This window comes from Neodiprion virginianus, chromosome 7, assembly GCF_021901495.1.
Source record: "Neodiprion virginianus isolate iyNeoVirg1 chromosome 7, iyNeoVirg1.1, whole genome shotgun sequence".
NCBI lineage: Eukaryota > Metazoa > Arthropoda > Insecta > Hymenoptera > Diprionidae > Neodiprion > Neodiprion virginianus.
In genome coordinates, this window is record NC_060883.1 from 7,506,071 (window position 1) to 7,650,249 (window position 144,179).

General features: G+C 36.4%; 1 protein-coding gene and 8 non-coding genes across 10 annotated transcripts; 8 read left to right on the top strand and 1 right to left on the bottom strand.

The window, feature by feature from the left end:
- Positions 1 to 13,438: 13,438 nt before the first annotated feature.
- LOC124309668 (5S ribosomal RNA) lies at positions 13,439 to 13,557 on the top strand. The gene has a single exon (XR_006909286.1). It is a non-coding gene; the product is annotated as a 5S ribosomal RNA (ribosomal RNA).
- A 334-nt stretch (positions 13,558 to 13,891) lies between these two features.
- On the top strand, positions 13,892 to 14,010 carry LOC124309671 (5S ribosomal RNA). Its single transcript, XR_006909289.1, has one exon. It is a non-coding gene; the product is annotated as a 5S ribosomal RNA (ribosomal RNA).
- Positions 14,011 to 14,342: 332 nt separating this feature from the next.
- LOC124309674 (5S ribosomal RNA) lies at positions 14,343 to 14,461 on the top strand. Its single transcript, XR_006909292.1, has one exon. It is a non-coding gene; the product is annotated as a 5S ribosomal RNA (ribosomal RNA).
- Positions 14,462 to 19,806: 5,345 nt separating this feature from the next.
- Positions 19,807 to 19,925, top strand: LOC124309675 (5S ribosomal RNA). Its single transcript, XR_006909293.1, has one exon. It is a non-coding gene; the product is annotated as a 5S ribosomal RNA (ribosomal RNA).
- Positions 19,926 to 20,261: 336 nt separating this feature from the next.
- On the top strand, positions 20,262 to 20,380 carry LOC124309676 (5S ribosomal RNA). The gene has a single exon (XR_006909294.1). It is a non-coding gene; the product is annotated as a 5S ribosomal RNA (ribosomal RNA).
- Positions 20,381 to 20,712: 332 nt separating this feature from the next.
- Positions 20,713 to 20,831, top strand: LOC124309677 (5S ribosomal RNA). The gene has a single exon (XR_006909295.1). It is a non-coding gene; the product is annotated as a 5S ribosomal RNA (ribosomal RNA).
- A 332-nt stretch (positions 20,832 to 21,163) lies between these two features.
- Positions 21,164 to 21,282, top strand: LOC124309669 (5S ribosomal RNA). Its single transcript, XR_006909287.1, has one exon. It is a non-coding gene; the product is annotated as a 5S ribosomal RNA (ribosomal RNA).
- A 335-nt stretch (positions 21,283 to 21,617) lies between these two features.
- On the top strand, positions 21,618 to 21,736 carry LOC124309670 (5S ribosomal RNA). Its single transcript, XR_006909288.1, has one exon. It is a non-coding gene; the product is annotated as a 5S ribosomal RNA (ribosomal RNA).
- Positions 21,737 to 50,357: 28,621 nt separating this feature from the next.
- Positions 50,358 to 108,475, bottom strand: LOC124308906 (locomotion-related protein Hikaru genki). 2 transcript variants are annotated; one of them, XM_046772067.1, is made up of 9 exons: positions 108,130 to 108,475; positions 99,236 to 99,318; positions 85,760 to 85,922; positions 75,850 to 76,020; positions 72,426 to 72,560; positions 71,103 to 71,246; positions 66,477 to 66,686; positions 55,886 to 56,080; positions 50,358 to 51,490 (listed from the first exon to the last, which is right to left on the bottom strand). In XM_046772067.1, the coding sequence occupies exons 1-9, from the start codon at positions 108,239 to 108,241 to the stop codon at positions 51,285 to 51,287; spliced, it is 1,419 nt and encodes a 472-aa protein (XP_046628023.1). In that variant the 5' UTR covers positions 108,242 to 108,475; the 3' UTR covers positions 50,358 to 51,284. The 2 variants fall into 2 exon arrangements, with proteins under 2 accessions (XP_046628023.1, XP_046628024.1); XM_046772068.1 differs by lacking the exon at positions 85,760 to 85,922.
- Between the last annotated feature and the right edge of the window lie 35,704 nt (positions 108,476 to 144,179).

The window sequence follows — 144,179 nt, forward strand, 5'->3', positions numbered from 1 at the left end:
TTGCAGAACCTACGTTCTGAGGTCGAAAAGTTAATTTTCTCAAGTAGTTTTTCACGAATATGAACCTAAATCTACCCATTAGACTTAAAAATTTAATGTTTTACACGTTTTCTATAAAAAAAAAGAGTAATTTTTAACCATTTTTCAAGCAAATAGGGGTATTTTAAACAACGCAATCATCTCAACTGTAGGTTCATATTCTTAAAAATAATCCAAACAATGAAAAAGTTTAAGTTTCGTTAGTTTTAGATAAAAATTGCAACAATTGCTAACGCGAATAAAACCGACTGTGGAAAATAGTTGATAACTCGATCAATTATGGATCAAATGACTTTAAAAAATCACCTGACGTAGTTCGAACTAGCAGTAAAAGATTCTTGGAGTTAAGAAAATATCAATTAAATTCTTTACTGTCGGAAAAATTTTCGACAGAAGCTTTTGTACTTTAAAATTTTAGTTATCAGATTTTTTTCAAATTTTAGAAAATTGTCTGGATTATATACAGTATTCGTCGAACATTAGACGGTATTCAAAGAGTTTCATAACTTCGAAGTGAACTTTTTAAATATGTCGTAATTTTCATGCTTGCCATTTATAATGTACCGACTGCACTCGATGCAGAATTTCCTTTACAAAATTTCGGCACATCTTTTGGTACGCAATTCAATTTGAATCTTCTTTCAAAGCGACTAAATTACAATGGCAAACGTATTTCGCTGGGATTAAACCTGTTTGAAGTTTTCATCTCGCGGCGAGGAATATCATCTACGATGTGATGCAACGCTTTTCAACTTATCGCTTCGACTGAAACTTTCTTAAAGGGTTTCTCACCCGTACTGACAAAGTCACCGTAAAAAATAATCGAAAATAAATTCCACGCACATTTTACCTGCACAGTTCAAGTCAAACATTGTTCTTACAAGTCATGCGTCAAAACAATCTATGCTTATGATTATAATACAAGTATTCCATGTATCGAATACCGGTATTGACTCATCGATAATTTCTCTATTTTCCCCCTAAACTCGATCAAAATGTTCTGTCAAGTTCTCTTTACTGGAAGTGGTCAAAATTCGTGGCATGAAATTTAGTGGGAAGTTTTCCGGATTTTAGGAGTAGAATCTCATAATTGATCACAACCTTCCGGAGGTTAAAAATTCGTCATGCTTGCCTGTTTGTTTCAGAATTATGTGATGCAATTTTTTGCTGCATAGCTTTTGACTTAAGGGGAGATGCTAGTGTGAGCGCTTGTTTTTATAACTCGTATTCTAGAATTTTTTCCGAAAAATCTAAAACGAATTTTGCGATTCGGGTTTTTTTGGACAATAATGTAGAATTTAAACGATGATTCAAATTTTTCTTATTGCAATTTATCACAAAACGGCGGCTGTAGGAATAATAGGGTAAAAACTTTGTTTTTTAATATTTGACATGATTTTTCAAGTTCCAGTTGTGCTTAACAGATAATTCAAAAATATTACTAAATTATATAATTATGGCTATGGTCCGAACTACAATCATTTCATTTTGTACAAAAGAAATTATTTACGGGGCTATATTAATAATGTGGCAAGAAAAATGTGAAAAAATGATACTTTGACTTTCACGTTATGCGAAATTGTGAATTTTTGCAATATCGACATGATTATAGTTCGGACCATAGTCATACTCGTAAATCAAACACTGAAAAACGCTTGCCACGAATTTTTTCGAACGATTGTTCAAATTCTATTTTATTGACCGCAAAAACCCGAATCCCAAAAATTCCTTAACTCCATATTTTGGAAAAATATTGGATCAATTATTGGATAAGTATTCTAGAAACTGAGGTGAAAAATCAAAGGGACACGCTAGAACCCCCCTCCTCCCGAAACCGATTTGAATTTCGAATTCCACAAATTGACAAGATTTTTATCCCAATAGTTGGGTCGACCTACGAATACTTTTTGTTCCTCCTAAACTGGAAACAAAATGAGAATAAAATTGAACAAAAGTGAAATTTGTACTGTATAAAAGCGTGTCTGCGTAACAAAAAAGTGCGATTAAATCTTGAAAGATTGAGTTCGAAGTTTTCAATCCAACTCCTTATAGAGGGCTTTTCTCTATCATTATCGGAAACGGCACGAGTATTACAGTCAGGCTAGTTAATTAATTAGCAAAGGTCTTAACGACTGAAAGACTGCAGGTCCTTAGCGATTTGTTCTTTTTCCGTAGGACAAAAAAATTCCGGGGCTATTTTTCAGTATACCAAAAAACTGTGAGGATTATATTATACCGTATATGTATAGGGTGGCGTTAAGAACGAGCTGTGGGAGTTGAATCATTCTCTCCCTGCAAAGAAACGTGCCGAGCTGATTTTTATTGTTACGATTCACTTTCCCTCGTATCATCTAAATTGATACCAATTAATATATTGGAACTTTTGAAATATTTTCAATTCTATGAAAGGCACGTCAAAATTATGTTGAAACTGGAATTATTGCGATTATTATTATCATTGGTTTATTGAAAAAAAATTTATCACGTTTCTAAAATATTTATTATTCAAAAACAATCACCTGACTGGAAAAGCTTGTTAAAGTTGCAAATGAGTTCACGAAAATTGCGTTTCGCATTCGAGTTGATTTGCAATGAACCTTGTGATAGATTCAATTTTTTGTGATGTCGTGTTTATTTTGTCAAACACGTTGGCAGTTTCCACCGATTAAAATCTAGTTTCACACATGCCAATTTGAAATTTTGGCAAAAATTTCACAGAGTTAATTTTACCGTCAAAATAACAGTAAAGTGTTTTCAAGTTCTAAAAAATATGGACTAAAATCGTTTTATCATAGGACCAATCCTAAAACAATGAAAACGAAGTACATATAAAATTTTTCGATAATTTGTCTAGAATTTAAAAATATGAAGTACTTTCAGAAATTTTATAAAAAAAAAAGGTGAAAAAAATTTAATTCAGATTTTTCAGAAGCTTTATTATTGGTGAGAAAAATTCAACCAGCATTAATAAATTTTGCGGTAAAAACTAGTTGATCTAGCACGAAACACTCGTCGCGTTTTTCTAATTCCTACGGGCAGAATTAATTGCTTCTCGTGATTCCGGACAATTAACGTTAATCAGGAGTGAGTTAGATTCAAATCGATATTGTTACGTCACGCAAGAGCGTTGAACAATTCCTACGCACGAAACCTCGTGATTCTTTCATTATTTACACATAATACATGAAACATCTCAATTCTATGGGTCGTTCATGCTTATCTCCTCATTGTTCGCTCACGAACAAGTCCGCTTAGCTCCGTGCTACAATTTTTTTAGGGGTTGCAGCGATAGAACAAAAGTTTGTATTCGATTGTTCTCCGAAGTTTTTTCTACGTTTTAATAAAAACAAATGGAACGGTTTAGGTAATCGTCTGTTGTCGAAAATAGGAAGACGAGTCAATATTCGATCTAGAATGAGTTAAAAAGTAAAATCGTGCGATGCAGGAATGAGAAACGAAATACACAAGGGAATTAAATCCTTAGAGATCCTTAGAGATCTTAGTACACGTCAAGACTTGTCAAAATAAATTTACTTTTAAATCCAAATAACTAAATATCTTTCTGGAATTTTGAAACTGTATGAGAGATAATTTGAAGGAATTAAGCCGTTCTATCAATCAAGTCCTATAAAATTTTACGATTAGTCCGACAGTTTCGCTAAAAAAATCGAAAAATCATGAAAATTACTTTAAATTCAACTTTGACCTTAAGTAACTTTTGAAAGAGTTGATGGATTGTAAAATGATAAGAGACATTATTTGTAGATCGTTCAATTCGCTACAAAAATGCATTATAGTCTTATCAGTAAACTAATATATTGACGAGTTACAAAATTCCAAAGTTTAAAACACAAATTTCCCACGTTATTTAAATGGGAAATAGAAAATCTCGATGATGCACCTCTTAATATTGTTACAAAGGGTGAAATCACCCGTCTCACCCCCTTTTAATGATCTAGTAGTCATCATAGATAAAAGAAGTTTATAAATCTCTTATGTCTTCAAAAAGAATATGGTTGCTGCGTCAACCAACATTATTGTAAAAACAGTCTTGTTTCAGATTTTAAACTAGAAACACGTTCTCTGCTATTAAAGCTATTCCATAAAATTCTATTTGCGCCTTTAATTTGACTCACTAAACAAACTCGCGAATCCATATTTATTTTGCAACTTCTTAAAACGTTACAATATGATTATTAAGAGCTCAAACTTTGACAATATTTCCTCTTCGTCAATTGGAACTCTATTTTTGACTTCAATATTGAAAAAAAAAAAATAGTCGATTTTTTTATACAGTCTAATACGAACAATGTTATATTTTTCGATGCTAAGATATTAATTACATGCTTATTTTATTATTTTCTCTTGCATTAATATGCTACTCGTAGACTCAACCTGCAACATCGCGTAAGAAAAGATTAAACTTTTAATATCGTTTAAACACGGCGCCCGATTTCCAAAATTCGAGAATATCTGCGGCTGGCTATCAAATCTCTGTATAATATATCCGGTATATTAGCAACTGTAAATCTCGTAATCCGATGTGCATTAAGCGAAATATCTCGGTACGATTTTCAACATTTACCAGCCAACTTCGTCCCGGATGGTGGGAGAAGTATAAATTACAAACGCACACACACACACAGAGAGATATGTCCGAATTGCATAAATTCAGTCGCACGTATTTACGATTAATTTTGTATCGATCCCACAGGCGTCGGTATGTGTTGCAGGCCGATATGAATGCGGATTAGGCAACGCCGTGTACAAGGCAACAAAATTGTTTTGATAAATTCGGTTTATTTAATACGGTGTAACCCTTCCAGGTCATCCCGGAAGGGAAACACGATGCTTGGTGGATAAAAGAGAGAAGAGGTGAAAATTCATTCGTTCTGCGGTAAATTACGGAGCATCGCGTGTCGCAACACACGTTATTCCGTTGCTCGTGGAGCGCGAAGCAACGCCACTCATATATTTTATACTGCAAGCTCGTTTCAATTGCTTTGTCACGTAAATTTTCATTTAATTTTTTTCACAATCCGACGATACAGCCTCGAAGATTTGTCCCAAATCGTTCACTCAGCAGTATATAAGACGAATATGACATTGAATGTTTGTCAATTGACCGAATTCTTGTAATCATATCTCGATATTATCATAAGATTCAAATTTCCCGCGTAAGTTTACGTAAAACTGTGGAAATGTTTCGTTTTTCGAATCTTACTTACGTGTCAATAGTCTTTTGGCGGGGGCTGAATTTACGTCAGCAACGAGTTTTCAGATGATGCAAGTTTCGTGCCGGTGGAAAATAAAGAGTAGCTCAACCCTTCAATTCAAGTTGGGATGATCAGCGTCCTATCTTTTGTTTTTTGTTGCTTTTTATTTTTTAAACTACTTTTTTACTAACAACTGCCAAGTTTTCTGGGTCCACATTGTCTCTAAAATATTTCTCAGTCTAGAAGAAGGCTTGATTTATTTATTCATTGCAAAAATAACTCGTGTAAGCAAATGGTCAAATTTGTACTTTTCCACGAAAAAAAGGATTTTCTAAGCATCAGCTAATGTACCGTGAAAATACGAATACCAATTTTTACACAAAGTTAATACGCGACAAAAAAAATTTATTGTTTTCGTTTGTCCGCCATATTGGTATCGCCATTTCGAATCTTCGAATTCCGAACTCAAATTCGTAATCAGTGAGTTTTATCAAAATCAAATGACTTTTGGAATGAAGTTTTACAGGAATTTCTCTTTAAATTTGCTTCCGCCATATCAGATCCACCATTTTGAATTTACGAATTTCGAATTCGATGCATGGATACAATTTCAAGTGTATCGCGTGTGAGGAAGAATGTACGCATAAAAGGCTTAATCCATTCGTGCGTCACAATTTTTGTTGCATCGTCTGGTGAGAGAAGGAGGAATTCTTCAGAAATCGTTACCGCAACGCTTTGTAAGCTCGAGGATTTACCTACGTGCTTTGATTGGTTGCAACGAGGATTTCGGTGGAGGCGTAATTAAGGATCGCTGGGTATAAATTATAGAGATAGAGAACTGTAAAGTCTTGGCTTCTTCTTTTGAAACACCCTCGGAGCTTCATCAGCTTTGCATCACAGTACCGTCGAGAAATTACCGACGATATACTACCACGCTATCGGCGCATCAGTTCTCCGGGCGGTATAATTAAAGGAAGCAGATAGATTAGGGGATTCAAGGGCGAAGGGTCGCAGCGCGGCGGGTTTCGTCGGGTGGCAGGGAGAAGGATATCAACTGGGAAGCGTACCTCACAACGTGTCACTGATAGGGTAGACTTTATTTATTAGGATCACGGACTTGACAAAGTATTCTACCGAATGAACGCTGGCGGTGTTAGAACTCTAGGAATCCTGATACTGTGAATTAGTAGAAAAAGTACCACGCGATTCGGCCGGTCGGCCAGTCGAATGATGTAATAAACATCCCCTTGATTCACCGATTTCCAATTCTTCCCAATTTTACGTACTGAGCAATTGGTTCCGATGTTCAACCACCTGTGATCGAAAAATAGAACGCCAAAATAGGCCAAAATGGATAACAGTTAAAACGGTCGGTTGGTTAAAATCCCATTCTATTTTCAAATTCCAGCACGAGATGATCGTGCATTAAGTATTTTATTTCCGACTCAACCGTACTTTTTATTAATTTAAAATCCATGTTTTTTATTAATTTTATCACGAGATAATCGTGCATTAAGTATTTTATCCCCGACTCAACCGTACTTTTTATTAATTTAAAATCCATGTTTTTTACTAATTTTATCACGAGATAATCGTGCATTAAGTATTTTATCCCCGACTCAACCATACTCTTTACTTTCTTTTACCTGAAAAGCGCGATGAAACTGGCATATTATTCCCTCTTTACTTTTCTTCCTTATCTGTGAGAAAAAAAAGTAGCACTTTTCTCCCGCATGTGCGGGGAAAATGATGTCATTCCAATTAAAATTAGTGGGAATTATGAGATCATATTTCCCGCAAAATAATTTTTCAGTTTTTCCGGTTTGCTCTTTCTTTTCCATTCTGAACTACATTTTTCTGTATTATTATAAACTTTAAATAATATTATAGTTTTCAGACTGATAGATCACACTTACACACAAAAAGAAAACACCTTTAAGCCAATAATGTGGCCAGAGTTGAGTCGGGAATAAAGTCCTATATGGAACACAGGGATAAAAGTCCATTATTCCCCCGTGACATAATACACTATATTACATTGCTATATTCGTAAGCTACGACGATACCTTTAAAGATTATAGGGAAACAGAAAATACTGGCACTATAAATATATATCGATGCTTTATTGAAATAATATTATTTTCAAATCGCTTCAAAATAATTAAGAATCTAATAGATTCTTTCGATTTCACTTTGCGATGACTTATTTTCTTCAGAAAACCTTTTTCTAACAAATCACCCGAAACACGCTTTTGCTATCATGGTGAAAAAGTTGAATAACTTACTTTACAATATTGCACCAATATTCATTACGATCAACAAGTGACAGTATTGAATTGCCTACTGAAATAATCTATCTCAATTATTTTGTATTAAGTAAATTTGTTAATGAAATGAACGAATATACAAGGATTACTAACGAATCAAAAATGATTCGAAATGGAGCATCGATATCTGAGCTTCTTCTCATAATTCAAGTATCGTTTATATTTGTATTCTTACCGAAGCCTTGGTCACGAATATGATAATTTAATAAATACTTAATACGCGACTATTTCGTAATAAACTCATTGAAAAATATTTATATTCAGCCAATCAACATCTCTCATAACCATTTCTAGCAATGTGAGATATCAATTCGTGAAATTTCGGTTACTTCGTAGAAATCAATAAATTAGGAGACCTAGGCGAACCGGATTACACGAAAGGTAGGTATTGAAAGGGTCACCTATCAAGTACTGAAATGGTTAGTGGCATTTTTGATTCGGCAAAATGTAGGCAATGGGAAAGTAAAAAATCAATACGAAACTCTAAGCAATGGTGCAGAAACACTAACAGTACCGGTAATTTTAAAAGCGGTCAAAAACCTCGCGCGATGAACGAAATGTAGACATTCGTAAAACAAGATGGTGCGAAATAAAAACATTTGTATAACATTTCGACAAGTGAAAAGTCAAAATGTGGGAAAGGTGGATTACCAAAGAACCAATATTCAAAAAATGCTATAACAACGATTGAACCCATAGCAAGATTCAAACATGTTATTATTATTTTTATATTCTTCATGATTGTGTACTTTGATTATAAATAGATTTTGACGATTGTACATCGTGAGTTTCCTGAATTTTTAAAAATTATGGGTTTTGTATGATGGTTAAACCATCGATAAAAGTTGATTCTTTCTGTTCATTCTTTCTGCCAGTACAATCGTATATTTGCAAAGTTCCAAATTTCTACAAGCCTCTTCATTATGTTTGTTCAGTTACTCAAGAATCTAATTTTCGATGTACTGCACTGATCTGATGAGCTGATTTTTTCCAGCGTTCTAATTTTGTACTTCAATTTTTGTGTGATGTCCGCTTCGAGGTAAAATATTGAAAAATCGTTTACATAACGTGTTTCAACGAATTCAAGAAATATTCTTACATACGTATGGTAAAAGCGTTTTGGAACTTTCGCCAGAAAGTTCAAATGAAACTTTTCTACACGCTGATTGATATTCCAGAAAACGTATGTGCAGTATTGTTGCGCTTTTTAGCAAGCGGTGAATATATTGCTAAAGTTTCTCCTCGCCCAGATCAGCGGCTAGCTGGTTAAGTATGCGCACCTATACAACGACTCGGGAGAAGTTTTCATCTGAAACCTGCGCATGTAATAATAATAATTCCTCCAACGTTATATTACAATGGAAATATGCGCGCCATTGCTCTCTGACATCAAAATGTTAATATGTGCAGAAATACATTGCACAGATTATGAAAAGCTTAAATCGAAGATTATAGAGATGATAAAGATTACAAGATATTACAAAAATTTCACGGATTACAAAAAGATTAAACAGTATGTACGAAGATTACAAGTATCGTAAAGATTGCAAAGATACAAGGAATCACGAGAAGATTGCAAGGATTACAAAGAGATTACTTATAGTTTGTAAAAAGAGGTCACGATACGTTACGAAACCTACTAATGTCACGAAACGATTGTAAAAATTACAAGAAACGACAAGAGATTCGAAGCTTTTAAGTATTACTCGGATTACAAACATGGCGTGAAGAGTTCAAAACTAATACGAAATATTACAAAGTATCGCACCGGTTCACAAAAATTATATGATATATTACAAAACCTACCGAAGATTACAGACTATTGTAAAAAAGAGTTTTGTAATCTATCCTGATCTTTTTAATCTCATTTTATAAACTATACGTAATCTCTTTGTAATCCCTGCAATCTTTTCGTGATTCCTTGTATATTTGCAATCTCTGTACAAACTATGTAACTTTTTCGCGATCTGTGGAATTTTTGTAATCCGTTGTAATCTCTATCATTCCTTTAATCTTTAATGTAAGCTTTTCATAATCTGTGCAATTTATCTTTGCGATCCCAGTAATTTTACATCCATGTAATCTCTCTAATTCTAGCATTGCTTTTTGTAATCTGTCTAATTCTGTTGTAATTCTTTCAATCCATGTGTAATTCGTGTAATTACAGTTGATGTATGCCATCTTTACAATACAACGAATGAATTTTGTTGACAAATCAACAATTTACGGATATCCATCTGAACTCAGATGAGATTGAAATTTTCAAAACAAAATGAACGTTCGAATGATAATCGAAATCAGCCAAACAGCTTAAAACTCAATTTCACAGATAAGTGGAACAAAAAATCTCTTGACGTTGTTTTTAGGATGTTGGTAATAATTCCAGGATTTAAAGCGTGAAGCTTAGCTTATTGTGAGAGAGGTGCGAAGCGAAAAACCTATTAGGTAATAGTCGCTGAGCGCCGGGGCACTCTATTTGTACGATTGTCAGAGCTGCCTAGAAAGCGAGAGAAATTAGTTGAAACTGATTGTTTCACCTCTGAACTTTCATCATAAATTTAAGTATACGTATAAATGCTTTGTGTAAACAAGTTTTCCTTCGAGCGAAAACGATTGGAAGGCTTACACTTTGCACTAACTGCAAATAAAAAACAGAAACTGCACGGTTGACACACAGAATTATGAATAATCGAGTGGAATTAGTTTCACGTGCAAATTAGTTGTTAGGTATACGAGAGAATTTGTTACAGCGTCTTGGAAAACGAACGCGTTGTCTATTTTTCATAAATTCTCATTCTCCATAGTTTTCGCAACACCGATTGTCCAATATCAACAATTTTCACCGATCTGCGTATTATAATTCGTCTGTGATTGACGATCATCGCATGATGTGTTAGAAATTTAGTACGCGAATCGTTAATTTTTAATAATAATTTTACAAAAAGTCAATAGTGCAATAAGAATGAAAAATAGGCTTGCGGATAATACGGCGACTTTAATCCACATGAAAACAAAAACGTTCTGGAATTATTAGAATTGAAAACGAACAGTTTGGATCAGTTGCGAGAATGAAAATACCCGAGCAATTTGAATTCATTGTAAAAACACTTATATTCTGAAATAAAACTTTGAAATAATATTAATTAGGTTTAAAATCAGGGTTCGGCTATACCCTCAGATCTCTAACGCAAGACAAATATCTCGAAACCTCATTAAGAGTTGAGGAAAGAGGGAAGAGGTGTGTTGGAATTGGTTTCGGCAACTATAGGAAAGGACACGAGAGAGACAGAAGGGAAATCTACAAGGCCTAAAGTCATTAAACTACGAAGCAAATTACAGTCAGAGGTGTCCCTTCTTGGATGTAAGGCGACTCGCTTCAGCGTCAACATCATTACACGTACTTACCGGAGTTTCTACGCTCTTCTATCAGGTATGCAAATTGCCTCGGTGCCTCACGAAGAGCACTCACGTAACTGATGACGTCAGATTTGCCCTAAGATTTACACACACAAGTGTAAAGTTCAAGGATTAGGCTTTGCAACAATTTTTTTTTTTCTTTCTTGCACAGAAATAATTTGAGTCAATATGTTCAGGTTTCCGTATTCAGAGAATATTTTTGTACCGTTTGGAAGAATTTTTCGGCTAACGCTCGGATAAGGATTGAAACAAAATGGAAAAATGTTGAGCTTGCAAAAAATTGAAAACTGTAAGGTATGAAAAAAATATTGCAAAGTATCCGAATATTTTAAAGTAAATTCCGAAATTAAGACTCATTTCTTTTACGACTGAAGTTTCTACAAGATGAGTCTAAGACGAGTTTTGCTAATCATCTTAAGTATGCTTCTTAATAAAATATACGATTGTTAGTTACAACGCCTCATGATATTCTGAACAATGTTTTTGCTAGTAAATAATGGGCTGAAAAAAAGATCCATTCCATTAAACAATTTATAATGAATTTATCACCGAAAGCTATGGGCAATAATTTACAGTGATCGAACTAATGGCATATTCTTTTTGGAATGATAAAGAATGATGCAACATGATTCAATTGTTCCTAAAGCATCACCAAACTCATTTAGTCAAGATTTGTAGATTCAAAATTAGTCATCCGTTCAAAACACATTTTTGATCATTTTTTCCAACACCTTTCTGATTATACCCGTGATTCTACATATCCGTAAACCTAGTGAACTATCCTGACATAGACATAATACCGAAATTGTATTTTTCAGACGAAGTGAAGTGACGGAAATTTTCTGCCAACAGATGTGACTGAGATTGAAAAATTCGCGTTATTCAACATCAAAATAAAAGCCATAATAAATAAAAAATTATAATCCTATAGACAAGCGATAAACTAACTACCGTTCACTAAAGATTACATATTTTTGCTGACTTATAAATTTTTGCACCGTCATTAATGGATGTTAGACTAAATCAAATCTAATTTATTTTTATACTTCAATAATTATAGATTTAATTTATAGTCCAGTCCAACAAACAGGAAATTACGTTCACCTCTGTTCAAATTTACTGAACTTGTACTTGCAAATTTTATACTGGAAATAAATATGAAATATGAGTAAACTCGAACCACGCCTGAGAGGAAAAAAATATAACGATGTCGATTAGATAATACGCTCACGGTGAAATCGCTTGTTTACTTCACACGATGACGAGAGGTCAAATGGTTGCAAAAACCGTACATTCGCTCGATTTGTTCGGATTCCTTCAAAGTTCCCGTGACGTCGTGACATTCGCGGCGGGATCTGACGGCGATGGAGTTTATAGATTCTCCGATTCAGCTATCGCATCATTGCCTGGACAGATCTCACAGGCGAGAGAAAAAGTTGAGCTTTGGTGTATAAAAATATGGGGCGTTCGTACAACTCACGTGATTTATCGCCCCGCGAAATCGTCCCCAACTCCGTTTCAAGCCGCACTGAAGTCTGAATCTGAGTCGTCAAATCTTTCCGAGATCGCTTTGCGGATCCGGTGATTCTCCATCTAGTCACGGATCCGGGTCGCGTCTAGTATTGTCCTTCGATACACTCGAATTTCCTCATTTTATGTTTCACTGTCGCAGATATTCCCCGACTGTTTACCAAGGCTGCACGAATCTCCTCATGAAGTTATTCTGCTTATCATCGAAGCTCGGTTGGATTCACCGTTTATTATAGAAACCGAGGAGCTCAACAACAACTGGCGAAGCTTGCAAGTGCACACGAAAGTGAATGATTTCTTTGATTAAGGGGTAAAAACACTGTAAGAACCTAAAAACTTGATGATTTTTTTTTTTGTTTTGATAGAAGAAAAGGTTATAAGATGGTAATGTTTATGGAAATTATTACGCATACGTTTAAGGATGATAAAAAAATTGTTAGCGAAAAAATATTCAAAAATGGCGACACTGGAGCAGTGTAACTAGTGTAGATTTGAATCTGGGGATACGATTGCCTGATGTCCATTATACGTAGGTCGGTACTTTTGGACAAGTGACCAACAGGAAGCAATGCGTGCCAATGGAATTTTACTTTCGAAATGCGTTACAAGATTTGAGACACATCTGTTGCTTTCTCGTTTTTCTTTTGGGGTCGCGAATTTGTGCAGTACGTCAAGCATGTGTGCCCAATCAGTATCAATCTAGGAATGATGGAAAATTGGAGGATTCCAGGTATTCACGGGTTCCTTCTCAACGTCATCGTGTTGCAAATGATTTCAAAGTTCGTCAGTTTGAGCAGTCGTTTGGGAAAAGTCTCTCGATTCCGAGAAGTGGAATTTTTTAAACGACATTCACAGGCTCTGCAATTTCAATTGGTTTCTCAGATGAACCGGCAAGGTTTCCCAACATTCGGCAACGGCCATACCACGTTGAAAGCACCGGTTCTCGTCCGATCACCGAAGTTAAGCAACGTTGGGCGCGGTCAGTACTTGGATGGGTGACCGCTTGGGAACACCGCGTGCCGTTGGCATCTTTTTTTCTCACAAGGTTCTCCGAAAACGGGCTGATTTCTTTATTTTCATTTTTTTGCTAGCATCGCACAGTCTCAATTTTGTACAGTTTTCCAAGCTTATAGGCCAAATCAATCTTCATCCATAAATGATGAAAGACCAGATAATTCAAGCATTCGTTGGTTCTGTCTGAACGTCATCGGTTGGTCTATGATTTATACTGACAGTACTTACTGCGTCACTTGGCTCGAAAAAGTCTCTCGATTCCCAGAAGTGGAATTTTTTAAACGACATTCGGAGGCTCTGCAGATTCAATTGGTTTCTCAGATGAACCGGCAAGGTTTCGAGACATTCGGCAACGGCCATACCACGTTGAAAGCACCGGTTCTCGTCCGATCACCGAAGTTAAGCGACGTTGGGCGCGGTCAGTACTTGGATGGGTGACCGCTTGGGAACACCGCGTGCCGTTGGCATCTTTTTTTCTCACAAGGTTCTCTGAAAATTAGTTGACTCCTTATTTATTTTTTTGCTAGCATCACAAAGTCTCAATTTTGTACAGTTTTGCAAGCTTATACGCCAAGTCAATCTTCATCCATAAATGATGAACGACCGGATAATTCCAAGCATTCGTTGGTTCTTTCTGAACGTCATCGGTTGGTCTATGATTTATACTGACAGTACTTACTGCGTCACTTGATTCAAAAATGTCTCTCGATTCCAGGAAGTGGAATTTTTTAAATGACATTCGCAGGCTCTGCAGTTTCAATTGGTTTCTCGGATGAACCGGCAAGGTTTCGTGACATTCGGCAACGGCCATACCACGTTGAAAGCACCGGTTCTCGTCCGATCACCGAAGTTAAGCAACGTTGGGCGCGGTCAGTACTTGGATGGGTGACCGCTTGGGAACACCGCGTGCCGTTGGCATTTTTTTTTCTCCTAAGGTTCTCTAAAAATGAACTGATATCTTCATTTTTATTTTTTTTCTAGCAGCGCAGAGTCTCAATCTTCTACAGTTTTTTAAATACAGGTGCACAATCAATTTTAAACCACGAAACTGGAGAGTTCGAATCAATCATGGTTTTCTTTTCAACGTCATGTTGTTGCGTATGATTTCAAAGTTTGTCAGTTACACTTATTGTAGCACGTGATTGGGAAAAGTCTCTCGGTTCCGGGAAATGGATAATTTGTTAAACGATATTCGCAGGCTCTATAGATTTGTTCAGTTTTTCAAATAAGGAGGCACAGCAGTATTTCCTTCAGCAACTGCCGTACCGTGTTGATTTTACCGGTTCTCGTCAATCAGTTACTGAAAATACAAGAAGCCGTTGTTCAGAACTCGCTAAGTATTTAAAATTTATACACCCGACTGGATAATCTTTTCTCGGCAATCACTCATAATGGCAGAAAAAAGCTCAGGGTCGACAAACTCAATCTCATTGCGATTAACGGGGTATTCTGATCCAGAGGTCTGAATTTTGAGCGTTTTTTGGGCTTGATATATAAAAAAAAAAACAATTTCTTGCAGTTAAATTTTTGTGAGAAGACAGAAATTAAAAAACTCATGGGCCTCCAAGTACGGCCGTTACAAAAAAATCGGTTGAAGTAGTTGATACAATGATAGTGCTCCCATTTATCCGAAACAGAAAAACGATGATCTTTCTCGATTAGTAAGAATATAGTTATAGTCCGTACCAAGGAGAGAGAAAACAAAAAATTACGAAAATCGCGACTTTTTGGAGGCAGAATTAATATTTCTTTTTAGATGTTATACAATTTTTCAAAATAATTTTAATAACAATTTCGCACTGCCCGTGGTATGGGCTGTATAAAGGGATGTATACTGAAGATTCATACCAAATTTCAAGTTAATCTGTTGGATAGAACTTGAGATTTTATGTCAACCAGATTGCGAAATATGGTTTTGAGATAAACGCATTTAAAATTAACGCGTTTAAAGTTTTTATCGCGATTTTGACGCTTATTTCTGTAAGAGCTGAAATTGGATATTTCCGGACGGGACTAAGTCAAATTCGGAAGTACTTGGACTTATAATTCAAAGATTGCCAGTGCATTAAAATTGTGATATTTTGGTGATACAAGAGTCGATTTTTGAAGTGTAATTTTGGAGAAACCGCAGTGGGAAAATTTCACAAGTACATCGAAGAATTGAGTGGAATTTGAATGATTACCTGGAATATCACTCTAATATCACTCATTCAAGGATCGACTGGAAAAACACTCTAATAATACGGTGGAACCGAATCCACAAAGGGTTAGATCCCAGGAACGCAGAAAAAATATAAAAAGAGCGTGAGACTCACGAAGAGATCAAAGGACCAGTAGCAAAGAACTAACCAAGAATTGCAAGGATAGCATTTAAAATGGCGTAGAACCTAACAGCTAAATAAATACCAAGACTATACGGGGACACTTATAAATTGATTTTGATATAGGTTCCATGAAATAGTAGCAATATGATGCTCTGTGCAGGACAAAACTTGAACTGTACTTACAAACTACAAAAATAACTATCATATATAACATTTTTCATATTCAGCTGAAACTAACGTGTACCGCACTTCTCTTTTCTCATATTATCTTTGCCTTTCACTCTAATACTATTTAGCAACTTGTTATAGTATGATACACTGTCAATGGAACACTTGTACTGAAATTAAGGTATGTTGAATAAATCGGAACCGGAACTCGACAACTTATAATTTTCCTTGACCGCCTCTTTGAGAACCATGTGTCAATGTCATGTTTTCCGGGTCTCTACTTTCATCCGTTTCTGCTGGTATTCGGAGAACATCTAAACCAAGGAGGTCGCTCTAAAACAGGGATTAATCAATCGAATAAGTCCGTTGTTGATGGTGTACGTCTCAATCCATGCCGGTTTGCTTGAGACGATGCCATTTATAGGGTCTGTTCCTGATCCACAGGTACTTCTTTCGTCCCGTTGTGTTTGCGTTTGCATTTTACGCACATTTAGTGAAATGCTTTTGGGAATACTTCATCTTGCGGAATTCCCCTTTCTTCTTTGATACTCGTGTGGCGAAAATAATTTTCGCGCAAACTTATAAATGTTGTAGAATACGAAATTTTTGTAATATCAGATTCACGTCGATCAAAGGTGACAGCCATGGTTACGCTTTTTTTTGAGCAAAAACTGGGAAAATACGAAAAACTCACCAAAAATGGTGTTGGACCAACAGCAGAGAAAATACGAAAGAAGTCGTTCGTTTCCCAACTCTAGCCCTTGATTCGTTGCTCGCAGCATTCCTGCAAAATATCTAAAATGTGCGTAATTTGTTAAATAATTGTATTTTGTATGTGTAAAAGCATCTCATTTTGTTTAAAGAGTGATCAACTTCAGAAAAAAAAAAAAAAAAACAACTTTGATTGACAATAGTTTTAACACATAACAATTAGTGTCGATCAACTGGCTCAGAATACCTCAAAAAAATGTAAGAAAGATAAACGCAGAAACATCGTTGATGGTGTTTTTATTCGTATCTAGGGGTTTGATCATTTATCCAAACAACAAGGACAGGTGGGATCAATTCTGACGTGATATTTAGATAGATAAGATAGATACGATCGATCGTACAGATAAGCTTCTTAAAAGTCAACAAGATGATAAAGTTCTAGAAAATGCACAAGGAAGCTTGCCGGAGGACCCGGATAAGGTGATAGATAAAACGGGCTTTGTGGAAGTTGATTTTTTCAAAGTAGATGCGCTCACTTCGATAATTCAGAGAGTTCACTTCTAACGATAAATCAAAAAAAAGGGGGAACTTTATTTGATATAAATGAAGATTTTGAATCATTTGATAACTCTGATGAGTGTGTCTCTATTTGTTCGCAAACCTCAGTTAACGATGATTCGACACAACACTACTAATAATCGCAATTGATAGCTCGTCAGATGTGGTCTCGTCGAGAGACGATTTTGTACTGAACTGTAACGTAGACATCTGGATTTTATATAGCAACGCAGCGTTCCGGAACTGGACTGCGTAGTTAGACTTTTCGAGCAAATACAAGTGGACAGCTTGGTTCTCGTGGCTCAGATTCGGTCCCCCCGGTCCAAACCCCCGCTACTTTATGTTCTCCCGATCGCACCTTGTCCATTGATACTTAATAATTAGAGAGACAAATAATTTTGACCATACTCTATGAATTATATGCTCAAGATTTGCATCCGACAAATTTATACAATCTTGGGAAAAAAAAAATTTCCTGTGAACAATTATTTTATGGGACTTGGTCAAATTCGTAAGTATTGTGTCACGTTCTGGGAAGAAGATCGGGAGAAATCTTTCATTTGCTGCGTGATTTTCGGCTTGAGCTCGATTCACAAACATTGTGATCCAGTTTCACGAACTTCGATGATCTGGTAGTATAGATTTCTTGTTCAGCTTGCCTTAATCTGGAATTATGTTGTGGGTCGTGTCAACTATCACTATGCGTGATTGAAATAATTATTCGTACACAACGCTTTGATTCAAATATACATTTGTTAACACGAAGACGTTCTCGTAATCGATTTGGAGATTTGGTTTCACAACGATGTTGTTGATTTATTTAGTGATACTGAGGTTTGGAGTTTCTGAATACAAGCGTTCGGTGATTTAAAATGATTTGTTCATGATTTCGAAGAGTTCTGAATTATCTGAAGTCTGGATTGGTTATTTATGGTCTGAAGCTTGAATTAGTTCTGAATGGTCTGAAATCCTAAATTGTTCTGCGTTCTTTGATGTTCACTTTAGTTCTGTATTTCCTAGTGTCTGAAGATGATTTTATGCTGCATCAGTTTGGTTTCACAGATGGGTGTTTTGGAAAGACTTCTATATGGTCTTTAGTTAAGTCAGTGCAACACGATTGGTCTTGAAGGGGCCACATTTCGCCGCCATAAATGTCCAGAAGAAAACCCAATCCTATACGGATAGTTTAAACTGAAGTTATGGAATTAAAACAGGAGACACAAGGAGACAATACCAGTAACAGTACGGCAATTTTCTTTTCCAAATAGAACACAGCAATTTGTCCTTTAAGAGAGAAAACCCCGAATCACTGCACGTCTCAATTCGAGTTATTGGCAATATTTAAAAATCTGCATAATAAACAGTCAGTGGGTTATGATCACATCCCCAACATAATTAAACACTTGCCATGCAAGATCGTCAGATATTATTGCATATTGTTCAATAATGCACTGAACAATGTATACTTCCCAGCTTGTTGGAAGTCAGCTAAGGTTACAGCGTTACTCAAAAAGACAAAGAATGCTCAAACCTCTCCAACTACAGGCCAACAAGCCTGCATGCCAAGCATGAGTAAAATATTCGACGTTGTAATGAATAAGGCACTAGCGGTAATTTGGGATGAAAATTAATATTCTGGAGCGCGAGTTTGGCTTCCGCCACAGGCACTCAATTATCCATACAATATCCAAATTTACATTGGACATCTATTGAGCTTTGAACATCACCGAATGCGTGGCAGCATGCCTGATTGACCTTGAAAAAGCGTTTGATACCTAGTGGTTGGACGGGATGTTGTAGAAGCTATTGAAAAAAACATTTCACAAGCATCTGACAAAGATGCTGTGGGTAATGTTGCACGGCAAACATTTTCGCGCATGGATTGGATCAAATACCTCCTCTAAAACGTTCGCCATTGCCGACGATCTACATCAGGGGACGGTTAATCGTCCATTTTATTTAACGTGCTCAATCGCAAAATCCTGATACAGTTTGGCCTGAATAAAGTTACCTCCATAGAAGCAACTGCCTTCGCCGACGACCTGGTTGTCTACATCTCAGGCAACAACCCTTGGAACTGAAACCACAGCTGCATGAACTTTTCGTAAAAATTATAGGTTCTTATAATGTCTGAAAGCTAAAAATTAATACGTGAAAATGTTAGACAATTTTATTGAGGCCAAATCTTGAGGTCACAAAACGTGATACCAAAAGGAACTGGAGAAACGTTGAAATTTCCTACGATGAAACCGGTGGCCAGGTGGTTTCTCACAAAAATATAATGACAGAGAACTGGAGAACCGGGAACCAAGCATTAGTGGTTTCTTTATCAACGGCATCTTCTTATGTATGATTTCAAAGTTCGTCAGTTATATTTATTGTTATAGCACTCGTCTGAGAAAAGTCGGCCGATTTCGAGGAGTGGTTGTTTTTAAACGACATTCGCAGGCTTTGCAGATTCAATTGGATTCTGACATGAACCGGCAAGGTTTCATGACATTCGGCAACGGCCATACCACGTTGAAAGCACCGGTTCTCGTCCGATCACCGAAGTTAAGCAACGTTGGGCGCGGTCAGTACTTGGATGGGTGACCGCTTGGGAACACCGCGTGCCGTTGGCATCTTTTTGCTCTCAAAAGGTTCTCCGAAAACGAGCTGATTTCTCTATTTTCATTTTTGTGCTAGCATCGCACAGTCTCAGTTTTGTACAGTTTTCCAAGCTTATACGCCAAATCAATCTTCATCCCTGAATGATGGAAGACTCGATGATTCCAAGCATTCGTTGGTTCTCTCTGAACGTCATCGGTTGGTCTATGATTTATACTGACAGTACTTACTGCGTCACTGGGCTCGAAAAAGTCTCTCGATTCCCAGAAGTGGAATTCTTTAAACGACATTCGCAGGCTCTACAGTTTCAATTGGTTTCTGAGATGAACCGGCAAGGTTTCATGACATCCGGCAACGGCCATACCACGTTGAAAGCACCGGTTCTCGTCCGATCACCGAAGTTAAGCAACGTTGGGCGCGGTCAGTACTTGGATGGGTGACCGCTTGGGAACACCGCGTGCCGTTGGCATCTTTTTGCTCTCAAAAGGTTCTCTGAAAATTAGGCGACTCCTTATTTATTTTTTTGCTAGCATCACAAAGTCTCAATTTTGTACGGTTTTCCAAGCTTATACGCCAAATCAATCTTCATCCATAAATGATGAAAGACCAGATAATTCAAGCATTCGTTGGTTCTCTCTGAACGTCATCGGTTGGTCTATGATTTATACTGACAGTACTTACTGCGTCACTTGGCTCGAAAAAGTCTCTCGATTCCCAGAAGTGGAATTCTTTAAACGACATTCGCAGGCTCTACAGTTTCAATTGGTTTCTGAGATGAACCGGCAAGGTTTCATGACATCCGGCAACGGCCATACCACGTTGAAAGCACCGGTTCTCGTCCGATCACCGAAGTTAAGCAACGTTGGGCGCGGTCAGTACTTGGATGGGTGACCGCTTGGGAACACCGCGTGCCGTTGGCATCTTTTTTTCTCACAAGGTTCTCTGAAAATTAGGTGACTCCTTATTTATTTTTTTGCTAGCATCGCACAGTCTCAATTTTGTACAGTTTTCCAAGCTTATACGCCAAACCAATCTTTATCCATAAATGATGAAAGACCGGATAATTCCAAGCATTCGTTGGTTCCTTCTGAACGTCATCGGTTGGTCTATGATTTATCCCGACAGTACTTACTGCGTCACCAGACTCAAAAAAGTCTCTCGATTCCGAGAAGTGGAATTTTTTGAACGACATTCGCAGGCTCTGCAGTTTCAATTGGTTTCTCGGATGAACCGGCAAGGTTTCGAGACATTCGGCAACGGCCATACCACGTTGAAAGCACCGGTTCTCGTCCGATCACCGAAGTTAAGCAACGTTGGGCGCGGTCAGTACTTGGATGGGTGACCGCTTGGGAACACCGCGTGCCGTTGGCACCTTTTTTTCTCACAAGGTTCTCCGAAAACGAGCTGATTTCTCTATTTTCATTTTTGTGCTAGCATCGCACAGTCTCAGTTTTGTATAGTTTTCCAAGCTTATACGCCAAATCAATCTTCATCCCTGAATGATGGAAGACTCGATAATTCCAAGCATTCGTTGGTTCCTTCTCAACGTCATCTGTTGGTCTATGATTTATACCGACAGTACTTACTGCATCACTTGGTTCAGAAAAGTCTCTCGATTCCGAGAGGTGGAATTTTTTAAACGACATTCGCCGGCTCTGCAGTTTCAATTGGCTTCTCAGATGAACCGGCAAGGTATTATGACCCTCGGCAACGGCCATACCACGTTGAAAGCACCGGTTCTCGTCCGATCACCGAAGTTAAGCAACGTTGGGCGCGGTCAGTACTTGGATGGGTGACCGCTTGGGAACACCGCGTGCCGTTGGCATCTTTTTTTCTCACAAGGTTCTCTGAAAATTAGGTGACTCTTTATTTATTTTTTTGCTAGCATCGCAAAGTCTCAATTTTGTGTCGTGTTTTCAATCACACGTATATAATTATTGAAAAACGAATAACAGGAAAATTCTAGGTATTTATTGCTTCCTGCCCAACGTCATCTTTTTGCGTATGATCTTTTCCATCAGTACTTACTGCATCACTTTATTCGAAAAAGTCTCCCATTTCAGAGAAGTGGAATGTTTTGTCACGACATAACATTCGCAAATTCTACAGATTTGTTCAGTTCAGCAAATTTCATCTCGGTTGGCAGCGGCCATACCGCCCAGAACACACCTGCTCTCGACCAATCAATGATAGAAGCAATATTGGGTGCGGTTAGTATTTGGGCGGTTGATTGCCTGGGAACACTGTTAGCATTTTTTTGTTCCTTTAACTGTTTTATCATTCATGATTACATTCTTTTAGATGTAGCTTATCATTTTCATCACAATGCTAATGTCTTTATAAAAGTGCGACCAGAATCGTGTACTGCGCCTGAAATTTATACGACTTACACCCGAAGTTATCAAATTTCATTGCTGCAGTTGAAATCCAATCAGTTGAATCCATGTAAATTCATATATATATATATATATATACTGTTAATCTACAAAAAAAAAACTGCATTGTCTGACTTATTCTAGGACGAATTAGAGTTAGACCTTATCTTTCGGTTCCACAGGATTAACTACCCATACTATTCATTGACACTAAATGCAAAGCGAAACAAAAATGAAAGTTAAACACAGTGTAAATTATGTATGATATTTTCATTCTGTATTCTAAATTGAATTCCCGAGTTCCCATTAAATTTCGCCTTGAATGTTTTTAGCTTATCATTGTTCAAGCAATCATACCACGAATTTTCTGATTGTCTTTCGAACACTGTCAAGTCAACACCGATAACAGTCTAATTAGCCCCGATTAACTCGGCAATCATTTACATTAGCGATTTATATTATTCACTCGATCACTGTAATAATAATAGAAGAGAGAAAAGGAAAGAAAAGGAAAAAAAATATCAAAGACGTAAGTTGGCAGCAAATTTGTGGAAATTTCACAGAGCTCCGGAAGTCCCACGTCCACAAGTTACACAAAGTCGAAATAACTTTCAGCTTAGAGAATTCCAACAGCAATGCAAAGCCGCGAAACATGGGTGGAAAAAGGTACGGGAAAAACGGAAAACTGCATGTGCAGGCGGACGGAAACAGCTTTGCTACACAACACGTTAGAGTCCAAGACGAAATTCGGCGTGTGTTTTCATGCTGCACAAGATTTGTAGAGGCATTAGTAGCTGCCGCATAGCGCCTGGCCAGATGGCCGGTTGCTGATCCAGCTTCCAGGTTTGCTCGAAAGCTTTCAGCCTCTGGGTATCGTTGCCTTAACCACATCTCGACTGAAATTCTTTACCTTCATCCATTTTCGTGAAAATTCCTCGGATATAATAATATTTCACATGTTTGTAGACTTGCAATATTCAGTCTTCTTCTCAACTTTGGGAAATCCCAGTAAATGAACCCAAAAACATTGGAATTGGATCAAAAACACTAGAGGTTCATGGGTGGGGGTAAGAAATCAGAAAAACCGAAAATCATTTAATAAACTCGAATAACAAATATGAGAGAACGGATACCATCAGAAATTTTAAGTCCCGAATGGTGCCAAATAAAAAGCTGCAGTTTACATAAAATGTAGATAATAGAGGGCTCTATTATCCGATCCCACTTACTTCAGAAAACGTTAATCCAAGAATTCAGAGACGCAGAATTTAATAATGTATTGAGTCAATATTCTAGGGAATGAATTTGTAGAAAGTTTCATATTCTGAAATATCTAAATATTATGAAAATAAAAGTTGGAACTTGATCATCTAGAAACGGCGGAAAACAGATATCCAGAATGTAGAAGGGTCATTATTCAGAATCGTAAAATTCAAAAAGATCAGAATTCCGAAATTAACCGTATAGATGGCTTTCCACCAGAATTTCACATTCCTAGTCTATCTAACTAATCTATTTTGACTTGTAAAATGTTTTATATACAGAATCAAACAAATTCTGCAATATTTTTATCTCACTAAAAGATTGAATACGACTTTTGATATGACAAACTTATATTTCTTGGCTTCTAATACTAAATATGAGTTATTGACTCTTCTGATATATTGCGATTCTTTATTCTGACGATTCTGATACACTGCAATTCTATATTCCGAGCCAGCTATGAGATCACTACTCGGAGTTCTAACCGTTCTGATTCTTGATCCTTCGCATTTATGAATTCGAATAGATGAAAATTCTACTTTATGATCCATCCGAAGATTATTTAAATTTGTGTTTGCGAGCAATCGCATTTGCCTCGTTCCGCCAATGGCTTTTCGGAATTTTCACCAGTTGGGTATTCTAAATTCTATAACTTCAAACTTTGATATTTTAATATTCTATTTCCATTATTTCTGGCTCAATGAAGATTCACCACTTTGTTCTTTCGTGATTGTGAGTTTTCGATATATTTATGTTCGGAATTCTGACCATTCTGAGTTTTGGTTTTTCTGATTTTTCATCCGCACCCATCTCTGGTTCATTTGGTTTCACTTCTGCTACGGATTAGTTATTATTCAACGTTAAACGTGGGTATTTCAGCAGAATTACATAACGAACATGCTGAAGTTGTTTCATACCCATTGCATCCAATATTAAATTGCTTATTGCAATGAAGCTGTTCGAATTTTCGATTCGAAAAAATTAGAGAATAGCTCAAAAACATCTTTCTTCATAACACGATTGGATTTTTAGAGATCAACTTCATATTAAATATAGAAAAAAATTCTCTAAGCAATTAAAACGTAAGAAATGGTTTTTTTCTCTTAAAAAATCATAACTCATGCAACTTGGATATTCTGAACTGAAAATTAAACCCAACACTCTCGAGATATGATACTTTAAAAAAAAAGATAGTGGAATAGTAGGCGTTCCAAAAAAGGATACTTATTCCGAGAACTGAAATGAAGAATTGTGTAAGGGAAAAATAAACAAATGATTCTTACAAAGTATATGCTGAATTTCCGAGGTCAGTTTTATTTTCGCGTTGCTGGTTAGGCTAAACCAACACTGAGTTTCTTTGGGCTCTTTCGGATCACGCAATGCATGTTAAGGGATAACTCTTTCAGTCACATTTTTCAATTCAATATTTTGGCTTGAATTTTCTTATTCATCACAAATCTGAAGTCGGAATTTGATAATTTCTAAATCCAAGATGGCGGATCCGATATGGTGGACGTAAAATCGATTATTCTGGCTGAAACTTGTTTGTAGCCAGGGATTTTTAGGGTCATTGATTATGAATCTGAGGTCAAAATTTGATAATTTCTGTATCCAAAATGGCGGACGTAAAATCGATAAAACTATGAAAACTCGATGATCCTGACCGAAACTTATTGCTGGGAATTTTTAGGGTCGCTGGTCATGAATCTCAAGTGAAAATTTGATGATTTCTGAATCCAAAAAAAATTCGATGATTCTGGCCGAAACTTGCTACTGAAGGGTTTTTGGGGTCGCTGATCACGAATCTGACGTCAGAATGTGATCATTTCTGAATCCAATATGGTGGATATAATATGGTGGACATAAAAACGAAAAAAACTACCAAAGTTCGATAATTCTGGCTGAAACTTGTTACTCAAGAGTTTTTTAGGTTATACGAAGTGAAAAAAAATCGTTCGAAGTTATAAATAATCTGCCATAAGACTAGGACATGGAAATTTTTAAGGTGGGAGGCTGAGCATCCCACTGTGACCGAATGGGTTAAGGGGGGAGCCTGCTTTAGAGGCTTCAAAAAATCGATTTTTTTTTTTTTGCATAAATCTCTTCCCAAACTATCCAAGAATGCGTCCCTAAAATTTCAGACGCAAATTCGACATATTTTCGGAGTTACAGAAGAAATAGTGAGCAAGCGTCGAGCAGGTATACGAGCGGTTTTTTGAAGTTTTCAACCAGTTTTTTGAAGAGTTTGAATCAGATTTTTGAAGTTTTGAACCAGTTTTTTGAAGAGTCTGAAGGGCAACTCTATGGACCAGAAATCGCTGATTAGCATATTAATGCGGTAAGTTCAAGAAAATTACGATTTTTTATGTACGAAAACTTTGACGCACGATTTCTCCGTTTTTCATTTTTATGCTTTTTCCTAATTGGCGGGAAAGATAGGGAAAAAACTAAACGTCCTATCGAAACGAGACAAATTGCATTGTATTCGGGATAAAATTCTCTTCTAGTTGAACCTAAAAAACCTTAAGGAAGTTAAGATTAACCCACTTTTTAAACAATCTAAAGTGAATTCTTTTTCCAACAAAGATGAATTTTTTTTTTTAATTTGCGAAAAATTGTTGAATTTTTCACTTTTTGTGGAATTTTTTTGGTTTAACTAGAAGCTATACTATTGAGAAGTAAAAATTTTTTTGGTTTCTTTGTTTCAGATGGAAATTGCGACCTGCACCTTTCCCGCCGCACGACAAATGCATACTCGAGACGCCTCGGTGAAATGCTTGTACCAGGCATAATATGACACGTATCCTAATGAAAAAAATTCGAGAAGACTGTTGAAATACATAACAATAAACCCTGAAAGTTCCGTTTTAAACGGATATTTCTTTCCTTCCCAAAAAAATCGTCGAAAAAACCGATTTTTTGAAGCCTCCAAAACAGGCTCCCCCCTTAAACGGTTTTTCCTCTTTTCATACAGCCCACACGGAAAAAAAAATTCTGTTCGGCGAGCTGTATTCTACAGCTCCAGTAACTATACGCACTCTACGGTCTATCTTGTAGTTACAGCAACTATATATTAGTCAGGTCTGATAGCTGCAAGTTGTTCAGCTCTCACAGCTGAATGGTTTTGCTCTAAGAGCTGTAAGTTGCGCTGTGCTCTGGTGCGTTGACATATTTCATAACCTTCAAATTTCATGAGTATGATTTAAATACAGTTGATAGATAATTGTTTAAATAGTCCATTCAAATATGTAAATGACACTGAATAAATAATGATAATAATGATGAAAAATAATACTAATAGCAATATAATTGTACTATTTAATAATAAGCGCTGTGAGCGGAGCCGAAAAATTCTGGTCTAGCTCTTCGAACGAAGCTGTTTAGCTGAGAGAGCTGAACAACGTACAGCTATGACAGCTGACTAACAGTCAGTTATACGAACCATGCAGTGCTCTTCCAATAACAGAACGTTTAGTTCGACGAACTGTTTACAAGTAACTATCTAATATTTAGTTCCACGAGCTGAATTTTTTTTTCCGTGCACCGATTCGTCCTCAGGGCTGCGTGTACGCATATTCCGTATTATATCGTAGAAGTGTCCCAAAGTTGCGGGCGGGTTTTCCCCCGGCTCAGCGTAAGCCATTCCAAGGGTAACGCGATTCTCGGGACGAGGCATGATCCATTTAATATAATTAAGGGATGACGGCGCCTCGAGTTGTTTACAAGTAGGCCGGCGCCCGGCGGTAATAAACGCATCCTTAGTGCCGGGTGACCCCGGCGTCTCTATGGCAAACTCAAAGCAAGTGTCTCCCTCAAGAATGCCCCCTGGAATCGTTCTCGCGGCCGAGGGGAGGCTTCGGACTCACCTCTGCATCCCCCTCTCGCCCTGTCGGCGCTCCTCAAGCCTGAGAATTAGAGAGGCTAATTTTCGCCCGCGTTCACCCCTTGCTTTCGCCCCAATTTTACGGAGGACTGTTAATATGCCGAAACCCTGAATGAGCTTCCCGACTAAGGTAGCAATTAATTTTACGGAGGTCGCCGCCTGGCTTTTCCTAACAATGTGTCTCCACTAACGCATCGACCTGTTTCCCCGGATATACCGTTATAAGCCGTTTCCACTTTATTATACACCTAACTTGGTTAATTTCGAGTTTACTTGATGAGGGGAATCGTCCTCATAGATACCCCTTGAACGCTCCGTATTGCACAGTTCGTCTGTTATGTTACACCTATTTTTGAGGCAGGGTTAAAATTTCTCGTCTTGAATGTTTTATTGGCGAAACTTAAGGTAAAAAAATCAAACTTTGATCAAACGTCGAATTTTTGAATGTTCCGAAACACGACGCTCCAAGTTCCGAAAGGCCAAAATTTCTAAAGGAAGAAAATAAGGAAATTTAAAAATCTGAAATATCGAAGTTCCAAATGACCGAAGATTTTCAGTTCGTGAATTTTGTCTCGGTAATTTCACCACTTTGATCTTTCTTTGTTTCGGATTTTTGATATTCATGTATTCGAAATTCTGTTAATTCTGATTTTCAGTTTTTCTAATTTTTTACACCCACTCGTTGAGTTAACTACGCTGTGCGAGTATATTGTAATTTTAGAAATTTTTCTGTAGCGAAACTACGATTCCGAACTTTGCTCTATCGTAACTTAAATTTTCCGAATCTTGCATTTCGAAACTGAGTCGTCGAGGTTTCAACCATTCGAAACTTTGTTGTTTCATAAAAGTTCGATTTCTTTAATTAAAGTTTCGGCACCAAATAATTCACCAAATATTTTTCACAAAGGATCGTGTATTGAGGAAAATTTTCTTTCTTCCAGTTATCATGAAATTTTTGTAAAACGGATATCTACACAAAAACGGCTTGAATAAGCAACTATTTAGTGTTATAATAGTCGTCAATTATACCGAATTTTCCAGTAATTGCGACCTCAATCCTTCGACAACACAACTATTTTTTCGATCATCGAGAACACTCTGGGTCAAAATGACCCTGTCCCATTTTTGATGTGTTACCGTTTCTAATCTACGCGTACGATCAACCCCCCCCAAAAAAAAAAAAAAAATCAAGACTATACTGCCACCATATTAGAATGTGATAGTGCAGTTTAAAAGTATGAACAAAAATGTGGAATATAAAATTCCCAATCCAACTTTCACTACCTTCGATATCGGTTTACGCAATTTACAAATACTTTGAAGCGTCCGTTTGAAAAATTATTCGAAACGCTGAGATATATCGTTGATATCAGCGTGCAAATATCATCACGAAAAAAAGGCGACAATTTTTTTATTACGTTTTGAAAAAATAACAGAGCACGCAATTAGTTTAACGAGAATTCCGCTAGTGCGAGGTTGAAAGAGGAGAGTAAAAATTCATGTTTCATAAAACGCATTGAAACTACACACGGCGTGATATATCGCCACAAGCCATATATTTCAGCTGGCGACTCGTGATCCACGCTCTTCAATCATGTAGCCTAATGGCACGTTCCTGAGCTCTTCGCCCTTGTCACATGTCATTAATATTACACCGTTGCACGTTTGCCGCATCGTGTATAACACATCCATAGCTTATCTACGTGATGCGCAGGCTAGTCGGACGGCTGAACTGCGTTGAACCTGCACGTATAATAACGCTGAATTTTTTTCCTATTTTTTGCACGCAAATATGGGATCGTTGAACGTGCTACGATTGCATATGAAAAATTAGAGATTCAGAAAATCGTAGAACAGTAATGAGAAAACATGGATGGACACAAAATCTATGTCGAAAGCTAAGGACCAGAAGGGCGAAGCTCGCTGTTTTATTACGTTAGCTTTCGGTGATCTTATTGACCTAAGGGCGTATCCTCAACTGTAACATGGAAGTTCAGTAGAAGGAAAATCAATGAGCCTTCGGCCAGAAAGGCGTAAGACATAATCATTTTTGTCACAACACTGACAGAAGGGCGCAGCCCGCAAAAATACAAAAACACGAGAGTTGCGCTTTTCTGGCAAATAACAGGTAAACATTTTTCGAATTTTGATCACCTCCTCACAGCCATAGAAAGGCCTAAGCTTCTATTTTAATTCGTTTGTGGGTTGAACTTTCCTGGTTCTTCATCCTCGATGTGTATGAAATATGTAAAAAAAACAAAAAAAAAAAAAAAAATGCATGCGCGTATGGTGTTTAAGAAGTCATTTATTTTCCATTCAATTTTAATCATTCACTGAGGTATCCTTCAAACTTCATGAAATGGAACCCTTTTTGGAGTTCGAAGGGTCAACAACTGCAATGTGAAGTTTTTATTTTCTTTATTAACGGACCGGGGTCGAATAAAATAAATCTGTAGTTCGTAATTTTTTTCCTCTGTGTTAGAATGCCAATCGGTCATTTATACAAACAGTAATTAATTTAATATTTAATCTTTTTCTCTCTGGTATTGAAAGAACGTTTTTTATCGTAAAGTCTGATTCGATGAATACGACTCGATTTTTCTACACTAGTATTTTAAGTAATGTTTGTTTATTCGTTTTGGCTTTTTTTCTGCCAAATTTCACTCACATCTAAACACACTCACACTTACTGTGCTTTTCAGAACGACAGTAAATGATGCTCGTTATTTCACACAAGCTTTAACCAGACATCACAACATTGTACTGAGATGTGGCTTGATCTGAAGCCGGTGAAGCTCAATCCAATAATCCAGATTTTACGACCGAACGATATGCGACACCTTATTCCAGCGTAAAGTCGGATACTTTAAGTAAACTATCACATAATAAAGTAGAAGTTTGAGGTTAAAGCAGCACTTTTTCATCTCGAGGAAAGGAAAAACTAGGATTAAAAAGTTAATAGTGCGAGTTTTGACCGTCTGAAAAAAAATGGAGCTATATAAGTAGGACCGCATAAATTGACATTGATTACGAAGAATCTTAAAATTTAGTACTGAAGTTGCAAATGCTTAATTCATTCATGTATGTAGATCACATATTTTGATATTTATTTTCATGGGAAATCTATGAGGTTTGTTTTAAGAAAAAAGTAATTTACTACGTTGATAAAACATTTTCTATAAAAATCCTGAGAAACCCCATACAACCCCCATGGAAATTCTTGAAACGCCATAAAAATTCTTCAATCCCCATAAAATACCCATTGAGATTCTTCATAAAAATGGTGAAAACTCGTGAACTTTTCTCAGAAATGTGTTTCGATATTTTTGAAACGAGTACGAAACTTTTCGAAAACCCCATGTAAACTCTGACCCCTGAGAAATCCCTTTGACGTAATGAAATGGTAAGCTTGCATGTAAGCTTCAGAATGGTTTACACGTAGGTGTAAAATGGCGACCGTGTTATAACTCCGAAAGCTTGGTTCTATTCGAACCCTCAGACGTGGTTGAATAGTTGATGTATCATAGTTCACGGACGAACATAGCTGCCGGAATTACGTTCGCAATAATTCGCGGAATGAACAAACGAGACTGGGGGACACGGGCCGCTATTAATATAAATCCAAATATTAAGCCTCCCTTTTATTACCGGCCTACGGAGGCCTCGATTAATTCCATATGTATACCGAACGGGCAGCTCCGGTACAGCTGCATCAATGTCGAAATGCGCTGAGCACGCGCTGTTTGCGGTGAATTAAAACGTGTTTGCCGTTGTCCGAACCTACTCGTCAAAAACCACCGACGAATATTGGATTTTGCAACATTTTCACGCTCGTGTGCGCAACTGGACGCTCGCAGTGCGAGAGTATCTATTATTTGCAGCGTTTAGCTGTTTCATATTTTCGTTTCGCTTTTTTCCTCACAACTCGTAACAAGTGCAACGTGAATATGACGATTCATCCGGAGTATATTTGCGATGCCGACAAAACTGAAGTCTGATTGGGAAATTCTATAGACGATGAAAAGTTTTCTTCCGAACAAGCTTATTATTTCATTACGTTAAAGAGATGTCCAAGGGCTTAATGTTAGCATGGGGTTTACAACAGTTTCCTACTTCTTTAAAAAAAATTTCAAAAGATATTTCTGTAGGAAGTTCAAGAGTGTAAAAAATTCTTATGGGAAATTCCCATGGGTATTTTATGGGGATTGAAGAATTTTTATGGTGTTTCGAGAATTTCTATGGGAGTTGTATGGGGTTTCTCGGTTTTTTTTTTTTCTCAAAAACGTTTCATCGGTATCGTAAATTTTTTTTAAGAACCTCATAGGTTTTCCATTCAAATAAATGTCAAACAACTTACCAAATATATATGGATATATATAAATATGGACCGCAAATCTACTCGGACTAAGGAGAGAAAAATAAAACTCCAACAGTTGATGGGAAACGTCGAAATATGCTTGGCTAAATCATTGCGAAATTGATATTGTATTTGGAGGCATTTTATAATACTCTAGGGTTTAACCTCTGACATCTGTACCGACAATTTTGATATTAACATAGAGATGTAAAATTACAAAACCATTTGAGTTGTTTAAAATTTAATCAATAAAGTTATAACATTTACCATCATCTAATACGAGAAATAAACAATTGAGAAAATTGTTTATGTTACGGAATTGAAATTTTTCCGAGAATGTAGAAAAATTATTTCACAATCAAACGTTTTAGAATTCTTAAGAACATATAATTCTCGATAAGGTATTTCTTGCATTTGAAAGAAATGATGTGGTCGAAATTTAGAATGCTTCAGGCTAATACGTATTCATTCACTATCTCAGACTGAGAAATATAAAGTAATCATCTGTTATGCCTGACTGCGAGTGAAAACAATATTTCGTCTTATTCGAGTGAAGCATGCATAATTGCGGATTTTGAGAAATGGTTTCATTCCGAAAATTTGAACATTGATAACAATCGAACGAAGATCTATTACACGATTGATTTACCTTGCGAATCGATTCGTTTATCCAAGGAAAAAGCACTCCTATAAATTTTTACCAATTGCAACAGCTGAGTGTGCAAGGCATTATATTATATGTGAAAAGGGTGTCTCAATTATCGCGAAATGCCTTATAGGTATTAGGCTTAGGCGATAGGCCAACGCATTCGCAACAGATTGGCTCGCTCAGAGACCCAACGAAAGGTACAACCGTAACCCCCATGACGCGGATGCTAAGGCTAAGGGTTATTTTTATACGTGCGTGTGTCGACAGATGGCGAGCCTATAAAACAGGCTGATTGTAGTCGGCGTATTACCTATTACCCAAATTAATTAAGACACTAATCAAGTAGTTTAGCCGGCGACATATTTTATGGCGAACGTTTCGAGGGTTCGCCCGGCGCCCGATGGAACGACGCAACGCCTGCGGAGGAACGAATTCGGAAAGGGAGGGTTCAATGGACCCCTGAAACATGACCGCTTCACTGTAAATTTTTCCCCAAAATTTACGTCGCCATTCTCACATTCACCGTGAAATTCAAACGCGAAACATTGAACAAATAACGCAGGTCGACGTGAAAAGAATTTTGTTTTAAATTTTTATTTATTTTTTTTTCTTATTCGAGCTCATGTTTATTAAATTTAGATTCTATACATCGAATAATAACCAAAATCTTCTTTTATTATTCATAAGGTTTGCTTTTGTCCTTTTTACGGTGACAAAAAAAAAAAAAAAACGTCACCAAGGTATGATGAACTTTATCGTCATTAACGTTATCAGGAGCAATGCAATGAGAATATGATTGGAGATTAGGGTTTAGGGGTTGACACGACAGAGTCTATGCAAACAAAGAAGTACGAGAAATATTCATTTTTGAACTTTGTTTAGCAATTTTTTTACGTTTGTAGTTTGTTATTAATTATCATTTTCAAATAAACGTGATTTAAATGTGAAACTAAAGTTTTTTCCATTGTTGTTTAGAATAAATGTGTGAGAAAACGGGTAACTTTTCTTAAAATCCGAAATATTGTTCTGGTTTCTAATGAAGCAAACTTCATCCAACGAATTCTTTTCTTTTATCAGTTACGTAGAAGAAATCAAAATTTGACATTTAGAACCCGAACTCAAAATTCGTGTTTACCGGTATAATTCAGAGAATTTTCGCAACTTTCCAGACTTATCTGACAAAATTCATATTTTCGTGCTGAAATTAGAATCTTTCATCGACTAAAAATTTTCGAAATCGAATCAACGTGAAAAACTTTCGAAAAATATGCGCCAAAAAAGTATCTAAGCATTTAATCCGAGAAAATTATATCGACTTCCTACACTGAGAGAAATTTTTAGTTCCGGTTACCGCTAAGTCCTTAACTAATTTCATTTTTTATCACAATCGAAAAATATAGTTCTAGGTGGAAGATGAAAATTAGTTTTCTAGCTTTTACCGGAAAGTCTAGTATCCGTTACTATTCTTTCTCATTAGCAAATTTTTTTTTTTTTTTGTTTACTCTCAGTGTATAGTTCTGATATTTCTGTAATGTTCTACGTCTACTAATCTCTGAAAATTTCCGAAAAGAACTTTTTAGGGCAAAACTTTTCAACGAAACGTTTTTACCCGCAGGGTGTATTTGCAGCTCGGTTTGCTGAAATTTATGGTGTTTATACGCTGTGCAACCGGGGCTGCAGATGTGTGCGGAGAAAAAGGATTATCACCGGATGTTTGCAGTTGGACTTTTAACCCCCACCCCTTCTTTGTTTCAAACCGTCGCCATTTCACGGGACCACCAGCCTTGCTGGCTATTTCTACAAGTTTTAGTACCCACTTTCCTACCAGTCACAAGAGTTTTCAAGCGTGGCCTCTGTTTTACCGACAGTATCGCATTTTTCGGCAGACCGTCGTTACTGAGATTCGCAAGCGGAAATTCACATTCCTGCCGAAAAAGCGTTGAACACTCAACGTTTCGGACTCAATATGTTTCACGTGATACAGTAGATTGCGCTGAATAATAATTTGACAATATGAAATTTGTTGTTATTTCGATTTATGATTTTTTTCTATTTTAACTCTAATTTCCAACAAACGAGAGATGATTTTCTACGATTTTTTGGAACATCGAGCTTTTTTTAGTAATAAATATTATTGATTTTTGTATTTTATATTTTTTTGTATTTAACCCTGCAATTATTACCTTTATCAAAATACTTTTGCGGTCTACTGTACTAACAAGGTACCCTAGGTAAGTCAGCCCCTGCGATTTCAATGCAGTCCATAGATACTGTGGTGCATCGAAAACCAAGAGACACGTATATTTTTTTATCTGATAATAAACGGTTTAGAGGGGTGAAAACGACCCCTAAAGATGGGCACCCAACGGGGTGATTTATTGATGCACTTGGTGGATTTGAATGAAACCAACGCCGAAAGGTTTTATTAATGAATAGACACAGGTATAATAGATACATTCAAAAATGAAAATCGTTATTCAATATCACATAATAAAAAGGTAGATAATGCACTGAGATTAATAAAAAGAAAAATTTCAAGTTCGAAACTGAGTACGCAAAACAAAAATTGAAAAAGAAAACAATATTGTCAGTTACAAATATTTCCCGAATAATTAGTTAGAAATAGAAATTGATTTTTTTGGTATCGTAGATTATTATCGGTTCGATGGGCTAATTTCTTTTTTTTTCAATCAATCCTTGGGATTACATAAAATAATGTACGAGAGCAAGAGAAAAATCAATATTTTGTTGCCTGAAACAGGTTAAATGTAAATTGATTATGAAACAGATGACTTTATTTCAAACTTACATATGTTCGTATGCACTGTTTTTTGAATAAACGTAGAATCTAAAAGACAAAAGGCGTGTGCATTGTTGCTAGTTTGTTTAAAAATATCAAGATGGATGCCCATAATTAGACTCATTGATGTTGGTAATTACGGTAATTAAGCAAGCCACTAGAAAAGCTCAAGAAGCTCGTTGAGAAAAATATATTCGTAGCTGAATGGGTTATTCGTACTGTCGATTTTTCTCCACTTCATAATGCAAACCACCTGACAAAGTCCCTCGCTTTTCTTTAAACGACCAAGTTTCAAAAATTGGGGTGTGTCGGTGGATTTGGATTCTTACAGCCATGCTTTCGACACTTTTGATGTGATTGGTTTACCGGAAGTTAATATTTTCTGTTTATTTTATTAGAAGATAATCGTACATTGAGTATTTTTATCGAATTAATATATTCACGAGCTGAAAAAATCTCTTCTAAAATACAAGGATAGAGAATACTGGAATTATAAACAAAAGCTGAGATATCGATACTTCGTTCCAAATCGCTTCAAAGAGTGATTAAAAATGTAGAAGATTCGTTCGATTCGACTAAACGATGGCTCTTTTCATTCATAATTAGACTATTCTAAACAAGGCTCAGTGAAATAATATTTCTTGTCATGTTGGCGTCGTAGAACGTTTAATTTCACAACATTGCAGCAATATTGATAAGGTTGAATAAATGGCGATATCGATGATCATCTATGAAAGAAAACATTCGTTTCAGTGATTTGAATTTGTAAAAAACAGTACATACTTCGAATAAAATGAGCGATCGCAAGGTGAAAGGGAGAAAGTCTGGTAAATTTCTATTAATTTTAACGATATTTGTAACAAGTATTTCAATACTTCTGATTTTTGTATTTTTGAAAAGATCCTCGTTCTTGACACATTTAATTTAAAATTAAAAAATTGACAGCACAAATTGTGAATTTCTCGACGACTCGAACAAATTGACAGAGGGTTAGACATTACAAATTTATTTTCGGCAATTTTACGACTAAGAATCAAACAAATACAACGAAAAGAGATCAATAATTGGGAGTCAGGTTCAATAACTGGTACATTCACCTTGATACAATAATTTGACGAACACTTGTGACCGGTATTATTACATGCATGATCCAAACTAAGCAGCGATGAAAAGACAATTTTGAGTTAACAAGAGGACGCGGTTTACGGATATAATCATTTGGGCTGAAAGATATCCGAGCTCCCCCGAAATTCATTTGAAATACTGGTCTTTGTTTCCCGTCTGCGAAATAGCGAGGGAAAAGATGACCTGCTCGAATAAAAACTAATTGGCAGAGGCCATTTGTTTTTGTGTGGTTCTCGGGAAAAACTGGGGCTGTAGGTTGAGAAGAGAGAGAGAGAGAAGCATGAGAGGGAAAATAAGGGAAAGAGATCCTGAGGGCGGTGAGAAAAAGGTGAGAAAAAACGGAAATTGTTATTTCTCTTGCGGCACCTTCTGCTACTTTTTGCAACTCACTCTGGCAGCTATCTTCGCAGACGCAATTCCGGACCCCTTTTCCCCGCCGTTTCGCCCCGCCTTTTCAGTTCTTCCCTTTCGGGGCAGCAGCGCAGCCGGCGCAAGCTGTCCCAAGTTTTTTGGGCGATATATTAGCCCAGACAAGGCGGCGAAGCAACGCCGCGGATGGGGGACCGTTAATTGTTTCACCTAACCTTTGAGCGAAAGTTTCGCCGGTCCGCCGGAGCTTGCAAGCCGCCCGAAGCGCGCCGCGCATTCTTTGTCGCAAACCTAATTATAAACCCATTCCGATAATCTGCATGAGAAGCGGATTATCTTGCCAGGAATATTCTAACGTCAATCATACCCGCGTTTTATCTTCTTCCGAGACTCTGCTAGACTTCTTGGTGGCTAAAGTACGTTTATGGAGTGAAGAGGGTGAACAAAATGCGTTGAGGGTGGGTATTATTTTTATTTTCTTTATTTCATTTTTATTATTTTTTTTTTTATTTCCACAAAATGAAGACACTCGGAACAATTTGAGTTTGAGGACTTTATTGTTTATGGTTTCAAGAACATTTGACAATTTTTTTCATTGAAATTAATTCGTGGCATGACGCATTTAATTAGCGAACGACAACGTTTTAAATCCGGTGGCGCAGATTCCTCGATCAATTTTTACCCGATCGACTTGAAACCTTGACGCAATCGTGAAAACTTGTTCATCGATTCGAGCTCGTGTCCAGATTTTTGAATATCAATCCCATCATTTTTTGATACAAATTTTTCCAACAACTTCTTGGTCGAAAAATGAAATTTTTTGTTCATTATCGTGTATATTTAGAAGAGAAAAAAATTTCCTAATGTTTGGGGTACGAGCTCGAACCCGAAACGATTTTTTTTTTTTACTCAACAAAATATTTTCTGTATTTTACAAGTCGGACAGTGATGTCAGGAGATGTTCTCTACTTATATGCGCCGTGCCACCATTTTTTTACTAATTTTAATAAAAAAATTTCTGAAAATTCATCCAAAGTGTAAGTAATAAAGCCCTCGAACTGAAATCTCTCCAAGTGTTTTCGTTTTCTTTAAAACAAGCCTCGTAAAAATTGGTAAGATTTCAGACCCTCCTTAAAGATAGGAACGAAGCAAAGGATGTGTTCGATAGTTCAAATTCAAGCTGACAATATTATTGAATCGTATAATAGATGAATTTGTAGTTGAGCTGATCAATAAAACCTGATGGTATTTAAAAAATAACAATTGTTCGCGATCCATTCTGTCGATGTGATTCGATCAATGACAGATCACAACGAACGTTTAAAAAAATCTCTATCAGTACTCTTAGAGTCAGTGCGAGTCAACTCGAATAAAATAATATACTTACTATGTAACGTAAACCAATCTCATAAAATTCCAAAAACTTAAGCGAAGATGTCAACAATTTGACAGAGAACATTATAATTAGAACCTTCAGCACTATCAAACTCTGGTGATTTTTATCTGAGTCTAATATTTTGAAGGGACATTATTAATCGATTGCGTGAAAAATATCGGAATCCGATTATCTTGAAAGTTCTAATTACGAAACCGCTTACGAAATTGTTGATATTTCAGCTTCTGTCATTCAATTTTGCTGAGATTCATTTCCCAAGCATCGTACCAGTGGTTATCTTTTCATACTTGTTCGCTATAATTCTCACAAGAAGCAATGCTAAAATTTTCAAAGTGACGTTTCACTTCTTATACTCTTATACTCTTTGTTTCAAACGATCATTTGCACAAATACATTTTTCTCCAAATGTAAGGGTGGAAATTGAACCTACACAATGGAGTATAACGAGGAGGTGCTTTCTGAAGTACCAACGAAGGACCTAATAAAGCATAAAATCCTTTTTGTCGACCGCGGCTTAGCGCTGGCGCTGTCGATGATATTTCAGCTGTATCTATGGCGGCTCGAGCTTCAATATTAATCCCATCCCGATACCCCGCTTACGGGATAATTGCTTTCTTCAAGTACTCACTTGACCCGTCGACCTTTGCGAGGAAAAGTTTAAGCTGATCCGCACTCCGTAGGTCTGCGGGCTTCCTTGACTATTGCTGGTGCCTTCCTAGTCGATTGCCTGGTTCAAAGTGGATGATTTATTAACGACGAAGCTTAATTACATTGAAGCTCGTTTCGTGAATAGCTGAAATTTTATTCGAATAATACAAAACCGAACTGTATTCGGTTTCATATCCAAGTATAGATCGATGTTCTTCAGTATCCCTAGAATGTTCCACGAGCTTTTGCTCTTCGCAATCCTCATATCAATACTCGTACTTTGCCGATCTTGCGAATGCAAATTGAGTTTGTGAACATCAGTCAACGCGTTTAACGGATTTTACAACTAAATTCTCCAGTGAAGTGATCGGAAAATCGCATATCGTCAAAGGTTCGGTAAAACATCTAAGAGCTTCCATAAAATCCAAATTGTTCTACACGTTGTTCTATGACGTTTCATACAACACTGTACGATTGCTTCTGTTCTCTTTTCTTTTTTCACACCCTTTGGGACTTTCGGGACTTACGAAGAATGAAGAAAATCGGCGAGGTACGTGTCATTGGGTGCTTTTCTTTGTTGGATTCTCGAAATGTCTTTGAACTCTATCGGACACCGGCTGTTTGGCCTTAGGCACATTCGCATAGTTTGAAGAAAATTTCAGGAGAAACTTTCGATCGAAATTCAGTGAGGAACCTCACGTGGGGCGTCATTTTACAATATCCCCGTCGAACTTCAAAGCTTTCGCATTAACCGTACACACTGCATGTCTGTGCCCTTATTGTTAGACTGCCTCTAGGCTATGCGCTCACCTTCATTTCGCTGATCTAACTTTGAACTGATTATATACTTCAGAAGAAGATTATATATGTATATTATTACCATATATAGGTATAATAAGACTTCGTGATGAATCAAAATGCCCTCGAGACATGTTCCAACTCCTTGCAAATAAATCTTCCTCGCTTCGTGAAAATTACGTGGAAAATGACGTGCAGATTTTAACGATACACAGCGAAATATGCAATTCCAAGTTGGTGAAAATTCACACGCAAGAGATCTTCGTCGAGTCTGGTTTGACGCGATGAAAAAACAGAATCTCACTTACCAGAAAAAATTCGTTACCGATAAGTTTTTAATTTGGTGACGGAGAAGGAGGAGAAATTTCGGATACTCAAAAGTAAGAAATTGCGTACTATCAAGGAAAAACTAGAAGAATGGATTGTAAAACATTGCTTCGAATAAAGTAAGTGTAGTTGGAGCGAAGACATTGTTAGAAACGAACTATTGAATCAGTTTCGGAAGGTATACAAATCAGTTTTGTTATTCGCGAAAAGATAAAAGGTTGAATAATATTGGAAATGTGTTTTTTTAGTGTTCAGTGTTGGGTAAATGTTACGTGATGGCCAGTTTTCAAGTCCACTCCTAAACACGACTGCTTTTCTTTTCTTACCATACCTTCGTCAGGATGTCACATTTTAACTTTCGCAGCAAAATTTATCGAAAATCGTTAAGGCTAGCAAAATATGTTTCATACGAAATTTATTGGAATCTGAGCGGACGTGCTATGATGACCAACTATTATTTTGTAAATGGGAACCCCTATTTTTGTCCAAGAATTCGAAAAAAACGAAAAATTCTACGTTCATACGAGGTTTCACGTATAAAGCCAACTCAGCCTTTTTAGTTCATTTGTGAGTCAAAACATTTGTTTCGATAAAAATTTCTATTTTTGACCCCGGATTTGGAGAGGGCGACAAATTTTTCGTTCAACAGCTGAGAGTCGAAAGCAATTTATTCCAATAAAAATTTTTGTTCCAGCGAAGAATTTTTCACATTCTCCAAATCTGAGGTCAAGAAATAGACAGTTTTTATTGAAACAATTATTTTTACTCATAAATGAACTGAAAAGGTTGAGCTGGCTTTATTCGTGAAACCTCGCGTGAACCTAGAATTTTTCGCTCTTTTCGGATCCGGAGTCAAAAATAGGCGTTCCGATTTAGAAATCAAAAGTTGAACTTAAAAATTGTTGCACAAGCATGAAATTTTCGCCACAGTTGCAAGAAAATCTAGTAACAATGATCGTAATGAGAAAGAATAGTAAACAGATACTAGACTTTCCGGTAACGGCTAGAGAACTAATTTTCATTTTCTGCCTGGAACAATATTTTTCGATTGTTGTAAAAAAATGTAAGTAGTTAATTAACGAACGGTAACCGGAACTAAAAATTTCTCTCATCGTACGAAACATTTTTAGCCAGCCCCGACGAAGTTCCATAAATTTTCTTTCGAAAGTTAAAATGGGACACCCTGTACAACGTATACCTATGCACCGTGTACCATTATTGCATACGTACGTATTTTCGTTGGTTATCCAATAAACTAAATTTATCTGAGAATCTGCGTATTCTGTCACGGTAATTACGAACAATCCCGAATATTTCCGACCATACTGCGAGAATTGCAACTGATTAAGTCTACGAGGGGGAATTTCTATACACGCGGATCAAGGGTGGATGGAAATATTGGAAACTGTTTAATAGAGACACGAAGGTTATCGAAGTTGCGAAGAGGCGCGGACCTGCAGGGGAATTCGAGGGTAACGAATGGATGTTCCATCGAGTGTGTGAAGTGGCTGCAGGGGTTGTCGCACGGTGACGAGGCTTCATCCCCGTTCCTCCTTCCCCCCCCCGACATCGTTGTCCCGAGGGAACCGTGAAGGACTCGCTCATGCATCTCAACCAGCTCATCATCTTCCGACAAATGTATTCAAATATATTTACTCCCCCCCCCCCCCCCCCCCCCCCGCCTTAATAATATCTTTTGCCCCCCTTCACAAGGGTATGACGGTTATATCATTCCAACCGCGGTGCCGCACCAGAACCAGACATCGAGAACTATCCTCGAGAGGCTCGTATCGCAGTCGCGGTTTTATTTTTATCGCGGCGACTCAGACGTGAGCACTGTTTTTTTTTTCTTTTTTTTTTTTAATTCGACGAGCCGACTCGCCGGGGAGACTCGAGTTCAATAATCCCAGCAACGACACGCAGAGCTCGCTCGACGGGACAGTTTTTTACCGATTGGTAATAGAAAATTATTAGCGTTGTAACGATGCAAATATGCCCGTCTCAAAAAAAAATCAAAAATCAAAAATCGAAAAAAAAAAAAAATACTAGTACTAGGTACAAATGGAATTTACTATGTGTGTCTGTCACGTGGTGTCCGCCTTTGTCGACTCACGGCTTTCTTCTTGGAAATAAGCTTTCTCTCTCTGCTAAGCTTTGTTCGAAGTACGACGTACCGAATCGTCTTTGAGGATGCATTTGTCGCATAGATTCTCAACCAAAAGTGAGTCTCTTCGACAATATTAAACACTTTGTGATAAGATAAAAATGGAGAAAAAATTAACCACAATAAAGGTGATGAGAACCTTAAATTTGAATAATAATAATGCCCTGAAGTTAGAATATTCTTTCTTATTTTTTTTTTTTTTTTTTGTCGCGTTAAATGAATTCCTTGATTTTTCTAAATACACGTGAACTTTTAACGAAATTTCTGTCTACGAAACTCTTCGATAAATATCCCGGAAACTTCTTAATTGTGATATAGAACGCTTTTAAGAAAACGTATCCAAAATACGTGACTTTTCTGTCATGTTTGTAAGAAACCTGTAATTCGTACTTTTTTGACATTCCGAGATTTAGCAAACGACTATAAAAAAAAATATACACTTATTCTGAAAAGCCAATTATTTGAAAGTCATCCTAAAATTGCCCGGTATTGATTTTTTTTCTCCTGACGTATCGTTACGTTGACGTTACTAACTTCAGCCTCATTCATTTCACGAGTGAAACCTGTAACAGGCATCTATGAGTAAACTGACGATAATCTCCAGGTCTATTTTCTGTCAACAGTTTTTTTGACATCGCACAAACGGCGCATTTGGAATTTGCCGATGACTCGAGACACGGTGCAATTAATTACACTGAGCGTCCATTAAACGTATAATTTTCCACGAGAAATTTACACCCAGCGTTGGTTTAAGAGCTGACTTGGCACTCTGATTGACCGTTAAAGCATCGTCGTATAAAACGCAAGAACCACTTCTGAAATGGGTTTACGGTCGCATTGTTGCGTGTTCATTTTCAGCTTGAGTGAACATTTTTAACAACACAAACCGACGAGTTATTATCTTCGCTGTTATATCAACCTTTCGACATGCGTGCACAACAAGTTACGTATTGAAGTTTGTCTCTGACTTTGAAAGCGAAAGTGGAAAGTAAATACCTGTGTTTAAATTAGCTCTGTCAAGCATTTGGCCGCCATCTTGTCGTTAGTTGCACATCGGTTGCGGAACATTTCGATACCGACGATTTGTGAACATCGGAACTCTTTGATTACAAAACACTAAACGGCACTGGACTTTTTCTCACAGTCGACACGCACCTTCAGATCAATTCGACAAACTACAAATTACGGAACTGAGTTCTTCGACCACTTCCTTAAAAAGCCTCGGCTGAACTGAAGAACTTGCGATAACGGATATTTTTCACAATCACACGAGTGTCCAGATCTGTTTACATTACCCCCACTTTAACCACGAGGCTTGGCTGGATTATTTTAGATTCCATAGGCTATTAAAACCTTGATTGACCGCTGGATGCATCAATAAACGAAGGTTTACGTCTATATGAGGTATTTCATGCAAACTCGGCCATTGATTTTCCATCATCATTTTTATTTCGTTGATGATCTTTGATACGATTCTCCTAACTCCAAAGGTCACTTTATAATTATGTCTGGTTTTTTTTCTCCAGCGGTTATTTTCCTACGAACTCAAAAACCTGCACAAGAGAGAAAATTTTTTTTCATCTACTTCAGAAAATTGTCAAAAATTCTTTGATCAAAGACGATCATTTTAGGCTGTATACAGAAGTGGAGACTGTTCCTCTTTTATTTATTTTACTGATTTGACGATTTTTGTTTTTTTTTTCATCAATTTGTTTCATTTGGTATTTTTATTGGTAATTACTTATTTTCAAACTCCAAGCAGATGTGAAATTATGCATAACGGACGCCCAATATCGAACTGTAATAATTCAAAAAATCTCGTTTCGTGAAACTGCCATAAAAACTTATGCAGTGCCATGTATACTTTCATTTTGATATGAATTAATTAGAGAACATTTGGCCATATGTTACAGCTTTGTTGGCATGCGAATATATATTGATGTATTCATAGTTGTATGTATATTGCGATAGATATATTAATATCTCGACGTAAATTAATATAAACGTATGCCCACATCGATATATTTATAATTTGAGAATGAAAAAAAAAAAAATAATTGGCAATAAATATCATAACTTGAAAAAAATTACGAAAAAGAGATGACTCTCAATCAGTCAAATGAATACAAGAAAAATAGTTTCCACGTCCAGATATGGCCTAAAATAATCGTCTTTGGTAGGAGAATTATGTATGAGAATTTTTTCGAGAAAATCAAAAATGTCTTTCTATTTTGAGGTAGAAAATTTATACAAAAAAAACACTGTTTGAGAAAACAATTTTTAATAAATTAGAAACACTATTTAGAGTTAGAACAATCGTATACAAAAATTGTGAACAAAATAAAAAATAGAGAGGGAAAGTTATTGATCGAGTTGGCATGGAATACCTTATATGTAGAGTTTAGTGTATCGTATCAAACAACCAGATAATATATATATATATAGAACAAAGTAGTGCAGGTTTCATTGTTGGACAAGATTTAAACCAGTCTAATACATGGCATATTTCCATGCAATGATAACGTGTTTACATGATTTTTGATCTTTATATTATCTAACATAATAATGACATAATAAAGTGGATGATTATTAATCAATTCCATTTGCTAAGAGAGGAAAATCTGACCGTACCACAGATGAAAAAAAAAATATAACATTATTTGCTTATTATGGGGAGAAAGAAACTCGTCAATTCTTGGATTTCGTGTCTCGCAAATTTTCAACTTGGTTTTGTTAATATTGCAGAATAGAATTTTCCTTAAATTGTGCTGAACAAACTTGTCTCTCAAAAGTTCATAGGATTATCTGTACACTTTGTAACTTATACATATATGTATTGTTTTTCAAGACGCATTTTTTACTCACTATTCAATCTCACTAACAAAAGATTCGTGTATGAAAATGTTGGATTATTGGGGCTTACAGACTTGAAGACTCTGAATCGGATTTGAAGACTCTGAATCGGATGGACGGTTCAATTTATTCGTTGCGACAACCGAGAGAGAATTTTCATCGTTATATAACTGTTACGCAACTAACGAAACTGCTTCAGATGCAGGAGATTCAATAATTTATGAGGGTCATATTTGCGTTACGTTGGAAGAACATAGTACAAAAACTGTCATAAATGTGTTTTCGTAACTGCGACATTAATTTCTCTTGTTTACCTAGATTGCACTTACACCTCAACCTTTACCTGCAACGTGAAAAGAGCGAATCTGCAGTATGAAACAAAAATATTCGCGCAGTGTTTCGGCATTATCGTAAAAGCCCCGTGTGTATAACGATTCTCATCAACTTCGTTTGAGAGTGCGCATGACATTTCACCCTCGCTTCACGTGAGCACGAAAAATGAAAGTTTTGGCCGGACTCGCCACGCTTGGATTTTCCAGGCGACGTTCACGTGCTTCTTTCTGCTCTGTTGAATGATTACAATAAGAGGAATGGCGATAGGGAGACGAGACGCGAAAAAGTGTTCGAAGCGCACAGGTACCAGACTCCATTATTAAACTGACAAGACGAGAGAATGAAAATGAAAATGAAAACGAAAATGAGAGCGAAAGCGAGAACGGGACTGGGAATGGGAATGAAAATGTTGCGGCAAATAAAAAATGGAAATAAGACAACGAGAGTGGAAAGGTAATTGTAAACCCATCCCGCACTTTGATCACGGGGCTTTATGATATACCGGGACGATCTCTTGAAATTTGAAAATCAACCGCGCATGCGCCAAATAATTTAATCTCATTGGTCGACGAAATCTTCCCGCAGCGATATTCTTGTCTGCGACTCAGGCAGGCCAACGTACACAAAATGTGTACGTTTGACTTTTCAAAGAGCATAAGCATTAAATTCCAACCGTTCTTCGAAGAATCAACTTTCCGACTCAACGACAAATGCTTCCCAAACCTTACCGAGTCGCTACATCAATTATTTGAGATTCTAACCTCGAAAATTCGTATCAACTACATCGCACCCAGAAACAATTTGACAGCTGAAACTCGGGATGGCCAGCCTGTGCGAACAACCGATAAAAGTCGCGCATGCGCAGTTGATTTTCAATTTTCAAGAGGTTGTCCCAGTGTAATGTATATAGTATGTACGGTGCAATATATGACTTGACTGTTAATGGACTTGGCGACTTTTAACCCCGTTCCCATTGCCTCTGTAGAGTTCGCTTTGTCTTTCTCTATGCACGGCTGTCTAGACTGTTGTATTCTCTGGGGAGCCCTGCAGCTTTCATTATGGAGAACAACAGCCAAGCCTACAAATACAAACGACTTGCCCAACGCGCAAGACATCTGTCCCTGAGTTGTTGTTTCTTCCCTTTCCCATTTAACATTTCGTCTCTCATTTCCGTCTCTTCCCGCTGTCGGAATGAAGATTCAAATGTCTCACCAACCTGCCATGGTGCATAGATATGGGGTAGTCCAAATGAACGTGAACAAGATTTGACCCCGATCTCCCTCGAATTGGTCACCGATTCATTTCCTACTTCTACTCAACCAAACATATGTTTTATAATTTTCTCAGATTTCTTACTTCTAGCGTTTGAAAGTAGGTGTTTTAGATCTCAACTTCAGTAAATCGAAAACTGTGCATTTGGAAGATAAATTGCGAAGGGTAAAAAGTTTCTTTTGAATGACCGAAAATTAATTTTTCAGAATTTTCTGGAAATCGTAAAGTCATCGCTTTTGACAAAAAACGCCTATAAGCTACGTTCTCGAAAATTTGAAACTTTTTGTGAATTTTCTCTGAATAGAAAACTTTTTTACTTGACCGAAAAATGGGCCCATAATAATATCCTATAAATAATAACGATGCCACTACCGGACTCCAAATGTCGAAAAACGTGGTCTTCTATAGCGATTCCCGAAGGTCTATCTCAAAATGAATTCAATATTCGCAAATATCGGATTTTTTATTACGAAAAGAAAGAAAATGCATCATATTTTTTATCTAACGACAAGAGGTTCGACAAATTCGGAAAATTAATAAAAATGATCGGAATGTTTTCAAAATTGGAGCCAGATAGAAATTTTTACCTTAAAAAGGTGGCTAAAATTTGGTGGATTAGTCAATAAGAAAATTTTATTATATTTTCGAATATTTGGTATTGATAAAATCAAGAATCAATGAACAAATTCACGTCGTCCTGATATCTGTAGAACTAGTTTAAAATCATACGATTTTCCAAGGAAAAACCAAGTCACTGAATACTTTTCTCATCTTTTCTAACACAAAATTCAAAGTGCATGTGTTATCCGCGTTGAAAGACTTTAAATGCGTGTTTTCATAACACTCGGAGGCCGAAGTATTTTCCGATGGAGGAAAATAAGGAAAGCGAACCACATTTTGTAGGTGATAGCGTGCCGAGGTATTGCAGCTGCGGCTGAATCGACGGAAAGAGTGTTTGAAGAGGGTGCGAAGATTGTCTGTTTTCAGGACAAATAATAATAACAGAGAAAGGGAGAGAGTTGGAGAGAACAAGCTTACGTGGCTTCGCCGATGGAGCCATACCGAGAAAGTTTTCTATTTGATTAGCCACGAGCAGACTATTATTGCCTGGCGTTGCTGAAGTGGAACTTCAACCGAAGGATTACGATCCAGCCCGCTCAACTTCCACTCACTTGTCCAATGAAATAGCTCCGGCTGGCTCTTCGTTCAGCAATGGCATTAACTACTTAACACAATTATCAGATGGTCATAATAACACCTTGCCCCACGATACACACCACGCTATACTTACGTTCGCGATACTTTTCCGGTAGGCTGTTGATGTGAGCACTGATCAATCAGTTGACCACTCGAATGTTTTCTTTCGTACTATGAGGCTGAAGTTAGCCGAAGTTGGTAACGTTAACTCAACGAAACATCGGGTAATGTAATCAGGCTGAAGTTAATAAAGTTACAGTAACGAAACCTGAGGATAAAATATCATCGTTATTGGGCAATTAAAAAATGACTTTTAAGGAGTTGGCGTTTCAAAATTAAAGTATATTTTTTTTTTATAATGGTTTACTAAGTCTCGAACGTTCCTAATGATGCGAAGTAGCGATTTATCTCGAACATGCATCGTTGCGGTAACGTTACTAACTTCATCGTTATGAAAAATATCATTATTGGGCCGTTTTGGACTGACTTTCGAGTTGGTTTTGCAAAATATGAGTATATTTTATTTATCACGGTTTACTAAATTTCAGACATACACAAAAGTGCGAGGTAACGATATTTCCTAAGCACGCATTGTTACGACAACGTTAACTAACTTCGTCCTCAATTCGTACTTTTGTATAATGTTGAAATATTGTTCATACCTCAATGAAAGAAAATAACTTTTGACAATAACGACTCACTTGAATATTCTAAAGCTGAAGCAAGAACCTCGTTGTATTCTTACCAATTGTTATACTTCACGAAGTGTATACTTCACTTATACGAGTTTATAGTGTAAAAAATTGACGGTGTTAAAATTAGGTCAATTCAGAACTTGAACGTCAGATAGTGTTAGATTTAGGATAATTAGTATTAGATCGGCACCACGTATCGTTGGATTGACACTAAAGGATATTCCATGGAAGTCCGCATCGCATTTTTTTTTTTTTTTTTTTTTTTACAGTGTACTTTTCTGCAAGGGTATATTCCTGAGACACAAGAAAAACAATAACGCATTGTTAAAGAATAAACGTTAGCTTTATTATACATCAATGTGAAAAGAAACGATCTAAGGGTATTCCGCGTCGTTGATTCGATATACCATACACTGCCGCGTCATATAACTACCCGTTATTGAAGGGATTCTAACGGGTACCGCATGGCATATATGTATGATTAACAACGACGGGGTGTAAACTATATATATCATTATATATATATATAGGCCTGTAGTAAAGGCTGGACTTATAGGACTAACCCTTATTTATACAACTATAACACCACACTGGAATTATATTTACACATGCGAGCTATGGCTACAGGGTTGCTTAATTAATATTTCCCTGCAAACACGGCGCAACTCACGCGACTCACCGTCTCCGCTCCACTTTCCTACAGTTGGATTTTACGCGTTCTAGCTTGAATGCTTCACAATTATATGAAATTTCTCCGTGTACGATATAAAATTGCGATACGTCGAGTCTTTCACCCAATTTTACGTAGCGCGACAGCCGCAGGAAAATTGACATCCAATTGCGCATGCGCAATGTTTTCGTTTGTTTAGACAGTCTGACCAACTATGAGACAACGAGTAACTTCACGCGAATTATTGATAGGCGCAAACGGACCGAGGCAGCGTTGCCAAACCTATAGAAATTTTAGTCCGTTCAAACAAAAAACAAAAAAAAGTTCCTTTCTTCTGAAAAAAACATGTCTTTTAAGGCCGAAGTCTGAAAAAAATCTAATGATCTCAGACGGAATTTCAAGACTGACAGCGAAATCTCTAAAACTGGTCTGTAAAATCGAAACAACAGACTAAAATCAATCAATCGTGAGATTCGTGAGAAAAAATGATTTGCGAACGCACTTCTTGACAAGTTAATGGTTCGTAAATATTAAAAATAAAAATATTTTACACAAACAAAAGTTCCAAATACACTTTTATACTGACAATTCAGAATATAAGATACTCATATCAAGAATTATTGCAGTGCAATGTAAAGAATTGTTTTCACGCCATTTAAAGAAATACTTGTCCGATAAGTTGGCAACGCTGGACGCCGAGGTTATGTTGACTCAAACGTAGCCCGTTACATTCTGGCCGTCTAAAATTCGCGACGCAACATAAACCTCGAGTTGCCTGGGAATTTTGACGACTAGCGTCTCGTTGCGATGAGTAAGTTGGGCAATTTGACGAGTTTATGAGAAATCTACCGATCGAATCACGTGATTTGGCGCATGCGCAGTTCGGTTTCAAGTCACCCGATACTGTCGCGGTGCGTGTAGCTCACCTCCCAACAAATATCTTTGCACGTCTAATTGTTTATATGATTGTTGTTGCTCAGAACCACTATAATATATGAGGTATTCCATGCCAACTGAGAGGGCATTTTCCCTGACCCCCGCCAATTTGCTTCACCATTTTTTATATGATTCTACAACCTACAAAAAGCACTCACCATTTTTTTCAGATTTTTCCTCCCAACCATTCTTTTTTAAAAAATGTTAGAAACATAACATATTTTTTGTATACATACAAAATAAGAAAAATTATTCCTAAAAAAAATATTTAAAAAATACAAAAAATCAATTCACCCCTCTGAACTATGGCTCAAAATGTTTGTTTTGGGACCTAGAAATTATTTTAATTTTTGTAAAAAAATAAAAAATGGAGTTTTTTTTAGGACCATAAAAGGGTTTGTAACATTTTTTTAAAAAGAATGGTTGGGGCGAAAAATCTGAAAAAAATGGTGAGCGCTTTTTTTAGGTTGTAGAATCATATAAAAAATAATGAAGCAAGTTGGCGGGGGTCAGGGAAAATTTCCTCTCAGTTGGCATGGAATACCTCACATACTATTTATATGTATAGTATACCCAACGATGGGTAATCATATCGTGTTCGTGCGTTTTAATTCCCTCGTATTTCGGCCTTACCGTTGAACGAATCTCATAAATCGCGCGTGACAAATTAGTCTCATTGATGACGGGGGTGATCCACTCTCGTCTCAAGTCTCCGGAGATAAATTTACGATACGTTACACGATGTATAAAAAATAAAATAAGCTTACTCGGTATATGTGTCTAGGTATGTATAAAATGTCGTCGATGTTTTGTTAGTTTCATTTTCTTTTTGTCTTTTTCTTTTCTTGCATTTTTCTTTTTCTTTTTCCTTTTTTTTTCGGCCAGAGAACGGAATCGCCTTACAGAGAGGAACACGTGGTAGCGGACCCACGAACGATTCGAAGTTCGAATCGCATGTACATATATGTGTATGTGTGTATATATATATATACATATAGGTAGATGTTCCCTGCGAGGAATGCTTTTGGACTGTTGTTGGGCGGTATTCGGGGGCTTAAAGGTCGCGCGAAACCTGAAATCAAACCGATTTCCTCACGACTAGCATGTATGTATTTATGTATGTATTCACGTATGCGCGTGTATTGTAACGTGTACTCAAACCTCGCGTGCCTCGCCTCTCAGAAACAGGAGACGCGATGGAACGAGACAAGGTGAGGCAACGCAATTTTGGAACGTCATCGGACTCGAGTCGAGCTTTAATTTTTAAACGTCTTTGTAGGATCGACACGGGGGCGGGGGACCACTCCAAATGCCGTTCTCTCGGCATGTGGGCCTCTTCACTGGTTCCAAAGGTGTTACGTAGCCCGGTGAACACGTCACCTGGATATTGTCGCCAGGCTCGTACCAGAACTTCAATGGAGCGATTCTGCCGTGCGGTGGATCCCCAGGATACGGACATCTCACCTTGCCTGAAACATCCGACATCAAGGTTTTGACTTTGCAAGTTCGATCGGTCCAGGATTATTTGAACTTGTTTTTTATTTATTTTTTTTATTTTTTTGAACTTCATTTTCGTAACGTGAAAATTTCACATCGATCCGACAAATATTCTCGAAGTTACGCGAACATTAGCAAAGACGCCCCGCAGCGTATTAAAATTTTGCTTTTGAAACTTTGAACGCATTGGTCTTAAAACTATATTTCCAAAGTCGGTGAGCAAGATTTCTCGGAAACGGCTGAACCGATCGGTCTCAAATTTTTGCACAAGCTTTGTGAATACATTTTTTCGTCCTTAACGTAAGGTTTTTTCTCATCGATAAATATTTTTTATTTCATAAACAAATTAAGGGGAAATTTTTTAGAGGTGTTCCCGGAGATCGGCCATAGCAGCTTTAGAAATCATTATTTTTATGAATAATAAATATCAGAATAAAGTTCAATGTTACCCCAATATGTATATAAATTTGTATATTAATAAATTTAAATGTCTCTTCGTGAAGAATCCTTGAAAAAAAACGCTTTTTCGGTCCTCTGATTGGGTATAACCCCTGAATATAGGTGACCGAATGACTTGCAACGAACTGAAATGGCCTCACGTCACTTCATATAATTATAACTGAACTCGAATTATTATTAGTCGGATTAGTAAAATTGCGATTAGTCGTATCAAGAGACTCATTGTCAATAAAGTCTCGCACTAGGTAGATTAAAAAAAAGAAAGAGAGAGAAAAAAAGAAGCCAACGTAGTCTCTTTGTCGCGAATGGAACATATGGTGAGAATTTTCTCCCTCTTTACGATCAACTGCGATATTCGAGCATTGTATCTAGAATGCAGGTTCGAAAAGCTTTTATTTGTAATTAGTAAACGGAGAGCCGAGATGTATATAATTTATTAATTCCGGATCTCGTCGAAACGGTCAGTTCACTTTAGAATTTTCGTCTAACGAGCAGTTTCGCTTTCTTAAACAATGATGCTCGCGCATTTAAGACTATGAGAGCTGAGTTGTTGAATTAATCGTTGTAATGAAACAAAAGCACGATCTAAAACGTGCATGTGAGAAATTTATCACGTTGACCTTACGTGAGAAAAGATTTACTTATCAGACAGGATTAGAAAATTCATTTCATTTTTAGTTTGTCCGTAATACAAGTATAACCGACTGGTGAGTATTTCTATTTCGACGTAAGAAAATGTGTGTAATGCAGAACAGTTTGCTTTTCGAAATATATTTTTATTTTTCACTTACTAATTAGTACGTAATGGGACAATTACAGGACTTGAAATACAAAAATTGTAGCAGTATGTGAATTGATAATTTTCAGGCACGCGTAATAGAATTTATATTGTGAATTCAGAGGTTTGTGCAGTCAAATTATTATTTTCCATGCAATGTAAAGATTAGTTCATTCTGAACTTAAATGCTTCCAGTAAGTGGTAACAAAACTATCCTCATTCGAAAAATAAGGTCGAACTTGGGAAGAGAATCTTTCGAGATACAAGGCACGCAAATCTTTGAACATGCAAAGTGAGCAATAAGATTTTTGGCAAACATTTTGAAACCTCCGAACAGAGAACCGTTTTAGTTACAGCGCTGAGAAAAATTTCTGGATACTTATTTAATTTGTGTAAGATAGTGCAGGAGAATGACGTTCATCGTCATGAACTAATTCAAGGGTAAGTCTACCTAAACTAGATGCTCAAAAAAACTAGATCACGAAAAAATTCTTTGCGTATCGAAGTTATTAAAGTCTACAAAAACTAATGAAATCCCGCAAAGGCACCTCGAGTGGAAAAATATTGCACGAGGTACATTAAAGTGGAAACTGATGAAAAAAACTTTACTCTACAGCTTAGAAGCCATTCAAATAATAACACCTTAATAAATACCAACAGAAATACCATCACCTACAGAAAATATTGAAATCAATCCTTACAGCCAAGTACTGAATTTTTTCGCAAAAATAAAGAATGAACACAAAAAATAAAGATTTAGGGACGAAATAAAAAATTCGGAGTCATAGCTGTACTTTTATGAAAAAGCTCTATTAGAGGAACTTAGTACAACTATAGATTTTTTTCTAAATGTCTAGGAGTCCAACCAATCTGTGCAAGCAAATGCACATCTACGAAGCGCATGCGCAAATGTGGAGCTAAATTTTGTTGGAAAGATATTAGAAAATGAAATGGTATTCTTCAAACTTGTGGTACAGAAAATCTTCAAATACAATACAAATGCACTTTGTATTTCATTTCACCCAAAAATTAAAGACTGTAATAAGACGATGCTGAATACTGCATCAGATTGATTCAGTTCAATCCATGATTGAGCTTCTTCATTTGCCTCAAAGTTATGCTCAATAATATAACATGGCACGATCATAGATACAATAAAGTCATATTTACTGTCAGTAGTTGGAAAACAAAAATGAGCCATAGGTTCGATTGTAATGAAACAACTACGTTAAATTTATGTAGATTTACTGGATCCTCGTATGTGAGAAAGGACTTGTGAAAATGATTGAAAAATTTGATCTAAAAAGTGGCACTGCATGCGTTTACTCGAGAAAATAGGGTAAAGCTGCTTCGGTCGAAGTTATAACACATTTGCAATGCCAAACAACGTTGCGACAGCTGCAAGTTGCAAAATATTTAGCGTTGAATAAAAATGACCACAAATTGAAAAAAAGCCATGGCCCATACATTCAGGTACATACTAATTGTTAGACAAGTGAAAATTCAAACGAAGAAGAAACATATTTTCGGAGAAATATATTTCAAGCCATTTCCCAGACAATTCAACAGCTCTTGCGTAAAATTTCGTGATATGAACTTTTTTTTGTTTAAATGGCTGTTGTTAGAAGCAGTTATCAAAGTCGCGGAGTATCGACTATTATTATTAGAATTGCATCGAATGCACATTTCCAACGAAAACAAGGACCATGCCATTTTTGATTGCCACGTTAATTCCAACCGTCCTTCGTATTCTTCGCACGGGATTTGTGAATTCAAAAAAATTATTTTTCATCATAAATTCGAACAAAGATTGACGGCTCCTGCAGTCGTTAAACGTGGTTCGCCAATCGGGAAGGAAAAAAGAGCCGTAGAATAAAGTAAAGAGCGATAATAAAAAGTTTTTGGTTACGCCGATACTCCGGCCGGTGAGTAATTTGCATTTCGCAGTTGGAAGTTTTCCATGCGGCGTGTTTTTAGACAGGGATGAAAAGAGCACTGTGCAGTGTTTGAAAAAAAAAAAAAAAAAAAAAACCACGAAAGTTGTAAAAAAAGAAAAAAAACAACAACGTCAAACTTCTCGCGAAAAATAAAGGAGAAATGTACACGCTCGCTTTTCATTCACCCTCCAACAGTTCCTCGATCACCAGCCACTGTAATATAAACATTCCATACAAGGATCGGAAAGCGAAACTTTTAAAATCACGTTACGACCGACCACAGTTCGCTTACAGCTCCGTTGTTCTGCAGCGGAAATGCTGTTTCCGGAACAAGAAGTCTTGAAATATCGGGCGTTTCATGCCGCCCGTCAGATTCGCAGCGAGGAATATTTTTCACGGAAAATTCGTACTCTTTCCTTATCGTTCTCTATTTTTCTCTTTCGCCCACAAGATAAACAGGAGAAAAATATGACTTGTGATAGGTAGTTTTTGGTCTTCGGGTGTGCAAGTAATTCAAAATCAGGAATAATTATTCTTCGAACAATTAAATTTTTTCGAGCGATTCGGGTCTTCGAATAGTTTAAATTTTTTTAGCAGACCGATTCGAGTTCGCATAATTTCATATTTCCCGAATTATTCGGTTGCATAATCTTCGTACCTTTGATTCCTCTTTAAAAAAAAATTTACATACCTGTGACAATATATCTGAATAATTCAAACGAAACCTCAAATATGCAATTATTCATCCACGCTGTATTTATTTGTTTGTTGATTCTTATTTTGCAGATTCTCATATTTCCGAAATTTATCAGTCGTTCGAATTTTCTTATCTCTTTACTTAAAATTTACCTAATTTTTACAATTTCCATTCAAGTTTCTGTCTTCAATTGAACTTTTAGTTGCAAGTATTTCGAAAACAAACTCACGAAAATTTAGATTCTGGAATTTGAACCGAACAACTTGAATAATTTAAACTATTTGAGTCACTGATCGGTCTAATTCAAACTATTCAAAACACTAGAATAATTTGAAATATTTGAATCAAACTTCGCTGTTTGATTCGATTCGATCACGGCTCGTTTTTACCAACTCGCCAATGTTTTGAAAGTCCGCAAAATAAGAAAAAAAAAAAATAAATAAAAAACTGAAACCCGAAAATATGCCACGTTAAAAATGACAGCAAAATTTCTTACATATCGGCGTTGGGTGCGACCAGCTTCCACCTTCGGTGCAGATCGCAGAAGATTCACCGACCAGCTGATGACCAGGCTGACAAGCGAACTGGACCAGGGCGCCAACTTTGTATCGAAGATTCCGCTTTTTCGTACTCCGCTTGTGTTCGACTATATGTCCACTTTTTGGGGACGTTGGTATTGGGCAGGTGATTTCTGTAAACAAAAAGGAGCGCAAACAGTTTTATAACGAAGTCTCAGGCCTTAGAAACGCAGAAAAATTTGTTTTTGTGCGATTTGAAGACGTTTTGTTTATGCAGATTTTTGAATATCGCATAAATATTCTTGACATTTGACAATTTTTCCCCATCGTGTTTAACATGTTGACTTCGATATCCAGATTTAAAAGCATTTATAAATTTTAACGAAACAAATATTTTCCGGTTCGTTTAGACTAATTGTATGCATCGATTCAAATAACTTCAAAAATTACTGTTTTTCAAACATTTTTTTCGGAACAATTTAAAACAATATCGTAATTTGTTTTATAGAGTAAAAAAACGTTGCTTTGCCACTTTGCGATTTGATCGTTAAAATGTGTATGATGAAATTTATTATCAAAATATTTTCTATATCGAATTTCTCCTCATCATAAAATACGTTTTAGCTGAAATTTTAAGTTAATATTAACAGTGGCATGATTAAATATCAATCGTAGATCGCAAATTGAACAGCAATTTTTCTTCTTTCGAAGTACTAGGAAAGTGGTGGATTTTATTTCGAATTTCGATGAGAAAAAGTATTTAGCCAGGAGCTTTTTCAATAACACTAGCTTCATATGTTACTTGAATGAATATCTAGGAATGTATTGAGCGAATAAACGATTCAAACAGGCAAGATACTAATTTTATAAAACATAATTGATCGATAAAATTTCACGTCAATCAAAGAAGTTTGAATATTCAATGAAGCGTCGAAGAATTCGGATTCGACTTGATTTTATACTACATTTTACGGAGTTTTGTGTGATTTGACAATTTTTTCTAATTTTTCTCTCAAAACAAAAATTGAAACGAATTGGACGCTTGCAGGGACTTAAAAATTTCAAGCTGTTAATTCCCCTCCGAAAAAAGCTCAAGTCGCATAAAGTTTATACTCATCCACGAGCTACATTCAACACGTAGAAAATCTCCATAGTTTCAGAGGCGGAAGTAGATAAAGGATCTTACATTCAGGGATGAAAATGTTGGAGGCGAAGCTCAGCAGCGCCGTGTTAAATGTACTGGATTCCGTTTAACACAAAGATAAGCTTCGACGACTGGATTTAGTACGATTAAGATTGAGCCGACGACGGGAGCTTTTGACGCACCGAACTTTCCCGCTATATGTAACATTGAGGTGGTCCTTATACAGGGTTTTGACGAATTTTTTCCGGACCACATCCCAAATCAATTTTAAATAATTCGAAAACAATCGCCTAATTTTGTCAGATTTTTCAACTCAACTCTAAACCCTCTTGCCAACAGGATGATTTTCCTTATTTAAAATAAACGTGTTTCGGACACATTCACAGTATAGATTTTATTGTGAGAATAATGATGTTGAAAAAAATCTGTAACAGCGAGGTCTTAGTGATCATTAATGCTATTATATGAAAAAAAAATACACGTAATCATATCATGTAATATTGACGAATTACAGCGCACACCCTCGAAGTCTGATTTTCTTGTTATTTAGAGGAAGAGCAATTCGTTTAGATTGCCTGGTATAATGATGCGCATTTTTTTCAGACAGCAGTGCTAATGTATACTAAAACTTCGCAGTTGCAGTTTTTTTTGGAACATCATTACTCCTACAATAAAGTATATTCCGAGTTAAAGAAAAAAATCTTGTTCTTTTCATAAAATACTTCGACCACAAAGCGTACTATCTTAGATTTAATATGGAGAGCAATAACTTTGAGGGAATTCTTCTAAGCAATTTGAAAGCGTTTCAGCCCCCTGGGACCATAAATATTCAAAAATAACACTATTAAGGACCATCCCAATGCAACATATACACGCCGACGTACAGAATCATAGCCGTACATTGTTCTTTCCAAGTAAACGGCACAGTATGTCCGGTTGCCTACCGCTAAGAGGAACAAATATCGGTAAAACAGACCTACCGAGTCATTATCACTTTAGTCGAGTACAGTTGTACGATCATTTTAACGTGACTCCGGAACACGATCACTGAACGCTTCAACATAGGTTATAAACAGCGAAATAATTGCTCGATCAAATCCACACAACTTAGCAACACGGTCACGTCCAGCTCACTCACGAGGACTTTGAATGAACTACTTACCGATAACTCGTTAGGTCTGCATTACCGATATTTGTTTACTTTGGTAGTAGGCAACCCAACATACTGCGGCGTTTGCTTGGAAACTCTCTGTACATGATTACGGTTAGTTTACAAGGGGAGCGAAATTGAAAAAGAAAAAGAGAAAATACTCGACAGGCAAAAGCTCCTTTGACGTTGCGATTTTACTGATTGAGAGCGTCCTGCGCATGAAAGTATAATCTTTTTTAACAAATATAAAATGTACAAACGATGACCATGATGTGAGAGGGAAAGAACTCACCAATGCAGTAACAAAAAAGCTTCAAGCGCAGCTCGCCCTAATTGGAGAGGTTGTTTTGTAATCGATCGGGAAAAAGCGACGTGGAATAATCCTCGGATTATTGAAATTTTATACAATCAGACGGTTGAATTGTACCGCAAGGGTTTTCTTGTACATATTATTTCCACAAATTGCAGGTTATACGATTTTACTACCGGATGAATAATCGTGGAATAAGTTTCTTCGTTCACATCTTTATTCATTCTTCATTCTTTTTTTAAACATTGTTTCACTGCAATTTCATTATTTATATTTCCTTTATCTTAAAACTCCAAGTCTGCTTTATTACAAGTATTGACCTTGCTGACTTTAAAATACTTTGAAATAAATATTCATCTTATTCATGACTACACATGTCAAAATATGCTGTATTATACGTATTTGATCAACATTTACTATTTAGTATTTTTTAATACCGAATCACAGATTGATCTCCTATTTCCTTAGATTCAGATTATTTCAACGCATAATCATTTTCATTTTTAACCTGATCCCGAATAAGGTGAATTTTTTGTTCTGAATGTCCATGCAGGTGACAATTTGATTTGATATTTTGACAGTTGAAATAGTGGCAGCTTGAAAAAATTCTCAGAGGGTTGTGACTCGCATGTATAAAAATCACTGCCACGATAAATAACTCGACAGATAAATTTTCGGTGAATAAATAATATAATACGTATAGCACATATGATAAAGCAGCGCAGCTTAATTCATCAACCTTTCCCGAGCTTGCAGGCGTCAGCAAGCACGCTGGAAGCTAATAATTTACGTTGTGAAATCGAGATAGAGTCGGTCGAGATGCGAGAGCTGCAGGCCTTTTACGAAGTAATCCCGCATTAGTCCCTCAGAACAACATTAAAGGAGACGTGCGCTAATTCCATCATTCTGAAACCGTCATGATTAATAATACTCCCGTAACTCTTAAACTTGCTCATTATTCAGAACTCGTACGATCGGTAACTTACTTACCGTCGGTAAGTACTCGCTCTAAATCTAATACATCGCCCGTTTCTCTCTCTACGTAGTATTCTCATACTTATGTATCAAATTTTGTGCAAAGTTCGATGTGATTTCGTTCAAATATTGTTTCTCTTCTAAAATTTCGTCCCGCTTAATCAGAGCGCGATGAGGTAAATTTATTCTCGCCAGCTTTTCGAATTTTCTCTTTTGTGCAATGAACGAGGGTAAAGACTTCACACCAAATAAAAATTTTTAATAGTATGTACGTCGAGATTTTACGTGAACCATAAAATCTAAAATTCCAGAATTTGTTCTCCTTAATTTCATTAGACGTATAAGTGCGCAGCTTTCAACTGTGAAGGTACAGCTTGCAAAGTGCACAGTTCCAGCTTTATGGATGCACTGAAAGTGTGAAGTATATAACGAAGTTGCGAATACGTCTCGTGAGGAAAAGTTTCTTCTTTCACAGTTGAGCGGGCAGCTGTATGAGTTACTCTTCATAAATCTCCAGAATATGTAGATAATTCATGCGCCATGGTGACTAGTTTTTAAGAAAAAGAATAAAAAGAAACACGGTAAGTGATTAGAAGTACAAATTGAAGTTAAATTTTGCCAAAAAATAACTGCGACGTGATGGAATCTTTGAGGAGGTATTCTTCCAATTTTTCAGTGACATAGTTCATTCGTGCTTTTTGAGTGTATAAGGCTTCGTATTTCCTGATGAGGTTGACTTTGCAGTCCTTATTCATGGGAAACTGAATTACCCACCGAGGCAGGCTGTTGGTGTTTTTTTACTCGAATTGGAGATGCAATTGAAAGGATATTTTTAACGATGCACTTCAGCTTATACTTCTTACCAATTCCCACACATTTCATATTTGGCCGTGTTGAAAAACGGAATTGCTGAGTCCAGATAATTTGCTAATTCGAGAAAACGTTCGTCTTTTACAATGGGAATTATAGGTTAAAAATAATATGGAATTTGGCGTCCCCACCAAAATTTGATAAATCATCCAAATCAATGTTTCTTTTTTTTTTTCTTTTTTTAAAGAATGAAGCTCGATTTTGGTCCCAAATTCCATTGATTGATAGATCCGGTACTTCAAATTGTCTTGATGGAAAAAATTCAATATCTGATTACGTATTGTGATGATACCAGAGAATTTTTTCCGAAATTTTCCCTTCGCATATCTTAGTCATCTTCCTAAAATATCAAATTGAAAGCAGAAGCGATGCAATGATCATATTATTCTGGATTGATGTAAAAAAAAAAAATTTGATTTGAATGTCAGCCTATGAAATAATTCACCAGGTGTGAGCGAGAAAACTTTGTTTTATTCAATTAAAATCTATCTCAGCCCAATAAATCTTTGTTTGGAACAAATAAATTCTATCGCCATAGGTTCGTATACTAACCAATCTTTTCTCTGGATGTGAGCAAAGAATTTATATCGGAATGTGATATCGTGATAGTTCATATCAGCAGGAGAATCCAAACAAGTAAATCTCCCACAACTTACGTACACAAATAATGGAATTGAAAAAATCTAAGAGTGAAAAAATATCTGTTCTTGGAAAAAAAATTTACCAGAATTACATGTAAATGTCATTTTAAATAGTTCGTGGTTTTTTATGACTTGTATTCACACAAAGTACGTCTTAGATAAATCTTTTCGATTCATCGAAAATGATATGTCAACTTTAAATTTTGCACTGTTTCTGTTTGAGTGATACGAATCCATCACATGAAATATTGTGTGAAGTATTATAATTTCAGGATTTACTACATAAACTCAATATCAATATCTTGAGAAATGCAAAAATAATTCTTGTGTGTAGATGTGTGTACATTAATCGAATAGAAGTTTACATAATTGGATGAAGTTTCCCTACTTAGTCGAGAGTAGTTCGCATGAAGGTGTTGGAAAGCTTTTTGGAAACTTGTAAAAGATACTCGATACAAGCAATGCGGTGGCTTAACGGTGCTTCGCAGTAATCAAATTCGCCGGAAATGAATGAGAACTTCATGTTTCAGGTCTCGCCGACAGAATCGCATATAATAATACAAACAGCAGCTAGACGCTGGCTCAATAACGAAACCTATTTAAACTCAATTTCGAATTTGACGACAGTTTTCTCATATGAACGACGAGTTTCAATAACGACATTTCCGATTCATTGATGCTGATCAAAACAAGCGGTTTTAGACTGACTATGAGCTAGCACTCGAACTTCCCATACTCACACTGCAGGTTCCAAGTTTACAGAGAAAAAAAAAACCATTTCGACTTTTGAAGTACAAATTCAAATTTGTGATTAACGATTTTGAAGCCCTGAAATACTATATTACATGGAAATATGATGATATTTTTTATTTTGAACCACTATAATGGATCCAACATTGCAAATTTTGGAACTCTGACCTTGGATTCGTCATCGGTGACCCAGAAAACCTCTGCCTACCAATTTCTACCAAAATCCAAATATTTTTAGATATTTTTCCACCATATTGGATCGTCGTTTTGGATTTCGCAATCTAACTTCAGATTCGTAATCAGCCGCTCAACAAACCGACGAGTACCAATTTTCGTCAATATCCAAATATTTTTAGTTTTCTTTTTTCAGCTTATCGAATACGCCAAATTTAAATATAGAAAATCTGACTCAAAAAAACTCACAACACCAATTTTTATTCAAATCCATTAATCCATTCTCAAGATATCGTCATTTTATTTGATTTTTTGAAATTTTGTTATTCAAATAATTGAAAAAGTTCTGCACCGATCAAAGACAAAATCTAATCAGTTCTAAGTTTGGAGAAGTAGCTTCGTCTGAGACGAAAATCATTGAAATCCGGTAACTCGTTCTCGAGATATCGTCGGACAAAAAAACTTGATCACATCCACATATATACGTACATACATACACACGGCCAAATGTCCGTGCGAAAATGGTCAGAGGTGATTCTCCAGACCTTGAAACGTGGAGATCAATTGAAAACACAACTTTTCATTTTCGGGGTGATTAAAGTAAGTTCCTTTTTTCTCTGAAAAGAGAGAAACGGAAAGTTAAAAATGTGCAAATGAATCTTGATCTGCATACTTTTGAACAAAATAAACCCCAATTGAATTGAATAACTGATTGTCGAGAAATAAATTCTGAAAATTCATTTACCTTGTCAGCCTTCTACTCGTATTATACACCCCCTTAACATAGGAAAATACATCCGAGTTACACGAGTCGGGGAATCCTTTACAACCGGTAGAAATAAGCGCTGAAAACTTTCAGCAGTCTCCTCTCTCTTTCCCTTTTCCCCCCTTTTCTCCACCCTTTTGCTCCGGTTTGCTCAAGTGTACGACAGTCCGGATCCCGTTCTCGCTTTCCGGATTACCTCAGCATTTCGGTGTTCAAGAAGAACCGGAGATAGGAAAAGCAAAAGGGAGGCGAGTGGAATGAAAGAAGGGAAAGAGGAGAGCAAAAAGTAAAAAAAAAAAATTTCAAAAACTCCCCGGTTACGCGATGTTAAGTGATGATAGTCGGCTTCCACCCAGCTTTTACTGCATCCTGGCATTGTATAGTCACTTATAGAAGTAAGCAGTCTGGTCTGATTTTACTCCAGTGAAAGTAGACGGTTGACATATGAGACATGAGATTTTCGTCCTCGTCAACCAAGGACAAAGAAATCCGGAATTTTTTTATTTCTTATCCCAGCTGAGGGGAGAAGATTGCCCAAAACGTAGTGCATAGCTGTCTAATCCGCGATTTTCAGTTTTTCAAGTATTTTAAACAACTTGCAAAATTTCAATATAATTTTAGATTAAATTTTTTTGCCCAATTCGAGTGCCATCTGTCAGAGAGTGAAAAATTTCAACGCGATAAAAATTGTGAATTTTATTGAAACAATATTGTTTTAATGTAAAAAGAAACGAAAGAAAAACCGTTGATATTGATGTAAGCAAGTTAATTTTGTAATTACTTTGAATTAAAATCATACCGTTCTGTAATTTTCACGTGCCAACAGAAAATGATAGTTCACCGTATTTCGCAATGAAAATACTAGTTGAATTGTAGGTAAAATGTAACGATTTTACCCAATCGTAGTTTTTCGTTTTTCAAATCGTAAGACAATCTCATCTCTCAAAAACTGACAAACTTTGTGCTTTCACAGTTGAAATCAGGGATCGCGATTATTTAAGTTGGACCCGACAACTTTTTCGTATCTACGCTTCCTTTTTAACTTTCTCTGCGTTTCTCTGCTTTAACAAAAAAAACAGAAGTTACTGTAATCACCCTGGAAATGAAAAGTTGAGTTTTCGCTAGATCTCCACGTTTGGAAGTTTAGAAAATCGCCACCAATCATCTTCAAATGGAAGTCTGTGTGTGTGTACGCATCACGTATGTGATTAATTTTTTTGTTGGACGATATTTCGAGAACGGGTTACCGGATTTCAATGATTTTGGTCACATTCGAAGCGGCTTGTCGAAACTTAGAACTGATTATATTTTAGTTTCGATTGGTTTGGAACTTTTTCAATTATTTGAATGACAAAATTTCAAACAATCAAATAAAATGACGATATCTTGAGAATAGATTAATAGATTTGAATAAAAATTGGTGTTGTGAGTTTTTTTGAGTCGGATTTTCTATATTTAAATTTGGCGTATTCAATAAGCTGAAAAACAACTAAAAACATTTGGATTTTGATGAAAATTGGTACTCGTCGATTTGTTGGATAGCTGATCACAAATCTGAACTTATATTGCGAAATCCAAAATCACGATCCAATATGGTGGAAAAAAATCTAAAAATATTTCGATTTTGGTATAAATTGGTAGGCAGAGGTTTTTTGGGTCGCCGATAACGAATCCAAGGTCAGAGTTCCAAAATTTGTGATAATTGACCCATTATAGTTGTTTGAAATTTTAAAAAAAAATCGTCATATTTTCATGGATTATTGTATCCGAGGACTTTAAAATCGTTAATCACGAATCTAAATTTATAATCGAAATTCGAATTGGGTATTGTTATTTTTTTTTCTTTATGAACTTGGAACCTGCAGTGTCCGAAGCCGCTTGTTTCGTAATGGAATGAGAGTGAATAAAAGAAGGTGAGCGTTGAGATTTAACATGCCAATCCAGATTTCCGACGCTACCGTAAATTCTAACGTTGCATAAATCCGTCGATATAAACGCACTTGCGCACTTCTTACGATCGACTCGTCAAATTGAGTTCATTAGAGTTTCGAAGTTGTCCAACTCCAGTGACAGCAGCTGCAGCTTCGGCAAAGTTTAGTAGTTCAGTTTATACAGTTTAGCTCCAGTTTAGTTCAGCTCAGTTCAGTTTATACCTAGTAGAGTTTGACTTGGCCAAGATCTTTATACGCCGCACATACACGCGGAAAATAGTTCGCCCCAATTCATCCCTCTGCGAATCTCTCTCGCACAAATCAATCACTGCAATAAAGGGGAATTCAGTTTCACTATTCGACGATCCGTTTAACAGATTGATGGAAAAGTTGGATCTGGTCGTGATGCGACTGCTAACCTCTGTCCAAAGTTTATTCTCATGTATACAGATTTATACATTATACATTGCTCGATCTTTCATGCATCGGAATAATTTTACGCAAGTACAAGCTTTGAGACTTAATCTTCGATCGGTTTTTCACATCATAATTATTTATAAGCCTCAAGATCGTCTCGCCCTAAACGCACCCCGATTTTTGGTGCCGGATGTCGGATAAAGCCGAATCGTGTTTGATTGTTGGAAATGCATGAATTCGAATCGACGGGAATTTCGCGCTAAAAGCCTTCGGAGAGAATGTTTTTAGATAAGTGCTGAGAATGGATGGGACTTGTAGTATGAATCGAAGGTTAGAATGAATAGGGAAAAACAGTTTAACAAGTGGCCAACAATTTTATTTGCATTTCTCAACATTCTCAATTTGCAAGAGAAATGAATCCGAGAAAATTCGGATAACGTAAGCTAACTCATCAACAATTTACGAAAAGGTTTTGTCGTCAGAACGTTCGAAATGCTTTAACTCTGGTCTTGTGATCCGATTTTAATGTTTCATCAGCTCATTTTTCTTCCTCATCCTCGAATTGTGATTCTTGCCGATTCTTGACCTGTTGTATCCGTGTTACAAAATCCATTTTTATTCACTCTGAATGTCATTTGTTAAATTGCTTCTAAGTGATCTCTCGAGATGTCTACAATGAACAGAATATCCCGAAAAGATTAGAATTGAATCAAAAATCCAAGAGTTCAATCGGATGAACGTTCCAATCATAAAATCTTTTCTCAAATCGATAATGTTTCAGCGTACCGTTATTCGAACTTGTTCCAACTTGTTTTTATCGTATAGTAGCAATATTTTTACATTCAGCTTTACTGTCATTGGCACAAATAATATTGCTGGAGATTTTTGAAACGTTTTGTTCCCTTTCCCTAACTTTTCCTTCATAAACTGTGTGTCCCATTTAGGGGGAGGGTTTGAATTCCGATTTTGAAAAGTTCCAAAATGGCGAAAATGAGAAATTTTTAACATCTAAAACATAGAAATTCCGAATGATCGAAGATTTTCTACACCGTGAGTTTCTGGCTTGGTGAAATTTCACCACTTTGATCTTTCCTTGTTTTGGATTTTCGATATTTTTACGTTCGGAATCCTGGTCATTCTAATTTTCGGTATTTCTGAATATTTGCACTCACTCGTTGAATAAACTACGCTACGTGAGTGTATTTTAATTTTTGGTATATCACTATATCGAAACTTTGCTCTATCCTAACTTGAATTTTTATAATCTTGGATTTTGGAACTTTGAGCCATCGGGTTTCTGACCGTTCGAAACTCTGCTATTTCGTAAAAGTTTGATTTATTTACTCCAAGTTTCGCCACCAAATAATTCGGAATAAGGCGATTTCGGAACTTTACAAATTCGGAACTTCAACGAAGAACCTTCAAAAGCTATCGAGCTTACCTTCGCAGGTGGGCATGCTGTTTGTCCAGACACCCTCGCCCTCGCATTGAATACTCTGAGGACCCGATAATCTGTATCCCCACATACAGGTGAAAACTACCCGACCTCCATGGCTGTTGTTGCGCTCGAGGAGCTGCAGCTTTGCGTTCGTTGGTACAAGCTCAGGACAAAGGATCGGCTCGCAGCGAGGTACCGCAGCTGACCATAAACCTGGAACAAACGAATACGAGTCCTTAATCAAAGCCGCACTCCGACTGCGACTCTTTTGTGTCCCTAGTAAAAATTCCCCAAAAACTGGAAGCTGTGAGAAATATTTGTTAATTTATAAATATTACGAAAATCTTGTCAAAAAGGCAAAGTTTCACAAAGATCGCTCCTTTCGAGGACCGAAATTTTTTAAACCCTATTTGATCTGGAAATTCTTCCGAATACCTTATTACCTTTTTTCTCTTCTTACTAGAAACGAATTTGGATTTGCCCTAAAAAAATGTTGCAGGTATTCATATTCGATAAAGAAATTTAGTTGAGATGGTCATTAAATTAATAATATTTATTTCAACGTTTCAAAATTGTCACATTTTTAAATCATGTTGGAGAGGAGGAGTGGAAAAATAGTTGGAAAGCTAAGTTTTTCACCAACTGTCGAATTCAAGGTCAATAACGGTGCGAACAAGATAATACAAGAAATTTTTAAATTAAATTACGCTATTCATATTTTGAAAGTGTTCGTGCGAATTCACCGACTTATCGATTTCGAACGATCGATTGGGTTTGAGGACGCAAGATGCACATACACGTGGTAAAAGCGCTGATGGAATGCGCCGATATGAAGAAGATGTTGACAAGTTGAGATGAATGAAGCAATGCCCGGCTGTATCTTCACCCGATCCGAAATTCACCCGTTCAGGAGAAAACGTGAAAGGCGGCGACGTGCGAGCAACATCGTCGTGAATATGCCCAAGGGAGTTTACCGACGACGTCGAGAGATAGACGTAAACGTACATTTTTTTGGTTCCTATCCCCAGCAGTGTGAAGCCTCCGGGTTAGCGATGATAAGTTCGCAACAGTATCCGAATTTTATGATCTCCCGATACCGCGAGGCGCAGGATTTTTATAATCCGGTTCCCCCCGAGGCCGGCTGGTTATCTCCTGACGAGCTTTCCTCCTGATTTTCAAACACGTGCTGAAAGCTTGTCTGTAAATCAACGTCATCAGCGAAACGAAAGAACCATCAAACGTGTCCAGTTTTTATCGCGTGTGGGAGGGGTTGAAAATGTATTGTGATGAGAAAATAGACGGGTCAAAGATTATTTTTGAAATCGTGAGAGTGTATTTTTTTTTTTTTTTTTCACAAAATTACAAAATGGAAAAAAACGAAGTATGGAAGAGTCAAAATGTGAAACGGTTGAAGTATAGAAAATTCGGGTGGAGTATTATCGTATACTTCGTTTTTCTACTTACTGAGATTCTACGAAACAAATTTTCGCGATTTCAAAAATTCTGTACATTTTTATAGTACTACGAGTCATTATTTCATAACTTCAAAGGTAGCTTCCGGCTGGATAGTTATTGATTTTTGTTTAACTATAGAAATGCATGTGAAAGAATCCAACTTTTCGACAGCAATTTTCTCATCGTGATCAAATCATCGTACAACAGTGAAAAATACGACTTGAAGAGAAAACTCATTTTTAGACATAAATGCTTATTTTGCTTATCAAAGTCTCTTTCTAATGTAAAGCAAATCACTATCCTGTGAACCTGAAATTTTCAGAGTAGGATCTCAATGGGATCTATTATTTCCACGATGTTAAGAAACAACAAGATAGCGTACATACATGTTGAAATAGTATGTTAAGTCATTTCACATGAATTATAAAAAAGCCTTGTATATGTGTGTATGCCTGGACAGATAAGATTTGCTAAGATCTAGGCTCTAAAATTATCGTTGTCACCTTATAATTTTCGTAAAAGAATATTAGTTTGTAAATTAAATGACGATTAAACACAAAATTCTTCTTTACAATCGTATTTAATACTGTTTTACGATTATTTTACCACAACAAAAATATTATTTTTTTTTCCAAAAAGCGGTGAGATTTTCCACACAAAAATGATGTGTCGAAAGAACTCTGTTTTCAAACACCTAGTGAAGGTGAAAAAAAAAAAACAACAAAATGAAAAGGAAAATGTAGCGAAAATACGATGCAAAATTCTCAGATTTCATTAATTTCAAAATTTGAACGAAATTTTCTGAACGAATTTTCTGAACGAAAATTTGAACAACTTTTTTTTACCGAATCAAACATATTCCCAAAGTTATAGAAAACTCGGAAGCCAACAGGCGGAGAATTGTCGTCGGAATTGAAGTAGTGACCCTTATTCTGTAATCTTTTTACTTTTTTATCCCCGCCCAATTCTATCTTCATTGTATCGTCGAGGGTGGGATAAGCGTGGCACTGCAAAAAGTGGAAGCAAGATGGAAATTGTTTAAAGAATGGAGCACGGGCCGTTTCAACGTGGGTTGACTCGAAAATTCTGGAACTTCTAGTTTCTTGTGCAAAAGTGTTCTCAGAGCTCTAAATATTGAGAAATTTTTTTTATATTTGAAATCGGATAACGAGATATTTTAATTTGCGCACGAAATCTTGAAAATTGAATAATCTTTTGAAGAAAATTATTTCCCTAGTGGCGAGTTGATAAGTTCGATAAATAAAAAAATCGCCTTTTGATTAGAAGTGCTTCTAAAGGAATAGCGATTTTTTTTTTCAATTTTTTACCGACGATGCCACTTTTCCGGTGTTTTTTCACTGCCATAGGTCAATTTTCTATCCAAAAACTTATTAACTCTCCGTGAGGTAAAAAAAAATTTTATTCAAGAGATCATTTGATTTTTAAAACTTTGCGGACAAATTAAAACATCTCGTTATCCGATTTCGAGAAAAAGAAGAAATTTCTCAATATTCAGATCTCAGGTAACACTTTTCCACAAAAAACTCAGACGAGCCAAAACTTTCGGGTTATCCCGCGTTCAAACGACCCGTGGGGGCGAAACAAGCTGAGGAAAATGATATTGTCCCTTCGAAAAGAATGGAAAGTAATCGAGATAAGGAGGTTATTTACTTTTACGACTGTCAAAGAATTGTTCAACACAATTGTTCTCTCAAAAAGGTAATACAAGAATAAAGACGGTCGTTGAATTAGGAGCTAACAAAAGGCATTGATTATTTTTCCGAATTGGAGCAGCTTCAATTTAAGCTGCCTGCATTTCGATGTAACTACGCAAACACAGAATAGCAGAGAAAATGTTTTCAAGAAAAATTTTGAAACCCGGGTCGAAGAGTAAAATTTTTAAAAGTGAAAGGGATGATAAAAATGCTGATTTAATAAAATGGCATTTCAGTGACAATTGTTGTATCAACAACTTTGATTCTGCCTGAAAGGGAAAAATTGGTAAAACTATTTTGGCTGAAAGTTATTGTCCAAAATGGTTATTGAAAGTGTTTTGACTTCTGCAGAATCTAGATGACGATAACGCACGAAGTTGATACTGTCGGAAATAGAATTGTAGAAAAATTAAACGAATCGGAGTTTGAGATATAAGAATTTTTTATAGGTGGAATGTAGGTGTTGAAAAAATAGTACGTATCAAAATATATAACTGTAGATCAAAATGCGAATATTTATATTTTGAAAGGTGTCAAGATACAGGAAAGTCAAAATATATAGAATCACAAGAATCGACCTACTAGAAAAGTGTAAAATAGTGATTTACTCTTGTACTTCTGTTTTCATATTTCTATATTTTGACTCTTCCGACTCGTAAGTCTTATAATCAAATCCTTGATGAATCCGCCACGTGAAATTGGAAAAATTCGACATCATGATCTGCGATTCTACATTTCAGCCTTTCCGAAATCAGGGTCTGAGTCTTTTAACGAGATCGATTTAGTATTTAAAATTTTTGAATTCTCAGTCTATGTATGACAGTTACATTAAATAAAAAACTACGCTCAAGAAAACTGCCAAAATTTGTCTATCAAGTCGAATTATTACGTAATAATTGCCACAAAAAAAAAAAATCCTAACTTAAATTTTCCAACTATCTTTACATTTATTTAACCGACTATTTGTCTACCAGTCAACATTGACCTTGCTAAGCAGGAAATTATTGCAATTAGCATATGAAACCGTCGTATCGTTTAAGAGGTTATTCGCCTATCTGGCCCAAGCATAAAGAATAACGTTTATTAACGAATGGTAGACTATTTTACATTTCCTTACATCAAGCGTCTCATCGCAAACTGACGCACAAGTTGGCGTCGGTCATAGAAAGTTTGTCATCTAGAGAGGACGTTCCGTACGCATATATGCGTCTAACTTGTTCATCGGAGCTCAGTCTAACTAGTCAATTTGCATTCGTGATTCGGGTTACAACACGACTGACATTTATTCACAATTCATATGCCAACGGTGGTATCAGGTCCGTATTTCTCATATAAGAGGAATCCCGAAACATTTCTAGAGAATTTCATACGAGATGTGACACGCTGTTGATTCGAAACGTGAAGGGGACAATAAAGAAGATGAGAAGAGGAGAAGGGAAAGAAAAAAGCACTGACTCACCGTTATACTGGCAGGTTATGTTCGGCGCACCCTGCAGCCTATATCCCTCTGGACACTTGAACGTCGCGCTCTGTCCCATCCTGGCACCCTCGATTTTACCACTCAACGGTGCGACCGGTTGTTCAATCGTGGGACAATGGATGTCTGCAACGCGTAAGCAAATTTCCAGAATCACATCCCTGCGTTTTTTCCAAGACAGATTTTCCCCTCGTTGCAACGTAGGCTTGAATATTTTCCTGAACGCCTTTTGTCACTTTTGAATTAATTTTCGTTCCAAGATTTCTTGCACAGATATTTTTATGAAAAAAAACCATTCAAAACAGTTCGTTTAATTGTCAATGATTATTTTTTTACGGTATATTTTTGAGTCGCACAGAGAAAGTTTTCATTTTTTTTACAGTTACTGGACTATGACTGTTTCGAATATTCATGAAATTACAACGCAATGTTGTAAAAGTAACTATTTAGTGTGATTATAGTTGACAAAAGTACGTTCTGTGGTTATTGTAATACTAAATCTATTTGTTTACATGAGTTTACTATATTTTTTCATCGTCAGTTGGATAAAGTCAAAGCATCAATTTTTTCTTGCAGTAACAATAAACTATTGCAACAGTTACTAGAAAATATGGAGCCAGTGAATGTAATAAAAATTAATAGTAACGCAAGCTCTATTTTCTGGTTTCACCTACGAAACTCGTTGTTATTTTATTATGAGAACTCTATTTTTCAGCTATGGTAAAAATTGATAAACGTTTATAACTGTGTAGTGATCGTAATTAGAAATTTCTCTCGTTGTAACTGCTGAATGGAATTGTAAACGTATAATACTGAAATTATTTCACATGACTGATAAATATTCACAATTATGAATGTATAATATTTGGTCAGTTTACAGTTAACTGGAACATTATACACAGAAAATAAATTAATTTTTGTGTTGATACCCTAATTCTTTATTTGGCAGCCAAGATTCTGAATTAGCAGTTTCTTTTTTATCGACTCAGCTACATTGAAAAAAGCTTACCATTTACCACTGTACAGTCATCAATTATTTTCATTTTCTTCGCAAACGTAATCGACAAACGTGGTTTAATATACAAAACGGAAATGAGTTTCCTAGCTGTGATCGGAAAATTTTATTTGCCTCACTACTCATTTGGGTCATAATTACTCGTATAAGATTTTCTCGTAACTATAGCGATAAGTTAATATTGGTACAAGTTTTATTGTGAACTGACTGTTTAAATTTGAGGAAATTCACTTTCGAAGAGAGTCATTAAGTTTAAATAGTTGGGTAAAGCTCAATTTCTCTGGACTTACCGACCACGTGGACGCGAATGGAGTTGGCCAAGCCTCGAGGCGTGGAGCACACGTAATTCCCAGAGTCCTGAGACTTGGCGTAGTATATAGAGAGTCTATACTTCCAGTCCCTCTCCGTGGATGCGATAGCCCAGCCTGAGAAGTAGAAAACAGTGTTGAATGCCTTATAAAAGCGGAAAGAATAAAATTTCCAAGTAAAGGCCGATGTTGGGTTGCCTACCACTGAGGGGAACAAATATCGGTAAAACATACCTAACAAGTTATCGGTTGGTAGCGCGTTTAAAGTCTTCTCACGTGAGCTGGAACTGCCCGTGTTGCCAAGTTGTATGGATTTGGCTAAGCAGTTTTTTCGTGCTTGTAACATATGCTGAAGCGTTCAATGATTGCATTTTGTAGTCACGTCAAAGGGGTTATACGACTCGAATTGACTAAAGTGATTATGACTCGGCAGGTCTGTTTTACCGATATTTGTGTCCCTTAGTGGTAGGCAACCCGACGTACCTTAGTGTTCACTTGGAAACATCTGCCTCAAACTTATTGCCTTTGTGTCTGTCTTCTCTACCTGTTTATTCGTTTACAACTCTATAGAAGTATCGAACCGATTTTGATTCTTTTTTTTTTTTTGTGAATAGCTACAATGACTGGCCATATTTTATGCTGTATTTAAGTTACAACCAAATAAATAGTTTCTGAGAGAAAACGACATTTGTATGCCAAGTCGGAACGCGATCACAAGCTTATGCGAACGCTGACTAAACGCTTACAGATGAAGGTTAGGTTAGGTTAAAAAATTTCTAAGGTCTTGGCAAGCTCTACTAAAATTTATCGAGAGCATAAAACCATTTCCAATGGTTTTGGAAATATTTGAACACGGAGCCGTAACGGACTGCTAGTCCTATACAAGCACAGGGCCGCGGTTACTTTTGTTATCGGTCGATTTCGGGAAGCTGATCAGACCATACGAGGCTGGATTATAGAGCCAGGTGCCTGCAGGCACCTTGGGCAAACTTCGTGTAGGCTTTTCACCCTGCCAAAGAAGTTCGATCAACCCTGTGGCATTTATTTATTTGTCCCCGACGTCCGGCATCTGGCATCTGGAATCCCGCTCATTTTTGGGCACAAACATTCGTATACGAAACGCTTTGTACACCGAAAACAATTTCTTGCAATTTTGGTTACTACTCACATTTCTTGACTACTTTCTTCTTTTACTTGCGTGACCGAAAAATACATACTTCTGGATACAAAATGAAAATTATTATTGTATACACGCGTAATTTCACCAGTTTCTGAACAAATGTACGAAAAATTTGCACCTGGGCATTAGCGAATAAGGTTAATATTTTACCAGGAGTTATTATAGACTTAAACAAGCAGCCCTAATCTTATGAATTTTTTTCCTTTTCTACGTTTGTGGCAATAGATGCCTAATGCTTATGGTTTTGTTGCAACATGGACTAGCATATAAATAACAATCGTGAATTGGTCGAATCGAAGGAATAAAAGAAAATAAACAATGTTCTTACGGACTGAAAAAGTCCGATAACAATAATCCGGAATTCATTATATCACCTAAAAGCCTTCAAAATTGCGGTTAGAGTTCACAAAATTATTTTTCCACCAACTGGAAAACATGTTATATTCATAGCCATAACCACACGAAACGACAATTACTTGTGTCGAATTTCCTATCATAATTTCATATAACATTTGAATCATTATCGTAGCAATTAATGTCTAATTGAATAGAATTTTTTTATGGTGTCATCAATGAATTGAAATTTTTCTCAGTTTGCGTTTGCCCTTGCAAAAATAACGTGAGATTCGCAAAATAATTATGTAACCACGATGAAAACGATAATTTTGGTAACTTAGAAAATCGTTTGCAGGTATTCTCAAAGAATAGATTCATGTAAACACGATACCAATGGAAGTGTATCCGAGTAATTTGCCTGAAATTCGGAAAGGAATTTGTCTGCATCTTGACAATGTTTCAGTAAATTTGTCGACATTTTCTCACACTCGGTTTCGAAATGGCAAAGGTTTAAATTTTAAGAAACTTCGTGACTCATATATTTAAAAAAATAATTGATGACCGAATTTTGATGTACAATTTTATGCCGTTGAAATGCATTCTAACTAATTGCACCAAAATTTTCAATCACGCAAGTTTCTTGCTGATAGCATTCCAAATAAACTATATCGTTCTCATCGACGCGATCCACTTCAACAATCTTTTTAATCCATACCTACTTTCGGTTTTGAAATGGCGGACGGTAATTCTAACGTTTCCCGAACTTTGAATTATGCAAATTAACTCTTCTAGTTTTAATTTTCACTTTCATTGCGATTTTCAAACGATAAGAACGCCGTTTTGATTCTTCATTACTTGGTCTTCGGATATTACAAAATTCATCCATTGCAAATAAAAAATCACACAATATCCGGTGGTTCCGAAAGCTCGTATTAAATCAGCCCGGATTTATAAGAGCTTATACAGCGTTTCATATTTGCTTCAAGCAATTATTTTCGCTAAACGTACCCGTGATAATTTACGTAATGAGAACACTCCGGCTTCACGGACAATCCAATATATCACTGATGCCTTGGTAATAGGTGTTGTTCATTTCGACGTGCATACCTATACATATATATTACCGTATCCAGTCTAGCGCGAATTTTCACCGCAACGAATTACGAGGCATTCGGTAATTTCGGTTGAAAATTTGGAATTACACGGCTGTCTCCCGTTGATTGTATCCTTGCACCACTTTTATTTTTCTTATTCTCATTTTTGTTTGTAAAACTGAATATTTGCGACTCCATTAATATATAATTTGTCATGTTTATTTTTTTTTTTTTCTGAGAATTGACTGTTGTCGATTTCCAGCGTCGAAAATGAACTCGAAAACTCGATTTTGATCAAATGTTTCGAACCGCCGACACTATCAGTTTTCAAAATTCGTATCCGTTCTACGTTTCAATAATTGTAAAGAACTTGAAAACTGTTGCTGCAGGTATATTCAAAGTCATATTAAAAATATAACGATATTATACTAACGTTTGTTTCAACTATTGGGACTGTCACTTTGCAATGCGCCATCTGGTGGGAAAAAATCAAACTAATGTAACCAAGCTGACAGCTGATCGTTGACGGTGTGTTTTTTTTTTTTTTTTTTTTGCGTGCGGATGATAGAACTGGTATATTATTAATTAAGTTTAATTAATTTATGTCACACGAGTAATCTGAAATCCAAAAAATTACAATTTCCTCTCATTAAAATTAAAAACTTAGGTTATGCGGTGACGAAATGGCGCCGACGATAAAGCTCTGACGTCGTGAGAACATTTTCCAACGCGAATGTAAGAGCGAGAGGAGAGTTTTACAAGTGAAATCTGGCGTAAAAAAGTTTCCCAAACTTACCGGTGAGATATTGTCTGTTCGACGTCCATGTCCATTCAGGATTTCCGAGACGTCGGGCAAAGAGACACTCGAGATGCAGGATGCTGCCGGGAAAAACGGCGAGAGTACCGGATGGTTCAACAGCCGCCGAACCGGCCGGTAAGCCAAACAGAATTGTTGGTGGAACGTCCTCTGAAAAGGTAAATATTTTCAATGCTCATGGGTCAAGCGATTGCGAGGGGCAGAAATCATCAAAGGACTTCCAGCCCTTCGACCGCTGCAGTATTGTGACCAAAAATCTCTGCGCGGGGAACCGCTGAATTAGTCTTTTCACCGCGCATGATTGCCCTCCTTGAATTGGCCTCTGAAATCGACTGTTTTCAGGAGATTCAATTGTTCGTGAAAAATTGCCTAATTTCGATTTGAGCGTAACTATGAAAATTGAACTATTAGAATTTCTTAGGAGTTAACAATTCGTGACATCGTTTGATCCGACAATCAGCCAAATGGGATGATTGTTCGAATTACAGATCACTTTTTAAAGCTGTTGTTTAAGGCGGAACCTAACTTAAGAGTCCGAAATGTAAGTTTTTAGGGAATTTTTTTGACAGGGAAGAATTGAATTGATGTTTTTGTGACTCTGAATATCTTTTATTACTAGTTTGAAATACATCTGGTGATTTTTTCAAATAATTTGAACCGTAATTGATAGAGTTATTAACTACGCCCCACAGCAGGTTAACGATTTCCGTGCACCTGGAGATCGCAATTTTGAACTGAAACCAACGAAACTGAAATTTTTTCATTGTTTCGATTATTTTTAAGAACGTAAACCTAAATCCATCCATTATAGTCGAAAATTTAATGTTTTACACTTGTTTCAAAAAGAAGGTGTCACTTTTCACAGCTTTTTGCAATCAGAAAGGGGAACTTTAAACAACGAAATTACCTAAATGATAGGTTCATGTTCTTAGAAATAATCTGATCAATGAAAAAATTTCAGTCTCGTTGGTTTCAAATAGAAATTGCGATCTCCCGGTGTACGCATTAAATTGCCTACGCGAATGAAAATCCGCTGTGGGACGTAGTTAATTACACGATCAATTACGGTTCAAATAATCTGAAAAAATCACCAGATGTAGTTTGAACTAGTGATAAAAGGTCCTCAGACTTCACAAAATGTTCATTCAATTCTCCCCAGTCCAAAAAGATTCCTGAAAGCCATTTTTTTTTTGCTTCCAATAAGGGTTCCCTCCTTAAGCGGACACATCAATGAAACTCTATAATTTTTCGATTTGCTTGAAAATTGAACTCGCAATAAAGCGTGTCAAAAAAAAGGAAATTATAAATATATGAAACATAACCGATTAAAACCAGATGAAAACGTGATTCGTGAAGATTTATTATGAGTTGAAATTTCAAACGAATCAAAAACTTGTAGTTTCTCACTGACGTGTCTCCTTAATAAGGAGTTTGTTGAGTTGAAGTTCAGTATTATTTGTTAGTCTTGATAAAAAATAGTCGCTCTTCAAGTTTATTTATCTAATTATTACATTCGTTAAATTTCCAAGACGATATATTTTAGATTTAAAAGATAGAAGATTTAACCGAGATTACGAACAAGGGCTTATAGTATTGATACTTCATTTCGAACAACTTTAAAATGGTTGAAGCTCTAGCGAATTCGATAATTTTTTCTTCACGATAGCTCATTTTAAATAACAAGACTTATAAATTCAGTACGATCTTCACTGAAACAGACATTTTTTTTTTGCAGTAATCAATGTATTATTACGGTTTGTTGATCATGATCATTGTTCATGCAATGATGTAAGATTGAATAATTAACTTTTGCTGACATGGTCTGGAAAAGTATTTCAGCTAGTTCGTAGGAAAGTTTTTTGTAAGTTTTTGAACACAAGGAGCAATCGTAGAGTGAAATCCAGTTTAAAGCGATTTGAAGTGCATCATCAAGGTATAAGCTTTTCTTTATAATTCTAGTATTTCCATTTCTTTGTTCGTCAATAGATCTTCGTAGCTTACGATTACAGTAATGTGATAAATATTCGATACTCGATTACCTCGTAATAAAATTAGTGAAAGTATAAATTCTCAGTTGACCAATCTCCTCAAGTTTTATGGTGACATTGGATAATTTGAATTCTCCATTCCTTGGAATTTTACCAACTGCCTTTTAGAGTTAAAAATATTTCAGTCTTCATCAATAATTTAAATTCTGAGAAAATGAAGCGACCAATGGGTCTCATTCAGGCTTAATTAATCGAGAATCAAACCATTCGATTCGGCTTAATAAAATGCCGATCGAAAAATTCACCTCTCTTATGCGTAAAATTCACCTGAAATCCATGCGTAAAATTCTGGAATAGGAAAATAACTAGCTGAATTCACTATTCACCCGATTGCTCTTAAAATGCAACTTATAATGTGTATTCCGTTCGCGTTTCGCTTCAGTATAACGAATGGCAGACAAATGAAAAGCGTCAAATCACTGCCAACATTAAGACGTGACTACGCAAAACTTTCCCTTTTTGCTCATTTATCACGATGCTCCCCGCATTATTTTCGAAAACATTGGTATGAATGGGTGTCAACCCTTTCGGGGCAGAGTTGAGGGTTGATATGGAACAACTTTTACCACGTAACTCGTTTCATAAATTATTAAAGGAAAATCAGATAAAAGCATGCAGTGAGATTGACAATCTTATTTCACATTGAAAATTAGTTTTGACTGTTTACCGTGATCCAAAAATCAGTCGAAATTTGTTAATAGACTGGGATTGTTTTCTACACAGGGTAAAAATTTTATTTCACTAGCATGATTCATTTAATTTAATGAAACGAACAATTTACACCAAGTTTTATTTCAGGGGAGAAATTTTTTTACCTATAACTACGAAATGTACAGTCATTGGGTTGAATCGAGATATGAATTCATTAACAACTGTCAATCGAGTAATTAAATTATTTTACGTAGAAATATTCACCAAGTTTACATGACATTTGTTTGTCTTCAATCATTGTTGGTTTCTTCAAATGAATTTCTTCCCTTCAAAAAAAGTTTCTTACAGTTCCACTAGATTTTTAACTATACGATATCTAGTCCGAATAATATTCCTTTGGCTGCAGTGAGTAATTAGTTAATTTCTGTGAATCAAATGAGATACTGAGTGTACATAATAAATGGTACATAAAAAAAAGACATAATAAAGTTAATAAAAAAAAGGCCGAATCTTGACCAATCAACTTCGTTGAATCTGATTAATTTTTTCTCAGTGTAGAAAGAGAGGATATAGATTTAGACAATTTTGATCTACATCGTTTATTTCATATGTTATTGGTTTAAAAAACATAGAGAGAGAGAGAGAAAGAGTGAAAAAAAAGATTTGATCAATAAATTCTTAATTTTAATTACTACCGTGAATTTCAATCAAATTTCACGAAATTCTGACCGATGAAAACACTCGAGTGTAATAAGAAACGAAAGCAACAAGATACCCGTAAATCCTTATTGAGCAGGAAGTAACGAAGTGACATGCGAGGAATGATGAAGTCTGGGTGAGTTTACTTTAGAAACCGTGAAAGACGGACTTAAAGAAGAGCGGGGTTTACATTCGGAGTAATTAAAAAAATGTCCAAACAACTCCGCGGTTTGAAAGAGGCATAGCGATTGTTAGACGAGCCAGACAAGCGTTGCTGCCACGGAGCAAAACCACGTCTTCGGATTGCCTTTCCAAACACGTAGCCCAGCAGCCCCGTTTCTTCTTCCTTTCTACTTCCTCTTCACTCTAGCTTACGCGATTCTTTTTTTCTCTTTTTTTTCCCCCTCTCCGTTTCTCTTCATCTTTTTTCCTCTCGAGTTGCCAGGTGCTCAATAACACTTTTGCAGGGTAATTTTATGCTTTGTTACCCGTTTTAGAGGGGCGTCAAAACGTGCGTATTCGCGACATGTCGTATTTACCGCACACCGATGAACATTTTTATGCAGAGAAACATCGAAAACTTTTTTAACTTCCCGCTTCCGTGTTAAAAAAGCTTATTTCGACTGGCCATCAGCCAGCATTCGAACTTCCAGTTCTCACACTGCAGGTTCCAAGTTCATAGAGAAAAAAAAAAGAATAACATCGAATTCGAATTTCAAACTAAGAATTTTGATTCGTGATCAACGATTTTAAAGTTCTCGGATACCATGTTACATGAAAATACGACGATTTTTTTATTTTGAATATATATATAATGGATCTACCGTTAGAAATTTTGGAACCCTGACCCTGGATTCGTTATCGGTGACCCAAAAAAACCTTCATCTACCAATTTGTACCAAAATCGTAATATTTTTAGATTTTTTTCCACCATATTGAATCGCCATTTTGGATTTCGCAATCTGACTTGAGATTCGGGATAAGACACCCAACAAACCGACGAGTAGCAATTTTCATACAAATCCAAACGTTTTTATTTTGTTCCAGCGTATTCAATACACCAAATGTAAATTTTGCAAATCTGACCTAAGATTTGTGATTAGTGACCCAAAAAACCTCACGGTACCAACTTTCATTCAATCCGCTGATCCATTCTCAAGATATCATCATTTTTTGGACATTTGTTATTCAAATAATTGCAAAAATACTGAACTGATCAGTTTGAAAATGGAAATTCGAAGGCTGGCTCATGGTTAGCCTAAACCTATTTATTTCAAGACAAATCTGTTGTCAATATTGTATCCTACTGTGGAATTTTAATAACGATCAGAACGATCGACGAAGAGAAATCATTTGGGGTTATAGTACACGATGAAAACTAGCCGTAGGTTCGCTAAAAGTCTTACAATTAGTAAACTTGTCCTGATCGTAACTTAATTCGATATTTCGTCTCTGGTTTGCCATAATTCGAAAATCCTGCGCCTTATTCTCGTACGTAATAGTGTAAAATTTTTTCGAAGAGGAATTTTCATCCGAGAAAGGTATATCGGTAGCCCCTTCAAGAAATACAACATTGAATACCCATCGGAGTATCCATTCTCGATAAGGTTAGGGTGGAAAAGCCCTGCGGTGAGTCCACAGCAATACGTTGGGGGATTAGGGAATCTTATGGCCATCCAGCCGGTCGCTATACTTATAGATACGATTTCACCCCGCCGAAGAATCCCCCGAGACGTTTTTCACCCGCGCGAACCGTAACATAACCTCAAAACCGTCCTCGGAGCAATGCTCTTGACTTTTATACCAGTTGTTCTGGAAGTTGCTCGATATCTTTCTCCCTCTTTCCATTTTCCGTGTGTATGAAAAAAATTGATCGAAGGCTTTTCTCCTTATCGCATCTTTTTATTCATCAGACTGACTGAGAAAATTATTCAGAGAAGGACCATTGTCCTTAAACGTGTGGCAAAAATATTCGCTTTTGGAATATATATTAAATAAAAAATTGAACAACATTTTTTTTCTTCCTTATGATCGAACAGACGGATCGTATAGATGGAATCGCGAGGTTGTAAAAAAGAAAACAGAAATTAAGTGGATGTATAAATCAGCTTCGGGATCATTAATACAGGGCCGCTTTATTAATTCTTCTCGAACCCCAGGATTCATTAATTTTACCCCGTTTTCAGACACTGATTACAGAAATTAACGGACGTCGAACTCATTTTCCATCCAATATTAAACAGATCGAAATCATCATACAACAAGTTTCACGGCTCATCTCGTTTTATTATTGTACATTACAAATAAAAATAATAAAAATTCCACAGAAACGAATTATTTGAGTTCAAAAAGTAATCTGTACTAGAATACTGCGAAATTCTTTCTCTCAATTTCATCGCAGGGACGAAAGTCATTCACGTAATGCTTCTGTTCTTTTTTTTTTCTTTTAACAGACCAAAAAGTAACGAATCGCCAAAATTTCAAAGTTCACCCTCGACGATGTCCATAAAAAAAGTTGAACACTGTGGTAATGGCATAATTGGCAAAAGAAATTTTTCGCGGGGTGAAGTAAGAGCGGAGAAATGGAGGGTGTAACTTTTGGAATCCTGGATGAATATTTTATTAATTGATCCGCAGGGTTAAAGGCCGGAGGAACGCATCGCGCTTGTCGTAAGATATTAACGCTCGACAATGTTTTAAGTGCACAATGGAGGCTTGGCTTCTTACCGAGTAAGGATGATTATACGAACGCACAGTAACAACGTAAAGTTTTAAGAGGACGAGAAAGTTCTAAAGCTACATGAAAGTTTATGCCAAAACGTGAAGTCAGCAATAATTCAGCTTGTTGACTTACTCGTGAGTCGACGGCTCTGAATTAGGCAGAAATGACGTTCAATATTTATACGCTAGCGATTTTCGCGGTTTTGAGCTTCGACATAGCAATGGGACTTGCGCAAAGAGGATTTGCGCTGGATACGTGCAGTGGAGTTATCAACTACTGTGATTTAAACAAGTGTAACACACGAAATGAAAGGTAATATGACTTCATGACATTCTCGCCAAATCAACATAGTGAACTTTTAAGCACGTATAAAACTAAAGGACTATTCACTCAGGTATCAAATAACAGACTTTTTCTAACGGATAAGTAATGATTTTGGGCAATTTCAACCCAGTTTCGAGACGCTTAGAATGACTCGAAATTAACTTCAAGTAATTATAAACAATTTCAAACTAATTTCCAAGAGTTTCAAAGTGATTTCAAGCGATTCTAAATGGTTTCAAACCGATTTCAAGTGATTTCAAAGTAATTTCAAACGAATTTGAACCTAACTGTTTACTCATGGATCAAATGACAGACATTTTCAAACGGGTAAGTAATGATTTTCGACAGTTTCAAACTAATTTCAAGATGCTTAAAATGACTTGACATTAGTTTCAAGCAATTTCAAACAGTTTTAAATTGATTTCCAAGAGTTTCAACCAACCTCAAAGTGATTTCAACCGATGCTAAATGGTTTTAAACCGATTTCAAGTGATTTCAAAGTAATTTTAAACGAATTTGAACCTAACTGTTTACTCATGGATCAAATGACAGACATTTTCAAACGGGTAAGTAATGATTTTCGACGGTTTCAAACCAATTTCAATTTTTAAACTGATTTCCAAGAGTTTCAAACAACCTCAAAGTGTTTTCACGCGATTTTGAATGGTTTCAAACCGATTTTAAGCAGCTTCCAAGTCATTTCAAACGATTTTAAGCATTTTGCTATTTCAACGAGTGAAGAACCCCGAAAATCTGACCGCCTAAATCAAAAGTTAGAAAAAGAAACAAAGCTCGTTTGACGAATTTCCATCAATGTCGCTGACAATATCAATGACATAACTGACGACGATTCAAACAAAATTTTTACTCTGTCATACAAATGAGTCCATAGAAATTTGAAAAAAAAAATTGACAGTTAAAAGGTGCAAAATGATTCAACTTTGGTATTCTTGGTCCGAATATAATGTATTTGGGCCCATATTACTCGTTGACTAATATCTCTACAAATTTTTTCAAATATATTCAAGAAATCTCACATTATAAGACAGTTCTAATGCTAGAATATCTTGAATATATTTCTCAAGAAAAAAAAGAAATTAAGTAAGACCTGGAAATTAATATGTTGCACAAAATCATCCCAAAATCATCAAAACTGAATGAGCAACACCAGAGTTTAATAATTTTGAACATTTTCACCATAATACCTTTTCTAAAATCTTTGCTATCTTAATTTTATTGTTGTGTGAACTGGTGTCCGATTCATTTCTATTAAAATAAACTATATTATTTCTTTTGTGTTCACTATCATGGGTGAGTATAACCTCAATGGGTATTTTTTTTCAGCCCAATAAGCTCTGCGGAGAAACTTCAAGCTTCGATGAAAATCCGACCCGTTTCACGCCGTCTTGACGCCATTCCGCCTCAGCTGTTGACCCATCCAGTTGACGGATGTGGAGCGCATATTTTAATCGAAAAGTTTCGTTATTTACAATGCGGTTTCCAACTGAGCACCACTGCTGTGCAGTCAAGTTCCCCATCGCCCTGTTTTACCGATCCGGATCGTTAGCAGGCGTCAGTGGTACAAAATGCAAAATCTGGTGTTCGCGATGAAACTTTCGAAACAAAAATTAGGTATATATTTGTTTGTTTAGCATCGATTCTCGCACGTTTGATGATAATATTTCAAACTTGTTTGGTTTCCTTATTATTTCATATAGTTTATTTTATATTTCGAAACACGATGTCCACATTAATGGTGAATTGCTTCTTTATAAATTCTCGATATCTGCAAGAACCGTTGATATGATGCCTTCTTTGCAATGTTTACGAAATAATCCAGCTTCACGACATTTGATTTTCAAACTATAATAATCGGTGTTTGTTTCATTGCTTGGTATTACCTTAAGAAAAGAAAAGAAAAAAAAAACGGCGAAAGTAATTTTCATAATTAATTATAATACCTTAAAGTTTAGGTAATGAGAAACTTTCGAAAACTAGAACAGTTTGAACAATAAATTCTTTTCGAAATAACCTCAACATCAAGGCCGAATAAAATTTCGAAAATTTTGCCACTCAAGAGAAAGTCAGTTTTATAATTTGAGGGGACATGAAGAGGTCAGAATACAACGAACAATTCCGAAACCTTAGGGCTGACCTCACGCTTGATTTCCGCTCAGGGTCTCATTGTCAGGCTTAAGAACGGGCAAGCAGAATGTTCCAACCTCTTCAGGGATCGTGAAATCGTGGCATTTTTGCCTCGTTTTGAGTGGAAGCTAAAGTGTACAACAAGGGCTCTTTCCTCGCATTTTGCATGTCGGAGTGTAACACAGAGACGTGTACGGGGAATTCCAGACCATCTTGACCTGTCTACACCCCTAACAATTTTAATCGCATTTCTGGCTTCGTGCTTCGTCTGCAATGCCATGAAAAGTACGATACGTGAAATTTTAGATATTCAAAAGAATTTTTCAACTGTTAGTCGTCCAATCGATCAGCAAAGTCACTGCTAGCAATAATAACTTCGACAAAATTCACACCGCAGAATTTATGTGGTCAAAGCAAAGTTTTTTAACCCAGAGCGACGATGAGTATGCTTTCGCTTTCGGAGATATGCGAGGATATTTGCAAGTAAATTATGAATTTTAATCAGGTAACTGTAATCGGAGTGAAAAAAGGGCTATCGCGTGGAACTAGATATCACGTGCTCCATTTTTGAGTTCAAATAAAAACGACCCCAGAGCTTTAGCAGAATCAATGATTCAGCCCTCAGCTGATCCTGTCTTCCTAAGGGACCTAAGGGGCTGTTCACAGATTAGGTCACGCTCTTAGAGCGAGGGGAGGGGATAAGTTGCATTGCGACGACCTGGACAGGGGAGCGAGAAGATACGTACGTCACGCTCTATTGCACTGACAGCGCTCATCTTTATCTACAGCGTTTGGCAATAGCAAGCTGCGGTGAAAATTTGGGAAAATTTGTGGAAAAAACCACCGCGCATTCAGTTGCTTTGATCTCGGATCGGTTAAAATGTTTCAATTTGTCAATAAAATACCGGTGAATCAAAAATTGAATGGCTCCCAAGAGGAGAATAAACTCGAAAATAGCAAAAATCGTGACCTGCACTGTTGAAAATTTCGAGTAATATTTGTATGAAATTTTACTCACTTTAGTGAAAATGAGGTTAATTTTCTTAATCGAAATTTACACAAAATCAAATTAGACTTCGAGCAAACTTACTTATTCTGAATGAAATTCATGTCAACTCTTTTTAAGCTCGTAATTACAATTTGCACGACTCTGAATTACATAAAATCTGGACGAAAATTTTCAAGAGTTTGCATGCCGAGATGCTCTGAATCGTTTCGTATATTCGTTAAAGCTGCGGTGTGGCGTCTATGAGCAAATCCAGGAGTCGCAGGCCGGGCGAATTGGGTTGAAAACACTCACCGGTATAATTAGAGATGGCCGTTGTAGGAACGCAAGAAGGCAGCTTTCCGTTCCATGTTCCGTTCCGACACTGCAGCAAGGGATCCCCCATGAGCTTGTACCTGCCGAGTTCCCGGCAGCGAACTGAGACCCGGGATCCATGGGGCAGCGTGATCTTGTCAGCCTGGAAAAGCGCCTCGTTTTCAACATCCCTTCCCAGATTGAGAAAAATATAATTTACCGCAGTCACTAGAAAATACTAGTAGAATCGCTACGCGAATGGTTTGAATATTGTTCGAATTACCTATAGAATAAACTAGTCAGTTTGATTAAAGTTAACAATTCTACTGGTTACAATACCACAATACTTTCTAGTTATTGCAGCCCTAAATCTGTTTGTTTAAATTACTATATTTTTTCTGTCAAATCAGGCCTCATCGTCAAATTATCGCAACAGTTACAACTAAACATGGCAAGAGTGACGTTGTCTCAGCTAGAAAACTGAATTTCATTCTTCACCCTTAACTATACAACGTGTTTCCAACTAAACGCCGCAGTATTTTGGGTTGCCTATCGCTGAGGGAGAAAAATATCGGTATTACAGACCTACACAGTTATCGGTAAGTGGCGCTTCCAAAGTCCTCGTGAGTGAGTTGAAACTGACGGTGTTTGCCAAGTTATATGAATTTGGCTAAGCAGTTGATTCGTTGTTTATAACCTACGCTGAAACGTTCAGTGATCGTGTTCCGGAGTCACGTTAAAGCGATTACATGACTTGACTTGACTAAAGTGAGTATAGGCCTCGGTAGGTTTGTTTTACCGACATGTTTTCCCCTCAGTGGTAGGCAATCCAACATACCGCGTTGTTTACTTGGACGCACGTTGTAGTTTCCGGTTACGATAAGAAATGAAGAATGTTACGGCACTGTACTACCACAACCAGTAAACCACAACTAGCAATTTCTCTCTGTGTGAGTTTCATTTGCTTTGCTGTCGAGGAACTTGAAAGTGGTGCGAAAACTCTGTTCTCTTGCAGCTCTGTAATATTATGTGCAACAATCAACACCAGAATTTGTTACCCAAATCTAAACCCATACTGCCATGAATGCAGTTGAAGTTTAGCACTTCTTTAATTCTATAATATGATAATAAGCTTACCCTAAATGATTATTATCAAATTCAACGAAGTTCGTTGTTATTTGAATTTACTCAGGTACCTTTTTTTTTCCTATTAAAACAGAGAAGCATTGAACTTGATACTGAATAGGTTAATTTATCGTCATAACATGGTGTTAATAGTTGAAATGTCCTGCGGTACGCACGGTAAGAATAGTTATAAAAAAGTTATTTCGAATTTTAATTCCTCACACTGAAAATTTGATGAGATATCATTTTTTGTATCATTCAATGGAGATTTTTTTGGCCAAATCAAGGGGATGTATAATATGTAGACCTAGACGAGCCGTACAGAGTGGGGATTCTATCTAAACTTGCGAAGCATGAAAATGAGACAGTTGAGGGAGTGACTGCATAATTCATAACCCGTGAGTGGGGTCAGTCTTTCGCCTACCGTTCCATTCGCTTTCAAAAATTTTCTTTTTCGGCAGAAAGAGGAAAAAAAATAGTCAAGAAGTATGCTCAAAGTAAAAACTACATACAAGAGAAGTAAATTACAAAATAATCACTAAAAAACTTTGAATGGGTCAGTTACAAGTTCCCAGTTCGATTGATAACGTACTTGAGATTTTTCCATCGACGTTTCGTTGGAATAACATATATGTATATTGCTGCTTAAAATACGATTGGAAAATATATAATTGATAAATTAAATGAGAAGAAAAATTGAAACGAGCACGGATGAATTCATCATTTTTGACGTTGGAATTAAAACAGTTTAATAGTTTTCGCAACAATCGTCTACATTTCTTTGACAAAATAATGTCATTCTATAAAGAAAATGCAGTAAATATTTACTAAACTGAGATTCTGATGAATCAAAAAATGATTTTCGATCACCATGCTTTATTATCAGAAGTAACTTTTGAATATTTCCAAAATCACAAGTACGCAAATGCAACCAGAACAAAAAAAGAAAACTTGACCCGGTAAGAAATTCGAATTATCGTAGGCTGAAATCATCGGAGCTATATACTGTATATCCCGGTTTTTGATGGGAGTTATGAAGTCGTAAAATAAACCCAATTTTGTGTTGCAATTTAGTCAATTTGAAAAGAAAATTTAATCTCAACACACTAGAGATGTCTTCAACAACCAAGGATACTGAATCAAATCAAAGCAAGTCTAATGAGTTTCATAAAATTGGTATAAGATGTTTTTCAAAAAAGTTGTAAAACTTTCAAAATGCTGCGATTTTTTATTCTTGCGTGGGAGGCACTTTTTCGACTTCGGATTAATGGATTTTAAATTAGATGTACTCTCAAATGAGTTTTTCGATTTTCCGAAATTTGAGGAAAATAAACGCATACTTGAGATGGCATATTTTTCAGTCAAAATTCAATATACCCTTTTTTTATTAATTATTTCGTTCATTTGTTTCAATTCGTAAAAATAATACTAAGTGCTTTGAGATTAATGCAAATGTTGAGTATAAAATGTTTCGACAGTTTGCTTTCCTACTTTTTACTGCTGTTACTCAACAATCAAACCCATAAAGGAAACTTATAAAGAACTTCAACCAAAGGTAATGCAAGTTTGAATAATTTTCCAAAAAGTTTCAAACTAAAAGTTTTCGTTACGGCCTGAGGTTCAGATTAAAAAACACCAAAAACTGGACTGGGTGAAAAATCAGCGCCGTCTGAATGAAAGCTTCGTGTTAAGGCGAGCGGTTTACCAAAAAGCGATGCGTTTTATTAATTTTATAACGAGATAGTAGTACAGTAAGTATTTATCGAATAAGTATATTTGTAAACTACGATAATCTCTTCAATAATACGAATACAGAAAATACTAGAATTATGAAAAAAAGCTTAAATATCGATGCTTAATTGAAAATCGCTTAAAAATAGTCGGAAATTTAGTAAATTCATTCGTTTTCACTCTTCGATAAATCATATCATTATAACGACTATTTTCCACGAATCGACGGGAAAACGTTCCTTTTGTTATTAGTCAATTTGAGATTGTCATTTGTGGATCAATATTGGTGAAACGTTGAGAAAGTAAATATATGATAATGCTAACATAAGAGAAAACGTGTTATCGTGAATAAGTGAAAATTTTTTGTTTCAACAAAATGAGCCAACCTGAAGTGAAGTAGAGAAATCTACTAGATTTTACACAATTTTGCCGCAAAGCAACGATATCTAAGCTATTTTTTGCAATTCCAATATTTCCTATTTTTGAATTTTTAAAGAGATCTGCGTACTTTACAAATATAATAACGTAACGAACACACAATGTACCACCACACTAAAATAAAATAATGAAAGAGAATTGATTTTTTGCCAACCAACCTCCTCCTCTACTCTCCAAAAAGTGTGCCAAACCAATCTCGCGTTCCATAGATTGATAGATTCACCGTCCAACAGAACCACGACATCCGATTCAGACTTGACGAGTAAAGAGGTCTTCAAAGTCAACAGAGAGAAGCTTCGCAAAACGTTTAATCGTAATTAAAATGACCGGAGCGTTTTCCTGCATGGTGCGGAAAATTTAAATACTCAGAATGGAGAATTTTTAGGATGTCAATCGAAACGTATGAGTCAACCCCGATCCGAGGTTAAATTTTATATTTTTGTATTATTACTAACATAAGATGCGAAATTCCTGCAAGTTTCAGATCTCTAACTCTGTCGGTATCGGAGAAGTATGTTGATCGATTTTTCAACAGTTAACACACCGACTGTCATACTCAAATTTTTAGCATATTTTTTATATTGGAAAAAAAATTTACTATACGTGTTTTCATAACCCTCACAAATAATAAGACAAAAAAAAAAAAAAAAAACACGTTTGCTGGCGAAAGAATTTTTTATTTACGTTCACCAACTATTATACAGAAACAGTTTGGATCTTATATTTTTTCCACGATACGGATACGACGAAATTTTCAACATGAAAATCAATGTATTCACTATTAAAAAATTATTCAATGTATTTCTGTAAAACCGTGAGAACTGACGGTCGGAAACTTGCAGGATTTCAGCATCGTAGTGAATACTAAAAATTCGTTTGTCGATAATTGTTGAGAGGAACTAATTGAAAACTTTGAAACCACGTCACAACTCTTATGTAAGTGTAAAAACGCGTATTGTCTATATGTATACATCGAATTCAATTCCTACGTAACTGCAATTCTAGTGTAGTCGCCTTTTGAGCCACCAATTTCTGATCAGTAATGAATATTTTTTGCAGCACGTTTTAATAGCATGCGACAATCGATAGCAAAATTGAAATAAATAATGTAATCAAACTTGGTAACCTAAAATTGGTCAAAGTCAAAACTTGGGAATTCTCAAAACTCAACGAGGGTAACCAAAATTGTCAAAAGAGTTAAATGTATACTACGCTTCAAATTCGAAAAAATTTTCGGGTACTGATTACAAAATTTATGGTAAAGTTTCAAAAACACAAAATAGCGGTTGAAACCGCTGTAATTGAAAATTGGAAAATTATTTAGTTGCGGGCAAAATTTAGTACTTGAATACGATTTGAGACTTTGATACCAAATCTGGAGTCAGAAGACAAAAATATAAAAAATTCCGAATGTTGCCCCAGTTCTGCTATCAGTGACGTGCATCAAAGTCCACAAGAAGTTTTTGAAAATAATTAAATGTAAGAAAAATTCATGCATTGGTGGATTAAAAGTGCTGATTGTATAATTCCCAACTATGCAGAGATTTTTGCGAAAACTGGCATATTCCACATATAATTGGTACGTTAAATTCAAGAATCTTTTTTACGATCTTGTCATTTTGGAACGAGACGAATAATCCAGTTGGAATTTCACAGGTAGTTTTGACTAAGGTGAGCCAACTGTTGAATTGAACCGTGCTTCGACATTCGGAGAAAAGTTTATTTGAATTCGATAAAAGATTTTTGAGTACCTACAAAAAATTTTTGCACTGCGATTTACAATTAAACCAAAAAGTGTAATTCACTATTAATATCTTACTCAAGTGAATCGGTTTTTCATTTCAAAAATACTACTTTGATTACATTGAATCCGTTTTTGCTTCAGATTAAACAAACGGATTTGAAAAAGACCGTATTGTTATATAGCCGTGCAACCTCTTTCTCCGAATGTACTTCTTCCAGATCACCAAACTCCCTGCAAAGCTGGGATGAAACCTGGCAATAAGATACAACGAAATTCCCAGTTGACCAGAATTCCGTACTTCGAAACCCGGCGATGTCGCTTCCGTTTCACTGCAGAGGCTTCGATACTTCAAAGGTGAAAATTTTGGGCAACTACAGCTCGAAGGGCGGCTTCAATAGATTGTTAGAGACACCAGGATGAAAGGGATGAACTTGCATGTGGAGAAAACTGTCGAGACTATCTTGTTGCTTCGATTGGAATCCACCCAAAATTACGGCCAAAGCCGAAAGTGGCACCAGACAGAGTTCACGGTTTTCCTCCAAAATTACGGTACACGAGCAAGTGTAGCCTGCCATAAATAATTTAAGGATAAGGAATTAACGAATGAAAAAACTAATGTTATCTACGCTAAAAGTCGTAAACAATATTCTTACTATATGAAAGGAATGATTCTCAGCAAAATGGAAAGACACAAGCTAAGACATGAATAATTTGAGAACAGGTTTTATGATTGGAAAATTTTGAACGACTAGACTTTGCTGTTTTTTATCAGACTCTGACACTTTTATTTACAAAGTTTATCAAAATTGGATAAAAATACCAGAGCTTAATCGTCTTGAACGTTTCGATTACGACAGATTTTTTTCAAGATCGTCGATATCTCAGTTTCTGTCACATCCGAAGTTGCTCAGATTCATTTCCATCGCATAGAACAGATATTATTTTATTCGTATTCACCGTAACTGTATCAGATAAAATTTCGGTATATTTTTCGAGCAGTCTTTTCACTTTTCCTAACTTCTGATCCAGACTGTGAACGCCCATTCATCCCTAAGCCAAGCCCGAGGCGACGAACGGTGGAAAAGCGTAAAACTCGCGCCGCTCCATCAGCCGCGAATCCGAACTTTGCTGCTTTCCAGAGTTATTTCACGTTTATTTTATTTTCTTTTATTTTTTGAACTTTTTTTTTCTTTTTTTTTTTTTTTTTTGTTTCGTCTCCCTTTCCTCAAAAGTAAAACACCTCGCAGCGTACATGTAATATAGTACATGGTTGTATACAACTTTTGGAAGCTGATTGATATTTATAACACACATCCCCGAGCTTTCATGTAATTTTCCACGCGTTGCAAGAGGGGCAGGAATTAACTTTTTCTCCGTGCCCAAAAATTCTTGGCGAACATTTTCCAGTTTTTAGCCACGATGATGCGACGCGTACGCGAGATTGAATTAAATTTGCGGCAGACGAAAATTTAATTTCGTCCTAGGCCAATTTTAGTTATATAATTATTGTGAAATATTAACTTTATCGATGGAAGAAAGCAGAGTATTTACTAAATGTTAATGCATGTAACGTTTGTTCAATTTCGGTACCCAAATTCTACACTCGTGATTTTGAGTTTTACTCAACCAGAGTAGGCATGTTCGTCATCTGTATCGGGAAGTTTGGTAAAAGCTTAGCCGTGTGTGTGATATTATTGTTCAGGTTAACAGTCGAGTCTCGATTATCGTGCGTTTGCCCGCATTTTTAGGCTTCTTTTTAGTTTACAAAAAAATTGCTACGAGGCGACTTAGAGGAATTCTTTGCGTCAGATTCAATGATTGCAAATTTGATGCGGTTTCCGAAAAAAATATCCAGTACATGTCACCTGGACTTTTTTTTATATAGCTCTTAGAAATCACCTTACCGTATCAGATATCTGATATGCTTAAGGAAATAAATAGTGGAAGCCATTTTTGTAATTACAAATAGAACGAAAATTATCACTCACGTTCTGACACTGAGAATAAATGAACTTTCGTTTCATGCTACAAATACAAAAAATAATGGAATTTGAAATATTGATAAGTTGGTAACTACCTGATTTGAATGCTACGTGATCCAAATCATTGGACATAATAATACAATGTATTTTCAACAAAAGTAGACTGTTTTTTGTTTATATACATAAACAATATGTCTGGTTTTGTTCACCTAGATTTAGTTTCATTTGTTGCTCTCACAGGTTTTTTTTAATTCGATAAATAATTCCAATACGACTGAATTTACTGAAATCAATACAATGGTTGTTCGATTCACATTTTCTTATTTGACAACAAGTGAATATTTGATGAAGAATATTTGAATAGTCAAGGCGTTCTGAATCCTCTAAATGTTTATTGAAGTCGGATAAAAAAAAATTGTATTTGGGTGAATTTTATTAGAAACAAGTAATTATTTTGGAGATTCGAAACGCTTCAAATTATTTGACTACTCCTCAACCAATATTTACTTGCTGCGATAAAAGAAGGCTTGGATTAATAATTAACAACCATTGCGTTAATCTTGCTAAATTCACCTGACTTTAGTACGTCTTATGCGAGTGAAAAGAAAATCATCAAACGAAGAAGATGAATCGGGAGGAACAAATAAGTATATTATTTATATTCCTCTCTTTTTTTCGCTAAATATATCAAACTCAAAGTATCTCTGTCTGTCTGTCCGTATGCTCGCTTATAACTCCAAAACTTCTGAACCGATTTTAAAACTTCATTTTCCGAACAGCTACAACGCTTACCCAAATTTGAGCCTATATTTTGTTACAACCAGATCAATAGTTATCGAAATAAAACTACATTCATAATTCAAATCGAAACTCCGGAAGTCACGTTAGAGGGATTACACGAATTGAATTAACCAAGGTGATTATAACTCGGTAGGTCTGTTTTACCGATATTTGTACCCCTTCGTGATAGGCAACCCGATGTACTTTGGTGTTCACTCGGAAACATCTGCGTAAAGCTTTTGTCTATATCTGCCCGAATCTATGTTCGCTTGTAATTCCAGAACTACCGAACCGATTTTGATTCTTTTTTTTTTTCTGTGAAAAGCTACAATGTTTGGCCAGATTTTAGGCTATGTTTCGTTATCTAATCAAATGAATAGTTTCTGAGATAAAACGACATTTGTACGAAATCATATGTGACCGCTGACTAAACTCTCAAACATAGAGAAAAGTTACCATCAACTATTTTCAAAATCCCAATGAAGTGCATAAAAAAATTCCAAAGAGCATATGGCCATGTCTAACAGTTTGTCAATAATAACCATTTAGGAAATATTAGCGGGCCTGAGCCGTAACGGGCTGCTACTACTTGTATAAAAGCAATTTATTTTTGCTACGTGAGACGTTCTACCCGGGATAAAATTCGGGACAAAATCCCCTATACGCAGGAATGTAAAGTAAAAGCGGAATATGGGATTGAAATGGTAAGTACCTGCGGTGGGCAGGCGGCGTTACGCACCCTGCCTAATGGATTGAGAGGTAGTCAGATGGGGGTCGCCTTATTTGGTTACAAATTGGTCGGTTTTGCCCCAAGGGTTACCAATGAACCGCATTTGCCTGTATCGAGGCCCTTAATAACAGAGGATGAAGTCTTATCTCATACCTTTGTGAACTTTCGAGCCATTCGAGCTTTCGCGGCGTGCAAGAATTGAAACGAAGACGAGGTCCGCGTATCCTTTTTCCTTTACGAACAAATTTTAATCCAATCCAGACGCAATTCACTTTATCGCAACGATTTGAGCACCGTAAGGGTTCCGAGTTTCTTGCCAGGTTACTGCTCACGGATCATGGACTAGATTACTTTTGTACCTTTCCACCCCCACCCCCCACCCCCGTTTCCACCTCCCACCGCCTTTCGCCCGTCCTTCCAGTGCCGTTAACCCGCTCTATTCCGTTTTTCCCTCTTTACCGTTTCCCCTCTATAACATTCCGTTTTTTGCATTTTCTTGCTGTAGATTCAATTCCGGGTAAAAGTTGGGAAAGAAGAAAAATCCGTGCGAAAAATTTTCACCGAACGTTGTTTACGCAAATGATTCGAATTACACAAAAAAAAAAAAAAAGTTTTACAATCAGAACGTTTGAAATTATTAAACTCTGGTGTTTTTCTTCCAAATCCAATCTTGTCGAGCTAATTTTTCTGCCTGATCACATTTCCACACGTTCTTTGAAAAAAATTCCGGACAGCTCAGACATAGTTCAGTTTTGAAGGGTGGGAATGTAATCGTTGACGGAAATCTGTTGCACCTAACTTGCAAGAATCAATTTTCATTTTCTGTAGGTACAGATGAGTAACTATTTGCAAGGAAAAATTTCATGTAATCACTCTAAATCGATTTTCAAACTAAGGAACTCAAAATCCTTAAAATCGATTCAGAAACACCAGAGTTCTATAATTTTTAAGGTTCTGGCTATAAAACCCTTGTCAAAATTGTTTACATCTCATCGTCAGCTTATGTTGTTTCATTCAAATTCACAACCACTAATTACCACATATAAGCTGACGGCAGACGGCTGGAGATTTTTGAAACGATCATTCCTCTTATTCTAACTTTCGATTTCATTGGTGCGACCGATTTATCCTCAATAATAAGATCGATCTCCTTTTGTTGGCTAAAAACTTTTCTTTCATCCAAGTTGGGGAATGGCCGAAAACAGAAAATTAAAAGATTTTACAATCTTCCACGTTTTGGATTTTGAGTTTTCTAGGTTCGATTTTTTTTTTTTAATTCACCTGAAGTTATCAGAGGTCTCTTGACGTTGTGCAAAAACCACTTGAAAACTGCTAAAATCCAATAACCGTTATAATCCACGCTCACGCGTCACATTTAATTACGTTCGTTTCGGTGATGTTAATTTTACTTAAAGGCTTGTACGAATTTCGAAGCTGAAAAGTAATTTTCATATTCAACTGTACCTGATACAGATTTGAATCTGCAATGTAAATTCGCACAAGTTATAATTAATGTGTCCATTTATTACGCGCGATTCCACTGTAATGTTTTTCGGGAATGTTATGTATATGTATAATATAATACCGAGTCGAAACTTGGAAAGTTTTTGGAAACAGATTTTATTTCCCCGAACTTTGAACGAAATGATAACGCCACGTTAGGGTGTTGAAATATTTTCCATCATGTATCATATCACTGTTAACCGATGAAAATTAATTTAGAAAAGATAGCATCGATCCTTCGAAGATACGTCAAAATTGATTTTACGGTCCCTGTTTTAATCTCCGGACTGAGAGTTTATTGACGCTTTAATATATCGGTTACTGTTATACTTATTACAAAGATGAAAATTTTTTGCGAACGATGGATAAATTGAGGATACATACGGCGTTTCGCTCAAGTTCGTTATCAATCGGGGAATAAAACCCAACCGACGGTTATTACAAGAACAGGATATTGATCCCAGTGAATACACAAAGGGAGGACGGATAATGGAAAAATGCAAGAAAATAAGGATGCGGAAGCTCTCCGTTTTCCCTCGCACTTCGTCTCGCCTCGCCCATCCTATCCCTCCAGATCCCTCCGCCATCTCCATAACCCACTACAGGCAATCTTGAAACTATGAATACCTACTCTTATATCTGCGAAAATAGAACGGATAAAGACGGTCTGAGGGTATTGGCGAATCGGTAAAGAAGCTGTTTCTAATCAAGCTTAGACGCAGAACCAATCCATCTCGTTCACTGTAGGATGATTTATGAATATCTCGCGATCATTCTGAGGATATTTTTCGACAGTCAATTGGTATTTCAGTGTTTTCTGCGAACGAGACTTTCCTACTTTCTAGTATTTGTTCGTCACTCTTTTCCTATCATTAAAATCTATCCGCAAAATTTTTATGCCGCGTTTTATCGGACGATCAACTCGCAGGTTCCTTATCTCACTGATTTACCGACCGAGTCGAACGCAAATTACTCGATCGATAAAATTGATCTTTAGGAATAATAATCAATCTTAAAAGTTTTTGCTCAAATCTAGGATTGCAATTCGCGAATCGGTAAAGAAGCTGTTTCTAATCAAGCTTAGACGCAGAACCAATCCATCTCGTTCACTGTAGGATGATTTATGAATATCTCGCGATCATTCTGAGGATATTTTTCGACAGTCAATTGGTATTTCAGTGTTTTCTGCGAACGAGACTTTCCTACTTTCTAGTATTTGTTCGTCACTCTTTTCCTATCATTAAAATCTATCCGCAAAATTTTTATGCCGCGTTTTATCGGACGATCAACTCGCAGGTTCCTTATCTCACTGATTTACCGACCGAGTCGAACGCAAATTACTCGATCGATAAAATTGATCTTTAGGAATAATAATCAATCTTAAAAGTTTTTGCTCAAATCTAGGATTGCAATTCGCGAATCGGTAAAGAAGCTGTTTCTAATCAAGCTTAGACGCAGAACCAATCCATCTCGTTCACTGTAGGATGATTTATGAATATCTCGCGATCATTCTGAGGATATTTTTCGACAGTCAATTGGTATTTCAGTGTTTTCTGCGAACGAGACTTTCCTACTTTCTAGTATTTGTTCGTCACTCTTTTCCTATCATTAAAATCTATCCGCAAAATTTTTATGCCGCGTTTTATCGGACGATCAACTCGCAGGTTCCTTATCTCACTGATTTACCGACCGAGTCGAACGCAAATTACTCGATCGATAAAATTGATCTTTACGAATAATAATCAATCTTAAGAGTTTTTGCACAGATCTAGGATTCCAATTGGCGAATCGGTAAAGAAGCTCTATCTAATCAAGCTTAGACGTAGAATCAATCCATCTCGTTCACTGTAGGATGATTTATGAATATCTCGCGATCATGCCGAGGATATTTTTCGCCAGTCAATTGGTATTGCAGTTTTTTCTGTGAATGAAATTTCTCTAATTTCTAGCATCTGTTCGTAATTTGGTTCTTATTGTTAAAATATCTTCAATAAATTTGTATACTTCGTTTATTGGACGATCATCTCGCAGGTTTCTTATCTCAATAATTTACCAACCGAATTTAACGAAAAACACACAATCGATAAGATTGATCTTTAGAAATGATGATTAATCTTAAGAGTTTCTACACCAATCTTCTCAAAAAAGACTAATTACTTTCGTCTGTTGCATTTTCTTTCAACTTGTCAAAAACTCTCATCTACAAGTCTGTAAGAATTGCGAAAGAGTATCGACGTACGTAATTACAAATATTTGTAATTAGGATTCGTTGAAATCAACCGATCCTTTCTTCTTCTTTGCAGTTATCCTCTAAACTATCTCTAGAGTATCCAATTCACAGTACTCCAAGAAATTAGATCGACGGTAAATGAAATACCTGAACATTCAGAAGGAGAATTTACAAGGATTTTGTAACCTGATGTAATCACTTATGAGATCAATCCTCGTCATGTTCATCTTCAGAAGTTCAAATCGAAGATTTTCCTACAACTTTTGATGATACTTGTTAAAAATTTTGCTTTCAGGTATTCCGGAATAAAACAGTAACATCTGAATTTGAAAAAACAACAAATTTAGAGTTAATCATTTTTCGTTAATGCTTAAAAAATCACAAATTTTAATAATTCTCAAAGTATCTGCAGTAACTAGAGCATTCAAAACCTATATCAGAGATCATCAGAATCCCTACTACGTAAAACTTCGGTCGAAAAATGTGTCACATCCAATTCCATTGTTATATTGATATAATTTATATAGGGTTGATAAATTTACCGACTCAATTACATGATCTCGACAATTTCAATTAGTCGCCTCTCTATTGATTCAACAATTTAATCACGTAGCGTCCCAGTGCGTCAATTATCCGTAATATCGATCGATTGATTCGTTAGTTCGGAAATAGGTTGCGCGATTAAAGTGGACAGAAACGAAGCGTTCTTTCCCAATCCTGTTCTTCGGATATCGCACAAATTTTCTCAATCAATTAACAATATTTCCTCATCATGATATTTATTTGCACGATATTTGGTACAAGAGAAGCAAAAGCTTCAAGCTCCCTTTTAGTCTGCGTAAATTATACATCGCCGGGTACATAATTTGATTATTATTTAACCCCGGCACGCCGTTGTCAACCATTTGCGCATAATGCAAACGCGCTCTCGAACCTGCTTCAAACTTCCCGGCTGCATCATCAGCAGCGCCAACAAATATTGGCATATTACGGGTGCAGCATCCGTGATAGGTACACGAGTTACCCGATTTTCCATACTCCGTTTGCAAATTGACAATACACTCGAGGTTTTATGCGAATAGGGGTTGCGTCGTCTCAATTTTAAACTGACGTCCCGAGCGTTTTAGCATCCCCGAGAATTGATACGTTCACGAGTTTATGCAGCTTGCAGGCGTTGCACGTTTACTACTATTCTTACGGAGATAAATCTTACCGATATCGTGAGGTTCTTGTAGGTGACGATGAGCAGCGGGTGCATTCCTTCGAGCTTGCATCCTTGGTGGTGATTCTCATTTCCTGTAACATAAACGAGATTCTTCGCTAGTTGATGAAACGTCACAAAATCGAAAAGTCAATTTCATCAAGAATTATTCTTGTACCTGCGGTGTGTCTGAAACCTTGGTTACACAGATTTCTTTCACTTTACGGATAGAAATAGAGATCTCAGAGAATGTTTGGTCTGTCAGGGAATTTTTTGTTTCACCAGTAAAGTATAGTTTATCGGAACACTCATCTGTATGTTATGTACCAAACACTTTGTGAGTTCCAACAATATTCGAGCAGTCTTTTTAACGATACATGTTTCACTAAATTTTTCTAGTTACTGTAACAAATGAAATCTTTCTCAGTGTATCACTGTGGAAGTTTTTAATATTATTTGTCACATTAGTTTTTAATCTCGAAAAGTTGAAAATACTATTTTCCCCCGACATCATGACTGACAAAAATGTTTTTTAACCTTCAGCATCGGTAAAGAATACGCAAAAAATCGTTGGAATCTTACGACTAGAGCTGCGTGTTGTACAGATTGAATTAGATGATGAATATTGGATACAGACTGAAGCGAATGAATCTGAGGAGAATTACGACAGAGGTCCTTAACGAAGCGTGACCGGTGGCTGTTAAACGTAATCTGTTCAGCTGCTGAATTTCAGATTTCAATGAGTATAATTCACTATTCACATTCGCATCAAGTAACTATTTTTGAACTTACGATTATTCGGGTGAAAAAAATTTGCAGAATTCGAATCGGTAGAACAAATACATAACTTGAGTCATTATTTTTTGTAGCTTAATTACTTCGGAGATTAATACATCGCTGGTTTTCGAAACGGATACTAAATATGGATCTTGGATATTATGCACGAATTGTATAATTCGGATGTTTTATCGGATTTTTTTTAATGAAACAAGCTAATCGTTATTCAGCGTTCCTCTCTTATTATAACTGTAATGAAACCCTAGTTTCTATACACGCAATTGATTATCGTCGACTTTACACGCACGTGTTTAGGGTTTCGAACCCTTCTCATACGCAGAATATCCGGGATCTCAAAGGGTCGAGAAGGAATTGCAGAACAGTCTCGAGTTACCAATTAAACAACTGGAGGTTTGATCCGATGTTTACCATCAATAGGATCTCGTGCTTGAATTACACCGGAAACTAGGATCGTTTCCCCCATAGTCGGGAATGATTGTAACCCGGTGAACCACTCGGGATTATAATTAGACGTGTAATATTGACGAGGAAATAGTTAAAAATTTGTAAATCGATTCGCCTAAGAAAAGCTGAAATCACTAATAACAATAATAATAACAATACCAGTTACTGTGAAAATTTTTATTCTCCCGGTATTTTCTGGCTCCGATTTCTATTCGCAGTTTGGCCAAAAAAAAAAAAAAAAAAAAGTTACAAGCGAGTAACGATTTAGTTTGCCAATCGGCTGATTGTATTACAGCAATTTTCTACAGCTTCTATTTCATTCAACGTATTCCCGAAGAGGAATTCGCGAGTTGAAATCAGACTTCAAATCATTTCCATCGCATTAGATTCAGCCAACTAGAATCTCGTTATTTCGAACTTGTGTTACTATACAGTGCAGGGAAAATGGTATTCTAGCTCTTTATTGCGCGGCAAATTACTTTTACGAGTAATTCTTTTCACTCGGCGCGATTGCCTCTGAAACGCGTAGACAACATTATAAACAACCCTCACGAATGTTCGTCGTAACTTCGGGTTTGCAAAATATTGGACGAATTGTATTTTTGAAATTTAGAGAATCGTCGTTTCGGGCACCGAATGGAGTCCAAAATTGAATTAGATCCGTACGGACTGAATTTTTTTTTTTTTTTTTTCAAGGTCTGCGTGTCCGTAGAAAGCAGAGAAATGATAGTAGTTTGAAAAATATAACAATATGCACTTTGAGAGAATTTCAAGTACGTTATTATCAACAGATAATTCATTTATGAATTTTTTCATCAACACTGAATAATGAGAATCTTTTTCCGACGGGTGAGAATTTACTCTAATGGTGAAATAATTTGCAATATAAATAATCAAGGACAATGACAAGTCAGGTAATAATTATATCTGACGATAAACGTTTTTAGTACGCAATTTGAACTAAACACGCAGGCGGGTTTCATTGAAGACGAGGATACAGCTGCTCGGGAATTTAGATCGCATAAAAATACTAATCTTAATTGCAGCGAGAATTAAATTAAATTTAAATGAAAAACGCCGACGCCTCGTCATCAGAGGCGAAAGCGAGCTTGGCTCGAAATGAGGTCAAGCTTTATTTCCCAAATTCACGAGAGACAGCGATTTTCGTACATCATTAATAAAGAGATTAAATTTAGATAGATGAACTTGCGCAACTGCGGATATTTCAGCTAAGAAGAAGCGACTCGCGATCTTCAATGAAATTCGACGGTCATTCTTACCAGACCATTTATCCATTCACTTTTCTTTCTAGTTTGACAATTTTAATGTATATTTTCCATTCTCTTGTGTTTGATTAATCAAATCTACGGACCTACCCAAAAATTCTATGTTTCATTTTTGTTGGGATTAAAAATGCTTCGAAATATTGTTTATTTTCAATCATTCTTTGAAGTTACAAAGCTTTAAAGAACATGGGTCATGATTTTTGTAATAAAGCTTTCATTTGAGGATCATACAGATCGAAAACGTAAATGGGAACATAAATTAATTTCGTGATAATTAATAGAACGAAATTGACTTCCTGCGATCGATAATCGAAAACCTTGACGTACCCCGTTTTACAAGGAAAAAAAAAAAAATGCGATCGTTTGTTTCAACAGAATAACAATTTTCTGTCGAAAATTCACCGGCGAATAGCGATATTGCAAAGTGAGTTTGATAGGAAGAAAAACGATCGACAAAAATTCAAGTTCTTTCCCTGCTCTCGGATATCAGAGGAGCATTAAAATCCCCGACTTGACTGATCCACCTCTGACGGAATACCGAATGACCCAAATGTAAAGCACGTAATCCTTAATCCGACGGCTCCAGAGCTTTCTCGGTGAAAGCTCGAAACTCATTTCAACCATAACGGGCCTCAAAATCAGATCCGACGTCATCCCGTGTAATTTTCGCACACCCATTACTGCTGACCTGAATCAACAATAGTCGGGATGATACGAGCGAAATGGGGGTCCTTAACATTCTAGTTTCAACGTTGTAACGTATTATCGTGGATCTCGTCGTGCCGTTTAAAGCTTTGACTCATAGTTTTAATAGTATTCTATGTATACATGTTTTACATTCATTTTTTGTATGTTTAGAGAACTTTTCAAGATATTTCTATGCAGTTTTTTGGTAGCTCTGACAGTATACTGATAGGTTTTCAATACGAGAGAATACTTGAGTTATTATATAAAACGTGAGTTATTATTGTTGGAAACAAATTGGTTGAAAAATATCATGACACTTGAAAGAATAATTCATATCTAAGAAAGTTACCCCTCTACACGTGTACATGTTTTACATAAATTATAAGTTTTTGGGCTTGGTGATTACGAATCTGAAATTGCATTTAAAAAATTCAAAATGACGGATCCAATATGGCGGATGAAAATTTTAAATTCGATCAAATTTGGAGAAAAAATTGATCCAGTGATCTTTGGGGTCACTGATTGCGAATCTCCAATCAGATTTTTAAAATTTAGTATAGCGAATCCAGTCCACGACCCCTGCATTGAGTTTTTTGACCGTATTCGATCAAATCTGAAATTTTCCTCCACCATATTTGATCCATCATCTTGAATTTGCAAAATCTCATCTCAGCGATTCCGAAAAACGTTGCATAAAATTGTATGATCGGATTCGATGAAATTTGAATTTTTCATTCTCTCTATTAGTTCCGCCACATTGGATTTGCCATCGTGAATTTTTGAAACTCTATTTCAGATTTGTAATTTGCGACCCCGAAGGCCACTGGATAAATTTCATTGACCGTACTTTATTATGTTTGAAATTTCAGTCCGCCGAATTGGATCCGCTATTTAGAATTTTTGAAATCTGATTTCAAATTTGTTATCAATGACCCCAAAAACCGTAAAATACTATCTTGTTATAAAAATTGACTTGAGACAACAATGTGCGAATGAAAAGAATAATTCTCTCTGGGTCGTGATAATTCAGTCTTGCGGAATTAGAATAAGCGAGACGAAGTTTTTACCACCATGATTATTCGCGCTCGGTTCTTTTCTTTTTTTTTTTTTTCATGAAATTGGCAATTTTACCGCATTACCACAATAAAATGACAATCATGCGTGTAGGCATCAATTTTCCGTTGATTTTTCCATGATATGACCGCATTTTTTCCACCGTTATATTTTTTTGCTCCGTTTCTTTCTTTCTTTCTTTACTTCTTTCAGCAAAACAGGAAACCCTTTGTGCGTCGATTGCTTTCATACCGTCTGATTGTGCGAATTCACTCAGGGGTGAACGAAGCCGCTTTCTCGCACATTCTGATTCGTCCATACACGAACAGAATCGACTGGAGGTTGATTTATACCGCGATTGGTCGATGGAAAATTTGAGCTGTCGATGACAGAATAAACGTCGCTGAAACACGCGAAAGAACATTTTTACACGAGAGAAAATTGCTAATGAGACGTAATCCCTTCAAGGAAGTTGGTTCGGCTGAATTGTAATTAATTTCACAACAAGTATTAATTTTTCGCTGCCCAGTCTCCTCGACTAGATCCAAAAATTCACTGAGAATTCGTATTTGGTTTAAGTCCAGTTGATTCGAATACATCAAATTCAGCTGTACATATTGAAATTTTGCATTTTTTCTTTCATGGAAAAATGATTTCCATAAACTTAACGACCATTAACAGACTATTTAAATAGATCATTTTTTTCACCACCAATAATTTTTCCAGCTTCGCAAATATTCTTGAATTCTATTAAACATTTGATGGACTGATGAAAAAAAATTCATTTTATGATAAAGGTTCGTGTTATTTTACTAGTTTTTGGCACAGTTATTTAGTTTGTCGAAGCGAATAATTGTTTAGTTGAAGCTTGAAATTTCTTTACCCAAATTAATTTATTGGATTCAAATAAACCTGTTTTTTAACCAGGCTAATCTGATTGATTTTTTTTATTTTGAAGGCAAAAACAGTCGTTTTACAGTGTTGGCTATTATTACTATTACTTTTTAAGAAAAAAAGTCCAAACCGTTGCATTGTTTGAGAGTTTCTCTAGCGTTTACAATTACAGGTTGTAAAAATTGTAACTTTAAAGAGAGCGAGTTGGGCTGTGTTACAAAAATCTCTGTTCAACCTGCAAATACTGCTTTCCGCAGCAAAAAAATTACAACTTCGATTCTTTTCAAGAAAAATACAAAAAAAAAAAAACTATTCGATTTCAAGATATCTTTGATCCGTAAAATAAAAAAATGCGTTGCGTTCTTCATAAAACGAATGAGAAAGATGGCTAGGGCTTGTAATAAAATAACTTCTTTTGGTTCGAGAAATTGCTTCTACTATAAAACTACAAGAACCCTCGAATGGGTTCCTTTCTTCATTTAGAAACTAGTGGTAATCGGTAAATTACAGGTTAATAAAAACAGTTCCGACTCTAGATTGTATAATTTACGTACCTACAAAGCAGCGAATAGAAACTTCCGGTTTCAATGGCCAGAATTCAATACCGGAATTCAACTCCTTGTTCGCAAACTAGCCGAGTGTACTGTACGTAATACATGTCTATGCATATAAATATATATATATATATAATTTTATGTCTACTTCTCTTCGTGTAAAGTTCGTTCTGGTGATACAGCTGTAATTAAATCCGACGAGGACTTTACGGTATTGTGCAAAAAACCGAATTCTTGAGTGTTAGATAATTCCTTAAAAATAATATCAATTCGTCCAACACCACGGAATTTATCGATCAGCAAAATTTAATTTCAACATGTCGTGAACAGAAAGTGACCCAAGTACATCAATAACATGTATAAGCCTGTATTTCAATTCCTTAATTTGAATATTTCCTTTTTTTTTCTCCACGTGTATGACAAAGTTCCGAAAAACCTTCCATTGTACTAAAATATAATTATCAAAAGCTTGGACACGGAAGAATTAATATTTTTGTTTTATTTACACGATAAAAAACCTCGAATAATTTCCGAAAAACATCTGAAACATGTCGTATTAGTTGAATGTAAAAGAGAATAAAATGATATAAATATGAATGAGGATGTGAAAGGAGTTCTTTTTTAATTATTGCACTCAGATAAATTTCATTTGTAACAATAACTAGAAAAATTCGGTAAAACAGGTATCTGTAAAAAAAAACTGTTCGAATATTGTTGGAATTACGAAAAACGAGGTGCGCGTAACCATTTTTCGCTATTGTCGATCATTTTTTGGTAATTTCAACGCAAAATCAGTTTCTTCGGTTTACTCTACTTTTTTAGTTAAACAAGGCCTTAACGTCAATTTATTCTTGCACAAGCATTCAATTTTCGTAACAGTTGCAAGAAAATATAGTAACAGTGATCGTAATGAGAAAGAATAGTAACGGATACCAGACTTTCCGATAACAGCTAGAAAACTAATTTTCATTTTCTACCTAGAACTATATTTTTCGATTGTGGTAAAAAATGAAAATAGTTGAGGACTGAGCGGTAACCGGAACTAGTATTTCTCTTAGTTTACTGTCACCCCGCAGGTGATTTACTCATATTACTCATATCATTCAGATTGATTATCTCACGAAAATTCAAACACTCCATCGGCCCAAATTTTTTATTACTTCCGTGCAGCCTTTAGTCGCAGGATTACGCTTTAGAACCGAAGTATACTTTACGGCGGTTTCAAATTTCGCTGGAATTTCAACCGATATGAAATACTTTCATCGCAAACCTCACAGAGGAAGGTTCATCCCGATGGCGATGAATAAAAAAAATTTATGATTGTTTCTGACGAGATAAAACGCGGAAGAATTCGTCCGCAGGAATGTTGCTATGAAATTGTTAGAAAACTTTTCTTTTCACTTCTTTTTCCCGCTTTTCTCAGTCGAATCTCACCGCAAAAATAACTCAAAACCTTGAAGTAAATAATACTTTTGAAAATTTTCTGTACAAATTGACATTGTGCGAATTAATAAAGCGAATCAATCGGACTTTGTAACGTGTACAAAAAAGTACAAATATTCTCCCAAAAAATTGTTTGCAACTACGTTAATCAGTGTTTTTACAATGGGTAGCCCTTTTTTCTATTCGAATGAAAATCGATCCGGGCAATATTGTAACAAACGCGCGTTACTTTATAATTGAAAAAACGTTACACTTGATTCGTAAAAAACAGACTATTTGCCAGTTGTTTTTTTTTTTCTATAGCGATAGATAAAACCCTATCACTGTGCAGAAATTTATGGTAATAGCTATTACTGTAGTTATCTTAGAATTAAACGATCCTGTGAAGCTTCAAGCTTAGTGATTACCAGAATTTAAACTCCTATTAAGATGAGGTTTTGTGATTCGAGCATCGATAGAAATGGAAAAGTAACGATTTTCGAAATGTTTTTGACAATAAATGGATCAATGGATGTGCTTAAATACCAGTCATGGCTGGCAACGTACAACAAAGCTGAAAATCGCGATGTGGAAACGACTGTAATTATTGGAAATTCATTTCACATGGACTACGTGTTTTCAATAAAGGAGTTTGAAGTTTTTAGCGTCAACTTAACGATGTATTTCTAGAAAAAACTCGAGTTACCTGAAATTTCTACTCATATTTTGGAAAATCGACATTCCCTCAAAGTTATATAATTTTAAAGTCCCAAACGAGTGCTTTTTATTTCAACGTTTCGTCATTTCGATGCAATCTTTCAGAAATGTTCAACAATTTATAGAAGCTCTCGAAGTTCATCGGTAATGAATTTTTCAATGTCGCTTATGGACTTTAACGAGCATGAAACATGACGAAAGCTTCGTTGATAGAATCGAACGACGATTTCCGGCCAAGCACGATCCCTCGTGCTTTTTGACACCTGCATGATGAATGCGTTAATCCGCTCCGCGTGCAAAGCACTAAAGCTCACAAGTCATAACCGCGCAATAACACGTCTGTATTATACTACCATGGTAGTGATTGATGAAATATCGAGTTCAATCTTTCTAGTGAAACATAGTGGCTGAATTTAGTAACGTTAACCCCTGTTTCGTAATTTTACAGTAACTGAGGTAATCGAGCTTTAAATATATGAATATATTGTTCCTTATTATAATTTACCGCATCGTCAGATTTTCCTAAAATTGGGGAACAACGATTATTTCCGAAACGTGAATCGTTACAGTAACGTTACCAACTTCACCTCCATTGTAACATAGAGTTTTTCATGCTCGCGTGATTTATTTTCACCTGTATATTTTTCAAAAAAAAGCTCACGCGGCTTTCTCCCTTCTAAACAATCAGGTGAACAAACTTCAACCAGACGCCTCAAAGCACTTGCCTGAATTATTTGAAAATTTTTCGAGTGTTTTGAATGTCCAAAATAACAGCAAGACATTTTAAAGGTTTCAAAACCGCGTATCGAATCACCCGCGTCATTATCCGAAGCTTTCGAGTCCAAGCTTGCGACGATCGAGAAAGTTGGAGCTGTGCGACAGACGTTGATGGTTTGATTTTCCAACTCTCGAAATCGGGTACTCGACATGGGTACGCGAATTCGATGCACGAAACGAAGCAGAATCGAATTCCTAAATGGAATGAAATTTGCGAGAATCCAAATGTCTAGATGAAATTTTTTCAGCACGGTGTTATGACAATTTTACGCACCTTGCTTCTCAGCGAGACAATCGACGGTCGTTAGCAGGTGCAGTAGAAACACTGTCCAAAGTCCATCGAGCAGCATAAAAAGCATCTCGCGCTTAACAACGATCACTCGCATGCCTTGGGATTTTCGTTATCGGAACAACGTACCGGCGGTTTGTTTTTTTATTTTTTTTTATTTTTTTTTTTTTTCTTTTTCTTCACCTCAGATAATTCGCGACATGGCGGGAGGCTTTGGCTGATTCGCGAGGCTCCCGATTTTGGCACTACATGTCAGCCGGCTTCCGGTCGCCGAGCTTCTCGCGCGTGGGTCTGACTGACCTCGTGGGGAGGCGACGCAGAACTGCCGCCCAGAGACCGACCAATTCTTTCCGTCGACTGGCGGCTGACGGAGCTTGCAGCCTCGGAGGGCGCAAGCGCGCCTTCGAGTCCTCGACGCCACCCTGAGGGGTGCTTGCAAGCTGATTCGGGGGGAGGGAAGAAGGGGTGAGAAATAAAGGAACGCGTTTTTTAACCGCGCAGTCGATCCGCCAACAATTCGTTGTTGCATGAATTAGTGACAATTGGGCCGAATCCTGTTTTTCTTTTTTTTTTTGTAATTTACTTATTACAAATTCGAATATTTAACCAAAGTATAATCAGGTCATAGTTTCTTCTTTTTTCCAATTGCACAATAAATTACAGTTCATGCATAGATGTTCCAGGGGGAGGGAAGAAGGGGGGAGAAATAAAGGAACGCGTTTTTTAACCGCGCAGTCGATCTGCCAACAATTCGTTGTTGCATGAATTAGTGACAATTGGGCCGAATCCTGTTTTTCTTTTTTTTTTTTGTAATTTACTTATTACAAATTCGAATATTTAACCAAAGTATAATCAGGTCATAGTCTCTTCTTTTTTCCAATTGCACAATAAATTACAGTTCATGCGTAGATGTTCCAGGGGGAGGGAAGAAGGGGGGAGAAATAAAGGAACGCGTTTTTTAACCGCGCAGTCGATCCGCCAACAATTCGTTGTTGCATGAATTAGTGACAATTGGGCCGAATCCTGTTTTTCTTTTTTTTTTTGTAATTTACTTATTACAAATTCGAATATTTAACCAAAGTATAATCAGGTCATAGTTTCTTCTTTTTTCCAATTGCACAATAAATTACAGTTCATGCATAGATGTTCCAGGGGGAGGGAAGAAGGGGGGAGAAATAAAGGAACGCGTTTTTTAACCGCGCAGTCGATCTGCCAACAATTCGTTGTTGCATGAATTAGTGACAATTGGGCCGAATCCTGTTTTTCTTTTTTTTTTTGTAATTTACTTATTACAAATTCGAATATTTAACCAAAGTATAATCAGGTCATAGTTTCTTCTTTTTTCCAATTGCACAATAAATTACAGTTCATGCATAGATGTTCCAGGGGGAGGGAAGAAGGGGGGAGAAATAAAGGAACGCGTTTTTTAACCGCGCAGTCGATCCGCCAACAATTCGTTGTTGCATGAATTAGTGACAATTGGGCCGAATCCTGTTTTTCTTTTTTTTTTTTGTAATTTACTTATTACAAATTCGAATATTTAACCAAAGTATAATCAGGTCATAGTCTCTTCTTTTTTCCAATTGCACAATAAATTACAGTTCATGCGTAGATGTTCCAGGGGGAGGGAAGAAGGGGGGAGAAATAAAGGAACGCGTTTTTTAACCGCGCAGTCGATCCGCCAACAATTCGTTGTTGCATGAATTAGTGACAATTGGGCCGAATCCTGTTTTTCTTTTTTTTTTTTGTAATTTACTTATTACAAATTCGAATATTTAACCAAAGTATAATCAGGTCATAGTCTCTTCTTTTTTCCAATTGCACAATAAATTACAGTTCATGCGTAGATGTTCCAGGGGGAGGGAAGAAGGGGGGAGAAATAAAGGAACGCGTTTTTTAACCGCGCAGTCGATCCGCCAACAATTCGTTGTTGCATGAATTAGTGACAATTGGGCCGAATCCTGTTTTTCTTTTTTTTTTTTGTAATTTACTTATTACAAATTCGAATATTTAACCAAAGTATAATCAGGTCATAGTCTCTTCTTTTTTCCAATTGCACAATAAATTACAGTTCATGCGTAGATGTTCCAGGGGGAGGGAAGAAGGGGGGAGAAATAAAGGAACGCGTTTTTTAACCGCGCAGTCGATCCGCCAACAATTCGTTGTTGCATGAATTAGTGACAATTGGGCCGAATCCTGTTTTTCTTTTTTTTTTTGTAATTTACTTATTACAAATTCGAATATTTAACCAAAGTATAATCAGGTCATAGTTTCTTCTTTTTTCCCAATTGCACAATAAATTACAGTTCATGCACAGATGTTCCAGGGGGAGGGAAGATGGGGTGAGAAATAAAGGAACGCGTTTTTTAACCGCGCAGTCGATCCGCCAACAATTCGTTGTTGCATGAATTAGTGACAATTGGGCCGAATCCTGTTTTTTTTTTTTTTTTGTAACTTACTTATTACAAATTCGAATATTTAACCAAAGTATAATCAGGTCATAGTTTCTTCTTTTTTCCAATTGCACAATAAATTACAGTTCGTGCATAGATGTTCCAAGGAGAGGGAACAAGGTGTGAAAAGTGAAGGGAACGCGTTTTTTAACCGCGCGGTCGATCCGCCAACAATTCGTTGTTGCATGAATTAGTGACAATTGGGCCGAATCCTGTTTTTCTTTTTTTTTTTTTGTAATTTACTTATTACAAATTCGAATATTTAACCAAAGTATAATCAGGTCATAGTTTCTTCTTTTTTCCCAATTGCACAATAAATTACAGTTCATGCATAGATGTTCCAGGGGGAGGGAAGAAGGGGTGAGAAATAAAGGAACGCGTTTTTTAACCGCGCAGTCGATCCGCCAACAATTCGTTGTTGCATGAATTAGTGACAATTGGGCCGAATCCTGTTTTTTTTTTTTTTTTGTAACTTACTTATTACAAATTCGAATATTTAACCAAAGTATAATCAGGTCATAGTTTCTTCTTTTTTCCAATTGCACAATAAATTACAGTTCGTGCATAGATGTTCCAAGGAGAGGGAACAAGGTGTGAAAAGTGAAGGGAACGCGTTTTTTAACCGCGCGGTCGATCCGCCAACAATTATTCTTGTACGAATAAACACAAATAATTGGGCCTATTCCCGTATTTTTATAATTTACTTGGAACGTATTCGAGTATTTGACGAAAATATAATTAGATGATAGTGTCTTCTGTTTTCCAATTGCACGAAAAATGACAATCAATACGATGGATTGAAAATAAGAAATTTACGATGTCACTCATGCCGAGGTTGTACAGTTTTAACGACGATTGGTGACGTCATGAAGTAAAAGAGACCGATAAGAACAATTCACTAGATCGGTCAAGATAGTGTCAAGAAAAACAGATCATTTACTTATTTGGCTGGTTATTAACGAGTCATGCCATCAAGTTCATCGTATAACCTAAAATAAAAGCTTTCTACTCGTCGCAGGCCAACAAACTTGACTTGATAGTTCTGAATATTAAATATAAATAGACAGCACGGAGTGTATAAATAAAAGTATAATTGGATTTCAACAAAACACGACAAATATTGTAAAAGATATGGAAAAAAACAATGACAATTGAAATATGTATTAAAGAGTATACTGAGAAAAATGTCATTTGTTACGGTAACTGGAAAATTCAGTAAAACAGGTATCGTTAAAAAAAAAAATGGTTTGAATATTGTTGGAATTACGAAAAACGAGGTACGCGTAACCATTTTGCGCTATTGTCGATCCTTTTTTGGTAATTGCAACGCAAAATCAGTTTCTTCGGTTTACTCTATTTTTTTAGTTAAACAAGACTTTAACGTAAATTTATTATTGCACAAGTATTAAATTTTCTCAACAGTTACAAGAAAATATTAGTAACAGTGATCGGAATGAGAAAGAATGGTAACAAATACTAGACTTTCCGGTAACACCTAGAAAACTAATCTTCATTTTCTACCTAGAACTATATTTTTCGATTGTGGTAAAAAATGAAAATATTTAAGAACTGAGCGGTAACCGGAACTAAAAATTTCTCTCAGTGTAGAGATTCAATAACGTCGACTGATTAAAATGATTTACCATTCTCTTTCCTTTTTTTTTTATGTTAAAGGTCGAACTGAATAAGTTGTTCATTAATTACCTGATCGGTAATTTCTTATTAAATTACACTCTCGGAATTCACAGCCTCGCACAGATTTAAATTAGACCGTCTCCTTCTCCTTCGAGTGTTGTTTACCTACTACAGCACTGATCCGCTCACTGTCAAACCTTCTGTCGTGACTATTTATTTTGAATGGAACACATCGTCAGTAGATATATAGCGGAAATGCTGAAATTCAATCGCCTGTGACATCGGAAATTTGTACTTTCAACAAAAATGAAGTAATTTGTCGTTGAAAAGGGTTATTTGTTGTTGATTGCACACACATGTATTGATAAACAATGCGTATGCGATACAATAACTTATGCGATCAATAGCGAATCCCCCCCCCAAAAAAAAGAACTAAACCGTTTTGGTGCATGGCAGCTTAATTCGAATTTTTTTATTGAACATCTTCAGCATGATTTATACCCCGTAATTATTTAAACTTATTGTACGGAATTCACTTGTCAGCATTCGAAGTGAACCGCATAGTCCGGTTTGATCAAATTTACATGTGAGTGCAATATCACCGTTTCGTTTCCATTTCTATCGTCAACATAAATGCAACTTTGCTGACATATCTTTAACGAATCGATTGCCGCAATCATCGTGGCAAGATCATCAGAGATTAATTTTTCTTCATCGATTGAGAGGTTCAATGCCGTTCAACATCATCTCGAACTTGACCTTCGATGAACCAAATTATTACCAACATCACACGTCGGAGAGTTTGAGTTAGTCGGTTTGGAATTGGGAACGTTCCTTGATACCTCCGTATGAAAAATAAAATATGAAATTACCCTGAGCCAAGAAAAAAGAATTCCTCGAGAAAATGCAAGAAATCCTACAGCATATAAGCTAAAACGGTACCCTGCAGGCACTTCCACGTCGTTCCCTGCGAACGTCTCGTGCCAAAGCGATGTTCACCGGAGCGAAATTTTCCACTACGGAACCAGCTTCCAGGTGAAGCTGAGAAATCTATAACACATCTCGGAACGAAACTGGGTTCTGGACCAAGTCACACATACGCCTGGAAATATCCGGTCTTCGCTTCGATCGCTGGAATAAGGGTGCTGTTTCAAAAACATGCAGATTATCTTGTTATTCCATGAATACCAGTTGCAGTTGCTGGATGATTTTATCTGACAATACACGATCGTTTAAAAAAAATTCACCATATCCTCTTATCTCATAGAAAGAAGGTCAAAGTGCGTCAAGGTCATTTTTCATTTTAATTCACACAAATTTTCTATCGAATTTCTTTTGTTTTTCTTCTTCTTTTTTAGCACGGTGTCCAGTGATCTTGGAAATTTCATTGAATTTTGCTTGTCCTTAAAAAGTCCTTGAAACTATCCTTGAATTTTTCTTGTCTCCTGGAAATATTCGATTTTTAATGTACTTGAATAACCTGAAAATGTCGTTGAATTTGTTACGGATTTCTTACGCCATATTTAAACCGGAAAAATAAAAATTGCCTGGGCCAGATGTTTTTTTTTTTTAACCTTGGCGAAAAAAAAAATTCTCGCGCGAACTTGAACTGAATTTTACTTTACAACGCCAGATCTTTTTTTCGTTTCAAAAAATCTCCACTGTTCAATTGAACCCACAAAATTTTTTGCATTGCCTCGATGAAACATTAATCATAGCAACAACAGATTTTTTTATTTTTTGATATCTCGTCAACCACGATTATTTATTTTATCAAACCAACAAGTCTTTTTTTTGTCTCAGTGTATTAAGAATCTCTAGTTTTTACTGTTACTTTTATGACTAACCAGATGACAATGAGGTTAACCTTATCTTTCTACCTTATCCAAATGAATTTGTAGATAAATAATATTATTTTTTATCTGTATAATAATACAAGCTATATTGTGAAACACTTGCGAGAAGCCGTCGTGCTTCACTGATATAAAATAATGAATATCTGTACTCGAAAAATTGATGTAACATTTATTTCAAAACTCGTATAATATAGGATATCGTCGACGAATCTAACACCCCACTATTCAAGGTCATTTAAGGTTGAATAACCCGAGATGAAGGATAAGAAAAGAAACGCAACATGCGAAAGAATATCGTAAAAGTATTATCTCTATTTCCCAGCCTTCGATATTTCCACTCTATATAAGATGATGTTTGAAGTGATGCCTTCGAAATAGCAAAAACTCTTCGGCTTACGCTATAATGTTTTGTTTTTCGATTTCCCGAAGGATATTGGACCGCGAACGATCTTGAATAATAGATTATTGAATTTCTTTCAACACGTGCGACGATACTACGGAGTACCGAATAAAAAGTGATGTTCCAATATGAAATAAGAAAATCACAATGACCTTGAAATCTCTGAGGGTCATTCCGGCAGAAGAAATCCGTGGAATTTCCATGTAACCAAACCCACTTTAACTCAGATCTCATTCGTTTAATGGTGGATCGAATTTTGGTATCGAATCATACGGTTCATGTTGCAATTAGTCTAATAATTACTTCTTGCATGCGTATTGATGCTCCATCTGAACTGAAAATCGAACATCATGCAGGGTTTGTTCGGTGAAAACCGATGGAGCACTTTCAGTGAACTAGATCAAGAAAAATTTGATCGACAATATCGCATAAAATAACGAGTCTCATTGTTTAGGTAAAGATAATATTATTCGTGTATATACATGTACAAATTCATCTTGATAAGATAAAAGATCGTTTCTCACGCAATTATCTCTGTAAAATATACGATCAACTTTATTTTCATCTTGATAATCAAATGGACGACGATAAAAATACTGAGAAAAAAGAATCATCAACTTGGCAAAATATTTCATTGCGAGTAGCGAAAAAAATATAATTTTGTGGCTGGGGATCATTATTTTTTATCAACATTGCGAAAGATTTGGTTGGATGAGTGAAATTTGATTCAAAAAATAAATTTTTTTTTTTTGCTGAAATAATCCTTTTTTTAGCGCAACATAGATTATGAAATTTTTTTTTTAGTAAGACGTTTTCATTGAATAGTTAATTTTCGAAAAATTGCATTAAAATTGTCACTCCGAATGACGACGCCTACGTTAATTTTTATATCGTCATATAATGAAAAATGATGAATATGAGGAGCAGATATATCTAGACAAAGATAAAAGCTGAAAATAAACCATAAAGTTATCTGTATCAGATAAAAGGTTGGGTGAACCCTGGTGGAAATAATTTCTACGACTTACTAAGAATTTGATTCAACGATAAAGTAGAAGAAATCGGATACTTTTGTAGTTTTGAGACAAAATTTTTCTCAAATTATCGTCGTATTTTACAGATAATTGTAGAATAAGGTCGAATTATGGAGATCGATCTGATCGAATTACTGGTTCAAAGCAACAACAAACGTTAGATTTTTCATAACGCTTACCTATTGGGATAAAGCGAGTTTTAAAATATACAACAAAGTTTCTAAATCCGTCAAAACCTTATTCAGTAAATTAGAAAATCAGTTTGCGAATGTGGACCAAAATTCTGCCAGATACTCAAATTGTCAGCAATGAGTTTTCCTTATGAGAGAGATGCGACATCTAGCGGTGGTTCAAAAGAAGTATTTCATATTTTCTCGTATATTCGTAATCTTGTCGATCTAAATCGAATTCCAAAAATGCCGATCGTCGTGATTTGTCATAGAATTTCGTACTCTTTCATGAGGATTAATAGAGTTTATAAAAAGTTATACTTGTCCAGGAAATTTTAAGAATACCACGAAAAAAAAAAAGATTATGTTGTTTAGATCCGAAATTGTAAATGGCTTTCATAGAAAATTGTAGATTTTTGTAATTTTTCGTGGAAATCTGTAATTTTTTTATGCTAAATACAATTTTTATTTTATACAAAATGCAATTTTCAATAAACAGGACTTTAAAGCAGTTTGCCGTGGGAATTTTTTTCACCAGGCAATATGTAGGTGCCCAGAATGTTTATCTCAGAAAAAATTATCCACACTGAGGGAAGTTTTTAGTTCCGGTTACCGCTCAGTCCTTAACTATTTTCATTTTTTACCAGAATCGAAAAATATAGTTCCAGGTACAAAATGAAAATTAGTTTTCTAGCTGTTACCAGAAATTCTAGTATCCGTTACTATTCTTTCTCATTACGATCACTGTTACTATATTTTCTTGCAACTGTTGCGAAAATTGAATGCTTGTGCAAGAATAAATTGACGTTAAGGCCTTGTTTAACTATAAAAGTAGAGTAAACCTTTCAAACTGACTTTACGTTGCAATTACGAAAAAAAGGATCGAGAATAGCGGAAAATGATTACGCGTACCTCGATTTTCGCAATTCCAACAATATTTAAACCATTTTTATTTTTTTTTAACGATACCTGTTTCACTGAATTTTTCTAGTGACTATAACAAATGAAATTTTTCTCAGTGCAGACAACGTGAAACTGTATTGGTTATTGGATACCCTTTTGGTCTCCGTGGGGAATTTGACTATCGTTTTTTCCTTATTTTCCGTCTGTCAGCCGGCGCTGGAACGTCTCCCGTTTATTTAGTTATCACAAAGACAAACTCCCGCGATGAATACTGTAATGATTCAAATATAACCGCGCAATGAACACGGCACGAGTGGATTAGGTTAGACCCAGGGAGTGGGGAACCTGGTCACAAATTTGAAATTAGGTGGTTTTGGTCTACGTCTCTCCAGGAGGAAGGAGGTGCGGAGATGTTCCTCTCTGAAATGAAATCATAACTGATCGAAAGTCGACTAACTGAGAATAAAAAGTAAATCTAAACTACGAGGACAAACCGTTCAAAATAATCATTAAACATTCGAAAAGCCAAGCTAAATTTAAAAAGAGACGATAAAACGAAGAATATTAAAAGTGAAATCAGAAAATATAGTGCCTCGACGAAAAACCGTTATTGACAATAATTTATAATTTCAACGATATCCACCCATTTTAACAATATACACTGTTTTTAACCATATACACCTGGAATGAATGAATTGCGGAATGGATGAATGAATGAATTTTAAACTTAATGACGGCTCATGTGTGGATATATTTATAAATAAATTAAAATTTTCACTCTACTACTCATAGTTGATTAAAGATTTTTAATATTGATTTAGCCTCATTTTTAATTTTTAAATAATCTTATAATACACGTTATACGCATGCTTGCTCGATGCGCTGTCTTATTTTCCGAATAATGCAATATCCGAATGAATGCACGAAATGTGCGGGGGGATGGTCCTCCTTCCCCCCTGAATCTACTTTCCATATTTTTTACAAATAAATAAATAAACGAACGGGGCATCGCAGCTGTCGTGGCTGTCGTAATATGCTGCCGGAGGCTGGATGACATTTCTGCCTCTCACCCAACCCGGACTTCTAACCGGGTAATGTATGCTCGGAACAGCCACCCGGACGTGTTATAAATCAGTTGGCCGCGTAAGCCTCGAGATGAAACTTTACCAGACACGCAAACTATACCTACGCTCGGTCCGCAACACCGGTTCGCGTTTAGCAAATCATGCCAGAAAATAGGGGTTGAATTGACTTTAATTTTTACGACACCCAATTTTTCACACCGTTCGCATGCGTTTCGAGGACTGGAAAAAAACGAGAAAATGGTTCGTTGAAACTAAATTTTGCCAAATAGAGATCACCTTGTGATCGTCCTACTGAACATTCAATCCCGTGTTACGATTTGAGTCACACATTATTGCGCTGAGTCAAATTTTAGAGTATTCTGTGGTTTTTGCAATCGCTGATCGCGAACCTGAAATCAGATTCAAAACTTCAATATAGCGGATGAAAATTTCACATTTAATCCAAATCCGGTCAAAAATTATTCAGTGGATTTCGGAGTCGCTGATCGGATTCGCCATATTGAATTTTCAAAATCTGGTTTCAGATTCGTAATCAACCACCCCAAAAACCTATGGACAGAGTTTTTTTTCGGATTCAGTCGAATTTGAAATTTTTGTCCAACATATTGGAACCTCCATCTTGAATTTTTTAAATCCGATTTCAGATTCGTAATCAGCAACCCCAAAAATATGTAATCAATGTAAAACATGTAAACGTGCAGAGGAGTAACTTTCTTGTAAATGAATTATTCCTTCAATTTTCACCATTTTTTCGATCAATCTGTTTCTAACAGTAATAATTTACATTGTATCGCAATATTTACCCTCGAGTATTGGAAATTAGTACCTGTGCTATTAGAAATAGCAAAAAACCGTAAAGAAGTATGTTGAACAGTTCTGTAGATGTATACGAAAAATGGATATAAAATCGGTGATAAGAATACTATTAAAACTATTACTCAAAGAGTAATTGTCAAACTCATGTGAAGTTATAGGTTGAATTTTGTAAATTCAAGTCCATTCGATGCTCACGAAAACGGCACGTTGAGTAATTGCTTCAAGGTTTTTGGCCGCAATTGAAAATTCATGAAGTAATTTTGAATCCTTGCAAGTATTCCAAGTGACTCTAGTGATTTATCTTAATCTGTAGTATACTTGGTCATTTAAAGTAAAACTTATCCAAGTTGAAACGGAGTTCCTGAAGATATAAGCATCATTGCATTCTTTAGTCTAGGTATATCTTTACAGAACTAATTGTAAGGTGAAGAAAGGAAATGGAACTTTTTTTAAAGTTAAAATTGTTTTAATTTGGTTTTGTCTTTTTTAATTTCTACCGTTTCGTGATTTTTATTCGAATTTGGTAGAGACAAATACATTTAGAATTGACGAAAACGAATTACACTGTCGTATTTAAAAACTTTTTATGCAACAGCTAGTTTCATATCACAAGATTCTAATTGAAAAATCAACAACTAATCAATCAGACAATTCTCATTTTCGGTTGAGTTTGAAAAACGAACATCGAAATCAAAAATTATTTATTTAATTATGTAAAATTACAAATTCTGTGTTTGAATTCGAAAATATGCCGTTTCCGATGACGACAGATGTTCAAATTACATTTGTAATATTTTTCTTGAAACGAGTTGTCTTCAAGAAAAGAAACGTTACAAGTTAAAAACCGGTAGTTCTTCGAAATTTTCGATCAATTACACACTAGTCAAAATCAATAGTTTAAATAAAAAAACGGGATAGTAAAGGATCTAATCTTGCGTTAAAAAAGAAGAAGTCGACAGATAAATCTAGAAAGATCTGATATTTAAAATTCAGAACGCTTTCGATTTGAACAAGAATTATCCACGTTATGTATAATCCAATAGATCAAACTTCCCTAATTCACCCAACTTGTTCCAAACCAGCTGTGTCTCTAGTTTCAGAACAACTGCGAGGCAACGCTGAATTATGGACTAATCGTCAAGTTGGTTTTTTCGTACACCAAAGATCGCATTGTACGTTTTATAACAACTTTTTGCTTTCTTTCCCACGTAATTAATCATGCTTTTACTACCGCGTACAACGAACGTGAGCAGAAGCCTTTTTAGTCCGGCACGCTCGTAATAGTTCTCATGTTCTTGCCGCAAACTCTTCAATCATCATTGCGATCTTCCGAATGCCTCAGCTATTTTGAGATAATTCAATGATTAAATTTCACCGTTCTCTTATTATCAAATGATATGACTTGTGAGGAAGGTTCAGCACGATTAGTGCCTTCCATATCCCTGCAGTGATCAGTTTAAATAATGGCTTACAAAAGTTTGAAAACTTCGAGTACGGAATCCAATACCCACGGGTCCCTGAAACATAACTTATTTCTCCGAAGGGGTGTAATAAGCTCTGTAAAATAATCCTCCATCCTCCTTTTCGGTGGTTGAAATTCAACCCCTATGTCCACAATACAGAAAAAAGTCTTATACGAAAGAAGAATGACTCTGATAAAAAATGGCGAAGCAATAATCTTAAGAAGCCGACCTGATCACGGCCATCATTCAGCCTTTGTCACAATTGTGAAGTGGAATAATATATACCTGTTGAAAATTTGTTACGAGGTGTCCATAAATTACGTAGTTCTATTTCGGACACTTCTGAGTCCCCCCCCCCCCCCCCCCCCCATGTCGTCTATCTCGGACTCCCTAGAAAGGCACGTGGTTTAAGAAACAAAGAAAAAGTTACACATTAATAAATGAAACATTTTTTTTTATTATTCTAAGACGTTCGAAGGAACAAATGTCGAGACTAGCCGCGCATGCAAATCATTATCAACAGGCATAGAATTGTTCTCAGCTTTTTCATGTTGACAAAGCTGAGTTTCAAGTGTACTTGATAAGTACGAAGGAACGTAATTGAAAACCGTGATGCAAAAGAGATAATATTGCAAGCTGAAAACTTAATCAGAATGCATCAATTGTAAAACCACGTATCGTGGACTAAGACCCTCCCCCCTCCCCGGCCCCTCTAATTTAGCTACGTGGCTTATGGACAGCCCCTTAAACAAAAAAAAAAAATTGACAAGTTGATTTCTGTATGCGATGAAATCACATGAGTCTTATTTTTTCACGGTGTAGTAAAAAATATTTCAGACAATCCGGTATCTTTTTCAAACGTACGATGTGCGTTCCGTGAGAAAAAAAAATAAAAATAAAACAATCTACCGATACGATACAACACGTTTTCATAAAAGAGAGAAAAAAAAAAGAAAAAATCCCCAGTCTTCTTATGAATTGCTAAAACAACATCATTCCATTATGAAATATCGTTTACACGCCGCAGTTGTACTTTGACTTCCGAGATGAGGCAAGGGTACGCAGCTCGAATTGCGAGGTCCCTTTTTTCACGGGTAGCCTTGGCATGTATCAGTATGCGTATTTTTGCCCCGATAGACTAATCTTCGGAGTCGTTTTTCTTTTTGAAACGGGGCGCGTGGTACGTGCAAATGTTATTTCTCTTTTGGGGCTTGTATTCGCTGCAGAGGAATATATAACGTTACATGCTCATTTTTCCTTCCGCATATCTTTTTTTTTTTTTTTTCTTTTATCGTACCTGCCTCTTTTTAGACAGCTTCGTATTTATGCCGCAGCGAGCGTATAATATACGCCGTGTAGCCAACATGTATATTGCATTTAGGGTGCGCTGCGGTCTTTTAAATGGGTTCAGTCCATTTCGTGAGGTCATCACTGACTCCCGGACATTAGCTTGATAATCTCTGAACACATTATGAAGCTGACGCGCGCCCTTTAGCGTACACGTCATACACACACAAGCCTAACCTAAAATAATATAACACCGTTTCTCTAATACCTGTGTAAAATTCACACCGATTATGAGGAGTCATTCAGGGAGGTTCGGAATGATTATTTAAAAAAAGGAAAAAAGATTTTTTTGCTGGTACAGTTTGAACGATGAAACGTTACGGTAGAAATTTCAGAAATTTTAAAAACATCGGTCGTCAGTTCGGTTTACAAATTTCAAACTAGTGTTGGTACCAGAAACTGAAACTGATCAAATACAAATGATGAATTGGAAATAAATTACTTGCAGAAATTGAGACTCGAATTAGCTATTGAACATAAATTTGGAATTCAGAAGCGATGGTACAAGAAATACAAACAACGTCCTACTTTGTAATTAGAACGGAACAGGAAACAATTCACATTTCCATTTTTCAATAAGAAAGAAATTCGATACAAATTTGTAGATTATATTTGTAGAAATGTTAAGATTTGCTGAAATTTCAAAGGTATCCACGAGTTGTAATCGAACGATAATCGTTTACCGATTACGAATATACTTTTGTATTTCATTATACTCTGAATACAAATTGTGATTTACATTTAATTTTTTTTTTTCCTAGTTACAAAATGCCAGAGTAATCTGTAATTTATTTCATCCTAATTACAAATTGCAATGAGATGTCATCGAACACTGTTTTAAACTTCGAAAACTGTGCATGGTGTATTTCAGGAAATTCACAACTTGAAAACAAGCTTCGTCGATTCGAAGTCTTACGGTCCTATAGTACTCCTACCTTTACCGATCGAGCAGGCTCACCCTTCTTCTTACGATATTAAATGAACGAAGGAACGGAAAAGACTACAAAAGAGCGATGCACCGTCAAAATTTGAACCATTTCCGTTCGTTTGTTTATTTAATATAGGAAGAGAAAGGGTGAGTTTGCTCGGTCGGTAAGAGTAGGAGTACTACATCACCTTAACCCTTAGTACGCAGGTAAGAATGAAAATATTGTCTGGTATCGTTTTTTACAATACAACTCCGGTAAATGAACCATCGTGACAATTGTGCATTTCCTTGAATCGCGATAACTCGAAGCAGCTCAGCTCGTGGCGCTGTGAAAACTGCTTATTAAATAAGTATGGTTTATAGAAGCAGTCTTCCGTGAAGGCGGGAAACATCGGAGAAGAACTATTCGAAGAAAGTACAACAATAACGAACGAGTCAGCAGTTTATTACGGTTCCCGCATAACGTTGTCCGCATCCTTTTCTCTCGTCGTAATATTTTTTCCTCCGCTTTCAGCGCTTACTCACCTCCTTTATTCCCCTGTGGTGTTTTCTTTAATTATTCTTCGCAGCTCTTACATTAAGATCCGAGAAATACGGCGCCTGACTTTATGGCGAAAATTTCTGTATTACTGTTCCTGCAGTAACGTGTTTCGCCCTACAACCTGCAGATCCTTGTTCAAGATTTCACCGAGATCCTTGTCCCGTCAGTCCTTCCCTTGTCTATGCAGCAACGGCCAAGGACCAGACTGACAGTGATATATAGGAAAAGTTGGCCAGGCTTCGACTCCATCAAAAGCTACATGGGACCCTCGAAACTTTCGTCGCTTCGCGATAGCTCCGCCTTGTAATCCCTATCGCCTGGACCCGAGAATTCGGAGAATTACAGAAACAGGAATCGATATTGCCGTACCGTTTGTGTCGACTTTACGCCTCACCGATGAGACGCGATCTGTTCTTCGCATATTCGTTATTCGAATTCGGAGGAAACTTGGACGATATTTTGATTGAAGAATCGCGGCAATAAATCGCCGTCAAGTGCCTATAAAGGCAGGAAAAAGCTAGCCGAGAATCACTTGCCCGACCTAACTAATTCCCGATCTTCCCGTATGTTAGCATGACGTCATATCACAGGAACGTGGGAATATTTTTTTAAGGAGGGGGGGGGGGGGGGAGAATTTAGGAATTTTTCTGAAAATACCGTACAATTGATTTTTTCAAAATTACTAGAGTAGGTATTTTATTGTGAGTTTAAGCGAACCAGATCAAAGTTTTTTGGAATCAAAAACAGGTTATCATAGTAGTTAAAAATTGGTTTGTTTGGAGCGAAACAGTTCGCGCGATGATTTTTCGTGCAAAATAACTCAAGAAGTACTAATCTAATTGACTTTTCCTTTGACGTGTGTCTGCAATAATTCTTTTCTCGTGATTTGAACCAACATTTGTAATTTGTAATTTTTCTGGTTACATTAATGTAATTGCATAATTAACGTCATGCAATTACAGTAGTGTAACCAGTATTAATGCAGCGCACGCCAAAAGAAGTCGATCAGATTATTATTTCTTGAGTTACCTTCCACGACAAATCATTGCGCGAACGATTATCCTCCAATCTTTTTTCGATAACAAAAAAATTTAATTTTGTTCGCTCAAACTTACAATAAAATACCCTAAAAATTTTCAAAGGATCAATTGTACGATTTCTTGAGAAATATTCCTAAGAATCACCTTTTTTCAACGCGTTACACGGCTCTGCCCCCTTAAATTTGATCAAAATTGGTGGAGTAGTTTTACAGGTATTAGTTTTCAAAGATGATGTTTTCAAATTTTTTTTTTATTTTTTTTCTTTCGCTCCACTCCACAACACCTGGTGACCACGATATCTATCGAACGCGTATAGCAATCGACTTCAAGTTTAGATCGTGAATCTGTGCCATCGAAATCTCGTTCCCTATTATTTTTAGTATGAATCTAAAACCGGTTTCCGACGACATGTCATGACAAAGTCACGAAGTGAATGTTATGACGCGTCGGTAAACAAGATGGCCGTCTGATGGCGCTGATGGTCGCGAATTGAATATTTATATTAAATCACGACGTGAAGAATCAGGTAATCTCGACATCTCAATTCTCGCCGATCAATCAACGACTTTGCTAATCGCGAACCTAACCTATTTGACTTTCTAGGCAAACCAAATTATTAAATCGTACTGGTACCTGCCTGTACGGAATTACGGAAACGACTCTATAATAATAAACTCAATTTCGAACAATCACAAATTTTGAAAAAAAAGCGATTATTATTATGTCATTATAATTACTATTATCCTATTATTATTATACGTTATCCATTCTTGGAATTAATTTCTGAAATTGGGGAAAATCGGTCATGCCGACAAACTTATCTAATTGTAAGTGAATAAGTTAAACAGTGTTTCATGCCAATTGATACAATTATCCCTGAAATCTGCGTTCCGGCCTCTTGTAATTGTACGAAATAGATCCTCTGAGCTGGATGTAAATAGAGAGTGAAACCAACAAATGTGCGGTATTTTATGGTCTAGATACAAATTTGAAAATCAGCCTGAATATCAATCAGCAACATTTGAGGTACGCACAAATGGCTAGCAAGGACCGTCCCGGAAGAAGGTTGTTTACGCTTCATAAATCTCGCAAAACAATGCTAACCAGAGCTAGTGGAAGAATACTCATGAAGCCTCAAATTGGACGGTAAGTTACGCACTGGTTGATTCTTACTATGTAACATTCATTCGCATAACGTGATGAACAGATCAGCCTCAACCTTTTTATTTCCACTAAATACATGACTCCTTTTTTTTGAATTGTATGTTTTTTACGATCACATGGAATATTTTTCAATTGTCGAACATATAAACTGGTCAAACGCTTTGAATTGATAACGAACGACGTAACCAAAATCAAAGTCTGTCAATTTCTCCGAACCTCACAGTTGACATGCGCACACTACGATGTTCCATATCTGTTGCGTTCTCTTTATTCGCGAGACACATGCTGGGAAAATTAGTAATGATAAAGTGGAACCTCTTCTTTGATTGTTTGTTATTTTTAATGTTTCACAATCACTTGGTTCATTCCTTATATCCATTATCGATCAGTTGGAACAGACAAACGTTACACTGAGAGAAATTTTTAATTCTAATTACCGCTCAGTCCTTAACTATTTTCATTTTTTACCACAATAGAAAAATATAGTTCTAGATACAGAATGAAAATTAGTTTTGTAGCTGTTACCAGAAAGTCTAGTATCTCTTACTATTCTTTCTCATTATGATCACTGATACTATACTCGTCTTTCGTAATTCCAACAATATTCACAGTTTTTTTTTTAACGATACCTGTTTTACTCAATTTTTCTAGTTACTGTAAGAAATGAAATTTTTCTCATTGTACAATTTGGTAAGACGACGTCCCAAAACAAAAGGTGGCTCTCAAATATGCCAAACTACACATCTCATTGGAATGAACCAACTTCCACCAGACTACCAACCACTAGCTTCAACTTCTTACCCATCAGCGCCACTGACTTTCTATCAACATGACTGATATAGTCACGATACCTCTCATTAAACGGGATGTAATGCGCAAGATACTATTACCAAATCGCCTGTAATCACGTAAAATAGACTCCATAACCATTCAATTATAGTTCAAACGCGTCACTAGTTCTTATTATGAATCCATTGACAGAAATTATGCTCAGTCTTAACGACAGTTGAAATCAGGATGTGAGCCTGCTGGATGCTTTGAACCAAGGGGTTAATCACTCGTCAAATCTGATGAACGCCCAACTGAAAATTTGTGAACTTTGTCGCGAGCTTTTGAACTCTTTTGCGATAAAATTTCTTAAGTTTGTCTATCCGCTTTGACTGTCGAGGCACTAGTATTGCATTGCAAAATGAAACGCTCAATTATGCTACACAAACCAATAAAAAGTAATAGTTTTCACCGCAAGACTAAACCAAATAAATAAAATTCGAAATGATTTCAATGATTCGAAATCTTATGTTATCCCTCGAATCGCTTGAAATCTGTAAAATCTTGTCAATTAATTTAGAATCCACTAATATCGTCTGTATTTGAAATAAATTTTCTTGAAATGTTTCGAATCATTTGTAAACTTGTACAATCGTTTGAGATCTTAGAAATGCTTCAATACATTTGAATTGTATGAAATCGTGGTAAAAAAAGAGTCGTGTAAATCATTTGAAATCGCTCGATGTTATTTCTAGAGTGGTAAAATCTTCTGAATTAAGTATATTGGAATGTTTTAAAATCATTCAGAAAATGCTGAAATGATTTAGAGTGTCATCAAATCTTTTAGGACTTATGAAATATGTTGAATTACTTGACATCTTCTAAAATCTGATTAAATCGTTTGGTATGATGTTGAAACATGCTATCTATCATATTATTGAAATGGCGTTGATTTGTTCCAATGAAAACGAGTCGCTTAGAAGTCAGAATTTCGTGGAAAATATCTTTTATCGAACGGAACGTAAATGATTCGTTATTTACAATTCTTCAATGAAGTAGAAAATAATGTAACTACTTCCAACCGCAAATCAAGGAACAATATAATTTACGAAGCCTGTTGGTACAAAAATGAGACAAAAATATTAGAAACAAAACTGACCAAAGTCGGCAACACGGAATTGTAAATAGCGTATTACGTTAAATAAGTTTGTACGAATAAATGAACGCATGATAGATGAACCTCAACTTCATCTACGTTGGCAATTTGTTAGCTCGGAAAAAAGAGAGATTATCGTATGTAATAAAAAATGCCTATTTACGAATTCCTAACGAATGTGCATTACTTGAGAAATGTAATTTCTGTTACTTGTTATTGCACTTCTTAGCAAAATTTTCAATTGGAGAAAAAAAAAGAAGCAGCAATCTTCATTTAATTATACGAAAATAGTATTAATTCAGAGAAACTCAACACGGTTAATACAAATGCTTACGTTGCATTATTTGCTTTCTCAAATCTGTAATTACGTTGTTTAATTTTCGGAGCGATTCGTCTACATTTCTGTTTCATTAGCAGCGTCGTCGTAAATCGATAACGTTGAGAAACATCTCACGAATAATCTATCGTCAGTCACAGTTGTTAACCGTTCCTTTGAATTCATTGATTAAAACGCGTCGTACGCCCAAAATCAAACCGTAACACCTCGAACAAATCTTGTTTCAGAAAAGTCAACGCAAAACTTCATCTATTACATCTTTTAATTTTAAATTCGCGCAAATTCTCCGAAATAATATAATTCGAGGTCCTGCAATTTTGGTCTGAGCATGCGACACGTACTATTACTTGGTAATTTAGAGTCGAGAGTTTAATACTGTGTAAAACGGAGTTACATTCAGACAGTCAAATAAAATGTATTTAAAAAAAACACAAAAAATAGTTTTCCCTATCGATTTCACCTTGCAGTGTATTCATTAATGTTAGTCTACGATTTATAGCACCGGTGACATTACACGAGCAACTTTTAGGTCACGTGTGCAGTTTTTCAGAGCTCCAATTATCTCATATGAAATGCCGTACGTTATTGTGGATTGTTTTACCGTGATAGATAAAACTAGAAATTAATGAATAATCAAAGAAATATGGTTCACTGTTTATTCAATTTACAATTACAATGAATTTACTAAACAATTTATTAAATTCAAGTTACTTTTTTTCTGTTTTGCTCATAACTTTTAATAGAATCAAACATTTTCACAGTAAATTTAAGGCAAATACATAGTAATTTACGTCGCTACACCGAATTTTTAAATTTGCAGCCTGATTTAGAAATTTGACAACTATTTGGTGCAGTAATTTTTTACTAAATTCACTATCGTTTTTAATAATGCACCCTGCGCTGATAACTATCACTAACTTGGAACGCTACAATTAACCTCATATCAGGAGTTTTTTGCCGTCGCTGTCTGTGAGGTTTATTATTGTAATTTTGCCGATCTATTTTGATCAATAATTAGTAATCTTAAATCGTATATTTTGTCAAATTAAACAAATGTATACATTATCAAATTTAAACTAGTCTCTTAAGTTACGCACGAATGTCGTGTTAAACATTTATGTATCGTTTTAGCTTGAAGATGGTCGATCAACAAATAAATAGTCATGTTGACCAACACTCGACGAAACTTACCTCTATCAATCCATCCTGGTCGCCAATTTTTACTTTATACTTATGTATGTTAGGGTGATCCTTACTTGGGGTGTTGATGATTTTTTTTCAGACCACCCCCCAAATCAATTATAAATAATTCAAAAACAATTTCCTAATTCTTTCAGATTTTCGTATCAATCCTAACCCGTGCCTGTAAATGGATGGATATCACTATTTAAAATACACCTGTTTCAGATACATTCTCAGCATATAATTTATTGTAAGAGTGACGATGTTCGAGTCAATCTGTAATTGCGAACATTTAGTGAGTATTAGTACTACTATATGAGAAAAAATTCACATCATCATACCAACCAATCTCAACGAATTGCACACCCTAGAAATTTGACTTTTTCTTTTTATTTATAAGAAATGTAATTGTCTATATTACCTGGTATGATGATGTGAATTTTTTCTCAGATAGTAGCACTAATGCTCACTAGAACTTCACATTTATGGATTTTTTCGAACATTATTACTCTTACAGTAAAATATATACTAAGAACGTGTCCGAAACACGTGTATTTTTAATTGGGAAATCCTTCCTCTTACAGGCACGGGTTACAGTTGATATAAAAATCTGAAAAAATTGTGAATTGTTTATCAATTATTTATAGTTGATATGATGGGGTGATCTGGAATGAATTCGTCGACATTCTAAATGAGGACCACCCTAATGTATATGTATGGGGGATTCGACATCAAATCGAGCTAAAAAACGAGATTTTGTCCCTCACCGTTTTTAATGTTTTCGCCTCTTTACTCACTTGAAGTTCGTGTGGAAAGCATCAAATGTGAATTTAGTTCAGATTTTCCTGACCAAGCATTTTCTTACCACAGCTAGTCGAAAAATCGGTTTGTGACGATTTCTCATTTTTTCAAAGTAACACAGCTTGAATTTACGATGACATATGGAAAAAGTTCCTATAAAAAAGTTTCCCATCTTGGTATAAAATTTTCTCGGAAATTTCTAAAAATAATTTTGTGCGATTTCTCGTGCCTCGTTAAAGTATGGCTTTAATGAAAAATTTTCGAAAATCTTCTGTAACAAAATAGTGCCCCAAAATAGTGCCCTGGAAGTCGAGTTTCACCAGGTAGTGGACCTTGAGCGCGGAACCTACGGAGCGCATGTCCTGGAACTCGAGTTTCACCAGGTAGCGGACCCGGAGCGCAGGATCCAGGAGGTTGAGAACCTAATACTTGAAATCTGCGGAGCACGATTCTTACACGTCCTCTCTACCGTGCGGTTGTTTCTAGACTGAGGAATTTGGCTAGCTAATTTTCGTCGATATAGATCGATGACGTCAAGAAGAAAAAAATTTTGGGTGACGTCACTTTCTAAACATCCGAACATCCAAACTTTGGTTTCGAACTTTAATACTATGTATGATGTGTGATGTATGATGTATGATGTATGATGATATGATATAATGTAGAATGATTTTAGTTTCTACATTTCAGACAAGAAATACGCACTTTATCCGAATCCAGACTCAAGCGGCTAGGCCCTTCGAGGGTCAGCCGTTGACTCAAGATGTAATCTTCAGTTAACGGGTCAGCTAATAACGCTGCCGTTCTGCGATAGTTGGATGATAAAACTTTTTGCTCGTACCTTTCAAATGTGTGTTGAAATACACTCGAAGTTATAAGAAGCTTCGCTTCATCTCTTCCTATCAAAAAAAAAAAAAAATCGCCGACAATCACCCGTTTAGGTCTTCAAATCAGGACACCTCGTTAAATACTGTCTCATATACGGACCATCAATTTCATCTCGATCAAAATTAGCGCAAGCGTGATGTATTACAGTTTTTCTGAATTTTTTTCCGTTCGAACACTTTTTGAAAAACAATTCTGCTTCTCGACCCAACGTAGATATTTCACTAGCGACTAGCCGAAACAGCGTTTCGATTTTATGCCTACGAAAATTCAACATCGAGAGAGCAAACGAAAAGTTGTTGGAATGATTATGAATATTATTCTCATGGAATACATGGAGGAGCAGGGCAACGAAGAGGACGAAGGTGGTCGGAGGTGGATGGAGGTGGCAGGAGGTGGCAGGAGGTGGCAGGAGGTGGTAGGAAGTATTTGGTGGTGGTTGGAAGTGATCATGGCTGGTCGTGGAGAACGAGGACGACGAGGTTGATGAGGTGAGGTGATGAGGTGGAGGACGGGGTCGAAGTGGACGAGGAGGACGAAGGTGGTCGGTGGTGGGAGGAGGTACTTGACGGTGGTTGGAGGTGCTCGAAGGTTGTTGCGGTGGTCGTCGGAGGTGGTTGGCGGTGGACGCGGTTACACGTCTTCTCACGGTGATGATCGAGCTGATCGACATTTCTAAGTCGCAGTCGACAAGTAGTCCTACGTACTCACTTTGTACTGACTCAATTTCAAGCTTTCATACCGACACTACTTTGGCTGCTACGAATGTCGGTGCGAGCCCATCCGGTAGAGTCGATAGAGCAGAACCCTCGTACGCTACCAGGCCCACCAGGGCCCACTTGCCCGCCGAAAACTGGTTTCAAGAATTTACCCATTCTTCAGTCAACGACGAAACTCACATATCGTGTCAGGAATCGTGATAAATGTCAGACTGAATGTCGTCAATTGAGGTTATAAACAACACGCGTAACAATTGAAGATCGGGCTCGAGTGCGCAGCAGCGCCACGCGCAGGATAAGCAAATTGCTTGCCGCGCCGCGAAGTTTGAACTGAATTCTCGCCACTGTCTGAATATTTGTTGATATGTCTTCTCAACCACCGCACCACCCACTATGAAGTTTTCAGACAACCTATCGCATCGACGAAGGCACGCTGTGTAGCCCATTCGATTAGGGCACTTTTCAGTTACAAGTAATTTGGGTAAATTTGGATCAAAACTACACTGAAACGGGGTATGAAAAATCGGAAAAAAATACTCTCGAGAAGTTCACAAGAGAATTGAACCCCATGTAGCCCCTTGTGACATTTCTGTAACAAACTAAATAAGATCCAACAACATCCATACGGAAGGTATTAATGACAAGTCCTTAAATGCTATTAATTTTATAATTTATGGTTTGGGCTACAAGGGGTTAAAATTTTTGCGAACGAACTTTTTACACATGTCGACCAGGGTTTAAGCTACGTAAACGCGAAAAATCAAAACATTGTTGAGATCAATTTAATGGATGAGGTGTCATGAAGAAATTATGTGTTGAAAAAATCTGAAAACCATCAAAGTTCATCCTTTCACTGTGTACTTTGACTGTCAGATTGAAATGGTTTAGGGAAACCGTGCGATTGATGATGTGGAAATACCCCGTATACGTAACCCCTTGATAATGACGAGCGTGAAAAATTATTCGTAGTTCAAAGTTGTGATCACTCAATTTTGTATCGCGACGAAAATTCGAGGAAATTAATCGACAAGTTTAGATTTCACAGCTCGATTGGACTTCACGATTTATATAATATGCATCGATGCCACGAATGCCTGTCAAAGAAGCCTGGAACTCTGAGGTACTACTTATCCCTCAACCTTTTCGACGATACGAGATGAAAACGCATCTCTCTAAGGAAGTTGTAAAGATCCTTCGTGGCTCTTCTCGTTCGTGACATCAATTCGGATAGAGGGATTTTACAGACCATATAACGCGGCCTCAACCCCCGAGTATCTACCGCAAGCACGGTGCGTATAATCCGAAAGCTTGATGTACACTAAAAAAAAATTCATATATTCTATACATGTCATATTTATGCACCAGGCATACATTTCACGTCCATATAATGCAATCGGCTCAAGATGTTGGTGCCTGGAATATAAGTGCGATGATTAAAGAACCTTCTAAATCCCAACCTCATGGGGATAAGAATATTGCATCTGCATAATAATACGATTTGAATAAATATCACACACAATGCTTCAACTTGGTTTGACTACGTTTCTCATTGTCAGATGAACTAAACAGAATTACACCTCTTCAAAGATAAGTTAAAATTCTTTTTAAAACTGGAAATTTTATTTACGAACCGAGAAAAGTCAACAAAGTAGTAAAAACATTGGACAGAGATATCTGTTCGAACTAATTAACCCCTTCAGTCACGCTATTCGGCTTTTTTCCGGCACGGAAGTTTAATTATACGTTTCGGATGTATTTTTCAACGCTTGTAACTATTCAAATATCCGCGCATCGAATCCAAACAAATATTACAAATGGAATTGACTCTATATGTCCATCACGTGGTGTCCGCCTTCATAAATATACACCTTTCTTCTAGGAGATGGGCTCTCCGAAATTGCGAAACCATCGTCAGAACACCACGTGTGAAATTGTTTTTCCTAATATGTGTCTTTTATTTTCTTTTTCTTCTTGAAGAATTCAACTTCGATAACGAATAAAATAATTTGCTAATCTGAAGATTCCGTTTCACGTAATCAAACCAGAGATATTTAAAACATCAACTATATCGGGTAACTTCAATAATATAATTACACAGATACACGCTTGAAGCAACCTGTCGCCGTCATGGATAACATTGATTGATCTACTCTGCTGATAATAAAAGATCAATGAATAATTGCTGGCAAAACAATTCAAGATATAAAAATTCGAAAAGACGAAACTTCATTGAAACAAATACAAATCAAAGTGAGAGACTATCTGAAAATGAATGAAGAAAAAGAGAATATTTGAAAAGGAATAAAGATAAGTTCGATGAACAATATTAATGAAAGAAAGACGATTTATATTTACAATTTTAATCTGTTTCACTCGATGACTAATAATTTATGCGTTGTATGAATGAATGATTGAATGGATGAACGAATAAATAAATAACATGTTTTTTTCGGCTACTGCTATAAATTTTATAACAAAAATAAGAAGAATTTTTACAATTCTCACACGCTATAACATAAAATCTGTTTTTTTTATGATTTATTTTTTGAAGATCGAAATACGTATTTATACGCTGAAGGCGAATCTAATGTCGAAAATTCAATAAAACTAAAATCAACCCTTGAAACGGGGTGAATTATCAACATTGTTTCAGACAGAATTCTTGAATGAGATTTATATGAATATTTATTTTGAGACAGTACGACTTTAAGCCGAGAATAGGTACAACCCTCAATACTATCTATATCCACCCCTAAAGAGGTTAAAAACTGCCCCTATGCATTGAATTTGGTAAATCCAATGTCCATTCTGAAATCTCTGTTCGTCAACCAATAAATTTCAAGCGTTTTTAATATATACGTCAACGAATTAAATTCACGAAAATACGTTTCGTCTGCATATTTTTAAAGTTCAAATATTTTCTTACCTGAAAATATGCGACTTCGCATGGAAAATAGAAGAATTTTTACGAAAAAAAACATGGGCACTACTATAGTGGTTTCTGCGACTGAAAGGGTTGACACGTTTCGGAATTTTCGTCAGTCTTTTCGGATACTTTATACTTCGGTATAATTTTTTTTTTTTTTCATCTTTTCATTTGGAATCGATAAAATATCGCTATATTAATGGAAATGCGGGGGAGAAATGTCAAATAAAGCGAGAGGAGATAAGTGAATTTGAGAAATAAAATCAGAAACGAGTCTGAGTTAGCAAAGCGGGCGAGAAGGTAAGAAGGCTGAAAGGGCACGCGGATGACAGTGACGGTACCGAGCGTGTGTCCCTCGAGAAATCAAAAACACTCGGGGTTGCGAGTTCCCACGGAATTGCGCCTACGCGTTTGTTTGAACATCTCCGACTGAGAAAGATGGTCGATTAAATTCCTACAGAGGACCGTGGCATTGTACGCGTGCCACGCTTACGGATATTCCTGGAGGTTGAAACCCTTCCAAGAGATTCCGAGGGCAGAGATACCATCAGTTCCCTCGCTAAGCCTCCAGTATTCCACGGTTGTCCATGTCGCCCCCTCATCTCGGAAGCTCGAGTAAATTTCGATCAGCAAGATTCTTGTTTGAATACCCGCGAAGCTAGCCAACTGTTTTCTGCCGAATCTGAACCCATTCAAAAAAAAACCGTCCAAAAATATGGTGAAACGCGAACTTCGTTCCCTCCGCTAACGTTAAGTACAAATTCAATTACCGAGACCTCGAGTCGGAGCTTGTCGATGTTTTGACTCAATTACCGACTTTCAATCACTTCGTATTCACGGTTCAAAAACGTTCGAGTCTTTTACAGATGTAACAGAGTTCACATATTATCAGTCTAACCTCATTCGGGTCAGAGTATCGAAAGTAATTTCTAGTCGTAGTCATTGTTTACAATACTTTACATAAATATTTTAGTAATAATTCTGCGAAACGGTTTGTCACCACAATCCGAAGAATTCTGTTGCGATTACGAGATCGGATTTACAGAGTGATATCATCTCTAAATCTCTCAAATCGATTGAAATCTCTCACTCATTGTAATTGAAAATATTATCGTTTCAATGCAACTTATGATTGGCTAATAGACGAATGGTGCCAACGTGCATGCGCTAAAATTCTACAGCAAAAGCAGATGTTTCGTCAGGTTGACCAACCGTCATAAGTTCGAACGACAGGTCACCGCGATTTATTATGTACCTAACCTCAAAAACTTTGACAGATTCTGATAGCAGTTGTACTCGACTTCGGTCGTTCTCCGATTGATAATTTTTACAGATAAAAATATTCGCCATCTGGCCATTCGATCGTCAATAACTGCCACTGACAGCTGTGAAAATTTTTCTGATTATGCACATCGCGGCGACCTGTCATCTGAACTTACGACGGTTGGTCAACCTGACAAAACAACTGCTTTTGCTTTAGACTTTTCACGCATGCGCTTCAGACCATTCGACCGTTAACTACTCACACTCTTTGTACATGAATTGAATAAAACATCAAACAATAATAAAGAAATACGCCATTGTTCGTTGATTCAATTGTGCCTATTTGACCAGGAATGTTTTAGTTGTAATGATTTTACTATATGAGTGTACGAAGTCTATCCCATAAATAACTGCTGATTCTAAATCCCCTGTGAGAAAGGATTTTAGACGCGCTACAAAGAGCAATTCACCACTCGAACAAAACGTTTTGTAGATTCGAGATATGTCATATTATTTGATTGAGGTAACCAATTGAGTAGTAACTCTCATGATTTGGTAAATGAGATTATTCTTTATCGAACAATTCAGTTAAATCTGCAAAAAACCGTTTGATTATTTTGATAATATCAGTATTGAACCGATTTATTTTTTGGGACGAAAAATTGTGTCTCCTCGAAGAAATGCTCCACTAAACGCATTTGCAAATTGATTACTTTTAGAAATGCAAAAAGTTTTATCTATGTGCGCGAGGGTTGATCTATAATCTTTGTTTCCGTCATACGTCAGTAGTGAAAAACATCCGACAGATTAACGGCGCGTAAGGATCAACTGCGAAAAGAACCAGCGTATAATTAAGAACAATTCCGACATGAAATTGCCGGAAATTCATCAGATCGGTTCTAGACGTTTTCCTGCACGCGCTAACTGCGAAAGAAACTAGGTGCAAAACTCCGACATTGATGATAAAACCATTAACATCGAAAAACTCACCCCCGTTAGATGGAACGAAGGCACCGAGATCGATTGAGGTGCGCCCACAAACTGTGACAAATGGATGCGCCCGTCGCCGCAACTTCCACCCGAAATTCCCAACTCCGTAAACCGCATGTGTTGCGGACGCCAGTTTCCGAGCCCTGCGGTGGCTTACGGTAAAAATAAGGTTACGCCCGCCGCTTGTATAATCCCGTCAAATTTTTTGCCATTTCTGGACGCCGGTGTAATGGCCAACGGCAGCTCGTGCGGGTCTCAGTCTTGTGACAAAAGTCGGTTCTTGGAGATGAGAAAGGATAACTCGACAAAAATTATTGGAGTGAAACTATTGCAAATGAGTTGAGGGTTAAAATGTGTTGCAGAGTATATTCGCACGCGAATGGCGGTTTCAAGGTTTTTTAAAGACACGCAGACACTTGTGATCGACAACCTCTTCAGAATTATTTTCTCTTCCGATGAAGTCAAGCTGGAGAATCAATGTATAAAATGAGGAAATAGTGGATTGCGCAACTAGTGCGCAAAATAGGTGTTTCCTGCACGAGTCGAGTTTGCAAGGGTAACAAATGAAACGATTACGGAAGACTATTTTTTCTGACTAAGTGCTCAAAATAGCACATTCCCGCACTAGTGCGGGAATTGGGTTGCGATATCTTTTGTTGTAGTCTAACTAAATATTTCAATTAAATTCCGCAAAATCGAATTTCACGCATTCCGTTTGGAAAAGAACGATTCCATCCTGTCTGAATCACCACAAAATATAAGTTCACAATGTGTTCAGGGTTTTTTGGAAATTTCTCTAACTGCGAAATCCGGTACTGCAATTTGTATTAGGTAGCAAAAATCAGGAAACCGAAACTGAAATTACGATTAGACTGGAATTCTTCGACCGGAAAGCGTGAAAATTGCATGGCTGCAAATGAAGTTAATTACGTGTCTACGTTCAGTGAACGACTTGACTAATTTTCGAGGTAGCGCAGCAGATTCTTGAGTTACGAAAACTGACGTGTTGGAATCACAACGTCAAAGTCTGTACCACTATTTGGCTTGCTCGTGAACGCGCTGAGGGGGGTTAATTAAAAAAAAAATCTATAATCTTTACAACCAACCTCGTTAAAAAGCAGACATTGGTGAAATTCTCGTTAAGTAATATGTATGTATAAGAAAGAAAATGATTTCGTCGGGTCGGGTGATAAATCAAATGACTTGAAAAACTCGTTGCAATAATTTTCAATTCATGGTAGTAAATGTGTCGACAATATATTTCAGCCTTCTGTAACGATTTGACCCTTTCAGCCACAGTGTGGGGTTAAGCGTCCTACTTAAAAAATTTCCATGTCCCAGCCTTATCACAATTTATTTACAACTTCAAATGGTCTTTGTCACTTTGTATAACCCCAAAAATCCTGAGCAACAAGTTTTGACCAGAATCATGGAATTTTTATAGCTCTTTTCAATTTTGCATCCGCTAAATTGGTTCCACCATCTTGAATTTAGAAATTATGAAATTCCGACATCAGATTCGTGATCAGCGACTCCAAAAACCCCCGAGTAACAAAATTCAGGCCAAAATATCGAGTTGAAAATTGTGTGTCCGAAAAGGCACACTAATGCGCAATTAGGAACGTTTCACAGAAACTTGAGAAAAATATTAATATCTCCGAAATCACTCGACTTATGAAGCTCAAATTTGGAACGCATTCCCATTTGAGGGTTCTGGAAGAACGGTCGAAATTTCAGAAGCATTCGTTCAACGATGCGAAACTTTTGAATTTCACCGAAGTCTTCACACAATCAAACATTCCTTTACCATAGAGCATTCCAAACTTCTCACAGTGATGGAATCACAGCTTCAGCTTGCAACCTGTGGAAAGCACGAGGTTCCGTGACCAAAACACAGTACCTGCAAGAGTCGGTGTTGCGGTGACCGTGGACTGACAACATCGAGTGGAGGGAGTCTGTGGGTATGGTAGGCGGTAGTAAGTTGGTCGCCCACAGGATGTCCCAAGCGGGAAATTTACCGTAGTTCCAAACGGAGTTGCGTTAGCGAACAACCAGCAGGATGCAACGTAAACTGGAAAGCTAGTTCACGGCTAATATGAAACTATCCCCGACCGCTTCAGACACGGCCTTAAAGTCACTCCGAAAAAAATCTATAAGCCGTTGGATTTCCGAAGATTTATCACTGGATACTCTTTCAGGTATCAGTCGCTTCTCCCGAAGCTTCGATTTGTGCAACCGCTAATTTGGTTCGTTACGTTCGACGATCAAAGTCTTCAAAACCAAGTCCAAAACTAAGAGCTGTACTTGGTATTGATTCGCCGCTCCATTCAATGTACGGATTTAATTAAAAACTGACCTTTGAAGTGTGTCGATCTTGAACAGATTGGAAGAAGCGCGCGCTCTTGGAAGTGCTTTTTTGTCTTTCGTCTAGGTATTTTGATCTTCATAATTCTTTGATGAAAATTCAACGGATCTAAACTTGACGACCAATGTCTGCTTTATCGCGGTTATCCGAGTTACATCAACGGATTAATTTACACGGGGTAAACAGAATTACGGTTTAATTATACACCGGGCTTGTGAACCCCCAGAGGATATTCTACCAGGTGGAAGGAGATCTTACTGAATTTACCTCCTACGAACTACGCTTTCTTCTCCTAACGACAGACAGAATGAGTTTTGGAACTTCAGATTTTCTTTTTTATTCCACTCATCCACTCTCCGATGGTTCTTTGGTTACCTTCGAATCTGATTCCAAGTTTGGATATTGTTTGATATGGATTTTAACCGTCTGAAATGCTAAGTCTTCGAACCGTTACTCGAACTCAAACGCGGTATTTCGTAGAAAAAATGGAATTTCATTATCGATTGAACCAAGTCAGCAAAATTTCTCTCAACTTATGCTTTGGATCATATATTTTTTGGGTCTTATGAATTCAGCATCATTTTGAATGTCAATATTTTCAACGAGAAGTTTCGTTTTTTTCAAACTAAAATTATAATTCCCAAAATTAGGAACTGCAGAGTTAAAGAATATTTGAGTTAAAATCCTTCAAAAAAAATTCTACATATATACTTCAAGAAATTTTAAAAGAGTCTTTAATATTCGCGGATTTTTATCGTACTTTTTCTGACGATGATCTTCATTTTCGATTCTTCTGCAATAATTGTCCGATTCCTTAGTTTCGAGGATAATTCCCTCGTTCTTCAATGAATCATAAAACTCCTGTAAACAATCGCATGGAAAGAAAATTGTTCGTAGATAAATATAGACTGAAAAATACAGATACAAATTAAAAATTATATGTAATTATATCAAGTGCCTTAAGATAATTGAAAGTGAATCTTACTCAACTAAAACAGAAGTAGAATAAAAAAAAAAAAATGTTGATAGATTGCGAAAAATGACAATGAAATTCATCATAAAAACCTAGAACAGACTGAAATGTTTTTTGCTGTGAAAAAAAAGAGAAGTTTTTAAAAACTCATTCTCACGAATGAAATGAACGTATAACATGATACTTTCCGGTCAATGATTGGCATCGTAATATTTTACATCCACAATTTGTCAAATAAATATCCTAAGCTTTCATATGATTCACGTTTTCACTAAAGATTTGACTGGTACGAAATTCGTCTGAAAATGTTCTCTACACCGCGTGTAGCAAACGTGTTGCTATAAAGCCAAAAAAAGCGATACAGATCCGTGACCGCAAAGAAGTTGCGGCATGGGCGATGAAGATAACGTTCTATCTGGAATCTGAGCGTGATTCTGTTTCGCGCGGGTCATGCTGGGCCTTTCTTGAACCCCACTTGTCTCCGCTGGACGTCCAAAAGCCAAGATAAAGCTCGAGGCGGTGTTGACTGGGCGTCTAGACAACCGCTTCCATCCACCGTACATAAATAATGACACCCAACCGCTGGAAATAACTTTCAGTCATCAAAGGGAAATGCAACGGGGGTCGCTTTTTTCAAGCCTCTCAAGGTTCTGTAGGAACCGATACGGGGCGGGTTCGAAATTCCAAATTCGGAAAGTTCCGAAGACGCTTAATTCCGAATTATTTGGTTTGGCGAAACTCGAAGTAAGGAAATCAAACTTCTACGAAACAACATGGTTTCGAATGGTCGGAAACCCGTCGTCGGCTCAAAGTTCCGAAATTCAAGTCACGATAGAGCAAGTTTCTGAAAAATAAGTTTCGGTGGAGTAAAATTTCGAAAATTAAAATACACTCACGCAGCGTAGTTTACTCAACGAGCGGATGTAATAATTTAGAAAAATCTAAAATCAGAATTACCAGGATTTCGGACTTAAAAATATCAAAAACCAAGAACGAAAAAAGATTAAAGTCGTGAAAAATCACCCAGCCCGAAATTCACAGAACGGAAAATTTTCAATATTCCAAATTTCGGAACTTTGACTTGTCGGAGTTACACTCTTTCGGTATTTTTTTATTACGGAATTTTACCCACTCGGAACTTTGCACTCTCGGAAGTTTGGGGGTCGAGTTTTGGACAATTCGAAACCTTGACGTTTTGTCAAAGTTTTATTTCTTCACTTCAAGTTTCACCAACAAAAAATTCGGGATTTGGCGTTTTCGAAGCTTTTCAAATTTGAAATTTCAACCCCGCCGCTAGCACGGAGCAGTGAAAGGCGAGACAAAGTGGGATATCGAAATTTCAAATTTATTTATCTCACATCAAATGATGATGACTTCAGAGTTTCGCAATGATAATGTTTTTACTGAGCTCAAAAGCAGGTCTTGTACCCTTTTTTGTACGGCTAAAAGGGATGCATAATTTTCAGATGCGTCCAATTCGTATCAAGTAATTTGAAATTCATGGTATTTTGATTAGAATGTTTTCACCCTCCTATTAGAGAGGCTTTATGCTTGCTTTTTTCGATGGGCGTAATGGAATTCCTTCAGTTTTACATTCTGAATAATGATTACCATTTACTGGAAAAGTTCCGACGATTTCCAACGAATAACGATACTTACTCTAAAAAGAGTAACTGCATCCCATTTTCCCCTACCTTTATCACTTTCAGAGTATGAGTTCAATCTCTGAACACATGAGGAATAACAGATGTGATAAATTCTAGAAAGAAATTTATAAAGTGTACACTTATTGTCGAAAGCATTTTAATCGATGTTACTCGCAATCCACGTTAATCGTCAATTGTTATCGATGAAACCTTTGAAACTCATCGACATCCAATCACGACTCCCAGCTTTTAGAATTAATTCAAACATTGAATATTTCCATACGTGTGCGACGATTATATCGATGAATCCACTCCAAAATAATGAATTCCTGCGTAACGTCGTTCTCACAATTATCGTGGAACAAATTGTTTGATCAATCATTTGTTTCGCCTTGTGAAAGGTTACCCAGAAAAAAAGAAACCACATTTGTGAGAACGCTGATGATTATACAAAAACAAAGTTTGTAGTCCTATAATTCAACGATCGAAGTACTGGAACACCGAACCGCAGTGGGAAACTAAAAAAGTTTTAATGCGCAATATCCGATATTGCGGTTAATAAATAATTCTTTTCCAGACAATATGAGGAGAGAACGGAGTATCTGGATACTCTGGGGAAAAAAACTTTACTGCGAAAAAAGCTTCTCTCGCTCTTGTCCTTTGAGTGAAAACTCGAACCTTCGCAAAGTTATTCAGGATTCTACAACGAGTACCGAACTTTGAAGTTTCCCAAGAAACTGGTAGCCGCCATTCGATTTAAGGTCAGCGTCTTTAACACGCCCGTCAGTTTCGACCGTTTCATCTTTCTCGAAAGCAGTTTGTAAATACATTATTCACCGCGTTTTTGTACGCACGTCACACATATCTCAGCCATTTATCATAGTTGGTGAATTCCAGGGACAAGAAATTTGTTGGTTAAAATAATCCAGTAGATCTGTTAGAATTCATTATACGATTATTCATTTTATTCAGAGGATTATTTCTCGAATGTCCCCAAAACAAATTTCATTTTTTTCTATCGTTAATGCGATGTTACAATTTATTGATCGCAATGAATATCGGTGCAATTTTGTAGAATTGAATGTTTAACGAAAACAACGTAATGAAGAAAAGTATTGCGGTTAATTTGTAGAAAATAGTTTTGTCAATAGAATAAGAAATCGTAGCGTGAAATATAACAAATCTACTAGAATTTTAACTATTTTTAAGATATTATGTGGATCTAAATTATTAACCCTCACACTCCACACCGGGGTCAAAATGACACCGCGGCATCTTCGCCATAAATTCCATACGGAAAACATCGGAAATAATCTAATTTGATCCAAGATAAAAAATGAAATACCATAAAAATCGTTAATTAATACTTTTTTCAAAAATTCAAATTCGTACTCTTGAATAAAGGTTTTTTTCCATCACGCAGTGCCCAGATATTTTTTTTCTTAAATATCTGTATCTTGAGAGTTACGCAGTCAGTTTTCAGCTCAAAATATTGAAAATTGAGTGACTGGTAATTTTTTAAGTATAATAATCTGAGATTTATGAATTTTTATTCCACATTAAAAATTTCATTTTGCTGACGATAACTAATTTTACCTTGATATTTAATAATTGAAAAGTATCCCAGAATTTTTTCAACTCATTTGAATCGATATCTCAGTTTCTACGCAACGATTTTTGATGTGGGGTCCACAAGGACCCCGATGCGATACCAGCATTACACACAGGAAGTTTACAGCGTGAGGAATGAAGAATCCGAATTATCAAACGAATAAAGATCAGTTTGCGGACGGACGAAACGATTTTTCGACACACAACTTATACTTTCCCCGTCACGGAAACAAATTAGTAAATTTTTCGCAACCCCTTTTATTCGAGAATGGTCTGCAGTCACGTAGAGAGCGGCACTTCGCAATATCGCACGTATGTCCGCAAGTGAGGGAACAGGAGTGGAAAAATAATTCCAACTTTCACAACGAGCCATTCAGGATTCGTTTCTTTTTTTTCCCTTCTTCTTCTTTCATTCATTTTACTTTTTACGTGTACACTTTCTTTCGTTCCTCCTTCTCCTCCCTTCTTTACTTTTTTACCCGCAAGCACTTCCGGGCAAAAAAAAAAAAAATAATTTCGCCACCTGAAATTCGCCGGCTCTTTTCTTCTAACGAAGTTGCCAGACGGCGTTACATTTCAAAGAAATTTTTTTCACCGTTCCGAGCGCTGTGATCGTTACCGGTAATAACATCAGGCACAGAAGACGGACACTGAATTTTGCTCACTAAGCCACTAGAAGATGATTGGTCAATTTTTTTTTTTTATCGTCAAAAAATTTTTCGTCAGTTTAAAATTGTATTTTTTCGATACATTCACTCTTAGCTGTTAAGATCGCTTTGACGCTTAACTGTGCTCCGGTTTTTCAGTAATCAAGAATTTGACCGATCGGGTTTGCGCCTGGAAAATATTCATATGAGCACAAAGTACAGGAATCGAAAATAATTAGGAAATATTTTGTCGTTTTCCGATTAACTCAAACTTGAAGCAAATACAACAGATTAAAAACTGCGACAATTTGACGAAACCGACGCTAGTTTTGCGTTCCTCGGCTTTATCACACGTGAAAATTGTTTGGTTTTCGATTCGTGCAAACATAAATGTTGTTGTTGAAAAATTCGATCTCTTCAACATTTTCTTATTCCCAGTTTTCGGTATCATTTACGAAGAAAGAGCAGAGATTTTTTCAAATCAATTAAAATTCCTTCGCTCCGGCATTGAGTGCTTTTGACACATTCACGAAGCTTGTATCCACGGTAGAGGAGGTGAGTAAAGATCCGTTCTTTAGTGCTTCGCAAAGCGCGGAGCGACGGCGTGGAAAACGAAATAGAACGGCGAAAAATCTGTTCGTTTGATACATAGTTGATGAAAATGGGAAATTCCCTGTTGAAAATTCATGGGATTCCGGGACGATACGTGCTCTTTAGCACCCGAGCATTGTGTGTATTATATATTCGTGCACGCTTCAATCTACGTGCCCATTGTGTTTTAACCAATTTACCGGCGAGCTATCTCCGAGCTTATCGAGGTGCGACTGGTTTGAATAATCTGATTTCACAACGAAAGCTCAATTTTCACCGGCACCGTACGTTCTTCTGCCTAGCTGGATGCGATATTTAACGACGCACTGCACCGACTCTC

Excerpts from the sequence above, each read along its gene's own strand:
- LOC124308906 (XM_046772067.1), bottom strand. The coding sequence starts at position 108,241 with ATGCGAGTGATCGTTGTTAAGCGCGAGATGCTTTTTATGCTGCTCGAT. Across the intron at positions 85,923-99,235 it reads ACAAGAACCTCACGATATCG|GCTGACAAGATCACGCTGCC; the intron begins GTAAGATTTATC and ends GCGCTTTTCCAG. Across the intron at positions 72,561-75,849 it reads GAACAGACAATATCTCACCG|GCTGGGCTATCGCATCCACG; the intron begins GTAAGTTTGGGA and ends TCTACTTCTCAG.